We start from the raw sequence: 142,500 nt of genomic DNA on the forward strand, positions 1-142,500 counted from the left end.
GGCTGACCAAGACAACAGTATCGACAGTACAGTCTCGACAACGGTACCAACCGTACAGTCTCGACAACGGTACCAACCGTACAGTCTCGACAACGGTACCAACCGTACCGTCTCGACAACGGTACCAACCGTACCGTCTCGACAACGGTACCAACCGTACCGTCTCGACAACGGTACCAACCGTACCGTCTCGACAACGGTACCAACCGTACCGTCTCGACAACGGTACCGTCTCGACAACCGTACCGTCTCGACAACCGTACCGTCTCGACAACAGTACCAACCGTACCGTCTCGACAACAGTACCAACCGTACCGCCTCGACAACCGTACCGCCTCGACAACCGTACCGCCTCGACAACCGTACCGCCTCGACAACCGTACCGCCTCGACAACCGTACCGCCTCGACAACCGTACCGCCTCGACAACCGTACCGCCTCGACAACCGTACCGCCTCGACAACCGTACCGCCTCGACAACAGTACCGCCTCGACAACAGTACCGCCTCGACAACAGTACCGCCTCGACAACAGTACCGCCTCGACAACAGTACCGCCTCGACAACAGTACCGCCTCGACAACAGTACCGCCTCGACAACAGTACCGCCTCGACAACAGTACCGCCTCGACAACAGTACCGCCTCGACAACAGTATCAACAGTCACAGGTGTATTTTGCCAGGCTTGAGTCACATGCGTATTTTGCCCAGGCTATATCGTAGTATCTCAATACTGGTGTCGTGAAAACAAGATCCTTAAGGCAACAATATCTCGGGGTGTGACTGTCATGGGATTTCGCATGATGGTAATTGGCCAGCCAAAATGGCTGCGTTCATCGTAATAACCATTCGAATAGCAAAAAAAACAACATTTAAATACAATTAAATATTCATTCCATTTCTATGTGGGCTGCTGCTCAAAAAGGGGAAGGGGGGGGGGCAAGGCCTAGGCAACCGAAGGCGTGTTTCCTACAACGCCTTGTTTGTTTCAGCAGGGAGCGACAACGTTTCATCACGTTGTTAAAGACGACCACACGAATACCCAACTGCCAAGTCTTCAGTAAGCCGTTCGCTGCAACAACAACAACAATAAATATATATCGTAATAATTTAACGGTTATTTTATTTTCGTCGTCTTCCATAAAACATGGGTTACACGTTATACGTTCAAATGATGACGGCCCCGCCAATCACCGCGCGCCAATCACCGCGCGCCAATCACCGCGCGCCAATCACCATCCTCCAGTCACTAATTCCGAAAGGTCAACATTGCAACTACAACGTTCCCTCCCCACTGTGATAGAAAGAACACAGTTGTTTTCCCCCAGTTAGTTCAGCTTTGAGAGAGCATGGGTCCAAATTAGATTAAACCTGCTGAACTTCCAAGAAACCGAAAAAAAAAACCGAGGGAAACAGAGAGCGAGAGAGAAGTCGGATGAAATAATAATAAACAAGCGAAACGCAGGTATCCAATTAACTAGGAGACCGGAGAAAACAAACGGTGGTAGACTGTCCCAGACGGCAGACTACTCTCTATATATACTGCACTAGTTTTAACCAGAGCCCTATAGGTAGAGCACTTGTAAAAGGACATAGGGTGCCATTTGGGACACATCCTAAAGGTGTAACACAGTTGGCCTCGGAGGAAAGAGACAGAAACCACCAGACTGCAGATACAGAGAGGCAGAATCCACCAGAGAGGTAGGTCACATTAACGGGAGAAACCACCAGAGAGGTAGGTCACGTTAACGGGAGAATCCACCAGAGAGGGAGGCAGCGTTAACGGGAGAAACCACCAGAGGGAGGCAGCGTTAACGGTAGAATCCACCAGAGAGGGAGGCAGCGTTAACGGGAGAAACCACCAGAGGGAGGCAGCGTTAACGGTAGAAACCACCAGAGAGGGAGGCAGCGTTAACGGTAGAAACCACCAGAGAGGGAGGCAGCGTTAACGGTAGAAACCACCAGAGAGGGAGGTAGCGTTAACGGTAGAAACCACCAGAGAGGGAGGCAGCGTTAACGGTAGAAACCACCAGAGAGGGAGGCAGCGTTAACGGTAGAAACCACCAGAGAGGGAGGCAGCGTTAACGGTAGAAACCACCAGAGAGGGAGGCAGCGTTAACGGTAGAAACCACCAGAGAGGGAGGCAGCGTTAACGGGAGAATCCACCAGAGAGGGAGGCAGCGTTAACGGTAGAAACCACCAGAGAGGGAGGCAGCGTTAACGGTAGAAACCACCAGAGAGGGAGGCAGCGTTAACGGGAGAAACCACCAGAGAGGGAGGCAGCGTTAACGGGAGAAACCACCAGAGGGAGGCAGCGTTAACGGTAGAAACCACCAGAGAGGGAGGCAGCGTTAACGGTAGAAACCACCAGAGAGGGAGGCAGCGTTAACGGGAGAAACCACCAGAGGGAGGCAGCGTTAACGGTAGAAACCACCAGAGAGGGACGCAGCGTTAACGGTAGAAACCACCAGAGAGGGACGCAGCGTTAACGGTAGAAACCACCAGAGAGGGAGGCAGCGTTAACGGTAGAAACCACCAGAGAGGGAGGCAGCGTTAACGGGAGAATCCACCAGAGAGGGAGGCAGCGTTAACGGGAGAAACCACCAGAGGGAGGCAGCGTTAACGGTAGAAACCACCAGAGGGAGGCAGCGTTAACGGTAGAAACCACCAGAGAGGGAGGCAGCGTTAACGGGAGAAACCACCAGAGGGAGGCAGCGTTAACGGTAGAAACCACCAGAGGGAGGCAGCGTTAACGGTAGAAACCACCAGAGAGGGAGGCAGCGTTAACGGGAGAAACCACCAGAGAGGGAGGCAGCGTTAACGGTAGAAACCACAGGAGAGGGAGGCAGCGTTAACGGTAGAAACCACACGAGAGGGAGGCAGCGTTAACGGGAGAAACCACCAGAGAGGGAGGCAGCGTTAACGGTAGAATCCACCATTCAGGTACGCTATAACATCATATTGGGTCATACCATTCAGGTACGCTATAACATCATATTGGGCCATACCATTCAGGTACGCTATAACATCATATTGGGTCATACCATTCAGGTACGCTATAACATCATATTGGGTCATACCATTCAGGTACGCTATAACATCATATTGGGCCATACCATTCAGGTACGCTATAACATCATATTGGGCCATACCATTCAGGTACGCTATAACATCATATTGGGTCATACCATTCAGGTACGCTATAACATCATATTGGGCCATACCATTCAGGTACACTATAACATCATATTGGGCCATACCATTCAGGTACGCTATAACATCATATTGGGTCATACCATTCAGGTACGCTATAACATCATATTGGGCCATACCATTCAGGTACGCTATAACATCATATTGGATCATACCATTCAGGTACGCTATAACATCATATTGGGCCATACCATTCAGGTACGCTATAACATCATATTGGGCCATACCGTTCAGGTACGCTATAACATCATATTGGGCCATACCATTCAGGTACGCTATAACATCATATTGGGTCATACCATTCAGGTACGCTATAACATCATATTGGGCCATACCATTCAGGTACGCTATAACATCATATTGGGCCATACCATTTAGGTACGCTATAACATCATAATGGGCCATACCATTCAGGTACGCTATAACATCATATTGGGCCATACCATTCAGGTACGCTATAACATCATATTGGGCCATACCATTCAGGTACGCTATAACATCATATTGGGCCATACCATTCAGGTATGCTATAACATCATATTGGGCCATGCATATCACCGATGGGCCATGTCATTCAGGTATGCTATAACATCATATTGGGCCATGCATATCACCCATGGGCCATGTCATTCAGGTATGCTATAACATCATATTGGGCCATGCATATCACCGATGGGCCATGTGACATCATATTGGGCCATGCATATCACCGATGGGCCATGTGACATCATATTGGGCCATGCATATCACCGATGGGCCATGTCATTCAGGTATGCTATAACATCATATTGGGCCATGTGACATCATATTGGGCCATGCATATCACCGATGGGCCATGTCATTCAGGTATGCCATAACATCATATTGGGCCATACATATCACCGATGGGCCATGTCATCTTCCCCAACAGCCAATCGGCAGAAGAACACAACACTCAGCAGATTAAAAACCACACCCATCGACAGGGCTCTCGACGCACATGTTCCCCTGGTACCACTAACTTTCAGTGCTAACTGTCATGATTTGGTGGCACCAGGCCCATGACATTTTATTTTTTACCTTTATTTAACCAGGCAAGTCGGTTAAGAACAAATTCTTATCTACAATGACGGCCTAGGAACAGTGGGTTAACAGAGCCCCTGACCGGTGGGTTAACAGAGCCCCTGAACGGTGCGTTAACAGAGCCCCTGAACGGTGCGTTAACAGAGCCCCTGAACAGTGCGTTAACAGAGCCCCTGAACAGTGCGTTAACAGAGCCCCTGAACAGTGCGTTAACAGAGCCCCTGAACAGTGCGTTAACAGAGCCCCTGAACAGTGCGTTAACAGAGCCCCTGAACAGTGCGTTAACAGAGCCCCTGAACAGTGCGTTAACAGAGCCCCTGAACAGTGCGTTAACAGAGCCCCTGAACAGTGCGTTAACAGAGCCCCTGAACAGTGGGTTAACAGAGCCCCTGAACAGTGCGTTAACAGAGCCCCTGAACAGTGCGTTAACAGAGTCCCTGAACAGTGCGTTAACAGAGCCCCTGAACAGTGCGTTAACAGAGCCCCTGAACAGTGCGTTAACAGAGCCCCTGAACAGTGCGTTAACAGAGCCCCTGAACAGTGCGTTAACAGAGCCCCTGAACAGTGGGTTAACAGAGCCCCTGAACAGTGCGTTAACAGAGCCCCTGAACAGTGCGTTAACAGAGCCCCTGAACAGTGCGTTAACAGAGCCCCTGAACAGTGCGTTAACAGAGCCCCTGAACAGTGCGTTAACAGAGCCCCTGAACAGTGCGTTAACAGAGCCCCTGAACAGTGGGTTAACAGAGCCCCTGAACAGTGGGTTAACAGAGCCCCTGAACAGTGCGTTAACAGAGCCCCTGAACAGTGCGTTAACAGAGCCCCTGAACAGTGCGTTAACAGAGCCCCTGAACAGTGCGTTAACAGAGCCCCTGAACAGTGGGTTAACAGAGCCCCTGAACAGTGGGTTAACAGAGCCCCTGAACAGTGCGTTAACAGAGCCCCTGAACAGTGCGTTAACAGAGCCCCTGAACAGTGCGTTAACAGAGCCCCTGAACAGTGGGTTAACAGAGCCCCTGAACAGTGCGTTAACAGAGCCCCTGAACAGTGCGTTAACAGAGCCCCTGAACAGTGCGTTAACAGAGCCCCTGAACAGTGCGTTAACAGAGCCCCTGAACAGTGCGTTAACAGAGCCCCTGAACAGTGCGTTAACAGAGCCCCTGAACAGTGGGTTAACAGAGCCCCTGAACAGTGCGTTAACAGAGCCCCTGAACAGTGGGTTAACAGAGCCCCTGAACAGTGCGTTAACAGAGCCCCTGAACAGTGCGTTAACAGAGCCCCTGAACAGTGCGTTAACAGAGCCCCTGAACAGTGCGTTAACAGAGCCCCTGAACAGTGGGTTAACTGCCTGTTCAGGGGCAGAACGACAGATTTGTACCTTGTCAGCTCGGGGATTCGAACTTGCAACCTTTCAGTTACGAGTCCAACGCTCTAACCACTAGGCTACCCTGCCGACTTCCTACGAATTTGGCCGTAACGCTTCAACTGTGGTGGCTATAAGCCAGTGTTTCCTCCAAGATGATGGCCTCTAAAATTCAGCGACGCCAAAAGACTCCGACCGTGCCGCATGCCAAGCCCCCCCCCCCCCCCTAAGCCCCTTCATGACGCAGAGAAAACCCTGCACACCCACACCCACCCCGTTGGGGCTGCCATCTCATCAAAGCCGGCTACAGCATTCATGACTTCCTCTTTAAATCACATTATATTCGCACTGTGAGAGGATTTAGATGGAGAAGCCAGGTCTCGTAATGTGAGAAGTCGAGGCCCCATTAACAGCAAATCACTCAACATAAATAAAACATGGCACACTCTCTCACTTCCATTCCCCACAAAATATCCCACCTGACACAAACACACAGTACCACTCCCCGCCTGACAAACACACAGTACCACTCCCCACCTGACACAAACACACAGTACCACTCCCCACCTGACACAAACACACAGTACCACTCCCCACCTGACACAAACACACACACAGTACCACTCCCCACCTGACACAAACACACACACACAGTACCACTCCCCACCTGTCACAAACACACAAGACACACACGCAGTACCACTCCCCACCTGACAGAACACACTAGTCTCGTCTAAATTCAGTCCGCCACCAGTTACAACTTAAATAAAGTGCTCTTGGTTGATTTACATTCATTATTATCTTTGAAAAACACTTATTCTATTCAACTGAAGGAGTCAAGAACAGAATATATTTGAGTAAGTGATTTAATAAACAAACTAAGACATTAAATACACACACACACACACACACCAATAGGCCCCACTTGTTGACGCTAGCCCCCCCCCCCCCCATCCCATCTAGCTTTAGCAAAGGACTGGATATGGTCTCAGGTCACACAAGCCCAATGTGATATGAATGATTCATGCTAGGGGAAAAAAAGGTCATTTCTGTCACAGTCAAAGATCATCATTGTCATGAAATCCTCCCATCAGTTCTGTCAACCCAAAAAAACTTGAAGGTGGATGAAGAGGACGAGATCTGCTCCCCTGGGATTTAACGCTGTGGTTGAATCCCATATGGACTCTGGTCTACAGTAGTGCTCTATATAGGGAATAGGGCTCTGGTCTAAAGTAGTGCACTATATAGGGAATAGGGTTCCATAGGACTCTGGTCTAAAGTAGTGCACTATATAGGGAATAGGGTTCCATAGGGCTCTGGTCTAAAGTAGTGCACTATATAGGGAATAGGGTTCCATAGGACTCTGGTCTAAAGTAGTGCACTATATAGGGAATAGGGTTCCATAGGGCTCTGGTCTAATGTAGTGCACTGTATAGGGAATAGGGTTCCATAGGGCTCTGGTCTAATGTAGTGCACTGTATAGGGAATAGGGTTCCATAGGGCTCTGGTCTAAAGTAGTGCACTATATAGGGAATAGGGTTCCATAGGGCTCTGGTCTAAAGTAGTGCACTATATAGGGAATAGGGTTCCATAGGGCTCTGGTCTAAAGTAGTGCACTATATAGGCAATAGGGTTCTATAGGGCTCTGGTCTAAAGTAGTGCACTATATAGGGAATAGGGTTCCATAGGGCTCTGGTCTAAAGTAGTGCACTATATAGGGAATAGGGTTCTATAGTGCTCTGGTCTACAGTAGTGCACTATATAGGGAATAGGGTGCTATTTGGGTCATAAGCTGTGTAAAAGTCTTTCAGAAACAACTAAGTCTACCACTCTTTGCCAGTGTTGAGGTGGGAGCCCGACCTGACCAGGTGGGAGCCTGACCTGTCCCAACGGTGTTGGGCTGGGAGCCCGACATGTCCCAACGGTGTTGGGCTGGGAGCCCGACCTGGCCAGGTGGGAGCCTGACCTGTCCCAACGGTGTTGGGCTGGGAGCCCGACCTGGCCAGGTGGGAGCATGACCGGTCCCAACAGTGTTGGGCTGGGAGCCTGACCTGACCAGGTGGGAGCCTGACCTGTCCCAACGGTGTTGGAAAAAAGAATGGCAGGTACACCTGGAAACATTCTGTGCACGGCGATGGACTCCTTTTCACTTCACGGTGTTCAGTACATTCCTTTAATTCAAACATAAACAAACTGTATCTTTCAATTACTGACCGACTGTCCACGACGACTATCCACAATAACAGCCCAACTAATCAGGTGTCGGGGAGAACAAGAGCTAATTAAAGTATTGGATAACAAGTAATGAAAAATGAGGGAGAGAGAGGAGAGAGAGAGAGAGAGGGGAAGGGAGGAGAAACAGAAAAGGGGGGAGGAGAAACAGAGTGGGGTGAAGAGAAAGAATGAGCTAGAAAGAGAGCGTGACCATCAGAGAAATAACTGAGCACCACGACCATGAAGATCAGTGAGAACCAGACTGGGCCCAGTGCACTACTTTAGACCAGAGTCCTATAGAACCCTATTCCCTATATAGTGCACTACTTTAGACCAGAGTCCTATAGAACCCTATTCCCTATATAGTGCACTACTTTAGACCAGAGCCCTATAGAACCATATTCCCTATGTAGTGCACTACTGTAGACCAGAGCCCTATAGAACCCTATTCCCTATATAGTGCACTACTTTAGACCAGAGCCCTATGGAACCCTATTCCCTATATAGTGCACTACTTTAGACCAGAGCCCTATGGAACCCTATTCCCTATATAGTGCACTACTTTAGACCAGAGCCCTATGGCACACTATTCCCTATGTAGTGCACTACTTTAGACCAGAGCCTTATAGAACCCTATTCCCTATATAGTGCACTACTTTAGACCAGAGCCTTATAGAACCCTATTCCCTATATAGTGCACTACTTCAGCCCAGAGCATCAGGGACTAAATAGGGTGCGGTTTGGGATGCGTCCTGTGTTGGATGGCAGCCCTGTCCTGTCTCTCAGGTCCAGCCTACAGGCCTCCCAAGGAGGAGACAACAACCCACCTGGTGTGTGGCTCTGCTTGGAGCCCAATGGACTGACATGATTAGAGGCTCCACCTCCATGGAGTTGGACACAACACAGAGAGATGGAACCCTATTCCCTATATGGTTCTATGGGGCTCTGGTCTAAAGTAGTGCACTATATAGGGAATAGGGTTCTATAGGGCTCTGGTCTAAAGTAGTGCACTATATAGGGAACAGGGTTCTATAGGACTCTGGTCTAAAGTAGTGCACTATATAGGGAATAGGGTTCTATAGGGCTCTGGTCTAAAGTAGTGCACTATATATAGGGAATAGGGTGCCATAGGGCTCTGGTCTACAGTAGTGCACTATATAGGGAATAGGGTTCTATAGGGCTCTGGTCTACAGTAGTGCACTATATAGGGAATAGGGTTCTATAGGGCTCTGGTCTAAAGTAGTGCACTACATAGGGAATAGGGTTCAATAGGGCTCTGGTCTAAAGTAGTGCACTACATAGGGAATAGGGTTCAATAGGGCTCTGGTCTAAAGTAGTGCACTACATAGGGAATAGGGTTCTATAGGGCTCTGGTCTAAAGTAGTGCACTACATAGGGAATAGGGTTCCATAGGGCTCTGGTCTAAAGTAGTGCACTATATAGGGAATAGGGTTCTATAGGGCTCTGGTCTAAAGTAGTGCACTACATAGGGAATAGGGTGCCATAGGGCTCTGGTCTACAGTAGTGCACTATATAGGGAATAGGGTGCTATTTCAAAACATCTCTGTGTAGTTATGTGAAGGAGAGCGAGATGGACGACAGTAATACCCTCTTCAAAAGAAAAACAACTGATTGTGGAATCAGAGTAAATGAGGTTGTGTGTCACGACTGTAATTGAGGAGCCATTTTGAGGGAGACGTGTTGAGATAAAAGACTGTGTTGACTATGAAGACACACAACAACAACCTAATCATTAAAAACAGGAAGACGGAACAACATCCTAATCATTAAAACAGGAAGACAGAACAACATCCTAATCATTAAAACAGGAAGACGGAACAACATCCTAATCATTAAAAACAGGAAGACAGAACAACATCCTAATCATTAAAACAGGAAGACAGAACAACATCCTAATCATTAAAACAGGAAGACAGAACAACAACCTAATCATTAAAACAGGAAGACAGAACAACATCCTAATCATTAAAACAGGAAGACAGAACAACATCCTAATCATTAAAACCAGGAAGACAGAACAACATCCTAATCATTAAAAACAGGAAGACAGAACAACATCCTAATCATTAAAACAGGAAGAGAAGACAGAACAACATCCTAATCATTAAAACAGGAAGAGAAGACAGAACAACATCCTAATCATTAAAACAGGAAGACGGAACAACATCCTAATCATTAAAAACAGGAAGACAGAACAACATCCTAATCATTAAAACAGGAAGACGGAACAACAACCTAATCATTAAAACAGGAAGACAGAACAACATCCTAATCATTAAAAACAGGAAGACAGAACAACATCCTAATCATTAAAACAGGAAGACGGAACAACATCCTAATCATTAAAAACAGGAAGACAGAACAACAACCTAATCATTAAAACAGGAAGACAGAACAACATCCTAATCATTAAAAACAGGAAGACAGAACAACATCCTAATCATTAAAACAGGAAGACGGAACAACATCCTAATCATTAAAAACAGGAAGACAGAACAACATCCTAATCATTAAAAACAGGAAGACAGAACAACATCCTAATCATTAAAACAGGAAGACAGAACAACATCCTAATCATTAAAATAGGAAGACAGAACAACATCCTAATCATTAAAAACAGGAAGACAGAACAACATCCTAATCATTAAAAACAGGAAGACAGAACAACATCCTAATCATTAAAAACAGGAAGACAGAACAACATCCTAATCATTAAAACAGGAAGACAGAACAACATCCTAATCATTAAAAACAGGAAGACAGAACAACATCCTAATCATTAAAAACAGGAAGACAGAACAACATCCTAATCATTAAAGACAGGAAGACAGAACAACAACCTAATCATTAAAACAGGAAGACAGAACAACATCCTAATCATTAAAAACAGGAAGACAGAACAACATCCTAATCATTAAAAACAGGAAGACAGAACAACATCCTAATCATTAAAACAGGAAGACAGAACAACATCCTAATCATTAAAAACAGGAAGACAGAACAACATCCTAATCATTAAAACAGGAAGACAGAACAACATCCTAATCATTAAAACAGGAAGACAGAACAACATCCTAATCATTAAAAACAGGAAGACAGAACAACATCCTAATCATTAAAACAGGAAGACAGAACAACATCCTAATCATTAAAACAGGAAGACAGAACAACAACCTAATCATTAAAACAGGAAGACAGAACAACATCCTAATCATTAAAACAGGAAGACAGAACAACATCCTAATCATTAAAAACAGGAAGACAGAACAACATCCTAATCATTAAAACAGGAAGACAGAACAACATCCTAATCATTAAAAACAGGAAGACAGAACAACATCCTAATCATTAAAACAGGAAGACAGAACAACATCCTAATCATTAAAAACAGGAAGACAGAACAACATCCTAATCATTAAAAACAGGAAGACAGAACAACATCCTAATCATTAAAACAGGAAGACAGAACAACATCCTAATCATTAAAAACAGGAAGACAGAACAACATCCTAATCATTAAAAACAGGAAGACAGAACAACATCCTAATCATTAAAACAGGAAGACAGAACAACATCCTAATCATTAAAACAGGAAGACAGAACAACATCCTAATCATTAAAAACAGGAAGACAGAACAACATCCTAATCATTAAAAACAGGAAGACAGAACAACATCCTAATCATTAAAAACAGGAAGAGAAGACAGAACAACATCCTAATCATTAAAACAGGAAGACAGAACAACATCCTAATCATTAAAACAGGAAGACGGAACAACATCCTAATCATTAAAACAGGAAGACAGAACAACATCCTAATCATTAAAACAGGAAGACGGAACAACATCCTAATCATTAAAACAGGAAGACAGAACAACATCCTAATCATTAAAAACAGGAAGACGGAACAACATCCTAATCATTAAAACAGGAAGACAGAACAACATCCTAATCATTAAAAACAGGAAGACGGAACAACATCCTAATCATTAAAACAGGAAGACAGAACAACATCCTAATCATTAAAAACAGGAAGACAGAACAACATCCTAATCATTAAAACAGAAAAACAGAACAACATCCTAATCATTAAAAACAGGAAGACAGAACAACATCCTAATCATTAAAAACAGGAAGACAGAACAACGTCCTAATCATTAAAAACAGGAAGACAGAACAACATCCTAATCATTAAAAACAGGAAGACAGAACAACATCCTAATCATTAAAACAGGAAGACAGAACAACATCCTAATCATTAAAAACAGGAAGACAGAACAACGTCCTAATCATTAAAACAGGAAGACAGAACAACATCCTAATCATTAAAACAGGAAGACAGAACAGAAACACAACATCTTATCCATCATCTCTCACCCCCCCCCTCCCCTGTCCTCCTCCCCTGTCCTCCTCCCCTCCCCTCCCCCTGTCCTCCTCCCCTGTCCTCCTCCCCTGTCCTCCTCCCCTGTCCTCCTCCCCTGTCCTCCTCCCCTGTCCTCCTCCCCTGTCCTCCTCCCCTGTCCTCCCCTGCAGTAGCTGTGAATCTCCTCCAGAATGTAATATTAGTGGGATAAGGTGATCAGGACCTCTGACCTCTGTCCAATTCCCCCCCCCCGTCCTCCCCCTGTCCTCCTCCCCCTGTCCTCCCCCCTCCTCCTCCCCTGCAGTAGCTGTGAATCTCCTCCAGAATGTAATATTAGTGGGATAAGGTGATCAGGACCTCTGTCCAATTCCCCACCACTGGTAGTTGTTTTGGAGAGGGAGGTGCTGGGAATTATGGCATTGCGATTGGATACTGTGATTGGATACTGTGATTTAATAGAGATAGAAAACAAACTGGGTTTTTTGGTGCAGCTACAGACAACTAGAGCAAAAAAAAATAACATTGCGATATTTTCAAAACGATACGCTAGAACGTCCCGATATGCAACTGTAGTGATTTTCACCCCCGTCGCTAGCGTGTGTGATGAGCAGAGCGCCAGGCTCTCTGTCTGTCCGTCTGTCTGTCCGTGAGGAGGTGAAATGACTGGGCTGACAGCACAGCCGCATCACAAACGGCACCCTACTCCCTTTACAGCGCACAACTCTACGGGGGGGGGGGGGCTGGTCAAAAGAAGTGCACTATCTAGGGAAGAGGGTGCCATGAAGGGACACGGCCAGAGAGGTGAAATGATTGGGCTGACAGCTGGTCTCCACGGGTTCCAAGCTGGGTCAGGGGCTGGGCAGTGAGCCAGAAGCAGGGCCCTGGTCTGAATAGCAATCACTGCATCACACAGGTGACAGACACTGAGGCTAGGAGCCAAAGTAGGTCCCAAACCCCTATTCCCTATAGTGAGGCCCTCTGGGACCCTGGTCAAAAAGCAGTGTGCTTCAAAGGGGAATAGGGTGTGAATGAGGACGCAGACAAGAGGCAGCGAGGCAGCCAGCCAGCGAGGCAGCCAGCCAGCCAGCCAGCGAGGCAGCCAGCCAGCAAGGCGAGCGAGGCAGCCAGGCAGGGGGAATCCTGTCCTGCCGATACCATAATATCAAGATGCGATATTGAATACAAGACGTCTGGTATTATTATCCTTGTGACTGAACACAGACGCAGCCTTGTCAAGTCATCCAGGGAAGGAGGGAAACACACCGATTGGATGCGTTGAATCCAACCAGCTGTCCGCTTCATGTTCCCCTGACCTGAGAAGGTGTGTTCATAGAGCTTCTTAGGACAACTGGGTTTCAGTCCCCCCCCCTTCCTCCGACCCAGCCCCCCCTCCTCCTCCGACCCAGTCCCCCCCCCTCCTCCTCCGACCCAGTCCCCCCCCTCCTCCTCCGACCCAGTCCCCCCCCTCCTCCTCCGACCCAGTCCCCCCCCCCTCCTCCGACCCAGTCCCCCCTCCTCCGACCCAGTCCCCCCTCCTCCGACCCAGCCCCCCTCCTCCGACCCAGCCCCCCTCCTCCGACCCAGTCCCCCCCTCCTCCGACCCAGTCGTCCCCCCCTCCTCCGACCCAGTCCCTCCTCCTCCGACCCAGTCGTCCCCCCCCTCCTCCTCCGACCCAGTCGTCCCCCCCTCCTCCTCCGACCCAGTCCCCCCTCCTCCGACCCAGCCCCCCTCCTCCGACCCAGCCCCCCTCCTCCGACCCAGTCGTCCCCCCCTCCTCCGACCCAGTCGTCCCCCCTCCTCCGACCCAGTCCCTCCTCCTCCGACCCAGTCGTCCCCCCCCCTCCTCCTCCGACCCAGTCGTCCCCCTCCTCCTCCGACCCAGTCGCCCCCTCCTCCTCCGACCCAGTCGCCCCCCTCCTCCTCCGACCCAGTCCCCCCCTCCTCCTCCGACCCAGTCGTCCCCCTCCTCCTCCGACCCAGTCCCCCCCTCCTCCTCCGACCCAGTCGTCCCCCCCTCCTCCTCCGACCCAGTCGTCCCCCTCCTCCTCCGACCCAGTCGTCCCCCCCCCTCCTCCGACCCAGTCGTCCCCCCCTCTGACCCAGTCGCCCCCTCCTCCTCCGACCCAGTCGTCCCCCTCCTCCTCCGACCCAGTCGCCCCCCTCCTCCGACCCAGTCCCCCCCTCCTCCGACCCAGTCCCCCCCTCCTCCGACCCAGTCCCCCCCCCCCTCCGACCCAGTCCCCCCCCCCCTCCTCCGACCCAGTCGTCCCCCCCTCCTCCGACCCAGTCGTCCCCCCTCCTCCGACCCAGTCGTCCCCCCTCCTCCGACCCAGTCCCTCCTCCTCCGACCCAGTCGTCGTCCCCCCCTCCTCCTCCGACCCAGTCCCCCCCCTCCTCCGACCCAGTCCCCCCCCTCCTCCTCCTCCGACCCAGTCCCCCCCCCCTCCTCCTCCGACCCAGTCCCCCCCCCTCCTCCTCCGACCCAGTCCCCCTCCCTCCGACCCAGTCGTCCCCCCCTCCTCCTCCGACCCAGTCGTCCCCCCCTCCTCCTCCGACCCAGTCCCCCCCTCCTCCGACCCAGCCCCCCCCCTCCTCCTCCGACCCAGTCGTCCCCCCCCTCCTCCGACCCAGCCCCCCTCCTCCTCCGACCCAGTCGTCCCCCCCCCTCCTCCGACCCAGTCGTCCCCCCCCTCCTCCGACCCAGTCGTCCCCCCCCCTCCCGACCCAGTCCCCCCCCCTCCTCCGACCCAGTCCCCCCCCCTCCTCCGACCCAGTCCCCCCCTCCTCCGACCCAGTCCCCCCCCCCCCCCTCCTCCGACCCAGTCCCCCCCTCCTCCGACCCAGTCCCCCCCTCCTCCGACCCAGTCCCCCCCTCCTCCGACCCAGTCCCCCCCTCCTCCGACCCAGTCCCCCCCCTCCTCCGACCCAGTCCCCCCCCCTCCTCCGACCCAGTCCCCCCTCCTCCGACCCAGTCCCCCCCTCCTCCGACCCAGTCCCCCCCTCCTCCGACCCAGTCCCCCCCCTCCTCCGACCCAGTCCCCCCCCTCCTCCAACCCAGTCCCCCCCCCTCCTCCAACCCAGTCCCCCCCTCCAACCCAGTCCCCCCCTCCTCCAACCCAGTCCCCCCCCTCCTCCGACCCAGTCCCCCCCTCCTCCAACCCAGTCCCCCCCTCCTCCGACCCAGTCCCCCCCTCCTCCAACCCAGTCCCCCCCCTCCTCCAACCCAGTCCCCCCCCTCCAACCCAGTCTCTTCAAATCTAAAAGTTGCTTGGTGTAAAAACCTGAAACTCTAATAATTCCTGGCTGTGCCGTTTGCTGTTGCTTCCTGACCTGTTGACGCGTTGTGTTCTGTCGTTGCCGTGGAAACAAGAAGGAAACGATCTTTCCAGCGGGTGGCGTGCAGCAGAGTAGTTTTCAACATGCCAGTCATGAACGCTGGTTCCTCACACACGTCCACCTCACACTGATACACACACACACTACACTGACACACACACCTCACACTGATACACACACTGACACACACATACACACTACACTGACACACACACACTACACTGACACACACACACTACACTGACACACACACACACACACTACACTGACACACACACTACACTGACACTACACTGACACACACACACACACTACACTGACACTACACTGACTGACACACACACATACACTACACTGACACACACACACTACACTGACACACACACACTACACTGACACACACACACTACACTGACACACACACACTACACTGACACACACACACTACACTGACACACACACACACACACTACACTGACACACACACACACACACTACACTGACACACACACACACTACACTGACACACACACACACTACACTGACACACACACACACTACACTGACACACACACACACTACACTGACACACACACACACTACACTGACACACACACACACTACACTGACACACACACACACTACACTGACACACACACACTACACTGACACACACACACTACACTGACACACACACACTACAGTGAAGTGAAGGCGAGGCCAAGGCTCCTGCTGTCGACTCTATTCATCACACAGGTGAGTCTGCGTCCTGAATGGCTTCCCATTCCTTAAGGGCCTGGGTCAAAACGAGTGGACTATATAGGGTACAGGGTTAAGGGCTCTGGTCAAAACGAGTGCACTATATAGGGTACAGGGCTAAGGGCTCTGGTCAAAACGAGTGCACTATATAGGGTACAGGGTTAAGGGCCTGGGCCAAAACGAGTGCACTATATAGGGTACAGGGATAAGGGGCTGGGTCAAAACGAGTGCACTGTATAGGGTATAGGGTTCCATAGGGCTCTGGTCAAAACGAGTGCACTATATAGGGTACAGGGTGACATTTGGAATACCAAAACACACACACGGTCAGCTCAAGCTGCCTACGACTGCAGCAAACCAACCAGTGATGGAAATCATGTTGTGTCAGTAGGACCCCGCCCGTCACACAGAGGGAGACTGTAAATGACAACTCAAGCAGACATAACAGTGACGTGGCGCACTGATACGGTTTTAGAAAGCAACTCACAAACACACGTCCAAAACAATTCAGAAATGCAGGAATAAATTAACAGTTGATCTGACAGGTACTTTTATGAATAAAATATATTAAAATTAAAAAGGCCAACAGCCTACTACTACCCGGTGCACAGATCCAGGTACACCCCCCCCCCTCTTTGATAAAATCTCTCCTGTAGCTTTTTCATTGTTTCATATGTTTTTTTCTTTTTGGGGGGGGGGGGATCTGATGTTTTTTTCTCTCTCCATTTTAAAAAGGCAGGGAAACGGTCTCAGTGTTAACTGCACCGTTAGTGGAGGGAGACGTGTTGTGATCAACCAGAACCACAACTGGCAGATCCTATAATTGCCTCTCCAGAAAAATGGTTCTGTTCATTAAGCCCACTGCTGTAGCTGCACTGCCTACCAATCAGGGAGAAACGCTGGGGTGAACTATCCCAACTGGCTCGCTATTCCCTCTATAGGGCACTACTTTAGACCCTATTCCCTCTATAGGGCACTACTTTAGACCCTATTCCCTCTATAGGGCACTACTTTAGACCCCATTCCCTGTATAGTGCACTACTTTAGACCCTATTCCCTGTATAGGACACTACTTTAGACCCTATTCCCTGTATAGGGCACTACTTTAGACCCTATTCCCTGTATAGTGCACTACTTCAGACCCTATTCCCTGTATAGGACACTACTTTAGACCCTATTCCCTGTATAGGACACTACTTTAGACCCTATTCCCTGTATAGGGCACTACTTTAGACCCTATTCCCTGTATAGTGCACTACTTCAGACCCTATTCCCTGTATAGACACTACTTTAGACCCTATTCCCTGTATAGGACACTACTTTAGACCCTATTCCCTGTATAGGGCACTACTTTAGACCCTATTCCCTGTATAGTGCACTACTTCAGACCCTATTCCCTGTATAGGACACTACTTTAGACCCTATTCCCTGTATAGGACACTACTTTAGACCCTATTCCCTGTATAGTGCACTACTTTAGACCCTATTCCCTGTATAGGACACTACTTTAGACCCTATTCCCTGTATAGGACACTACTTTAGACCCTATTCCCTGTATAGTGCACTACTTTAGACCCTATTCCCTGTATAGTGCACTACTTCTGATCAACGCTCCCTGTCACTAACTGACCTCCCCCCTATAGATGTTACCAGCCCTGTCACTAACTGACCTCCCCTATAGACGTTACCAGCCCTGTCACTAACTGACCTCCCCTATAGATGTTACCAGCCCTGTCACTAACTGACCTCCCCCCTATAGATGTTACCAGCCCTGTCACTAACTGACCTCCCCTATAGATGTTACCAGCCCTGTAACTAACTGACCTCCCTATAGATGTTACCAGCCCTGTCACTAACTGACCCCCCTATAGATGTTACCAGCCCTGTCACTAACTGACCCCCCTATAGATGTTACCAGCCCTGTCACTAACTGCCCCCCCCCCTATAGATGTTACCAGCCCTGTCACTAACTGACCTCCCCTATAGATGTTACCAGCCCTGTCACTAACTGACCCCCCCCTATAGATGTTACCAGCCCTGTCACTAACTGACCCCCATTTATTCTGCTTGAATGCTCAGTTGTTCCTTTCTGTCTCTCTCCTGTACACACACACACACACGCACACACACCTGAGAGCTGCTATTCAGCACATCTGAGGACTAAAGACTCAATCAGCTGGTAGTAATTAGCGGTAATGCCTGTCGTTACGGTTGACCCCACCGTGTTCGGTTTTCTCCACTGGATAGATCTCACACACACACACACACACAGAGAGAGAGAGAGGACATCTCCCTCTGAAGGGAACATCAGAATGTCAGTGACAAATATGGACACCTGCTCTCTGCATTTCATCCTCATCTGGTCAACGGCATTCTGGGGATTGCTGACGCAGTGAACGGCAGCTTGAGTTAGGTTTTATATCATGACGGCTTTATTAATCAAGGAAAGGTGTGTGTGTGTGTGTCAAATCAAAGTTTATTGGTCACGTACACATATTTGCAGAGGTTAATCGCAGGTGCGGCGAAATGTCTCTCTGAAATATGCACTCGACCGGGTTTCTATTTAATTATAGTGTTTGTACCCCACAGCGGATAGTAGTGGCACAACCCTTCAGCATTTATTTGTGTGAAAAACAGAATTATGGCAAACAGCCATTTACTGTAATTAAAGACTGCAGGGCATTTTCACAGCTCAAGACGCATCAGTAACAGCCATTACTTGTAACAGGGGGGGTGGGGGGGGGCGGGGGGGCTCGCTAAGGTGATATTTCCTCTACTAATTCTCCTTTAAGAAATGCAACTCTTTACGGACAGATTCAAGAACACCGTTGAGACATTAAAAAAAACACATTCTGTCTTCTTTCTTTGTGCTAATTGCTGTAAACATGTTTGTTTTGAATGTTATGGTGGTGGAGTGGGGAAGGGGGGGGGGGGGGGGTTGTATATTGAAGACGAGCCCCCAGCCCGTATGAAGTTTTGAAATCTGCAGCTTTTAAAATGTCACAACTTCTGATAGAGAAACTCCGTTTCCTTTGTTATTTTGTGGTGTTACAGCACCACCTAGTGGTCGAATCATGTCACTTCACCTGAAGGCAATAAACCAAAACAAGGTCCCCCGACTTCAAGTCCGACTCCTCACCTCCTCTTTGTAAATATTTGGATCCAAACCGGCCAGTAGCCAGGGCGGAATGTAATTGCAAATGATCATCCAAGTCAACTGAAATGACCTTAGAGCGGTAGAATAAGGATTAACCAATCAGAGAGAGGCCTCAGCTGGCGGGCAGCTTCCCTCACGACACAGCTGAACGAGACACCTCTCTAGAGGTAGAAGGAGTTACATAACAACCAGGAGGCCGGTTGAAAAAAATGTAGAAAACTGATATTGAAAAGAGACAAAGATGATACAACTTCAAAAAACAAAAAACAACCCAGCGACAAACACACATCATCACGAGGAGGAAGATGATTGGTGAAGAGTGTGGTGACGATCATGTAGCGAGGGCGACTCTGGGAACCAGCCTGAGTCGTATCTACTGGACTCCTCCCCCTTCACAGTGTGTCCATCAGCCACGTGGACGCCTCAGCAGCTCTGGGCGCCAGGAAGCCAAAAACTAAAACAAAACAACCCAGCGACAACACACATCATCATCACGACGAGGAAGATGATTGATGAAGAGTGTGGTGTGTGTTTCTGGTTCTAGTCAACTGTGTGTTTCTGGTTCTAGTCTCCTGCAGACTACTAGTCAACTGTGTGTTTCTGGTTCTAGTCTCCTGCAGACTACTAGTCAACTGTGTGTTTCTGGTTCTAGTCTCCGGCAGACTACTAGTCAACTGTGTGTTTCTGGTTCTAGTCTCCTGCAGACTACTAGTCAACTGTGTGTTTCTGGTTCTAGTCTCCTGCAGACTACTAGTCAACTGTGTGTTTCTGGTTCTAGTCTCCGGCAGACTACTAGTCAACTGTGTGTTTCTGGTTCTTCGATGTTGTTTCCATGTGTACTACCTGCAGTACATCGATTGTTGTCATTGACTTGCTCCCTATTTCGTCACATGGGGTAAGACGTTAGGATCTGTTTTTAACAAACCCATAGTGCTCTGATCAAAAGTAGTGCCCTATAGAGGGAGCAGGGTGCCACTAAAGTAGTGCCCTATAGAGGGAGCAGGGCAGTATAATAGTAGTGCCCTATAGAGGGAGCAAAGCAGTATAATAGTAGTGCCCTATAGAGGGAGCAGGGCAGTATAATAGTAGTGCCCTATAGAGGGAGCAGGGCAGTATAATAGTAGTGCCCTATAGAGGGAACAGGGCAGTATAATAGTAGTGCCCTATAGAGGGAGCAGGGCAGTATAATAGTAGTGCCCTATAGAGGGAGGAGGGCAGTATAATAGTAGTGCCCTATAGAGGAAACAGGGCAGTATAATAGTAGTGCCCTATAGAGGGAACAGGGCAGTATAATAGTAGTGCCCTATAGAGGGAGCAGGGCTGTATAATAGTAGTGCCCTATAGAGGGAACAGGGCAGTATAATAGTAGTGCCCTATAGAGGGAACAGGGCAGTATAATAGTAGTGCCCTATAGAGGGAGCAGGGCAGTATAATAGTAGTGCCCTATAGAGGGAGCAGGGCAGTATAATAGTAGTGCCCTATAGAGGGAGCAGGGCAGTATAATAGTAGTGCCCTATAGAGGGAACAGGGCAGTATAATAGTAGTGCCCTATAGAGGGAGCAGGGCTGTATAATAGTAGTGCCCTATAGAGGGAACAGGGCAGTATAATAGTAGTGCCCTATAGAGGGAACAGGGCAGTATAATAGTAGTGCCCTATAGAGGGAGCAGGGCAGTATAATAGTAGTGCCCTATAGAGGGAGCAGGGCAGTATAATAGTAGTGCCCTATAGAGGGAGCAGGGCAGTATAATAGTAGTGCCCTATAGAGGGAACAGGGCAGTATAATAGTAGTGCCCTATAGAGGGAACAGGGCAGTATAATAGTAGTGCCCTATAGAGGGAGCAGGGCAGTATAATAGTAGTGCCCTATAGAGGGAGCAGGGCAGTATAATAGTAGTGCCCTATAGAGGGAACAGGGCAGTATAATAGTAGTGCCCTATAGAGGGAGCAGGGCAGTATAATAGTAGTGCCCTATAGAGGGAACAGGGCAGTATAATAGTAGTGCCCTATAGAGGGAGCAGGGCAGTATAATAGTAGTGCCCTATAGAGGGAGCAGGGCAGTATAATAGTAGTGCCCTATAGAGGGAGCAGGGCAGTATAATAGTAGTGCCCTATAGAGGGAGCAGGGCAGTATAATAGTAGTGCCCTATAGAGGGAGCAGGGCAGTATAATAGTAGTGCCCTATAGAGGGAGCAGGGCAGTATAATAGTAGTGCCCTATAGAGGGAACAGGGCAGTATAATAGTAGTGCCCTATAGAGGGAACAGGGCAGTATAATAGTAGTGCCCTATAGAGGGAGCAGGGCAGTATAATAGTAGTGCCCTATAGAGGGAGCAGGGTGCCATCTGGGACCTATCCTCTGTTAAATCATAGCTGTTCACTATCCCACATTCAACTTGATTTAATCTTGTTCTGATTTCAGGGTGGACTAGTGGTTCATTGACCAAGCGGTTCTCACATCCCACAGAGAGGCTGTGTATCGATCTCAGCCTCTGGGAAATTAGACAGGCATTTTGGGGTTTTTTTAAAGTTCAGAACAGTCAAAGTCACGTCGTTCACATGAAATTGGATAAAACCAGATCAAAGTACGACGACCAACGTTTGAAAACGGACTGTTGCCCCTCCATCGATAAAGTTAAATCAGAAAGTTCCTGACTCAGACCCCACACTGTTACCAACAGACAGAGACCCCAGACTGTTACCAACAGACAGAGACTCAGACCCCAGACTGTTACCAACAGACAGAGACCCCACACTGTTACCAACAGACAGAGAGACCCAGACTGTTACCAACAGACAGAGACCCCAGACTGTTACCAACAGACAGAGACCCCAGACTGTTACCAACAGACAGAGACCCCAGACTGTTACCAACAGACAGAGAGACCCAGACTGTTACCAACAGACAGAGACCCCAGACTGTTACCACCAGACAGAGACCCCAGACTGTTACCAACAGACAGAGACCCCAGACTGTTACCAACAGACAGAGACCCCACACTGTTACCAACAGACAGAGAGACCCAGACTGTTACCAACAGACAGAGACCCCAGACTGTTACCAACAGACAGAGACCCCAGACTGTTACCACCAGACAGAGACCCCACACTGTTACCACCAGACAGAGACCCCAGACTGTTACCAACAGACAGAGAGACCCAGACTGTTACCAACAGACAGAGACCCCAGACTGTTACCAACAGACAGAGACTCAGACCCCAGACTGTTACCAACAGACAGAGACCCCAGACTGTTACCACCAGACAGAGAGACTCAGACCCCACACTGTTACCAACAGACAGAGACCCCAGACTGTTACCAACAGACAGAGACCCCACACTGTTACCAACAGACAGAGACCCCAGACTGTTACCAACAGACAGAGAGACTCAGACCCCACACTGTTACCAACAGACAGACCCCAGACTGTTACCAACAGACAGAGACCCCAGACTGTTACCACCAGACAGAGACCCCACACTGTTACCAACAGACAGAGACCCCAGACTGTTACCAACAGACAGAGACCCCAGACTGTTACCAACAGACAGAGACCCCAGACTGTTACCACCAGACAGAGACCCCAGACTGTTACCAACAGACAGAGACCCCAGACTGTTACCAACAGACAGAGACCCCAGACTGTTACCAACAGACAGAGAGACTCAGACCCCAGAATGTTACCAACAGACAGAGACCCCAGACTGTTACCACCAGACAGAGACAGAGACCCCAGACTGTTACCACCAGACAGAGACCCCAGACTGTTACCAACAGACAGAGACCCCAGACTGTTACCAACAGACAGAGACCCCAGACTGTTACCAACAGACAGAGACCCCAGACTGTTACCAACAGACAGAGACCCCAGACTGTTACCAACAGACAGAGAGACTCAGACTGTTACCAACAGACAGAGACCCCAGACTGTTACCAACAGACAGAGACCCCACACTGTTACCAACAGACAGAGACCCCAGACTGTTACCAACAGACAGAGACCCCAGACTGTTACCAACAGACAGAGACCCCAGACTGTTACCAACAGACAGAGACCCCAGACTGTTACCAACAGACAGAGACCCCAGACTGTTACCACCAGACAGAGACCCCTGACTGTTACCAACAGACAGAGACCCCACACTGTTACCAACAGACAGAGACCCCAGACTGTTACCAACAGACAGAGACCCCAGACTGTTACCAACAGACAGAGACCCCAGACTGTTACCAACAGACAGAGACCCCAGACTGTTACCAACAGACAGAGACCCCAGACTGTTACCAACAGACTCAGACCCCAGACTGTTACCAACAGACAGAGACCCCTGACTGTTACCAACAGACAGAGACCCCACACTGTTACCAACAGACAGAGACCCCAGACTGTTACCACCAGACAGAGACCCCACACTGTTACCAACAGACAGAGACCCCAGACTGTTACCACCAGACAGAGACCCCAGACTGTTACCACCAGACAGAGACCCCAGACTGTTACCAACAGACAGAGACTCAGACCCCAGACTGTTACCAACAGACTCAGACCCCAGACTGTTACCAACAGACAGAGACCCCTGACTGTTACCAACAGACAGAGACCCCAGACTGTTACCACCAGACAGAGACCCCAGACTGTTACCACCAGACAGAGACCCCAGACTGTTACCAACAGACAGAGACTCAGACCCCACACTGTGACCTGGAGTCCTGGCTCAAGTTCAGCAGGCTAAATGTGGGACCAATCCAACTAATGACATCACCACGGTCAGTCAGTCACAGCTACACTACAGGGAGGGACGGCAAGACACTTAGAGGGACACAGAGAACCACACACACACACACACACACACACACAACAGAACCACACAGAGACGACACAGAAACCCACACACACAGAACCACACACACACACAGAACCACACACACACACAGAACCACACACAGAAAACAGAACCACACACACACAGAACCACACACACACAGAACCACACACACACACAGAACCACACACAGAAAACAGAACCACACACAGAAAACAGAACCACACACAGAAAACAGAACCACACACACAGAAAACAGAACCACACACACAGACAACAGAACCACACACACACAGACAACAGAACCACACACACACAGACAACAGAACCACACAGAGACACAGAGAACCACACACACAGACAACAGAACCACACAGAGACGACACAGAAAACCACACACACACACACACAGAACGGCAGTCGCTCGGTTCTAAGTATTCTTGTCTGAGCCAGAACGGCCCACAGGGCAGGAGCCCATGGTCCTGTAGTGTGAGGCAGCTTGATGATCACCCTCTGGACCAGACACTAGTCTACGGCAGGAGGTCACTAGGTCAAAGTGCTGTTTAAACAACCAGACACTAGTCTACGGCAGGAGGTCACTAGGTCAAAGTGCTGTTTAAACAACCAGACACTAGTCTACGACTGTTACACACCAGCAGGAGGTCACTAGGTCAAAATGCTGTTTAAACAACCAGACACTAGTCTACGGCAGGAGGTCACTAGGTCAAAGTGCTGTTTAAACAACCAGACACTAGTCTACGGCAGGAGGTCACTAGGTCAAAGTGCTGTTTAAACAACCAGACACTAGTCTACGGGCAGGAGGTCACTAGGTCAAAGTGCTGTTTAAACAACCAGACACTAGTCTACGGCAGGAGGTCACTAGGTCAAAGTGCTGTTTAAACAACCAGACACTAGTCTACGGCAGGAGGTCACTAGGTCAAAGTGCTGTTTAAACAACCAGACACTAGTCTACGGCAGGAGGTCACTAGGTCAAAGTGCCGTTTAAACAACCAGACACTAGTCTACGGCAGGAGGTCACTAGGTCAAAGTGCCATTTAAACAACCAGACACTAGTCTACGGCAGGAGGTCACTGGGTCAAAGCGTTGCTGAGAATAAACAAGTTGGGAGGTACAGAACTCTTATTATAATTCAGTGCACACAGTTACAGTCCAAATATGTTCTGACTCGCTATACTGTCTCCGGAACATTCTCAGGGAAAGAGAGAGAACCTACCGCCAACAAGGAAGTCCACACTCCGGAATCCTCCAGCATGACATAACCATGGCAACACCACAGTTGACTTTGACTTTTTTTGTTTAATTCACTCCAACAATGTCACAGGGATCTCTGGCCTTCAAGAAAACCCCACCCCAACTGAACATTCGGGGGGGGGGGTTGCATCCCAAATAGAAACTTGTTTCCTATACTGTGCACTTCACGCCATAGTACATAGGGTCCAATTTGGGACTCAGATCCATTCAGACGAAACGGGTACACTATCACAATCTGTTCAGCTGATTTCCTGTTCTACACTCCCTGTGTCAATCCCTCCATTCCAAATCTCTGAAATGTCTCTAGAAAAAAAAAGAAAAAAAAACATTTTACCGCCCAGATTGAGCTAAACGAGTGTGTGTGTTTGAGTGTCACATTACCAAGGTACTTAACAGATTGGAAGAGGACCCAGGGACCTCAGGAGAACACTCTCATAATGATTAAAACTGTAATCTAGGGGCAGCGGTGTAATAGACTGTCAGCAATTCCATTTGAAAAGGTAGCATAACCTATTTCCATAGGGCTTTGGTCCAAAGTAGTGCACTATGTAGGGAATAGGGTTCCATAGGGCTCTAGTCTAACGTAGTACACTATATAGGGAATAGGGTTCTATAGGGCTCTGGTCTAAAGTAGTGCACTATATAGGGAATAGGGTTCTATAGGGCTCTGGTCTAAAGTAGTGCACTATGTAGGGAATAGGGTTCTATAGGGCTCTGGTCTAAAGTAGTGCACTATATAGGGAATAGGGTTCTATAGGGTCCTGGTCTAAAGTAGTGCACTATATAGGGAATAGGGTTCTATAGGGGTCTGGTCTAAAGTAGTGCACTATATAGGGAATAGGGTTCTATAGGGTCCTGGTCTAAAGTAGTGCACTATATAGGGAATAGGGTTCTATAGGGGTCTGGTCTAAAGTAGTGCACTATATAGGGAATAGGGTTCTATAGGGTCCTGGTCTAAAGTAGTGCACTATATAGGGAATAGGGTTCTATAGGGCTCTGGTCTAAAGTAGTGCACTATATAGGGAATATGTCGCCGTTTGGAACACAGGCCTTATTTCCAACTTCTGCAGTCGTTTGCTGCATATTTGCATTGGATTAGAATTAAAAAGTCAGAGAAGAGAGAGAGAGAGTCAGAGAGGAGATACTCCATTAGTTTTGTGTCACTCATAAAATGTCATTAACATTTGTCGGCCGTGATCTGCTGCCTAAAGAGGAAAGAACCGTTTCTCTAAGATGAAAGAAGCTCTTATAAAAAAAAAAAAGTTCCTAAGACAAGCATCAATGCTTCTCTTCAATACTGGCACAGGTGACAACGCAAATGAATAAAAGTGTTGTTGGGTTTTTTTAAATGTTAAACCTGGCTGCAGAATAAACTGAAACATTGTTGCTAAAAAATAAACAAACAAAGCTGAAGCAATGAAAAAGGAATGTGTGGAAGCCGGAACCCTTGAATTAGAATCATCATTAGACTGGTTCTAATTCTAGAAGTGGAACATCTGAAAGACTCGACTGATGTCTGGTGTGGCCGGAACAAACTCACAGTACGGAGTCTCAAATGGCCCCCTATTCCCTATGCGGAACACTACTTCTGACCAGTCAGCCCAAGGAGAGGTCAAACCTTATTTGTCCCCACGTGGTGTCGAGAAAGAGGGACCAGAGCAGACAGACAACATCGGTCGGTAGAGTACAGAGGCAGTGGGATTACAACTAGCTACTTATCCCCTGGCTAATTTGACCTGTTGATACAGCACAGCTTGTCTGAGGCAAAGCAAATACAACCACCACAACGTAATGCTGGACTGTAGGCCTGTATCTGGGATATCAACAATACTTCTATGTCCTGAACTGACTGAATATCCTACATTGATATTTTAACATTAGTCAGCTACCACACCCTTAGTGAAGAGTTTTTCAAATGAACCTCTGACTCACTATGCATCGACACTTATAAGGGTTTAAGAATTTAAACAATGTTGTGTTTGTTCTCTGGTGTTGCATGCCCGTCTTAGTTTGCTGAAATCCAAACAACGTTTTGTAAAGGTAACCTGTAATGTCCAGTAATGGATACCACAAATCTCAGGTATACAATCTGTAGCTATGTTTGACTGTATGATATATTACAGACGACCATTAGAAAAGTGGAGACAAATGTCCCTTTCATTTGAAGAGAGAGAGAGTGGGCTTTGCAGCATTTGGCACAGAGCAAATCCTTGTCAAATGATTAATGTCAACGTTTACATTTTCAGTGGGAGAAAAAAAAAACAGATTTAGCACAATGTGAGTGCAGACAAGACAGATTGACTCTCAAAACAAAATCAGTACATGGCATTGTACTGGAATGTCAATTATTAGCAGGTTTACGGGAACAAGTATTTAACTACCAAGCCTGAATCATTGCATAGTGGATGGTGTGCAAAAAACGCATTGTCAAACCGTCACGTTAGCTCGTCCTGTACATTTACAATCCAGGGTGGGTTGTTTCACTTGAGTTAAACTGTGTCGAGTCAGTGACACTTTCAGTGATCGATTTTTAGAAAAGGCCTACTTACAAACTTTGGTTTACGGTCTCCATCCTCGCCTCCAGACGATCCACCTTGTCCTGCGGTGAATCCCTTCTTTCGCTGTTTGTCTCGTCCACTGGATTGAAGATGACTCCAATGGTTCTCCATGATAACTACAGTAGCTTAGCTGGGCTACTCACTGTCACTACTGTACCCGACCTTTGCAACAAAAAAAACGGCGAAACATGCAATACGGTTTGTTAACAAAAGAGAATATTGGTGGAAAAGTTACTTAAACCTGATATCGGGTACAAACAGACAATGTGATAACGAGGACAGAGAGAGAGAGAGAAAATAGACTTCTTCAAAGATGCTAACGAGCTAGCTAACTACCACGGTCGGATTTCCTTAATCCTATTTGTGGCTTTTCAGGTAGTTTGCCTTCCAAGACGTATAGAAAAGATAACGTGTTGATAACTGTAGTTTTTCTTGAATACAATTGTTGAAATATTTGCAAAACGATGTTGACAAAGTTTGTTAGGCTATCAGACAACGTTAAAACGAGTTGATATTTTTACAGCTCAAACTTCTGACTGTAAAAAAAATGTTCAGTCCGAAAACCGCGCCACCGGAAGATGTCAGTGTGACGTCGTTTCATTCCAGCCAATTGTTTTTGCCGACAACGGAAACGCCTTTAATTTTGAGATAAATGATTGGCCGTTCGTCATGTCACTCATTTCATTCCATTGATGAAGCAGCCTGATAAAAAAACGACGCGGGGAAAAAAGCACGTTGATTATTAATCAACAAAGGCTGTTTTGACAAAAATGTTGGCAGTTTTACCTTGTAGACTAAAACATTTTCCCTGAATCAAACTCTTACAAAATCTTACTCTGTGTAGTCTGTCGGAATCATCAAACCTTTCTTTGGATATTTTACAATTATTTAGTGGTTGCTTGTAGAGGACTGTATTGCTAGTAGCCGGTCCCGACATAGATCATTGAGGCGCGGTCGGTCGGACAGACATGCAATTTTGGGATGAAAATATTTTCGTTGTCCCTGAAATTATTTGTAAACGGTTGTCTTTCTGCTTTGTATGCTTTAGCCTAATTTTACATATTGTATTGAAATCACATATTTGACTTTTTTTCACATTATTCACACACTCCGAATTCAACGTCAGTCGTTTACCTCTCCTCTCCTCGTTGAGCTTGCGAGTTCATGTGCCCCTTACATGTATGTTGTACATGTGTGTCTGGCCTCATTGGAATGGAGTAAATCAAATCAAATTTTATTTGTCACATAAACATGGTTAGCAGATGTTTATGCGAGTATAGTGAAATGCCTGTGCTTCTAGTTCCGACGATGCAGTAATAACCAACGAGTAATCTAACGAACAATTCCACAACTACTACCTTATACACACATGTGTAAATTAATAAGAATATGTACATAAATATATATGAATGAGCGATGGTACAGAACGGCATAGGCAAGATGCAGTAGATGGTATCGAGTACAGTATATACATATGAGATGAGTATGTAAACAAAGTGGCATAGTTAAAGTGGCTAGTGATACATGTATTACATAAAGATGCAGTAGATGGTATCGAGTACAGTATATACATATGAGATGAGTAATGTAGGGTATGTAAACATATTAAGTGACATTGTTTAAAGTGGCTAGTGATACATTTTTTACATCAATTTCGATTATTAAAGTGGCTGGAGTTGAGTCAGTATGTTGGCAGCAGCCACTCAATGTTAGTGGTTGCTGTTTAACAGTCTGATGGCCTTGAGATAGAAGCTGTTTTTCAATCTCTCGGTCCCTGCTTTGATGCACCTGTACTGACCTCGCCTTCTGGATGATAGCGGGGTGAACAGGCAGTGGCTCAGGTGGTTGTTGTCCTTGACGATCTTTATGGCCTTCCTGTGACATCGGGTGGTGTAGGTGTCCTGGAGGGCAGGTAGTTTGCCCCCGGGGGTGATGCGATGTGCAGACCTCACCACCCTCTGGAGAGCCTTACGGTTGTGGACGGAGCAGTTGCCGTACCAGGCGGTGATACAGCCCGACAGGATGCTCTCGATTGTGCATCTGTAGAAGTTTGTGAGGGTTTTAGGTGACAATTGGTGAGTATGCTGCCTACACAGTTTACTACAGTGTCTGTAAAATACATATTGACAATGGCTAAAGAAGTGGATGGTGCTCAACCAACGTGAGTTGAGATTTAATCAGAAGATAATTGAAAAGGAACAGGAAGGGGTATAGTATAGTATTTGATTATGCATTTATTTTGTCTCTGACTGTAAACCGTCCTCCTAAAAGGTATATCCAATATGCAAAACGTTTAGCAAGTGTTGCTGTCATCTTCCTTCATGCTTCAAGTTCAGTAGGACCTGCAAGCAATGGTGATCCATCATTCAGGGCAGGTGGGGCCCCACATTTTTAGAAAATAAATAAATACAAATACAGATTATATATATATATATATATATATATATTTTTTTTTTTTTTTTTGGGGGGGGCTTGCCTGTTTTTTTGCATGTTATTTTGGCATTAATATGTGTCCCATATCAGTTTGCAAACAATGTAAAAATATATATATATATAATTGAGTAAATAAAGTCACATACACACATGTTCTCTCTTTTGTTTTCTTGAGTAAGGCAGCTCCAAAACGCAGGTGTTTCAGTCTAGCTCAGTGCTTTCCTGTGGTGGTGGTGGGAGCGAGCCAGCAAAAAATAGGAGCATTGCGCCGTGATTGGCTCAGTGTTCTGTCACTCATGGAGACACTACGTCATCGTCAAGGTTAAGTCCTTAGTAAGGGTAGACATGCAAAATTTCAGCCCTTTGGCCATAGTTATATTACAAGTGTCCTTCCAAGAAGGCTGAAGGTCATTGGCCACAGATAGAATGATGTCATATCATGTGATATCTACAGTAGTTTTGATTGGACTGTTCATGTCAGCGTCATACTTTCAAAGTCTTAGCTAGCAGTCATCATCATGAATCAAGTCGACAATCTACTGGCAAATCATGTTTATTCCTTGTCGTATGAAGAGAAATAATGAAGAGGAAATTATAGATAAAATGTATCGGTGCTCATAATGAATAGAAATTATAGATAAAATGTATCGGTACTCATAATGAATAGAAATTATAGATAAAACGTATCGGTGCTCATCGGCCATTGGACATAAAGATTACACAACAAGTTGGAAAATCGTCAAATTCAACAATGAGTCGTTTGGAAGGAATCAGTGGCTAACTGCAAGCATTGCAAAGCAACCAGTAGCCTACTATTCAATGGAGTGGCTGTGTGGTTTTGTTCTCCTAGAGTTCCCACCATACATCCAGAGAATGCCAGACTTTGATGACAAAGTTTGATGACAAAATATGCCCACGAATTACTGCAGCGCCACCTTCCTGTTCAAGTGAGCACAACAAGGTGAGTCCAACAATGTCTTGTCTGCTGCTGCATAAATGATGTAATATGCCAGTGAGATATGTACAGTAAACTGTAGCTAAGAAATCAATACTAAGTGTATGTTGTGTAGTGAGCTGTTAGTAGCCCACGTGCCTCACCCTAATAATTTGGTTTATTTTCACCTCTTAATTTCGCCTAACGTTACTGTTCTGACTTGGTGGTGCTGCACATGAAGCCTATAACATGTTTTGAGAAATGTCATCATCTAATATTGTCTTGCTTATATGCCTCCTTTATTTATCCTACGGTTCTGACTTGGTGTACAGGGAAAATACTCTAAGAGCGGCCCATGTTCTGCATTCTGTCACAGTACTTTTCAAAAGTGCTAAACACAGTAGATAAATTTACTACGTCAGTCTTACTGTTGCTCGCTCATTAATGTCTTAATCAAAATGACGGATTGCCTCTGCTCATCTTTCCCTTATGCAATAGTTTGTCCATCTCACTTGTCAGTAGAAACCACATTTGTTTAATTAAGCAAGTCAACAACAACAAAAACTAGGCTGAATGAATTGTTTCGCTGCCAGACAAGGCTCAGCTGATAACCAGGTGTAGCGGTGGTAAGGATTCACTCCATGGTGCTGAACAGACAGCTCTGCTGATGAGACAGCTTTATATTGGCCCTAACAGATTGTGGGCACCGTTTGTCGCCGTTATAGTGCAATTAATGCATTGTTTAGTGTTGTGTTGTGTCTATGCTGGCATGCATCTAAAAAAAAAAATGTTTTAGAGTTTGCCACACCAAGATTTTTATTTACATGCTAAAATCATCACTGGCTGCGAGATCAGGTGCGCGTGAGGTCTCAATGGAATAGAGTAGGCTGTGGCCTATGCATGGATGGAGAAGCGCGGGGCAGTTGCCTTTCCAAGGAAATACACTTCCTAAATAGGCCTATGATTAGGCTATAGTTTACAAAATTGCCTAGAAAATAAATAATGGTCACCCATATTTCTCCTTCTGAAAAAATCCTCCCATTCCTCAACGGTAGGATATAAAAATAGCTCAAGAAAAGTGCTCAATCTCTCCAACTCTGATCTCTTCAAACTACATCTACCATAGTGGCTGATAGAGCCCAGTAATACAGACAGCCTTCTATAATAATCTGCCATAGTGGCTGATATTGCCCAGTAATACAGATAGCCTAATATAATGTGCCACGTGAAAATCTCTCGTATTTTAACCTATTTCTTCAGTTATTTTTGCGCATTTGATATTGCCTATAAAGGGCGCAAAAATGCTGTGACCATGGCTGGAAAGTGAGCTTCGTCACACACGCCTAAAATAACATTGCTGGACTGCGGTTGGGTTTGGGACCAGTTCTTGCGGTACCGGGTTGGAGTCGGGACATAAAGCCAGCGGGTGCGCTATGAAATGCTGTGGGTGCGGGTGGGAGCTGGATTAAGAAATCAGTCCCGGGCAGACCACGAGTTAGTTGCTTGTCGCTACCTTGTGGTTCCAATTGAAATGACACTCTTATCACGCATTATAACGGCACGGCATTAGGTCTCATTCAAATCTGCCGATAGGCCCAAACTAACTGAATTCCTCGTGGATATGAAATGACTGGATATAGGATAAAACAGTTCAACACAATCTCACGACAAAAAGGGCCTTTCTGACTGCAAATTCACCAGTATCCCAAAGTATTAAGCGAAATCAAGCATAGAAAACCACATTGGTATAATAAAACACATTTTTCCCACAAATTAAGTAGCACGTAAAAATGTGTCTTTTCTCGCAAATTCTGTCCAGAAAGTATTGTGTGTTGCCTACTGGTAAAATGTGTGTCTTTTCACACGAATTAAGTAGCACATAAATTCGTGTCTTATCTCACGAAATAATCACGAATTAATCCGCACAAAAACGCACGAAATCTGCTGAAATACATTATGTACATTTATGCACGAATTCGATGTGAGATTGTGTTGAACAGTTCCCCCTAGGATATAAGAGCTTCTGCTAAATGACTAAATTGTTCATGTAAATGAGGGTGTAACAGAACAAGTGTGCTGTTGTAGCCAAATATGTTCACCGTCTCTGTCTCGTGCAGCCGTGCGTTATTCAGAGACCGGTTAATAATCCAGCCTAAAAACCATCTGTCACTCAAACCACTGGACCGGAGGCGAACCCCAAATCAAACACTTCACCACCAAACCAGACAAGGATATCAAGAATCAATGATTTGTGTATCAGTAATCTTTTGTCACAGAACAGGACATTCGTTTTTGGGGAGGCGAGAGTTTTAGAATTGATGAGTGAATGATTCTTCCGCTCCGGTGTTCCGCGAAGTGCCGGAACTGTCACATGAGTTGACGCTGGAGAGACGAAGCAGGTACGGGGAGTAAAACATTTAATCATAACGGACAGAGACGAGACCGGAACAGCGTCACAAACACATTCAAAAGACAAAAACAATACAATGCAGCAGCTGGGAACAGAGCAGGAAACTGACAACTATAGGGGAAGAAATGAACAGACAAATATAGGGGAGGAAAAGAACAGACAAATATAGGGGAGGAAAAGAACAGACAAATATAGGGGAGGAAAAGAACAGACAAACATAGGGGAGGAAAAGAACAGACAAATATAGGGGAGGAAAAGAACAGACAAATATAGGGGAGGAAAAGAACAGACAAATATAGGGGAGGAAAAGAACAGACAAATATAGGGGAGGAAAAGAACAGACAAATATAGGGGAGGAAAAGAACAGACAAATATAGGGGAGGAAAAGAACAGACAAATATAGGGAGGAAAAGAACAGACAAATATAGGGGAGGAAAAGAACAGACAAATATAGGGGAGGAAAAGAACAGACAAATATAGGGGAGGAAAAGAACAGACAAATATAGGGGAGGAAAAGAACATGCAAATATAGGGGAGGAAAAGAACATGCAAATATAGGGGAGGAAAAGAACAGACAAATATAGGGGAGGAAAAGAACAGACAAATATAGGGGAGGAAAAGAACAGACAAATATAGGGGAGGAAAAGAACAGACAAATATAGGGGAGGAAAAGAACAGACAAATATAGGGGAGGAAAAGAACAGACAACTATAGGGGAGGAAAAGAACAGACAAATATAGGGGAGGAAAAGAACAGACAAATATAGGGGAGGAGAAAAACACAACTATAGGGGAGGAAATGAACAGACAAATATACGGGAGGAAAATAACAGACAAATATACAGGAGGAAAATAACAGACAAATAAAGGGGAGGAAAAGAACAGACAAATATAGGGGAGGAAAATAACAGACAAATATACAGGAGGAAAAGAACATGCAAATATAGGGGAGGAAAAGAACAGACAAATATAGGGGAGGAAAAGAACAGACAAATATAGGGGAGGAAAAGAACAGACAAATATAGGGGAGGAAAAGAACAGACAAATATAGGGGAGGAAAAGAACAGACAAATATAGGGGAGGAAAAGAACAGACAAATATAGGGGGAGGAAAAGAACAGACAAATATAGGGGAGGAAAATAACAGACAAATATACAGGAGGAAAAGAACATGCAAATATAGGGGAGGAAAAGAACATGCAAATATAGGGGAGGAAAAGAACAGACAAATATAGGGGAGGAAAAGAACAGACAAATATAGGGGAGGAAAAGAACAGACAAATATAGGGGAGGAAAAGAACATGCAAATATAGGGGAGGAAAAGAACAGACAAATATAGGGGAGGAAAAGAACAGACAAATATAGGGGAGGAAAAGAACAGACAAATATAGGGGAGGAAAAGAACAGACAAATATAGGGGAGGAAAAGAACAGACAAATATAGGGGAGGAAAAGAACATGCAAATATAGGGGAGGAAAAGAACATGCAAATATAGGGGAGGAAAAGAACAGACAAATATAGGGGAGGAAATGAACAGACAAATATAGGGGAGGAAAAGAACAGACAAATATAGGGGAGGAAAAGAACAGACAAATATAGGGGAGGAAAAGAACAGACAAATATAGGGGAGGAAAAGAACATGCAAATATAGGGGAGGAAAAGAACAGACAAATATAGGGGAGGAAAAGAACAGACAAATATAGGGGAGGAAAAGAACAGACAAATATAGGGGAGGAAAAGAACAGACAAATATAGGGGAGGAAAAGAACAGACAAATATAGGGGAGGAAAAGAACATGCAAATATAGGGGAGGAAAAGAACATGCAAATATAGGGGAGGAAAAGAACAGACAAATATAGGGGAGGAAATGAACAGACAAATATAGGGGAGGAAAAGAACAGACAAATATAGGGAGGAAAAGAACAGACAAATATAGGGGAGGAAAAGAACAGACAAATATAGGGGAGGAAAAGAACAGACAAATATAGGGGAGGAAAAGAACAGACAAATATAGGGGAGGAAAAGAACAGACAAATATAGGGGAGGAAAAGAACAGACAAATATAGGGGAGGAAAAGAACATGCAAATATAGGGGAGGAAAATAACAGACAAATATAGGGGAGGAAAAGAACAGACAAATATAGGGGAGGAAAAGAACATGCAAATATAGGGGAGGAAAATAACAGACAAATATAGGGGAGGAAAAAGAACAGACAAATATAGGGGAGGAAAATAACAGACAAATATAGGGGAGGAAAAGAACAGACAAATATAGGGGAGGAAAAGAACAGACAAATATAGGGGAGGAAAAGAACAGACAAATATAGGGGAGGAAAAGAACATGCAAATATAGGGGAGGAAAAGAACAGACAAATATAGGGGGGAAAAGAACATGCAAATATAGGGGAGGAAAAGAACAGACAAATATGGGGGAGGAAAAGAACAGACAAATATAGGGGAGGAAAAGAACAGACAAATATAGGGGAGGAAAAGAACAGACAAATATAGGGGAGGAAAAGAACAGACAAATATGGGGGAGGAAAAGAACAGACAAATATAGGGGAGGAAAATAACAGACAAATATAGGGGAGGAAAAGAACAGACAAATATGGGGGAGGAAAAGAACAGACAAATATAGGGGAGGAAAAGAACAGACAAATATAGGGGAGGAAAAGAACAGACAACTATAGGGGAGGAAAAGAACAGACAAATATAGGGGAGGAAAAGAACAGACAAATATAGGGGAGGAAAAGAACAGACAAATATAGGGGAGGAAAAGAACAGACAAATATAGGGGAGGAAAAGAACAGACAAATATAGGGGAGGAAAAGAACAGACAAATATAGGGGAGGAAAAGAACATGCAAATATAGGGAGGAAAATAACAGACAAATATAGGGGAGGAAAAGAACAGACAAATATAGGGGAGGAAAAGAACATGCAAATATAGGGGAGGAAAATAACAGACAAATATAGGGGAGGAAAAGAACAGACAAATATAGGGGAGGAAAATAACAGACAAATATAGGGGAGGAAAAGAACAGACAAATATAGGGGAGGAAAAGAACAGACAAATATAGGGGAGGAAAAGAACAGACAAATATAGGGGAGGAAAAGAACATGCAAATATAGGGGAGGAAAAGAACAGACAAATATAGGGGGGGAAAAGAACATGCAAATATAGGGGAGGAAAAGAACAGACAAATATGGGGGAGGAAAAGAACAGACAAATATAGGGGAGGAAAAGAACAGACAAATATAGGGGAGGAAAAGAACAGACAAATATAGGGGAGGAAAAGAACAGACAAATATGGGGGAGGAAAAGAACAGACAAATATAGGGGAGGAAAATAACAGACAAATATAGGGGAGGAAAAGAACAGACAAATATGGGGGAGGAAAAGAACAGACAAATATAGGGGAGGAAAAGAACAGACAAATATAGGGGAGGAAAAGAACAGACAACTATAGGGGAGGAAAAGAACAGACAAATATAGGGGAGGAAAAGAACAGACAAATATAGGGGAGGAAAAGAACAGACAAATATAGGGGAGGAAAAGAACATGCAAATATAGGGGAGGAAAAGAACAGACAAATATAGGGGAGGAAAAGAACAGACAAATATAGGGGAGGAAAAGAACAGACAAATATAGGGGAGGAAAAGAACATGCAAATATAGGGGAGGAAAGGAACAGACAAATATAGGGGAGGAAAAGAACAGACAAATATAGGGGAGGAAAAGAACAGACAAATATAGGGGAGGAAAAGAACAGACAAATATAGGGGAGGAAAAGAACAGACAAATATAGGGGAGGAAAAGAACATGCAAATATAGGGGAGGAAAAGAACATGCAAATATAGGGGAGGAAAAGAACAGACAAATATAGGGGAGGAAATGAACAGACAAATATAGGGGAGGAAAAGAACAGACAAATATAGGGGAGGAAAAGAACAGACAAATATAGGGGAGGAAAAGAACAGACAAATATAGGGGAGGAAAAGAACAGACAAATATAGGGGAGGAAAAGAACATGCAAATATAGGGGAGGAAAAGAACATGCAAATATAGGGGAGGAAAAGAACATGCAAATATAGGGGAGGAAAAGAACAGACAAATATAGGGGAGGAAAAGAACATGCAAATATAGGGGAGGAAAAGAACAGACAAATATAGGGGAGGAAAAGAACAGACAAATATAGGGGAGGAAAAGAACAGACAAATATAGGGGAGGAAAAGAACAGACAAATATAGGGGAGGAAAAGAACAGACAAATATAGGGGAGGAAAAGAACAGACAAATATAGGGGAGGAAAGGAACAGACAAATATAGGGGAGGAAAAGAACAGACAAATATAGGGGAGGAAAAGAACAGACAAATATAGGGGAGGAAAAGAACAGACAAATATAGGGGAGGAAAAGAACAGACAAATATAGGGGAGGAAAAGAACATGCAAATATAGGGGAGGAAAATAACAGACAAATATAGGGGAGGAAAAGAACAGACAAATATAGGGGAGGAAAAGAACAGACAAATATAGGGGAGGAAAAGAACAGACAAATATAGGGGAGGAAAAGAACATGCAAATATAGGGGAGGAAAAGAACAGACAAATATAGGGGGGAAAAGAACATGCAAATATAGGGGAGGAAAAGAACAGACAATATGGGGGAGGAAAAGAACAGACAAATATAGGGGAGGAAAATAACAGACAAATATAGGGGAGGAAAAGAACAGACAAATATAGGGGAGGAAAAGAACAGACAAATATGGGGGAGGAAAAGAACAGACAAATATAGGGGAGGAAAATAACAGACAAATATAGGGGAGGAAAAGAACAGACAAATATGGGGAGGAAAAGAACAGACAAATATAGGGGAGGAAAAGAACAGACAAATATAGGGGAGGAAAGAACAGACAACTATAGGGGAGGAAAAGAACAGACAAATATAGGGGAGGAAAAGAACAGACAAATATAGGGGAGGAAAAGAACAGACAACTATAGGGGAGGAAAAGAACAGACAACTATAGGGGAGGAAAAGAACAGACAAATATAGGGGAGGAAAAGAACAGACAAATATAGGGGAGGAAAAGAACAGACAAATATAGGGGAGGAAAAGAACAGACAACTATAGGGGAGGAAAAGAACAGACAACTATAGGGGAGGAAAAGAACAGACAAATATAGGGGAGGAAAAGAACAGACAAATATAGGGGAGGAAAAGAACAGACAAATATAGGGGAGGAAAAGAACAGACAAATATAGGGGAGGAAAATAACATGCAAATATAGGGGAGGAAAAGAACAGACAAATATAGGGGAGGAAAAGAACAGACAAATATAGGGGAGGAAAAGAACAGACAAATATAGGGGAGGAAAAGAACAGACAACTATAGGGGAGGAAAAGAACAGACAAATATAGGGGAGGAAAAGAACAGACAAATATAGGGGAGAAAAGAACAGACAAATATAGGGGAGGAAAAGAACAGACAAATATAGGGGAGGAAAAGAACAGACAAATATAGGGGAGGAAAAGAACAGACAAATATAGGGGAGGAAAATAACAGACAAATATGGGGGAGGAAAAGAACAGACAAATAAAGGGGAGGAAAAGAACAGACAAATATAGGGGAGGAAAAGAACATGCAAATATAGGGGAGGAAAAGAACAGACAAATATAGGGGAGGAAAAGAACATGCAAATATAGGGGAGGAAAAGAACAGACAAATATAGGGGAGGAAAAGAACATGCAAATATAGGGGAGGAAAAGAACAGACAAATATAGGGGAGGAAAAGAACAGACAAATATAGGGGAGGAAAAGAACATGCAAATATAGGGAGGAAAAGAACAGACAAATATAGGGGAGGAAAATAACATGCAAATATAGGGAGGAAAAGAACAGACAAATATAGGGGAGGAAAAGAACATGCAAATATAGGGGAGGAAAAGAACAGACAAATATAGGGGAGGAAAAGAACAGACAAATATAGGGGAGGAAAAGAACAGACAAATAAAGGGGAGGAAAAGAACAGACAAATATAGGGGAGGAAAAGAACAGACAACTATAGGGGAGGAAAAGAACAGACAAATATAGGGGAGGAAAAGAACATACAAATATAGGGGAGGAGAAAAACACAACTATAGGGGAGGAAAATAACATGTGATAAGTGAGTCCAGGTGAGTCCAATAACGCAGATGCGTGTGACGAGGGAGGGCAGGTGTGAGTGATGGATAGCAGGTGTGAGTGATGGATGGCAGGTGTGAGTGATGGATGGCAGGTGTGAGTGATGGATGGCAGGAGTGAGTGATGGATAGCAGGAGTGAGTGATGGATGGCAGGAGTGAGTGATGGATGGCAGATGTGAGTGATGGATGGCAGGAGTGAGTGATGGATGGCAGGAGTGAGTGATGGATGGCAGGTGTGAGTGATGGATGGCAGGAGTGAGTGATGGATAGCAGGAGTGATGGATGGCAGGAGTGAGTGATGGATGGCAGGTGTGAGTGATGGATGGCAGGAGTGAGTGATGGATGGCAGGAGTGAGTGATGGATAGCAGGTGTGAGTGATGGCTGCTCAGATAGCAGATGTTTGAAGTTGGTGAGGGAGATAAAAGTCTCCAAACCCCAACATCCGCCATGGTGAAGCAGAAGTAAGACTTCTGTGCAAAGGGTTTTAACCAATCACTGAACTGCATAGGGCCCTAACCGTGAGGCCACCTCAATCTGCCTGTGAACAGTGTGAAACCATTCCCTGTCAGCGCAGAGGAGTGTGGGAGGAACTTTAGTGAACAATATCAGCACTGACAATAAGGGCCACCCGAGTGCCCACAAACATATTGAACTTCACGATGAGTAACATCAATGTTGGCCCCCCCCGTGTTGGCCCTCTGCTTTGTGTTTTAGACTGTGCAGTGTGAAGACCCCTCGTAGAAAGTCTGTCCGCAATAAACTGTGATGTTGCAAAGGCAAAAACTATTTGTACACAAATCAAATGTTATTGGTCACATACACACGGTTAGCAGATGTTAGTGCGGTTGTAGAGAAATGCTTGTGCTTCTAGTTCCAACAGTGCAGTAATATCTAACAAATTTACAACAACTACCCCAAAACACACACATCTAAGTAAAGGAATGGAATTAAGAAAATATAAATACATGGACGTGCAATGTCAGAGCGACATAGACTGAGATACACTAGATAGTACAGAATACAGTATATACATATTTTACCTTTATTTAACTAGGCAAGTCAGTTAATTAAGAACAAATTCTTATTTCTACCTGGAACCCAAAAAGGGTTCTTCTATGGAGACAGCCGAAGAACCCTTCTGGAACACTTTCTTTCTAAGGGTGTCGGAACTCAGAACATAAGAACACAATGGCGGTTTACACACTGCGGGACTAAGCTGACACTGAGCCAAGCCAAGCCCAGATGAGTTGGCCTGGACTAAGCTGGCACTGAGCCAAGCCCAGATGAGTTGGCCTGGACTAAGCTGACACTGAGCCATGCCAAGCCCAGATGAGTTGGCCTGGACTAAGCTGGCACTGAGCCATGTCAAGCACAGATGAGTTGGCCTGGACTAAGCTGACACTGAGCCAAGCCAAGTCCAGATGATTTGGCCTGGACTAAGCTGGCACTTATCCAAGCCAAGTCCAGACGAGTCGGCCTGGACATGCATCAACATAATGGTTTTGAACCATGCTAGAAATGTTGGTGTGAAGAACATATCCAGGCCAGCCCTGAATACAGCTTGGGGTTGGCCTTGTCCTGAATGTGAAAGATCGATAGGGGATTTATACATTTTAGGTCATTCAGAGAACAGTGCCCTCCACTAATATTGGCACCGTTGGTAAATATGAGCAAAATGGCTGTTTGTCCTTTTGGTATTTTATTCAAAAATATTCACAAAAATCAAACCTTTTAATTGAAGTAAAATGATTGAAGAAAAATGTATGTGAAATAAATTAATTCAATATTTTTTCTCTAAAACATGTGTGCCACAATTATTGGCACCCCCAGAAGTTCTATGGTCAGATGAGACCAATATAGAGTTTCAATGGGACCGGGTTCTATGGTCAGATGAGACCAACATATAGTTTCAATGGGACCGGGTTCTATGGTCAGATGAGACCAATATAGAGTTTCAATGGGACCGGGTTCTATGGTCAGATGAGACCAACATAGAGTTTCAATGGGACCGGGTTCTATGGTCAGATGAGACCAATATAGAGTTTCAATGGGACCGGGTTCTATGGTCAGATGAGACCAATATAGAGTTTCAATGGGACCGGGTTCTATGGTCAGATGAGACCAATATAGAGTTTCAATGGGACCGGGTTCTATGGTCAGATGAGCCCAATATAGAGTTTCAATGGGACCGGGTTTTATGGTCAGATGAGACCAATATAGAGTTTCAATGGGACCGGGTTCTATGGTCAGATGAGACCAATATAGAGTTTCATTGGGACCGGGTTCTATGGTCAGATGAGACCAACATAGAGTTTCAATGGGACCGAGTTCTATGGTCAGATGAGACCAATATAGAGTTTCAATGGGACCGGGTTCTATGGTCAGATGAGACCAACATAGAGTTTCAATGGGACCGGGTTCTATGGTCAGATGAGACCAACATAGAGTTTCAATGGGACCGGGTTCTATGGTCAGATGAGACCAATATAGAGTTTCAATGGGACCGGGTTCTATGGTCAGATGAGACCAACATAGAGTTTCAATGGGACCGGGTTCTATGGTCAGATGAGACCAATATAGAGTTTCAATGGGACCGGGTTCTATGGTCAGATGAGACCAACATAGAGTTTCAATGGGACCGGGTTCTATGGTCAGATGAGACCAATATAGAGTTTCAATGGGACCGGGTTCTATGGTCAGATGAGACCAATATAGAGTTTCAATGGGACCGAGTTCTATGGTCAGATGAGACCAATATAGAGTTTCAATGGGACGGGTTCTATGGTCAGATGAGACCAATATAGAGTTTCAATGGGACCGGGTTCTATGGTCAGATGAGACCAATATAGAGTTTAAATGGGACCGGGTTCTATGGTCAGATGAGACCAATATAGAGTTTCAATGGGACCGGGTTCTATGGTCAGATGAGACCAATATAGAGTTTCAATGGGACCGGGTTCTATGGTCAGATGAGACCAATATAGAGTTTCAATGGGACCGGGTTCTATGGTCAGATGAGACCAATATAGAGTTTCAATGGGACCGGGTTCTATGGCCAGACGAGACCAATATAGAGTTTCAATGGGACCGGGTTCTATGGTCAGATGAGACCAATATAGAGTTTCAATGGGACCGGGTTCTATGGCCAGACGAGACCAATATAGAGTTTCAATGGGACCGGGTTCTATGGTCAGATGAGACCAATATAGAGTTTCAATGGGACCGGGTTCTATGGTCAGATGAGCCCAATATAGAGTTTCAATGGGACCGGTTTTATGGTCAGATGAGACCAATATAGAGTTTCAATGGGACCGGGTGCTATGGTCAGATGAGACCAATATAGAGTTTCATTGGGACCGGGTTCTATGGTCAGATGAGACCAACATAGAGTTTCAATGGGACCGGGTTCTATGGTCAGATGAGACCAATATAGAGTTTCAATGGGACCGGGTTCTATGGTCAGATGAGACCAACATAGAGTTTCAATGGGACCGGGTTCTATGGTCAGATGAGACCAATATAGAGTTTAAATGGGACCGGGTTCTATGGTCAGATGAGACCAATATAGAGTTTCAATGGGACCGGGTTCTATGGTCAGATGAGACCAATATAGAGTTTCAATGGGACCGGGTTCTATGGTCAGATGAGACCAATATAGAGTTTCAATGGGACCGGGTTCTATGGTCAGATGAGACCAATATAGAGTTTCAATGGGACCGGGTTCTATGGTCAGATGAGACCAATATAGAGTTTCAATGGGACCGGGTTCTATGGCCAGACGAGACCAATATAGAGTTTCAATGGGACCGGGTTCTATGGTCAGATGAGACCAATATAGAGTTTCAATGGGACCGGGTTCTATGGCCAGACGAGACCAATATAGAGTTTCAATGGGACCGGGTTCTATGGTCAGATGAGACCAATATAGAGTTTCAATGGGACCGGGTTCTATGGTCAGATGAGCCCAATATAGAGTTTCAATGGGACCCGGTTTTATGGTCAGATGAGACCAATATAGAGTTTCAATGGGACCGGGTGCTATGGTCAGATGAGACCAATATAGAGTTTCATTGGGACCGGGTTCTATGGTCAGATGAGACCAACATAGAGTTTCAATGGGACCGGGTTCTATGGTCAGATGAGACCAATATAGAGTTTCAATGGGACCGGGTTCTATGGTCAGATGAGACCAACATAGAGTTTCAATGGGACCGGGTTCTATGGTCAGATGAGACCAACATAGAGTTTCAATGGGACCGGGTTCTATGGTCAGATGAGACCAATATAGAGTTTCAATGGGACCGGGTTCTATGGTCAGATGAGACCAATATAGAGTTTCAATGGGACCGGGTTCTATGGTCAGATGAGACCAATATAGAGTTTCAATGGGACCGGGTTCTATGGTCAGATGAGACCAATATAGAGTTTCAATGGGACCGGGTTCTATGGTCAGATGAGACCAATATAGAGTTTCAATGGGACCGGGTTCTATGGTCAGATGAGACCAATATAGAGTTTCAATGGGACCGGGTTCTATGGCCAGACGAGACCAATATAGAGTTTCAATGGGACCGGGTTCTATGGTCAGATGAGACCAATATAGAGTTTCAATGGGACCGGGTTCTATGGTCAGATGAGCCCAATATAGAGTTTCAATGGGACCCGGTTTTATGGTCAGATGAGACCAATATAGAGTTTCAATGGGACCGGGTGCTATGGTCAGATGAGACCAATATAGAGTTTCATTGGGACCGGGTTCTATGGTCAGATGAGACCAACATAGAGTTTCAATGGGACCGGGTTCTATGGTCAGATGAGACCAATATAGAGTTTCAATGGGATCGGGTTCTATGGTCAGATGAGACCAACATAGAGTTTCAATGGGACCGGGTTCTATGGTCAGATGAGACCAATATAGAGTTTAAATGGGACCGGGTTCTATGGTCAGATGAGACCAATATAGAGTTTCAATGGGACCGGGTTCTATGGTCAGATGAGACCAATATAGAGTTTCAATGGGACCGGGTTCTATGGTCAGATGAGACCAATATAGAGTTTCAATGGGACCGGGTTCTATGGTCAGATGAGACCAATATAGAGTTTCAATGGGACCGGGTTCTATGGTCAGATGAGACCAATATAGAGTTTCAATGGGACCGGGTTCTATGGCCAGACGAGACCAATATAGAGTTTCAATGGGACCGGGTTCTATGGTCAGATGAGACCAATATAGAGTTTCAATGGGACGGGTTCTATGGCCAGACGAGACCAATATAGAGTTTCAATGGGACCGGGTTCTATGGTCAGATGAGACCAATATAGAGTTTCAATGGGACCGGGTTCTATGGTCAGATGAGCCCAATATAGAGTTTCAATGGGACCCGGTTTATGGTCAGATGAGACCAATATAGAGTTTCAATGGGACCGGGTGCTATGGTCAGATGAGACCAATATAGAGTTTCATTGGGACCGGGTTCTATGGTCAGATGAGACCAACATAGAGTTTCAATGGGACCGGGTTCTATGGTCAGATGAGACCAATATAGAGTTTCAATGGGACCGGGTTCTATGGTCAGATGAGACCAACATAGAGTTTCAATGGGACCGGGTTCTATGGTCAGATGAGACCAACATAGAGTTTCAATGGGACCGGGTTCTATGGTCAGATGAGACCAATATAGAGTTTCAATGGGACCGGGTTCTATGGTCAGATGAGACCAATATAGAGTTTCAATGGGACCGGGTTCTATGGTCAGATGAGACCAAAATGGAGCTTTTAGTTAACAAACACCAGAGGTGTGTTTGGCGAAGACAGACAGAAAGAAAGCCTTGCAGAAAAGTGCCTCATCCCAACTGTGAAGCATGGTGGTGGATCTTTGATGTTGTGGGGCTGTTTTTTCTTTCAAAAACCCTGGACAACTTGTTAGGATACATGTTATCGGGGACTATCATCAAGTACCAGCAGATATATATATTTTTGTAGATAGATAGTAGCTACTATCTTGTCTCATCGCTGCAACTCCCGTACGGGCTCGGGAGAGACGAAGGTTGAAAGTCAGGCGTCTTCCAATACACAACCCAACCAGCCACACTGCTTCTTAACACAACCCAACCAAGCCACACTGCTTCTTAACACAGCGACATCCAACCCGGAAGCCAGCCGCACCAATGTGTCAGAGGAAACATCGTGTACCTGGCAACCTTGGCTAGCGCGATGAGACAAGGACGTCCCTTCCTACCAAGCCCTCCCTAACCCGGACAACGCTGGGCCAATTGTGCGTCGCCCCATGGACCTCCCGGTCGCGGCCGGTTACAACAGAGCCTGGGCTCGAACCCAGAGTCTCTGATGGCACAGCTGGCGCTGCAGTACAGCACCCTTAACCACTGCACCACCCGGGAGGCGTACCAGCAGATATTAAATCAAAACCCGACTGCCTCTGCTAGGAAGTTTAAACTGGGCCGTGGTTGGATCTTCCAGCAGGACAACGATCCAAAGCACACCTCAAAATCAACACAAAAAATGATTCACTGACCACAGAATCAAGGTGTTACCATGGCCTTCCTAGTCCCCTGACCCAAACCCCATAGAAAACCCATGGGATGAGCTGAAGAGGAGAGTCCACAAGCGTGGACCTGGGAGTCTGAAGGATCTGGATGGATTCTGTATGGAGAAATGGTCTCAGATCCCTTGCCATGTGTTCTTCAACCCCATTACTCATTACAGGAGAAGACTCAGAGCTGCTATCTTGGCAAAGGGAAGTTGCACAAAGTATTGAATGAAGGGGTGCCAATAATTGTGGCACACATATATTTGAGAAAAATATTTGTTTTATGATAAGGATTAATTTTTTTCTTAAAATTATTTTACTTTAATTAAAGGTTAGATTTTTGTAAATATTTTGAATGAAAGACCAATTGGACAAACAATAAATAAAAACAATTCACAGCCCGTTTTGCTCATATTTACCAAGGACGTGTCACACCCTGACCATAGTTTGCTTTGTATGTTTCTATGTTTTGGTTGGTCAGGGTGTGAGCTGAGTGGGCATTCTATGTTTCATGTCTAGTTTGTCTAGTTCTATGTTTGGCCTGATATGGTTCTCAATCAGAGGCCAATATTAATGGAGGGCACTGTACATGTCACTGGGTGCCAATATTAATGGAGGGCACTGTACATGTCACTGGGTGCCAATATTAATGGAGGGCACTGTGTATGTCACTGGGTGCCAATATTAGTGGAGGGCACTGTGCATGTCACTGGGTGTCAATATTAGTGGAGGGCACTGTACATGTCACTGGGTGCCAATATTAGTGGAGGGCACTGTGTATGTCACTGGGTGCCAATATTAATGGAGGGCACTGTGTATGTCACTGGGTGCCAATATTAGTGGAGGGCACTGTGCATGTCACTGGGTGCCAATATTAATGGAGGGCACTGTGTATGTCACTGGGTGCCAATATTAGTGGAGGGCACTGTACATGTCACTGGGTGCCAATATTAGTGGAGGGCACTGTACATGTCACTGGGTGCCAATATTAATGGAGGGCACTGTACATGTCACTGGGTGCCAATATTAATGGAGGGCACTGTACATGTCACTGGGTGCCAATATTAATGGAGGGCACTGTACATGTCACTGGGTGCCAATATTAATGGAGGACACTGTACATGTCACTGGGTGCCAATATTAATGGAGGGCACTGTGCATGTCACTGGGTGCCAATATTAATGGAGGGCACTGTACATGTCACTGTTTCTCGTGGAATTTATTAAAATAAGGGCGCCTTCCCTTTACTGGGACGAATGGTTTGGGGTATATAGTATACCCACTTCTCACCACCATTGCCACTACTTTTATGAGGTTGAAAAACGATGGCAAAGTCACACACACACACACACACACACACACACACACACACACACACACACACACACACACACACACACACACTGAATCGCTGAATGTGAACACATGGGGTTTATCCTCTTGGTACTGTCGCTGAATGTGAACACATGGAGTTTATCCTCTTGGTACTGTCGCTGAATGTGAACACATGGAGTTTATCCTCTTGGTACTGTCGCTGAATGTGAACACATGGAGTTTATCCTCTTGGTACTGTCGCTGAATGTGAACACATGGAGTTTATCCTCTTGGTACTGTCGCTGAATGTGAACACATGGAGTTTATCCTCTTGGTACTGTCGCTGAATGTGAACACATGGAGTTTATCCTCTTGGTACTGTCGCTGAATGTGAAGACATGGAGTTTATCCTCTTGGTACTGTCGCTGAATGTGAACACATGGAGTTTATCCTCTTGGTACTGTCGCTGAATGTGAACACATGGAGTTTATCCTCTTGGTACTGTCGCTGAATGTGAACACATGGAGTTTATCCTCTTGGTACTGTCGCTGAATGTGAACACATGGAGATGCATACATCATCCCTGTCAGGCTGCCCTTCAAATGCGCTAAGATGTTATATCCTCAATTCCCTGCGTATGCCAACACCTTGCATGTTATAAAGAGTCCACAGCTGGGCCGAGCCTCTATGTCCAAACGGAAGGTTCATTTACAAATCTGTGTGTAGCGGCATGGTGTTTTATGTAGGCCTACACTTCCTTCACTTCCATACACTTCCTTCACTTCCTACACTTCCTACACTTCCTTCACTTCCATACACTTCCTTCACTTCCTACACTTCCATACACTTCCTTCACTTCCTACACTTCCTACACTTCCTTCACTTCCTTCACTTCCTACACGTCCATACACTTCCTTCACTTCCTACACTTCCTACACTTCCTTCACTTCCTACACTTCCTACACTTCCATACACTTCCTTCACTTCCTACACTTCCTACACTTCCTTCACTTCCATACACTTCCTTCACTTCCTACACTTCCTACACTTCCATACACTTCCTTCACTTCCTACACTTCCTACACTTCCTTCACTTCCTACACTTCCATACACTTCCTTCACTTCCTACACTTCCTACACTTCCTTCACTTCCTACACTTCCTTCACTTCCTACACTTCCTTCACTTCCTTCACTTCCTACACTTCCTTCACGTCCTACACTTCCTTCACTTCCTACACTTCCTTCACTTCCTTCACTTCCTACACTTCCTTCACTTCCTACACGTCCTTCACTTCCTTCACTTCCTACACTTCCTTCACTTCCTACACTTCCTTCACTTCCAACACTTCCATACACTTCCTTCACTTCCTACACTTTCTACACTTCCATACACTTCCATACACTTCCATACATTTCCTACATTTCCTTCACTTCCTACACTTCCATACACTTCCTTCACTTCCTACACTTCCTTCACTTCCCACAATTCCTACACTTCCCACTCTTCCCACACTTCCTACACTTCCCACTCTTCCTACACTTCCATACACTTCCCACTCTTCCTACTCTTCCTACACTTCCCACTCTTCCTACTCTTCCTACACTTCCCACACTTCCTACACTTCCATATACTTCCTACACTTCCTACTCTTCCTACACTTCCTACACTTCCTACACTTCCATACACTTCCATACACTTCCTACACTTCCTACTCTTCCTACACTTCCTACACTTCCATACACTTCCTTCACTTCCTACACTTCATTCACTTCCCACAATTTCTACACTTCCCACTCTTCCCACACTTCCTACACTTCCCACTCTTCCTACACTTCCTACTCTTCCTACACTTCCCACTCTTCCTACACTACCCACTCTTCCTACACTTTCTACATTTCCTTCATTTCCTTCACTTCCTTCACTTCCTACACTTCCATACACTTCCTTCACTTCCCACTCTTCCTACACTTCATACACGCCCTACACTTCCTACTCTTCCACATGCCTAGCATTATTAGTGTGTGAATGTAGCCTAACGCACGGATTGAGTCGAGGAGGCTGCCGGGCTCACCGGCTGCCCCCGAACCCCTGTGATTGACACCTTGCATAGCCAGGGGGGCAGGGAGCGTGTGTTCGGGTAAAGCCTCATCTGAGACAGCACCGTTACGTCCTTTGTTAACCTGTTACAGGTCTAACCACAAGCCTCCGTCTATAGACGATGAAGGTCATTATACAAGAATGCTGTCTTTCTTGTCCGGCCACACCTCAACTATTTTATTTTATTTTATTTCACCTTTATTTAACCAGGTAGGCTAGTTGAGAACAAGTTCTCATTTGCAACTGCGACCTGGCCAAGATAAAGCTTAGCAGTGTGAACAGACAACACAGAGTTACACATGGAGTAAACAATTAACAAGTCAATAACACAGTACAAAAAAGGCGAGTCTATATACATTGTGTGCAAAAGGCATGAGGCAGGAGAAAACACCTAGAAATATTAAATAATGACACAATACATGTTTTACTTTTAATTTAAGTGTTTTATTGTTAATAAAACGTATTTGTAAGACAGTTATATTGCAATTTTCTTTTTTAAATATATCTTAGGCGGGCTGTTTTGAAAAGCACATCGTGAGTCTGCACTTTTCGTCATATGTTTAAGCAATTTGACTACTAATTTGGTAATGACATGCGAAGCTTTTAAGACGTGTCTCTGGTGTTACACAGTTTATAGTAAAAGGTGAAAAGGAAATTTTAGATATTCTATATTCGCTGAAGATTTGTCACTGGTGTTACCGGTACTGGTGTTATTATAGACAAATATGTTAAAAGTCAATTATTACTAATGAATACAAAATATAGATATTTATATTAAGATTAACCTTTTCTCTCTCTTTGATTTTATATGCAAAGTAAAGAGTAACATTTACATTCTGGAATGCCTGAATTGTCATTAAAAGGTTATAGAGGCATATGATCTAACAGGTTATAGAGGCAAGGCATATGAACTAACAGGTTATAGAGGCATATGAACTAACAGGTTATAGAGGCATATGATCTAACAGGTTATAGAGGCATATGAACTAACAGGTTATAGAGGCATATGAACTAACAGGTTATAGAGGCATATGAACTAACAGGTTATAGAGGCATATGAACTAACAGGTTATAGAGGCATATGATCTAACAGGTTATAGAGGCATATGAACTAACAGGTTATAGAGGCATATGATCTAACAGGTTATAGAGGCATATGATCTAACAGGTTATAGAGGCATATGAACTAACAGGTTATAGAGGCATATGAACTAACAGGTTATAGAGGCATATGATCTAACAGGTTATAGAGGCATATGAACTAACAGGTTATATAGGCATATGATCTAACAGGTTATAGAGGTAAGGCATATGAACTAACAGGTTATAGAGGCATATGAACTAACAGGTTATAGAGGCATATGAACTAACAGGTTATAGAGGCATATGATCTAACAGGTTATAGAGGCATATGAACTAACAGGTTATAGAGGCATATGAACTAACAGGTTATAGAGGCATATGAACTAACAGGTTATAGAGGCATATGAACTAACAGGTTATAGAGGCATATGAACTAACAGGTTATAGAGGCATATGAACTAACAGGTTATAGAGGCATATGATCTAACAGGTTATAGAGGCAAGGCATATGAACTAACAGGTTATAGAGGCATATGAACTAACAGGTTTTAGAGGCATATGATCTAACAGGTTATAGAGGCATATGAACTAACAGGTTATAGAGGCATATGATCTAACAGGTTATAGAGGCATATGAACTAACAGGTTATAGAGACATATGAACTAACAGGTTATAGAGGCAAGGCATATGAACTAACAGGTTATAGAGGCAAGGCATATGAACTAACAGGTTATAGAGGCATATGAACTAAAAGTTTATAGAGGCATATGAACTAAAAGGTTATAGAGGTAAGGCATATGAACTAACAGGTTATAGAGGCATATGAACTAACAGGTTCTAGAGACATAAGAACTAACATGTTATAGAGGCAAGGCATATGAACTAACAGGTTATAGAGACATATGAACTAACAGGTTATAGAGGCATATGATCTAACAGGTTATAGAGGCATATGAACTAACAGGTTATAGAGGCATATGATCTAACAGGTTATAGAGGCATATGAACTAACAGGTTATAGAGGCATATGATCTAACAGGTTATAGAGGCATATGAACTAACAGGTTATAGAGGCATATGAACTAACAGGTTATAGAGGCAAGGCATATGAACTAACAGGTTATAGAGGCATATGAACTAACAGGTTATAGAGGCATATGAACTAACAGGTTATAGAGGCATATGAACTAACAGGTTATAGAGGCATATGAACTAACAGGTTATAGAGGCATATGAACTAACAGGTTATAGAGACATATGAACTAACAGGTTATAGAGGTAAGGCATATGAACTAACAGGTTATAGAGGCATATGAACTAACAGGTTATAGAGGCATATGAACTAACAGGTTATAGAGGCATATGAACTAACAGGTTATAGAGACATATGAACTAACAGGTTATAGAGGCATATGAACTAACAGGTTATAGAGACATATGAACTAACAGGTTATAGAGGCATATGAACTAACAGGTTATAGAGGCATATGATTTAACAGGTTATAGAGGCATATGAACTAACAAGTTATAGAGGCATATGAACTAACAGATTGTAGAGGAAACAAAGCAATTATCACAACACACAGGTTGTAATGTGTCTTTTTTTCTGGCTTGGCTTCCCCAGTGATTTTAGCCATGCATTCTTCTGGATTTTTAGTTACCCCCTAATTCTAAAATTATCTTTAGTTATATAGGCCTAGCTGTTAGACTTCCTAAACTAGGCTATGCAAGGTGTTCGACCTAAATTATGCAGAAGAACGTTGTAGCTAATTCTGGGTGCAGACCGACCGACCCGGGACTCAACCCCAGGCCTCTTTCGCAGTCAGTCACCATAGACATTAAAACCAGTCTTATTGACTTGTGTGTTTGTTTTACTCCATGTGTAACTCTGTGTTGCTGTATACATCCAACTGCATTGCTTTATCTTGCCCAGGTCGCAATTGTAAATAAGAACTTGTTCTCAACTTGGCTCCCTGGTTAAATAAAAGTGAAATAAAAATGTGCTTGTGCTCATAACAGGGCGGCAGGGTAGCCTAGTGGTTAGAGCGTTGGACTAGTAACCGGAAAGTTGCAAGTTCAAGCCCCTGAGCTGATAAGGTATAAATCTGTCGTTCTGCCCGGGAACTGTCAGTTAACCCACTGTTCTTAGGCCATCATTGAAAATAAGAATTTGTTCTTAACTGACTTGCCTAGTTAAATAAAGGTAAAATAAATAAATAACGGTTCTAAGAGTGTATGTGCCTGGTCGGCAGTTGTAAAGGGGAGAGGAAACAATGGTGATATTGAAACATTGAAACTAATATTATTACATTTCACAGAGTGTAGTAGATAGGTCATTGGATTGATTAAAGCACCGTAGATGCAGTGACTGTCTTTGCCACCGGAGCTGCTGTGTTTCTTCCTTCCCTCTTTGCCGACAAGCATCAGATTCAACTTTGACGTCTCTTCCAACGGGAGGTCATTTGTTTTTAGTCCGGCAAAACGCTAAAAATATCCGGCTAAACTCATTGATTATCGGATTAATTATTAAAGATATAAAAAAACAAACAATGGATATTCCACAAATTAAATAGTTCATCGACTATATTTGCATTTGATACTTTATTTTTTTATTTGAAAGAAAATGGCTGAAATCAACTTAGCCCTCACGAAAGAAGGCTGGTGGGTAGCTTGTGTAGCTACCTAGCTACATTACACGTTCACTTTGCTAGCATAGCTTTAGCTTTTCTAGTTAACACCTCATTTAGGATCTCACATACTGTGATGCCTGTGATAATGTAGATAGATATATGACATTTCTGGCCTACGGACTGGTAACAGTAGCTAATAATAATTATTTTGGTAGTTGATGTTGTGAATTTGTCTAGCAAATTGCTGTCAATTATTTTAGCATGTTTAGCTTTGATATGCTAACTAACAAGGCCGTGTATGTTCATTTGAAGCTAAGTAGCTACCTAGCAATACATTACTGTACTGTAGCTAGCTAGCTCTACATTACTGTACTGTAGCTAGCTCTACATTACTGTACTGTAGCTAGCTCTACACTACTGTACTGTAGCAAGTTATACATTACTGTACTATAGCTAGCTCTACACTACTGTACTGTAGCTAGCTAGCAATACATTACTGTACTGTAGCTAGCTAGCAATACATTACTGTACTGTAGCTAGCTAGCAATACATTACTGCACTGCAGCTAACTAGCAATACATTACATTACTGTAGCTAGCTAGCAATACATTACATTACTGTAGCTAGCTCTACATTACTGTACTGTAGCTAGCTAGCAATACATTACATTACTGTAGCTAGCTCTACATTACTGTACTGTAGCTAGCTACCAATACTGTAGCTAGCTAGCAATACATTACATTACTGTAGCTAGCTCTACATTACTGTACTGTAGCTAGCTACCAATACATTACTACTATAGCTAGCTGTACTATAGCTAGCTTGCTCTACATTACATTACTGTAGCCAGCTCTACATTACTGTACTGTAGCTAGCTAGCAATACATTACTGTACTATAGCTAGCTTGCTCTACATTACATTACTGTAGCTAGCTCTACATTACTGTACTGTAGCTTGCTCTACATTACTGTAGCTAGCTATTAATATATCTTCAAAGTTGATCTGCTAGTCAGTTGTTAGCTATGTTATTTAAGTACACTCGAGTGATATGCGAGTTGGCTGGCTAGCTTTTGATTTTCAATGTGTTTGTTCACGGTGGCTAGCTGGAGTGTTGTTGTTGTTTAATAACCACCGTGCATTGGTTACGCCATTGATATGTGAGCCCTTTCTTTTGGTTGACCTCCTACACAGGTACCTTACAGATGAAGGAATAGAGGAGTTGAAAGGCACTTCTGAGAAACCCTCAGCTCCTTACATTATTCGCATTGCACTCAATGTAAGTAGCTAGTATTCTCACATCTCTCTTCTCGTATACCAACAAACAAACAAAAACGTTTTCCCCTTTCACCTGTGTAGATGTACATTTAACTGACCCCAAGGGGGTTTGAATAGAAAAGAGATGTTGTGCTTACAGTCAACCTCATTTAAAAAAAAAAATCAATCAAGCTTTTTACAAAAACAGGTTTGTGTAAAACAGATTCCTCTACATTGCTTTGAATATTCGTTATTGAATGTTTTGCCGGTATGCCGGTATGTCAGATAAATGAAAGTCACACTAATATGGCTGCATTCCAATTCTCCACCCTTGTTTGATCTTGCACACTTCCCCCTGTCCCTCAAGCCAATGCTTTACGACAATCTGGGGCGGCAGGGTAGCCTAGTGGTTAGAGTGGAGGGCAGCAGGGTAGCCTAGTGGTTAGAGTGGAGGGCAGCAGGGTAGCCTAGTGGTTAGAGTGGAGGGGCGGCAGGGTAGCCTAGTGGTTAGGGTGGAGGGGGCGGCAGGGTAGCCTAGTGGTTAGAGTGGAGGGGGCGGCAGGGTAGCCTAGTGGTTAGGGTGGAGGGCGGCAGGGTAGCCTAGTGGTTGGAGCGTTGGACTAGTAACCGGAAGGTTGCCACCCTGCCACCTCTCCACTCTAACCACTAGGCTACCCTGCCGCCCCTCCACTCTAACCACTAGGCTACCCTGCCGCCCCTCCACTCTAACCACTAGGCTACCCTGCCGCCCTCCACCTAACCACTAGGCTACCCTGCCGCCCTCCACTCTAACCACTAGGCTACCCTGCCCCTCCACTCTAACCACTAGGCTACCCTGCCCCTCCACTCTAACCACTAGGCTACCCTGCCCCTCCACTCTAACCACTAGGCTACCCTGCCGCCCCTCCACTCTAACCACTAGGCTACCCTGCCCCTCCACTCTAACCACTAGGCTACCCTGCCCCTCCACCCTAACCACTAGGCTACCCTGCCGCCCCTCCACTCTAACCACTAGGCTACCCTGCCGCCCCAATCAGACTAATCAGACCAACACCAATCCAATAGTGTTTGAAGTCCGTGACAAGGGGTGTGCTCTTGCCCACTCTGAGAGACGTGTGGAGAATCAAGATTCAAGCCAATATTTGCCAGTGCTTTCAAAACAGGTTTCTCTACATTGCTTTCAATTATTGATCTGGAGGTTTACTACAGGTCATTTCATTGTCAGCCTAATATGTTGGTGGGGATAAGTGTTGCTCATCTCTCCGCCCTGTCTCTGTGACTGTCTCTACAGAGTGACCTGAGGCCTATTGGCAGGGCGTTTCTCCCTGCGGACATCAACAGTGGCCGGGTGGAGAAGGTGAGGCATTGTGTGTGTGTGTGTGTGCGTGCGTGCGTGCGCAGATATGTGTACGCCAAAGGGTCAGAGAAACTGTCAAAGATCCTATCATAATGATTCGATACAGAAGAAAAACAAAGTTAGAACCAACAGGATTGTCTCATAGTGTGGATTGGGGGTTAGTCAAGCTAGACTGCTATGGTGAGTAAACATGTTGAAGACACATGGCAACATAGGAAGCTAATTCCTAGGCTTTAGCTCAGTGGGCTATTTATCTCAGCCTTGAAAACAACATGCACCTGACCCGGGCTTGATACCCTGTTGGTTACACTGTCCTGTGCACGTTTGAGAAATACAGAAATGCACTACTTCCAAAGGCCACTAGATGTCTCTGTCACACCAGCTTTAAAATGCCTTCATTCCTCATTTCTCAGTTCAACTGAGAAAAAGCCACAGATGATGACGAGGGAGATAATTAATTAATTTGTATGTGAGCTAATAACCCACGGTCCTTATAAAGCAAAGAGAGCTAATAACCCACGGTCCTTATAAAGCAAAGAGATCTAATAACCCACGGTCCTCCTAAAGCTCAGAGAGCTAATAACCCACGGTCCTCCTAAAGCTCAGAGATCTAATAACCCACGGTCCTCCTAAAGCTCAGAGAGCTAATAACCCACGGTCCTCCTAAAGCTCAGAGATCTAATAACCCACAGTCCTCAGAGAGCTAATAACCCACGGTCCTCCTAAAGCTCAGAGAGCTAATAACCCACGGTCCTCAGAGATCTAATAACCCACGGTCGTCCTAAAGCTCAGAGAGCTAATAACCCACGGTCCTCCTAAAGCTCAGAGAGCTAATAACCCACGGTCCTCCTAAAGCTCAGAGAGCTAATAACCCACGGTCCTCAGAGATCTAATAACCCACGGTCCTCCTAAAGCTCAGAGAGCAAATATCCCACGGTCCTCTTAAAGCTCAGAGAGCTAATAACCCACGGTCCTCAGAGATCTAATAACCCACGGTCCTCCTAAAGCTCAGAGAGCTAATAACCCACAGTCCTCCTAAAGCTCAGAGAGCTAATAACCCACGGTCCTCAGAGATCTAATAACCCACGGTCCTCCTAAAGCTCAGAGAGCTAATAACCCACAGTCCTCCTAAAGCTCAGAGAGCTAGTAACCCACAGTCCTCAGAGATCTAATAACCCACGGTCCTCCTAAAGCTCAGAGAGCTAATAACCCACAGTCCTCCTAAAGCTCAGAGATCTAATAACCCACGGTCCTCAGAGAGCTAATAACCCACGGTCCTCAGAGATCTAATAACCCACGGTCCTCAGAGATCTAATAACCCACGGTCCTCCTAAAGCTCAGAGATCTAATAACCCACGGTCCTCAGAGATCTAATAACCCACTGTCCTCAGAGATCTAATAACCCACTGTCCTCAGAGATCTAATAACCCACGGTCCTCAGAGAGCTAATAACCCACGGTCCTCCTAAGGCTCTGTATAAGATATTGCACTCCTTTCAGGTAAGTACAACTCCCACTCTGCATTAGTCTAACAGGGAAGGCGCCATCAATGCTGGTGATTCAGAATTTCTCGGTCTGTCTGCATTACGTTATTATTATTTTTGCTTGGCTCTTTTCCCAGAGTTGGTTATCACTAGACTGCAATTAATATGTACTGCATTTACAAAGAGGTGATTGAATATGCCGTAGAATGCCAGCTCTTGGAGCTCAGAAACTATTTTAATTGGAACGTGTAAACCTCAGTTGAATGTAAAGGAGGGAACCAGAACCAGAGCTGTGAAAAGAATCATCTGAGCAGTGTTATTTCTTTAGTTGCCACTTCTCTGTTTACAGCATGGACCTGAAGAACAAACACACTCTGTTTAACGGTACATCAGCGTTAAGGAGGTCCGGTACATGACCGTTAAGGAAGGTCAGGTACTTAAGTGTTAAGGAAGGTCAGGTACATGACCGTTAAGGAAGGTCAGGTACTTAAGTGTTAAGGAAGGTCAGGTACATGGCTGTTATGGAAGGTCAGGTACATGACCGTTAAGGAAGGTCAGATACATGACCGTTAAGGAAGGTCTGGTACATGACCGTTAAGGAAGGTCAGGTACATGACCGTTAAGGAAGGTCCGGTACATGACCGTTAAGGAAGATCAGGTACTTAAGTGTTAAGGAAGGTCAGATACATGACCGTTAAGGAAGGTCAGGTACATGACCGTTAAGGAAGGTCCGGTACATGATCGTTAAAGAAGGTCCGGTACATGACCGTTAAGGAAGGTCCGTACATGACCATTAAGGAAGGTCCGGTACATGACCGTTAAGGAAGATCAGGTACTTAAGTGTTAAGGAAGGTCAGATACATGACCGTTAAGGAAGGTCAGGTACATGACCGTTAAGGAAGGTCCGGTACATGACCGTTAAGGAAGGTCAGGTACATGACCGTTAAGGAAGGTCAGGTACATGACCGTTAAGGAAGGTAAGGTACATGACCGTTAAGGAAGGTCAGGTACATGACCGTTAAGGAAGGTCCGTACATGACCGTTAAGGAAGGTCCGGTACATGATCGTTAAGGAAGGTCAGGTACATGACCGTTAAGGAAGGTCCGGTACATGACCGTTAAGGAAGGTCCGGTACATGGCCGTTAAGGAAGGTCCGGTACATGGCTGTTAAGGAAGGTCCAGTACATGACCGTTAAGGAAGGTCAGGTACTTACAGTTGAAGTCAGAAGTTTACATACACCTTAGCCAAATACATTTAAACTCAGTTTTTCACAATTCCTGACATTTAATCCTAGCAAAAATTCCCTGTCTTCGGTCAGTTAGGATCACCACTTTTATTTTAAGAATGTGAAATGTCAGAATACTAGTAGAGAAAATGATTTATTTCAGTTTTTATTTTTTTCCATCACATTCCCAGTGGGTCAGAAGTTTACATACACCCAATTAGTATTTGGTAGCATTGCCTTTACATTGTCTAACTTGGGTGAAACATTTTGGGTAGCCTTCCACAAGCTTCCCACAATAAGTTGGGGGAATTTTGGCCCATTCCTCCTGACAAAGCTGGTGTAACAGAGTCAGGTTTGTAGGCCTCCTTGCTCGCACACGCTTTTTCAGTTCTGCCACACAGATTTTCAATATGATTGAGGTCAGGGCTTTGTGATGGCCACTCCAATACCTTAACTTTGTTGTCCTTAAGCCATTTTGCCACAACTTTGGAAGTATGCTTGAGGTCAAAGTCCATTTGGAAGACCCATTTGCGACCAGCTTTAACTTCCTGACTGATGTCTTGAGATGTTGCTTCAATATATCCACATCGTTTTCCTTTCTCGTTGTGCCATCTATTTTGTGAAGTGCACCAGTCCCTCCTGCAGCAAAGCACCCCCACAACATGATGCTGCCACCCCCGTGCTTCACGGTTGGGATGGTGTTCTTCGGCTTGCAAGCCTCACGCTTTTTTCTCCAAACGTAACGATGGTCATTTTGGCCAAACAGTTCTATTTTTGTTTCATCAGACCGGAGGACATTTCTCCAAAAAGTATGATCTTTGTCCCCATGTGCAGTTGCAAACTGTAGTCTGGCTTTTTATGGTGGTTTTGGAGCAGTGGCTTCTTCCTTGCTGAGCGGCCTTTCAGGTTATGTTGATATAGGACTTGTTTTACTGTGGATATAGATGCTTTTGTACCTGTTTTCTCCAGAATCTTCACAAGGTCCTTTGCTGTTGTTCTGGGATTGATTTGCACTTTTCGCACCAAAGTACGTTCATCTCTAGGAGACAGAACGCGTCTCCTTCCTGAGCGGTATGATGTCTGCGTGGTCCCATGGTGTTTATACTTGCGTACTATAGTTTGTACAGATTAACGTGGTACCTTCAGGCGTTTGGAAATTGCTCCCAAGGATGAACCAGACTTGTGGAGGTCTACAATTTTTTTCTGATTTCTTTTGATTTTCCCATGATGACAAGCAAAGAGGCACTGAGTTTGAAGGTAGGCCTTGAAATACATCCACAGGTACACCTCCAATTGACTCAAATGATGCCTATCAGAAACTTCTAAAGCCATGACATCATTTTCTGGAATTTTCCAAGCTGTTTAAAGGCACAGTCAACTTAGTGTATGTAAACTTCTGACCCACTGGAATTGTGATACAGTGAATTATAAGTGAAATAATCCGTTTGAAAACAATTGTTGGAAACATTAATTGTGTCACGCACAAAGTAGATGTCCAAACCGACTTTCCTAAACTGTAGTTAGTTAACAGGAAATGTGTGGAGGGGTTGAAAAAGGAGTTTTAATGACTCCAACCTAAGTGTATGTAAACTAGTTTTAATGACTCCAACCTAAGTGTATGTAAACTAGTTTTAATGACTCCAACCTAAGTGTGTGTAAACTAGTTTTAATGACTCCAACCTAAGTGTATGTAAACTAGTTTTAATGACTCCAACCTAAGTGTATGTAAACTAGTTTTAATGACTCCAACCTAAGTGTATGTAAACTAGTTTTAATGACTCCAACCTAAGTGTATGTAAACTAGTTTTAATGACTCCAACCTAAGTGTATGTAAACTAGTTTTCATGACTCCAACCTAAGTGTATGTAAACTAGTTTTTATGACTCCAACCTAAGTGTATGTAAACTAGTTTTAATGACTCCAACCTAAGTGTATGTAAACTAGTTTTAATGACTACAACCTACGTGTGTGTAAACTAGTTTTAATGACTCCAACCTAAGTGTATGTAAACTAGTTTTCATGACTCCAACCTAAGTGTATGTAAACTAGTTTTTATGACTCCAACCTAAGTGTATGTAAACTAGTTTTAATGACTCCAACCTAAGTGTATGTAAACTAGTTTTAATGACTCCAACCTAAGTGTGTGTAAACTAGTTTTAATGACTCCAACCTAAGTGTATGTAAACTAGTTTTAATGACTCCAACCTAAGTGTATGTACACTAGTTTTAATGACTCAACCTAAGTGTATGTAAACTAGTTTTAATGACTCCAACCTAAGTGTATGTAAACTAGTTTTAATGACTCCAACCTAAGTGTATGTAAACTAGTTTTAATGACTCCACCCTAAGTGTATGTAAACTAGTTTTAATGACTCCAACCTAAGTGTATGTAAACTAGTTTTAATGACTCCAACCTAAGTGTATGTAAACTAGTTTTCATGACTCCAACCTAAGTGTATGTAAACTTCCCGACTTCAACTGTAAAAGCAGTACGGTCAATTTGAGCGAGGAGACGGCGAGGAGCTCAATTCAATAAACTTTATTCGTCCCAGAGGAGCAGTTATTGAAGCTGGAACCATCTGGTGAGGTTGTTTGCCAGTTCGTGGTTACAAATGTCTTTACTGCAACAAACCCTGGCATTAGGACACACCGGAGCGAAAAAAAATCTCCTTATTGGACAAGTTCAGCTCCCCTCTCGCTTTGTCTGTTTTGATCCGTTTGGTGCCTGATGAATACGGACCCTAACTCAGTCTCTGGCTGTAACAAAAAGGTTTTTGCTACAGTGTGCCCTAATTAACACGACCGCTGTCCTTCGTCTTTTCCTCACCCGTACCCGCCCTCAGTTGGAGGGTCCGTGTGTGCTGCAGGTTCAGAAGGTGAGGAACGTGTCGGCCCCCAAGGACAACGAGGAGTCTCAGGGAGCCCCCAGGATGCTGAGGCTGCAGATGACAGACGGACACACCAACGCTGTGGGCCTCGAGTTCACACACCTGTCCCAGATCAGGTAGAGAACAACTAGTTCAGACACCTGTCCCAGATCAGGTAGAGAACAACTAGTTTAAACACCTGTCCCAGATCAGGTAGAGAACAACTACTAGTTTAAACACCTGTCCCAGATCAGGTAGAGAACAACTACTAGTGTTAACACCTGTCCCAGATCAGGTAGAGAACAACTACTAGTTTAAACACCTGTCCCAGATCAATTCATTAATCGGTTTGATTGATTAGCTACTTTAAACACCAGGCGAATCGGTTTGATTGATTAGCTACTTTAAACACCAGGCTAATCTGTTTGATCTATTAGCTACTTTAAACACCAGGCTATTCTGTTTGATTAGCTACTTTAAACACCAGGCTATTCTGTTTGATTAGCTACTTTAAACACCAGGCTATTCTGTTTGATTAGCTACTTTAAACACCAGGCTAATCTGATTGATTAGCCACTTTAAACACCAGGCTAATCTGTTTGATTAGCCACTTTAAACACCAGGCTCATCTGATTGATTGACCTGCAGACTGACCTGTAGACTGACCTGTAGACTGACCTGTAGACTGACCTGTAGACTGACCTGTAGACTGACCTGTAGACCCACCTGTAGACTGACCTGTAGACTGACCTGTAGACTGACCTGTAGACTGACCTGTAGACTGACCTGTAGACTGACCTGTAGACTGACCTGTGGACTGACCTGTAGACTGACCTGTGGACTGACCTGTAGACTGACCTGTAGACTGACCTGTAGACTGAGCTGTAGACTGACCTGTAGACTGAGCTGTAGACTGACCTGTAGACTGACATGTAGACTGACCTGTAGACTGACCTGTGGACTGACCTGTAGACTGACCTGTAGACGTGTGGGTCCTGTGTGGCTCAGTCGGTAGAGCATGGCGCTTGCAACGCCAAGCGTCGTGGGTTCGATTCCCGCTGGGGCCACCCATATGTAAAAGTAGTGGCCCCAGCCGACTTGTAAGTCGCTTTGGACAAAAGCGTCTGCTAAATGGGATATATTATATTATTATTAGACTGACATGTAGACTGACCTGTAGACTGACCTGTAGACTGACCTGTAGACCCACCTGTAGACTGACCTGTAGACTGACCTGTAGACTGGTGCTGCTTCACTCCTGTCTACCAATCAGCCAGTATCGTAGATCCTCATTTTCAACCAAAACTCTCGTCTTTCTTTTGGAATGGAAGCACAGACCCTCCCTCCCAGACCGATGTTGGTGACTTTCTGAACTCCCTCAGCCTCCCTCCCTCCCTCCCTCCCTCCCTCCCTCCCTGCACCCTCCCTCCCTCCATCCCTGCACTCCCTCCCTCCCTCCCTGCACTCCCTCCCTCCCTCCCTGCACCCTCCCTCCCTGCACTCCCTCCCTCCCTGCACCCTCCCTCCATCCCTCCCTGCACTCCCTCCCTTCCCTCCCTCCCTGCACTCCCTCCCTGCACTCCCTCCCTCCCTCCATCCCTCCCTCCCTGCACTCCCCCCCTCTCTTCCTCCCTCCCTCCCCCGGTCTCCATCTCTCTCTCTTTCTTCTTCTCCCTCTGTAATTTCCACTCGTCAGTGGCTGATCCGCTACCAATCCGTTTCCTTAATTACAACTCCATCCAAGCAGCGTCCGCGGCGACGGCTGCCGTGGCGACCAGCCAGCCCCTACAGGTGGAGTGGCCAGAGAGGAACGCTGAGTCCACATGGATCCCTATTATCTCTGGACTCAAAACGATGTAGTGCACTACGAAGGGGAATTAGGGTCCCATTTGGGACGGAGAGCTTGCCCGGAATCTATCCGCGAGGAGAGAACAGTACAACCCTTTTATTATGACAACACTAACTAGTGTCTGTTCTGTTGATATCAGCTAGCTCTGATAGTGGAGGGAGGGAGGGAGGGAGGGAGGGAGGGAGGGAGGGAGGGAGGAAGGGAGAGGGAGGGAGGAGGAAGAGAGAAGGAGAGAGGGAGGGGAGAGAGGGAGAGGGAGGGAGGAAGAGAGAAGGAGAGAGGGAGGGAGAGAGAGGGAGAGAGAGAGAAGGAGAGAGGGAGGGAGAGAGGGAGAGAGATGGAGGGAGGGAGAGGGAGGGAAAGAAAAGGAAACAGGACGAGATGGATGAGAGTGTGGATAGAAGGAAACAGAAAGAGGTTAGTTTGTATTGGCGTGCAGATCCGTTCCACAGTGTCATTATGAGACAGTACCCTGAGAGAGGACCCTGCTCCAGTCCCAGCTAGCTCTGATAGTGGAGGGAGAGAGGGAGAGAGGGAGAGGACCCTGCTCCAGTCCCAGCTAGCTCTGATAGTGGAGGGAGAGAGGGAGGGAGAGAGAGGACCCTGCTCCAGTCCCAGCTAGCTCTGATAGTGGAGGGAGGGAGGGAGGGAGAGAGAGGACCCTGCTCCAGTCCCAGCTAGCTCTGATAGTGGAGGGAGAGAGGGAGAGGGAGAGGACCCTGCTCCAGTCCCAGCTAGCTCTGATAGTGGAGAGAGAGAGAGAGGGAGGGAGAGAGAGGACCCTGCTCCAGTCCCAGCTAGCTCTGATAGTGGAGAGAGAGAGAGGGAGGGAGGGAGGGAGGGAGGGAGGGAGGGAGGGAGAGAGAGGACCCTGCTCCAGTCCCAGCTAGCTCTGATAGTGGAGGGAGGGAGAGAGAGGACCCTGCTCCAGTCCCAGCTAGCTCTGATAGTGGAGGGAGGGAGGGAGAGGACCCTGCTCCAGTCCCAGCTAGCTCTGATAGTGGAGGGAGGGAGGGAGAGGACCCTGCTCCAGTCCCAGCTAGCTCTGATAGTGGACGGAGGGAGGGAGAGAGAGAGGGAGGGAGAGAGGACCCTGCTCCAGTCCCAGCTAACTCTGATAGTGGAGGGAGGGAGGGAGGGAGGGAGAGAGAGAGAGGACCCTGCTCCAGTCCCAGCTAACACTGATAGTGGAGGGAAGGAGAGGGAGAGAGGACCCTGCTCCAGTCCCAGCTAGCTCTGATAGTGGAGGGAGAGAGAGAGGGAGAGAGAGGGAGGGAGAGAGGACCCTGCTCCAGTCCCAGCTAGCTCTGATAGTGGACGGAGGGAGGGAGAGAGAGAGGGAGGGAGAGAGGACCCTGCTCCAGTCCCAGCTAGCTCTGATAGTGGAGGGAGGGAGGGAGGAGAGAGAGGGAGGGAGAGAGGACCCTGCTCCAGTCCCAGCTAGCTCTGATAGTGGAGGGAGGGAGGGAGGGAGAGAGGGAGGAGAGAGGACCCTGCTCCAGTCCCAGCTAGCTCTGATAGTGGAGGGAGGGAGGGAGGGAGAGAGAGAGGGAGAGAGGACCCTGCTCCAGTCCCAGCTAGCTCTGATAGTGGAGGGAGGGAGGGAGGGAGGGAGGGAGAGAGGACCCTGCTCCAGTCCCAGCTAGCTCTGATAGTGGAGGGAGGGAGGGAGGAGGAGGGAGAGAGGACCCTGCTCCAGTCCCAGCTAGCTCTGATAGTGGAGGGAGGGAGGGAGGGAGAGAGGGAGAGGACCCTGCTCCAGTCCCAGCTAGCTCAGAGAGGGAGGGAGGGAGAGGGAGAGAGGACCCTGCTCCAGTCCCAGCTAGCTCTGATAGTGGAGGGAGGGAGGGAGGGAGAGAGAGGGAGGGAGAGAGGACCCTGCTCCAGTCCCAGCTAGCTCTGATAGTGGAGGGAGGGAGGGAGGGAGAGAGAGGGAGGGAGAGAGGACCCTGCTCCAGTCCCAGCTAGCTCTGATAGTGGAGGGAGGGAGGGAGGGAGAGAGAGAGAGGGAGAGAGGACCCTGCTCCAGTCCCAGCTAGCTCTGATAGTGGAGGGAGGGAGGGAGGGAGAGAGGACCCTGCTCCAGTCCCAGCTAGCTCTGATAGTGGAGGGAGGGAGGGAGGGAGGAGAGAGGGGAGAGGACCCTGCTCCAGTCCCAGCTAGCTCAGAGAGGGAGGGAGGGAGGGAGGGAGGGAGGGAGGGTGAGAGGGAGGGAGGGAGGACCCTGCTCCAGTCCCAGCTAGCTCTGATAGTGGAGGGAGGGAGGGAGGACCCTGCTAGTGGAGGGAGCTAGCCAGGCTGTCCCAAATGGGTTCCTATTCCCTACTACTTGCCCTATTGGTGGTGGTGGTGGTGGTGGGGGGGGGGCTCTTGTCAAACATGATGTCCTATATAGGGGGGGTGGCTGCCATTTGAGACATACTGGGCCATTGGGTTGGACGTATTGGGCCATTGGGTTGGACGTACTGGGCCATTGGGTTGGACGTACTGGGCCATTGGGTTGGACGTACTGGACGTACTGGGCCATTGGGTTGGACGTACTGGGCCATTGGGTTGGACGTACTGGGCCATTGGGTTGGACGTACTGGGCCATTGGGTTGAACGTACTGGACGTACTGGGCCATTGGGTTGGACGTACTGGACCATTGGGTTGGACGTACTGGACGTGCTGGGCCATTGGGTTGGACGTACTGGGCCATTGGGTTGAACGTACTGGGCCATTGGGTTGGACGTACTGGACGTACTGGGCCATTGGGTTGGACGTACTGGACCATTGGGTTGGACGTACTGGACGTACTGGGCCATTGGGTTGGACGTACTGGGCCATTGGGTTGGACGTACTGGGCCATTGGGTTGGACGTACTGGGCCATTGGGTTGGAAGTAAAATCCCTAATTGCTGCATCAGCAGCTGGACATCCCTCTAAGTCCCTGTGCTTTTTAATGAGAGGACTAGGGCAGGCTGAATTCCAAATGGCACCTTATTCCCTATAGGGCCCTGGTCAAAAGTAGTGCACTACATAGGGAATAGGATCCCGTTTGGGACGCGGACCGGAGGGCTCAGAGGTGGTGGTGATCAGAACTGGGCTGTTAATTTAAAATGAGAACGGCCTGAACCAGCGGATGGGATTATTCCTAGGGTGTGTCCCAATTTGCCCCCCCCCCCCCTATTCCCTATATAGTGCACTACTTTTGGCCACAGGCCATGCCCTATCCAGACCACTTTTCTAAATGACACATCTGTGTTGCTATAGGGTGCTATTTTAGGACACAATCCCTCATCATCCCTTGTCTCACCATCCTACTGCAACACAGCGTGTCATTTAGAAGAGTGGTCTGGATAGGGCATGGTCTGACAGGACAGAGAGGGGAGAGGGTTTGTGGGTAACGTAAGCTAAGCTGTTCTTTTGGCATGGCTAGCCCTTGTTGGACATTAGCCATCACAGGCATAGCTGGCTGGATGAAGAGTTTTAGGACGGGAAAATGAATCGTGATGATTTGCTGTTTCTCTTTTCTAATTAAAGCTGCCCCCCCCCAAATATAAACTGCTTTCATACCAATACACTATCTGTTCTGTCTGTTGTTTGTGCCGTTGTTACAGAGATAGGAATGTATTGTTTATCAATCTTTTGTTTTTGTCCTATCCAATATTAGGTTAACATATGACCTGTGCTTCCATTCCATTACTGTAGCCAGTCTGTATTAAATGTACCTGTAAACATGTTCCATGTAAACCTATTATAGTCAATCTCCCTGTTTGTTTGTTTGTTTGTTTGTTTTGGCATTGGTTTAAGCTTCCTTTAACCGCTTAATTGATTTGATCTACTTAGAGCTCTCCGTTTAATACAATATGGGTTATCTATGGAGCTGTCCTCTGGCATCCCTAATTCAACCCCCCCCTGTATTTTTTTTTCATTTTTTAGCCTGAACACCCCTCCAGGAACCAAGGTGAAGGTCCTTGGTACGGTCCAGGTGAAGAATGGCATTCTGCTTCTGGACGACTCCAAGATATCCGTCCTGGGAGGGGAGGTCGACCACATGATGGAGAAATGGGAACTGCAAAGGGTGAGGAAGAGGAGGTGTTTTACCCTTCGTTTTACAGCAGACTGTCTCTGTGACTGTGTTCCAAACAGTACCTTATTCCCTACATAGGGCGTGCACTTCAAAAGTAGTGCACTAGACTCTTTATACTATACGGGGAATAGAGAGCCTGCACCTCAAGTGGTAGTGTTTATTACGCTGTTACTGGACAGTTGTTCGTCCTGCGTTGTATAGGGCGTTGTAAAGGGCGTTGTATAGGGCGTTGTAAAGGGCGTTGTAAAGGGTGTACTAAAGGGCGTTCTGAAGGGCGTTCTGAAGGGCGTTCTAAAGGGCGTTGTAAAGGGCGTACTAAAGGGCGTTGTAAAGGGCGTTGTAAAGGGCGTTGTAAAGGGCGTACTAAAGGGCATTGTAAAGGGCGTTCAAAAGGGCGTTGTAAAGGGCGTTGTAAAGGGCGTTGTAAAGGGCGTTGTAAAGGGCGTTCTAAAGGCCGTTGTATAGGGCGTTGTATAGGGCGTTGTAAAGGGCATTATAAAGGGCGTTCTAAAGGGTGTTGTAAAGGGTGTACTAAAGGGCGTTGTAAAGGGCGTTCAAAAGGGTGTTCAAAAGGGCGTTGTAAAGGGCGTTGTAAAGGGTGTACTAAAGGGCGCTGTAAAGGGCGTTGTGAAGGGCGCTGTGATGGGCGCTGTAAAGGGCGCTGTAAAAGGCGTTCTAAAGGGAGCTGTAAAGGCGTTCTAAAGGGCGTTGTAAAGGCCATTGTAAAGGGCGAACTGAAGGCCGTTCTAAAGGGCGTAGTACTAAAGGGGGTTTTAGATTTTTACATCAGCCAATAACCTTCAATTCATTACATTTTATCTGTTATCAAAATTATTAAATTCATTCAATGACATTATTCAATGACATTATTCAATGACATTTAAAAAAATAAATTAAATCGTTCTCAAAAACATTTGTATATTGCCCCATACAATAATCTGTTCTCTTAATGATTAAAAAAAAAATATATCTAATCTAATTTTATTGGTCAGGTAAACATGTTTAACAGATGTTATTGGTCAGGTAAACATGTTTAGCAGATGTTATTGGTCAGGTAAACGTGTTTAGCAGATGTTATTGGTCAGGTAAACATGTTTAACAGATGTTATTGGTCAGGTAAACATGTTTAACAGATGTTATTGGTCACGTACACATGTTTAGCAGATGGTATTGGTCAGGTAAACATGTTTAACAGATGTTATTGGTCAGGTAAACATGTTTAACAGATGTTATTGGTCAGGTAAACATGTTTAACATATGTTATTGGTCAGGTAAACATGTTTAGCAGATGTTATTGGTCAGGTAAACGTGTTTAACAGATGTTATTGGTCAGGTAAACATGTTTAGCAGATGTTATTGGTCAGGTAAACATGTTTAACAGATGTTATTGGTCAGGTAAACATGTTTAGCAGATGTTATTGGTCAGGTAAACATGTTTAGCAGATATTATTGGTCAGGTAAACATGTTTAGCAGATGATATTGGTCAGGTAAACATGTTTAGCAGATGTTATTGGTCAGGTAAACATGTTTAACAGATGTTATTGGTCAGGTAAACATGTTTAGCAGATGTTATTGGTCAGGTAAACATGTTTAGCAGATATTATTGGTCAGGTAAACATGTTTAGCAGATGTTATTGGTCAGGTAAACGTGTTTAACAGATGTTAAACGAAATGCTTGTGTTTCTACTTCCGACAGGGCAGCAATACCGAACAAATTACACAACATATACCCAATACACACACATCTACACAACATATACCCAATACACACACATCTACACAACATATACCCAATACACACACATCTAATTACACAACATATACCCAATACATACACATCTACACAACTTATACCCAATACACACACATCTACACAACATATACCCAATACACACACACACATCTACACAACATATACCCAATACACACACATCTACACAACATATACCCAATACACACACATCTACACAACATATACCCAATACACACACATCTAATTACACAACATATACCCAATACATACACATCTACACAACTTATACCCAATACACACACATCTACACAACATATACCCAATACACACACACATCTAATTACACAACATATACCCAATACACACACATCTAATTACACAACATATACCCAATACACACACATCTAATTACACAACATATACCCAATACACACACATCTACACAACATATACCCAATACACACACATCTAATTACACAACATATACCCAATACACACACATCTAATTACACAACATATACCCAATACACACACATCTACACAACATATACCCAATACACACACACATCTACACAACATATACCCAATACACACACATCTAATTACACAACATATACCCAATACACACACATCTAATTACACAACATATACCCAATACACACACATCTACACAACATATACCCAATACACACACATCTAATTACACAACATATACCCAATAGACACACATCTAATTACACAACATATACCCAATACACACACATCTAATTAAACAACATATACCCAATACACACACATGTAATTACACAACATATACCCAATACACACGCATCTAATTACACAACATATACCCAATACACAGACATCTAATTAAACAACATATACCCAATACACACACATCTACACAACATATACCCAATACACACACATCTACACAACATATACCCAATACACACACATCTAATCACACAACATACACCCAATACACACACATCTAATTACACAACATACACCCAATACACACACATCTAATTACACAACATACACCCAATACACACACATCTAATTACACAACATACACACACATCTAATTACACAACATACACCCAATACACACACATCTAATTACACAACACATACCCAATACACACACATCTAATTACACAACATACACCCAATACACACAAATATAAATAAAGGAATGGAATTAAGAATGTCTAAATATATACTCAAGGGCGTTCTAAATTCTTCTCCCCTTTGACCTCCAGAGCTTGGCCAAACACAGCAGGAGTAACATCGGAAGAGAAGGTGGAGCCCCTCCCTTCGTGCCCTTCGGACAGGTACGACCTGCCAATATTTAACTGGTTCCACGCACAGCCAATCAGACTGATTCTCTCTCCGTTGACTAGCCAATCAGACTGATTCTCTCTCTGTTCACTAGCCAATCAGACTGATTCTCTCTCCGTTGACTAGCCAATCAGACTGATTCTCTCTCCGTTGACTAACCAATCAGACTGATTCTCTCTCTGACTAACCAATCAGACTGATTCTCTCTCCGTTGACTAACCAATCAGACTGATTCTCTCTCCGTTGACTAACCAATCAGACTGATTCTCTCTCCGTTGACTAACCAATCAGACTGATTCTCTCTCTGTTGACTAACCAATCAGACTGATTCTGTCTCCGTTGACTAACCAATCAGACTGATTCTCTCTCCGTTGACTAACCAATCAGACTGATTCTCTCTCCGTTGACTAACCAATCAGACTGATTCTCTCTCCGTTGACTAACCAATCAGACTGATTCTCTCTCCGTTGACTAACCAATCAGACTGATTCTCTCTCCGTTGACTAACCAATCAGACTGATTCTCTCTCCGTTGACTAACCAATCAGACTGATTCTCTCTCCGTTGACTAACCAATCAGACTGATTCTCTCTCCGTTGACTAACCAATCAGACTGATTCTCTCTCCGTTGACTAACCAATCAGACTGATTCTCTCTCCGTTGACTAACCAATCAGACTGATTCTCTCTCCGTTGACTAACCAATCAGACTGATTCTCTCTCCGTTGACTAACCAATCAGACTGATTCTCTCTCCGTTGACTAACCAATCAGACTGATTCTCTCTCCGTTGACTAACCAATCAGACTGATTCTCTCTCCGTTGACTAACCAATCAGACTGATTCTCTCTCCGTTGACTAACCAATCAGACTGATTCTCTCTCCGTTGACTAACCAATCAGACTGATTCTCTCTCCGTTGACTAACCAATCAGACTGATTCTCTCTCCGTTGACTAACCAATCAGACTGATTCTCTCTCAGTTGACTAACCAATCAGACTGATTCTCTCTCAGTTGACTAACCAATCAGACTGATTCTCTCTCCGTTGACTAACCAATCAGACTGATTCTCTCTCCGTTGACTAACCAATCAGACTGATTCTCTCTCCGTTGACTAACCAATCAGACTGATTCTCTCTCCGTTGACTAACCAATCAGACTGATTCTCTCTCCGTTGACTAACCAATCAGACTGATTCTCTCTCTGTTGACTAACCAATCAGACTGATTCTCTCTCCGTTGACTAACCAATCAGACTGATTCTCTCTCTGTTGACTAACCAATCAGACTGATTCTCTCTCAGTTGACTAACCAATCAGACTGATTCTCTCTCCGTTGACTAACCAATCAGACTGATTCTCTCTCCGTTGACTAACCAATCAGACTGATTCTCTCTCTGTTGACTAACCAATCAGACTGATTCTCTCTCCGTTGACTAACCAATCAGACTGATTCTCTCTCTGTTGACTAACCAATCAGACTGATTCTCTCTCTGTTGACTAACCAATCAGACTGATTCTCTCTCCGTTGACTAACCAATCAGACTGATTCTCTCTCCGTTGACTAACCAATCAGACTGATTCTCTCTCCGTTGACTAACCAATCAGACTGATTCTCTCTCCGTTGACTAACCAATCAGACTGATGAAATTGTCGTCTCTCTGTGCTCCTCAGAAGTGTGTAAGGAATGAGGAAGTGGACTCCAGAGAGCTGGACACCAGGAAGACTCTGGTCAGCACCAGTGTGGTGAAGACGGCTGACGAGAACGAAGAGTTTGAGAAGCAGAGGCTAGCAGCCATCGCTGAGGTGGCCAAGAACAAAGAGGTGTGTGTGTGTGTGTGCGCGTGTGTGTGTTTGGTTTTATCCCTGTTGTCATAGCTATAGTAACTGGACCACTCATGTCTGTGAAACTCTGTCCGCGTCCCACTGTGTGAGTTGGTTCTGTTTCTACTGGCTTGTTGTATCTTAAGGGCCAGTTTCCCAGACACAGATTCTCCATTGTAAAACAGCTGTTTAGTCCAGGAAGAGACTTTGTCTGTCTGCTCCGTGGGAATCCAGCTCTGAGTGTCTTTTGACCTCCTCTGAAGGGAACTCGGACGTTTGGCGGCGGAGGCAATGCTGGCGGGAACCTCGTTAATACTGGAGGTCGGGACCGGCGAGGAGGAGGAGACCGAGGAGACAGGGACTCGTACCGGCAGAGACGAGAGGAGAGGACGGAGGAGTCCAGCCGTCCAGAGGGAAACTACAGAGAGCTCGGGAGTTACCGGGAACAACCAAACTACCGGGAACGAGGCAATTACCGCGAGCTGGTGAGGGCTTTGACCTTTTGACCCAGTGTTTCCCTTAGCTCTGTGTAGGCGGGTGGGTCTCTTTCCCTCTGTCTAAAAGCCCCCCAAACCCCTGGCTCCTTTCAGTTTTAATTAAAGATGTTTGAGATCTTTGTGGTCAGGAGAATAACTCTGGTAAAATATGCCTTGGCTCTCTGGTTTTGGGCTGGACCTGTCTAGGCTTCACAACAACAACAAGAAGTCAGCTTAATTCATTTGTTTAATCTAGATTCCTGGTTTGCAGTGTCTCTGATTTAGGTTTTTATTGAGCCGTTTTGGTGTCAGAGTCAGATGGTGGTTTAGGGTCTGATTGTGAAATAATCTCGGGGACCCTCATCGATTTCAGACGATGTGGGACTGGGCCTCAACAACAACGAGTCTTTCATTCAGTTGTGTAATGTAGACTCCTGGCTTGCAGTAAGACCCCTCCCTTCCCCCATTAGGCCGTCTCCCAAAGGGCACCATATTCCCTCTATAGTGCACTACTTTAGACCCTATTCCCTCTACAGTGCACTACTTTAGACCCTATTCCCTCTACAGTGCACTACTTTAGACCCTATTCCCTATACAGTGCACTACTTTAGACCCTATTCCCTATACAGTGCACTAGTTTTGCAAGTAGGGAATAGAATGCCATTTGGGACATGGGCTATGTTTCCTCCTCAGTGCGTCTTGACGGGAGGGGTGGGGGGAGAGGAGGGAGCGAGGGGGGGACAGGAGAGGGGGAGGGGAGAGGGGGAGGATGGGGGGAGGGGGGGACAGGAGAGGGTAACAGATTAAGGAGATAATCTGAGGAGTCTCAGTAGAATAGAAAGGCTATTAATCTTGAGCAGACGACAGTAGAAGTGGTGATGAACTGTGGATGGAGTTTTATGGGGTGAATGAAGACCTGAGAGAGAGAAGGAAGTTCAAATGGGGGGGGGTTAATGAAGACCAGAGAGGGAAGAGTTCAAATATGTGTGTGGGGGGGTCAATGAAAACCAGAGAGAGAGAGGGAAGTTCAAATGGGGGGGGTTAATGAAGACCAGAGAGGGAGGAGTTCAAATAAGTGTGTGTGGGGGGGGGTTAATGAAGACCAGAGAGTGAGGACTTCAAATATGTGTGGGGGGGGGTTAATGAAGACCAGAGAGGGAGGAGTTCAAATATGTGTGTGGGGGGGGGTTAATGAAGACCAGAGAGGGAGGAGTTCAAATATGTGTGTGTGGGGGGGGGGGGGGTTAATGAAGACCAGAGGGGGAGGAGTTCAAATATGTGTGTGTGTGTGGGGGGGGGTTAATGAAGACCAGAGTTGGAGGAGTTCAAATATGTGTGTGGGGGGTTAATGAAGACCAGAGAGGGAGGATTTCAAATATGTGTGGGTGGGGGGGTTAATGAAGACCAGAGAGGAGGAGTTCAAATATGTGTGGGTGGGGGGGTTAATGAAGACCAGAGAGGGAGGAGTTCAAATATGTGTGGGGGGGTTAATGAAGACCAGAGAGGGAGGAGTTCAAATATGTGTGTGTGTGTGTGGGGGGGGTTAATGAAGACCAGAGAGGAGGAGTTCAAATATGTGTGGGGGGTTAATGAAGACCAGAGAGGGAGGAGTTCAAATATGTGTGTGGGGGGGGTTAAAGAAGACCAGAGAGGGAGGAGTTCAAATATGTGTGTGGGGGGGTTAATGAAGACCAGAGAGGGAGGAGTTCAAATATGTGTGTGGGGGGGGTTAATGAAGACCAGAGGGGGAGGAGTTCAAATATGTGTGTGTGTGGGGGGGGGGTTAATGAAGACCAGAGAGGGAGGAGTTCAAATATGTGTGTGGGGGGGGTTAATGAAGACCAGAGAGGGAGGATTTCAAATATGTGTGGGTGGGGGGTTAATGAAGACCAGAGAGGAGGAGTTCAAATATGTGTGGGTGGGGGGGGTTAATGAAGACCAGAGAGGAGGAGTTCAAATATGTGTGGGGGGGTTAATGAAGACCAGAGAGGGAGGAGTTCAAATATGTGTGTGTGTGTGGGGGGTTAATGAAGACCAGAGAGGGAGGAGTTCAAATATGTGTGGGGGGGTTAATGAAGACCAGAGAGGGAGGAGTTCAAATATGTGTGTGTGGGGGGGGGGGGGGGTTAATGAAGACCAGAGCACTGTATTTATACATGACATTTGAAATGTCTTTATTCTTTTGGAGCTTCTGTGAGTGTAATGTTTACTGTTCATTTTAGTTGTTTATTTCACTTCTGTTTATCTATTCCACTTGCTTTGGCAACGTTAATGTATGTTTCCATGCCAGTAAAGCCCAGAAAATTGAATTGAGAGAAGTGTGTCACCTCTCCTAAGTTCCAACATAATAAAGACATTTCAAATGTCATGTTATGTCAATATACTCCCCCATTTGAACTCCCCTCCCCCATTTGAACGCCCCTCCCATCCCTCCATCCCCCCTCCCTCCCTCCCATCCCTCCATCCTCCCTCCCATCCCTCCATCCCCCCTCCCATCCCTCCATCCCCCTCCCATCCCTCCATCCTCCCTCCCATCCCTCCATCCCCCTCCCATCCCTCCATCCCCCCTCCCACCCCTCCATCCTCCCTCCCATCCCTCCATCCCCCTCCCATCCCTCCATCCCCCCCTCTCTAGGTGGATGAGCGGGCCCTAAGGGACATTATGGAGATGGGGTTTGATAAGGAGGATGCTCGTCAGGCCCTGATGGACAACAACAACAACATGGAGGTGGCTCTCAACAGTCTACTGACGGGGACCTTCAAACCCCCCCACCCCCGAGGAACCCAGCAGACCCCCACCCAGAGGTAAGCCCTACTCCCCCCCATCCAGAGGTAAGCCCTGCCCCCCACCCCATCCAGAGGTAAGCCCTGCCCCCCATCCAGAGGTAAGCCCCCCCCACCCAGAAGTAAGCCCTGCTCCCCCCCCACCCAGAGGTAAGCCCCCCACCCAGAGGTAAGCCCCCCCCACCCAGAAGTAAGCCCTGCTCCCACCCCCCACCCAGAGGTAAGCCCTGCTCCCCCTCCCCCCCCACCCAGAGGTAAGCCCTGCTCCCCCCCCCCCACCCAGAAGTAAGCCCTGCTCCCACCCAGAGGTAAGCCCTGCTCCCCCCCCCACCCAGAAGTAAGCCCTGCTCCCACCCAGAGGTAAGCCTACAACATGACCTACTACGTAATAACTATAGAATCCCACTGTGACGTTTCTACTGCGTCTGTTTCCTCCATGCAGCAGACAGAGGAAGGGGTCGTGGTCGGGGTCGGTCCAGTAGGTTTGGGGGTGAGGATGAGGAGGAGGGAGCAGGAGGAAGACCGTCAGGACCCAGCACTCTGTTCGACTTCCTGGAATCCAAGATGGGGAGCTTCTCCTACAAGGTACAGTCCTGTCCTTTACCAATAGTCTTCTCCCTACAAGGTACAGTCCTGTCCTTTACCAATAGTCTTCTCCCTACAAGGTACAGTCCTGTTCTTTACCAATAGTCTTCTCCCTACAAGGTACAGTCCTGTCCTTTACCAATAGTCTTCTCCCTACAAGGTACAGTCCTGTCCTTTACCAATAGTCTTCTCCCTACAAGGTACAGTTAGGAGTCCTGTCCTTTACCAATAGTCTTCTCCCTACAAGGTACAGTCCTGTCCTTTACCAATAGTCTTCTCCCTACAAGGTACAGTCCTGTCCTTTACCAATAGTCTTCTCCCTACAAGGTTCAGTTAGGAGTCCTGTCCTTTACCAATAGTCTTCTCCCTACAAGGTACAGTCCTGTCCTTTACCAATAGTCTTCTCACTACAAGGTACAGTCCTGTCCTTTACCAATAGTCTTCTCCCTACAAGGTACAGTCCTGTCCTTTACCAATAGTCTTCTCCCTACAAGGTACAGTCCTGTCCTTTACCAATAGTCTTCTCACTACAAGGTACAGTCCTGTCCTTTACCAATAGTCTTCTCCCTACAAGGTACAGTCCTGTCCTTTACCAATAGTCTTCTCCCTACAAGGTACAGTCCTGTTCTTTACCAATAGTCTTCTCACTACAAGGTACAGTCCTGTCCTTTACCAATAGTCTTCTCCCTACAAGGTACAGTCCTGTCCTTTACCAATAGTCTTCTCCCTACAAGGTACAGTCCTGTTCTTTACCAATAGTCTTCTCCCTACAAGGTACAGTCCTGTCCTTTACCAATAGTCTTCTCCCTACAAGGTACAGTCCTGTCCTTTACCAATAGTCTTCTCACTACAAGGTACAGTCCTGTCCTTTACCAATAGTCTTCTCACTACAAGGTACAGTCCTGTTCTTTACCAATAGTCTTCTCCCTACAAGGTACAGTCCTGTCCTTTACCAATAGTCTTCTCCTACAAGGTACAGTCCTGTCCTTTACCAATAGTCTTCTCCCTACAAGGTACAGTCCTGTCCTTTTACCAATAGTCTTCTCCCTACAAGGTACAGTCCTGTCCTTTACCAATAGTCTTCTCCCTACAAGGTACAGTTAGGAGTCCTGTCCTTTACCAATAGTCTTCTCCCTACAAGGTACAGTCCTGTTCTTTACCAATAGTCTTCTCCCTACAAGGTACAGTTAGGAGTCCTGTCCTTTACCAATAGTCTTCTCCCTACAAGGTACAGTCCTGTTCTTTACCAATAGTCTTCTCCCTACAAGGTACAGTTAGGATTCCTGTCCTTTACCAATAGTCTTCTCCCTACAAGGTACAGTTAGGAGTCCTGTCCTTTACCAATAGTCTTCTCCCTACAAGGTACAGTCCTGTCCTTTACCAATAGTCTTCTCCCTACAAGGTACAGTCCTGTCCTTTACCAATAGTCTTCTCCCTACAAGGTACAGTTAGGAGTCCTGTCCTTTACCAATAGTCTTCTCCCTACAAGGTACAGTTAGGAGTCCTGTCCTTTACCAATAGTCTTCTCCCTACAAGGTACAGTCCTGTCCTTTACCAATAGTCTTCTCCCTACAAGGTACAGTCCTGTCCTTTACCAATAGTCTTCTCCCTACAAGGTACAGTTAGGAGTCCTGTCCTTTACCAATAGTCTTCTCCCTACAAGGTACAGTTAGGAGTCCTGTCCTTTACCAATAGTCTTCTCCCTACAAGGTACAGTCCTGTTCTTTACCAATAGTCTTCTCCCTACAAGGTACAGTTAGGAGTCCTGTCCTTTACCAATAGTCTTCTCCCTACAAGGTACAGTCCTGTCCTTTACCAATAGTCTTCTCCCTACAAGGTACAGTTAGGAGTCCTGTCCTTTACCAATAGTCTTCTCCCTACAAGGTACAGTTAGGAGTCTTGTCCTTTACCAATAGTCTTCTCCCTACAAGGTACAGTTAGGAGTCCTGTCCTTTACCAATAGTCTGCTTCCTTCCTGGGGAAGTTTGCATCCTCAAACATTTGTTTGGCGCTTATTTGTTCAGCTTCAGTTGATGGGAACTTGATTCGTCTTTGCACTTTGACGACATAGTGCATCACGCACTGCACTAACCACCCGGCTCAGAGGACTAGCTCCCCCTGTCCCTGCAAGCAAAAGGCTTGAAAGGTTCCCGATGCTTGGCATCTCAGGGCTATCATGATTTGTAGGATGATTGGAAGAGGGCTTGATCTCATGGTCTTTTTAAGTTTTAATTTAGAATGTCAGCCAAGTACATGATAGAGTGTGGTGGTCGTCGATATTTCCTCATTAGAACATGGTCAGGGACATGTAGAGGATCCATCCGATCTTTTAAGAGGTCTCTGTGGGTTCTCCCTCTCGAGCAGCTACCCAAAGATCTTCCATCCTTTTTAATGTACAGTGTCATAGTAAGCTTTGAATCACTACATATACCTGTTTGATTATTCTGTTTTTGACTATTGTTATTTTATTAACAATACATTTAGCTTTGTCATCATTTGATTTTATATGACCATTTCAACAATTATTATTATTATTATTTTAATATTCATTATTTAGTCAAATATGTCAAAAGCTTTTCAAGTGAAGGTTTACATTGATGTTTTTAGTTATAATGTGTTTTTTAAAATGCTCACGGCCTGGGCCCGGTCTGCACAAGACAAGGGTTCAGCTGTCCTAAAGTTAAGTACATTTCCAAGAAGAAATCCTAAAGCATTATTTTCAAGAATCCCATTTCTTCGTTTTTCTTAGAGGAAGAAACATAGCAACAAAAAAAAGCGCAAGAACATTTCCAATAACTTTATTGAGGAATAGCAACTTTGCTTAACTTTCTTCAGAAGTCTAGTTAAGGAAAAAAAATGACAGTTAAGAAGAAATTTCTTAAAGAAGGTTTTGTAAATCTGAGTCCTTTAGCAATAGTGTTCATCAGGGGTTTTTGGCTACAGTTTAAACGCATATTGGTTTTAACAATAAAGAAGCAATTTTATCTACTTCCATTGTCTTCCAAGAGTTGCTGAATCTCCGGTCTCTACTTTACTTTGCTCCTGAGTTCATGCACATTGATGGGAGAGCGAGGTCCCAGCAGGGATCGCTCCCTTCCTCTACTTTTATCCCGCTGTGATGCCTGCTTTCAACCTGACATTTTGTTTCCACAAAGCACATAGCAGTTTGTTACAGCTATTTGTGACATATTTTGAAAAGGGTAGTTTTCTCTTCCAGGTAGATAATACCTTTCTTTCTGTTCCTGTTTTTCTTTCTGATTCAAACTCCAGCATCAAAGATGAACTGTCATTCAAAACTCCTTCAAGTATTGTACATTTTTATAAGAAATATAGACTTTTGTAAGAAACGATGTACTGTGTAAATCTGTGTTGAAGTGGCTCCATGAACATGTACCGTTCTCCTCTGGAGACCAGGGTTCATAGTCTCTAGTCCTGTAGTCCTGTCTCTGGTGTTATAGTCTCTGGTGTTATAGTCTCTAGTCCTGTCTCTGGTGTTATAGTCTCTGGTGTTATAGTCTCTAGTCCTGTCTCTGGTGTTATAGTCTCTGGTGTTATAGTCTCTGGTGTTATAGTCTCTGGTGTTATAGTCTCTAGTCCTGTAGTCCTGTCTCTGGTGTTATAGTCTCTAGTCCTGTAGTCCTGTATCTGGTGTTAGAGTCTCTAGTCCTGTCTCTGGTGTTATAGTGTATGGTGTATATCTGTGTTGAAGTGGCTCCATGAACATGTACCGTTCTCCTCTGGAGACCAGGGTTCATAGTCTCTAGTCCTGTAGTCCTGTCTCTGGTGTTATAGTCTCTGGTGTTATAGTCTCTAGTCCTGTCTCTGGTGTTATAGTCTCTGGTGTTATAGTCTCTGGTGTTATAGTCTCTAGTCCTGTCTCTGGTGTTATAGTCTCTGGTGTTATAGTCTCTGGTGTTATAGTCTCTGGTGTTATAGTCTCTAGTCCTGTAGTCCTGTCTCTGGTGTTATAGTCTCTAGTCCTGTAGTCCTGTATCTGGTGTTAGAGTCTCTAGTCCTGTCTCTGGTGTTATAGTGTATGGTGTATATCTGTGTTGAAGTGGCTCCATGAACATGTACCGTTCTCCTCTGGAGACCAGGGTTCATAGTCTCTGGTCCTGTAGTCCTGTCTCTGGTGTTATAGTCTCTAGTCCTGTAGTCCTGTCTCTGGTGTTAGAGTCTCTAGTCCTGTCTCTGGTGTTATAGTCTCTAGTCCTGTAGTCCTGTCTCTGGTGTTATAGTCTCTGGTGTTATAGTCTCTAGTCCTGTATTCCTGTCTCTGGTGTTATAGTCTCTAGTCCTGTAGTCCTGTCTCTGGTGTTATAGTCTCTAGTCCTGTAGTCCTGTCTCTGGTGTTATAGTCTCTGGTGTTATAGTCTCTAGTCCTGTAGTCCTGTCTCTGGTGTTATAGTCTCTAGTCCTGTAGTCCTGTCTCTGGTGTTATAGTCTCTGGTGTTATAGTCTCTAGTCCTGTAGTCCTGTCTCTGGTGTTATAGTCTCTAGTCCTGTAGTCCTGTCTCTGGTGTTATAGTCTCTTGTCCTGTAGTCCTGTCTCTGGTGTTATAGTCTCTGGTGTTATAGTCTCTGGTGCTGTAGTCCTGTCTCTGGTGTTATAGTCTCTGGTGTTATAGTCCCTGGTGTTATAGTCTCTGGTGTTATAGTCTCTGGTGTTATAGTCTCTGGTGTTATAGTCTCTGGTGTTAGAGTCTCTAGTCCTGTAGTCCTGTCTCTGGTGTTATAGTCTCTGGTGTTATAGTCTCTGGTGTTATAGTCTCTGGTGTTATAGTCTCTGGTGCTGTTGTCCTGTCTCTGGTGTTATAGTCTCTGGTGTTATAGTCTCTAGTCCTGTCTCTGGTTTTATAGTCTCTGGTGTTATAGTCTCTAGTCCTGTCTCTGGTGTTATAGTCTGTGGTGTTATAGTCTCTAGTCCTGTCTCTGGTTTTATAGTCTCTGGTGTTATAGTCTCTAGTCCTGTCTCTGGTGTTATTGTCTCTGGTGTTGTAGTCTCTAGTCCTGTCTCTGGTGCTGTATTCCTGTCTCTGGTGTTATAGTCTCTAGTCCTGTCTCTGGTGTTATAGTCTCTGGTGTTATAGTCTCTGGTGTTATAGTCTCTGGTGCTGTAGTCTCTCATGCTGTAGTCCTGTCTCTGGTGCTGTAGTCTCTGGTTCTGTAGTCCTGTCTCTGGTTCTGTAGTCCTGTCTCTGGTGCTGTAGTCCTGTCTCTGGTGCTGTAGTCTCTGGTGCTGTAGTCTCTGGTGCTGTAGTCTCTGGTTCTGTAGTCCTGTCTCTGGTGCCGTAGTCCTGACTCTGGTGCTGTTGTCCTGTCTCTAGTCCTGTCTCTGGTGTTATAGTCTCTGGTGTTATAGTCTCTGGTGTTATAGTCTCTGGTGTTATAGTCTCTGGTGTTAGAGTCTCTGGTGTTAGAGTCTCTAGTCCTGTAGTCCTGTCTCTGGTGTTATAGTCTCTGGTGTTAGAGTCTCTAGTCCTGTAGTCATGTCTCTGGTGTTATAGTCTCTGGTGTTAGAGTCTCTGGTGTTAGAGTCTCTAGTCCTGTAGTCATTTCTCTGGTGTTATAGTCTCTGGTGTTATAGTCTCTGGTGTTAGAGTCTCTAGTCCTGTAGTCATGTCTCTGGTGTTATAGTCTCTGGTATTATAGTCTCTGGTGTTAGAGTCTCTGGTGTTAGAGTCTCTAGTCCTGTAGTCATTTCTCTGGTGTTATAGTCTCTGGTGTTATAGTCTCTGGTGTTATAGTCTCTGGTGTTATAGTCTCTGGTGTTATAGTCTCTGGTGTAATAGTCTCTGGTGTTATAGTCTCTGGTGTTATAGTCTCTAGTGTTATAGTCTCTGGTGTTATAGTCTCTAGTGTTATAGTCTCTGGTGCTGTAGTCCTGTCTCTGGTGTTATAGTCTCTGGTGTTATAGTCTCTAGTCCTGTCTCTGGTGTTACAGTCTCTGGTGTTATAGTCTCTGGTGTTATAGTCTCTGGTGCTGTAGTCTCTTATGCTGTAGTCCTGTCTCTGGTGCCGTAGTCCTGACTCTGGTGCTGTAGTCCTGTCTCTGGTGTTATTGTCTCTGGTGTTATAGTCTCTGGTGTTATAGTCCCTAGTCCTGTCTCTGGTGTTATAGTCTCTGGTGTTATAGTCTCTGGTGTTATTGTCTCTGGTGCTGTAGTCTCTTATGCTGTAGTCCTGTCTCTGGTGCCGTAGTCCTGACTCTGGTGCTGTAGTCCTGTCTCTGGTGTTATTGTCTCTGGTGTTATAGTCTCTGGTGCTGTAGTCCTGTCTCTGGTGTTATAGTCTCTGGTGTTATAGTCTCTGGTGGTATTGTCTCTGGTGCTGCAGTCCTGTCTCTGGTGCTGTAGTCCTGTCTCTGGTGTTATAGTATCTGGTGCTGTAGTCCTGTCTCTGGTGCTGTAGTCTCTGGTGCTGTAGTCCTGTCTCTGGTGCTGTAGTCTCCGGTGCTGTAGTCCTGTCTCTGGTGCTGTAGTCTCTGGTGCCGTCGTCCTGTCTCTGGTGCTGTAGTCTCTGGTGCTGTAGTCTCTGGTGCTGTAGTCTCTGGTGCCGTAGTGCTGTCCTCTCCTCTGGTGGTTACAGTGAGGAGCCAGGCCAGATGGTCTGTGTCTCTCTACAGAGGGTATTAATCTGTATAAACCAGTGCTGCCGTTAGTTAAGTCTCTGACATCAGTGTGTCGGCATGGCGACAAACTGACATATGGTTCACCACAGAGGGGAAGTGGACACAGTCAACAGAGAGGGTTGGGTTTCATTTCCTGCCTTTCATGAGGAGACATTACCGTTTGATGTTTGGGCTCATTTCAAGTGTTGAGATGTTTGAAACCAGAGTTTGGGATCATTTTTTACTGAACTCTGGCAATGACTTTAGTTTCTGCCTTCTTTGTTTAAAAAAAAAAGTATCTAATGATGTTTGTTTCGATTTGATTTGTTTCTCAGGTCTCCAATTAAAAGACCGTATCTAGAACTTATTAAGCATGTTTGTGTGTGTACACGTTAGGGATGTGACCAATGGGATGTGACCAATGGGACGTGACCAATGGGATGTGACCAATCGACAATTTTGCTTAACGTTTAATCTGCATTTTTTTGCAAATAATTTTCTGTTAACGCTATACAAAAAAATCTGAAAATTCCACGTCAATTTACAATGCAGAATAATGATCCTATTAATTCACAATGCTGAATAATTAATTCACCCTGCAGAATAATTAATTCACCCTGCAGAATAATTAATTCACCCTGCAGAATAATTAATTCACAATGCAGAATAATTAATTCATGATGCAGAATAATTAATTCACCCTGCAGAATAATTAATTCACACTGCAGAATAATTAATTCACCCTGCAGAATAATTAATTCACAATGCAGAATAATTAATTCACCCTGCAGAATAATTAATTCACCCTGCAGAATAATTAATTCACCCTGCAGAATAATTAATTCACCCTGCAGAATAATTAATTCACCCTGCAGAATAATTAATTCACCCTGCAGAATAATTAATTCACCCTGCAGAATAATTAATTCACAATGCAGAATAATTAATTCATGATGCAGAATAATTAATTCACCTTGCTGAATAATTAATTCATGATGCAGAATAATTAATTCACCCTGCAGAATAATTAATTCTCGATGCAGAATAATGGTCCTAATAAGGACCTCTAGGGACAGACAGTGAAATCTCCCTCAGTCAGACAGTGAAATCTCCCTCAGTCAGACAGTGAAATCTCCCTCAGTCAGACAGTGAAGTAAAATCTCCCTCAGTCAGACAGTAAAATCTCCCTCAGTCAGACAGTGAAATCTCCCTCAGTCAGACAGTGAAATCTCCCTCAGTCAGACAGTGAAGTAAAATCTCCCTCAGTCAGACAGTAAAATCTCCCTCAGTCAGACAGTGAAATCTCCCTCAGTCAGACAGTGAAATCTCCCTCAGTCAGACAGTGAAATCTCCCTCAGTCAGACAGTGAAATCTCCCTCAGTCAGACAGTGAAGTAAAATCTCCCTCAGTCAGACAGTAAAATCTCCCTCAGTCAGACAGTGAAATCTCCCTCAGTCAGACAGTGAAATCTCCCTCTAGGGACAGACAGTGAAATCTCCCTCAGTCAGACAGTGAAATCTCCCTCAGTCAGACAGTGAAATCTCCCTCAGTCAGACAGTTAAAATCTCCCTCAGTCAGACAGTGAAATCTCCCTCAGTCAGACAGTGAAATCTCCCTCAGTCAGACAGTGAAATCTCCCTCAGTCAGACAGTGAAATCTCCTTCAGTCAGACAGTAAAATCTCCCTCAGTCAGACAGTGAAATCTCCCTCAGTCAGACAGTGAAATCTCCCTCAGTCAGACAGTGAAATCTCCCTCAGTCAGACAGTGAAATCTCCCTCAGTCAGACAGTGAAATCTCCCCCAGTCATATCCCCTGGAAAGCACCTCTGCTTCGGTATGTTTGTCTGTAAAGTGTACACGACAGCTTTTTAAATGCCAAAACCAAACGTTCTCTGGAGAGTCGAAGCGCCCGCTGAACGGGTATTCTACTTGTCTGTAAAGGAAGGTCGCTTCTGAGGTGGGACTAACGTCCATCACGAGGCGTCCAGAACTGTCCATCAAATTAATCTTGAGCTGCCTGTGGGATAAACAATCGTACAGCCTGCCCTCCGCTTGCTCACAGACCGATCTTTACATCTTGTTAAATACCATGACTTGCCAATTTCATTTATTTTATTTCACCTTTATTTCACCAGGTAGGCCAGTTGAGAACAAGTTCTCATTTACAACTGCGACCCTGACCAAGATAAAGCAAAGCAGTGCGACACAAACAACAACAACAGAGTGACACATGGAGTAAACAAACGTACAGTCACTGACACAAAATAAAACTCTGTTATTCACTGTGTTCAAATGTCGTTAGGAGACATTTAGGAGACCGAACATACATCTTCCTTGAGGAATTGCCTCCTGAGATTCAGGATTTTAGAAAACGGAGACAGGATTTGTTCCCGTAGACAGACAGAACCGTGCACTAGGTCTATCTATCAGTATAGGCAGGTCAGACACCAGACAGACAGACAGAACCGTGCACTAGGTCTATCTATCAGTATAGGCAGGTCAGACACCAGACAGACAGAACCGTGCACTAGGTCTATCTATCAGTATAGGCAGACAGACACCAGACAGACAGACAGAACCGTGCACTAGGTCTATCTATCAGTATAGGCAGGTCAGACACCAGACAGACAGAACCGTGCACTAGGTCTATCTATCAGTATAGGCAGGTCAGACACCAGACAGACAGAACCGTGCACTAGGTCTATCTATCAGTATAGGCAGGTCAGACACCAGACAGACAGAACCGTGCACTAGGTCTATCTATCAGTATAGGCAGGTCAGTCACCAGACAGACAGACAGAACCGTGCACTAGGTCTATCTATCAGTATAGGCAGGTCAGACACCAGACAGACAGACAGAACCGTGCACTAGGTCTATCTATCAGTATAGGCAGGTCAGACACCAGACAGAACCGTGCACTAGGTCTATCTATCAGTATAGGCAGGTCAGTCACCAGACAGACAGACAGAACCGTGCACTAGGTCTATCTATCAGTATAGGCAGGTCAGTCACCAGACAGACAGAACCGTGCACTAGGTCTATCTATCAGTATAGGCAGGTCAGACACCAGACAGACAGACAGAACTGTGCACTAGGCCTGCCTATCGGCAAACAAAAACTACCTTTTGTGTATCCAATTTGGTTGAAATGTTTTAACGTTTAAATATTCACACGTGTGTGTGTGTGTGTTCTCTCTGGGTTTCTCCTCCAGAGCCAAAGAGCCAGTCCTCCCAGAGGCATCACGAGGGTAAGATGGCGTTCCCTCCTAACAGCCAGTCCCAGGACAGGTACCCCCAACGCAGCGACAGGTCAGACGGGAGGAACGACTGGTCCAGGAACGACAGATCACGGAAGGAGAGAAACGAGAGGAACGACAGATCAGACTTCAGGAACGACAGGAACGACCGACCACCTCGTTTCCAGAGGGATAGTGACAAGGATTTCCCTAAACCTGGCCACGACCCCTCGATCGCCACATCCAACCCTTCCCCAGCCCCAGCTCCAGCAGGGGGCCGGCAGGGCCAGGAGAGAGCCCAGGACAGAGGCCAGGAAAGGGGCCAGACACAGGAGAAGGCCCCTTCTGGAGGTGGAGGAGGGTCAGAGAGGTGGAGAGAGGCCCAGCATGAGAGACAAACAGCCAGGGAGGCCAGAGGACAGACATCAGTGTTCTGCCCTGCTGCTACGTACCCCGCCCCCGGCCAGCGGAACAGAGAACCCAGAGACGGAACCCAGGGGGATTCTTCTGGTTCTAGAATCTTCCAGCAGGGAATCAGAGTAGGTTCTAGTTCTGGTTCCGGAGGGTTCCAGAACCAAAGTCGGAGAGAGCAGCACTCGGTACCCGATCTGTCGTTTAATAAGAGAGGAGGAGGAGGAGGAGGGATGAAGCAGGACAACGGACCTGCACCAGCTGCCTCTAAACCAGGCCAGCACCAGACAGAGTCCAGTTCTAACTGTGTATCAGAACCTAAAGGGGTCCAGAGATCTGACAGCGGAACAGACAACAGGTATGGATACTGGATTAGACTTGATTGGGAACGTCGTCTCATCAAATCACATTTTTATTGATCACATACACATGGTTAACAGATGTTATTGGTCACATACACATACACATGGTTAGCAGATGTTATTGGTCACATACACATACACATGGTTATCAGATGTTATTGGTCACATGGTTATCAGATGTTATTGGTCACATGGTTAGCAGATGTTATTGATCACATACACATGGTTAGCAGATGTTATTGGTCACATACACATGTTTAGCAGATGTTATTGATCACATACACATGGTTAGCAGATGTTATTGATCACATACACATGGTTAGCAGATGTTATTGGTCACATACACATACACATGGTTAGCAGATGTTATTGGTCACATACACATGGTTAGCAGATGTTATTGGTCACATACACATGGTTAGCAGATGTTATTGGTCACATGGTTAGCAGATGTTATTGGTCACATGGTTAGCAGATGTTATTGATCACATACACATGGTTAGCAGATGTTATTGATCACATACACATGGTTATCAGATGTTATTGGTCACATACACATGGTTAGCAGATGTTAATGGTCACATGGTTAGCAGATGTTATTGGTCACATGGTTAGCAGATGTTATTGGTCACATAGTTAGCAGATGTTATTGGTCACATGGTTAGCAGATGTTATTGATCACATACACATGGTTATCAGATGTTAATGGTCACATACACATGGTTAGCAAATGTTAATGGTCACATACACATGGTTAGCAGATGTTATTGGTCACATACACATACACATGGTTAGCAGATGTTATTGATCACATACACATAGTTAGCAGATGTTATTGATCACATACACATAGTTAGCAGATGTTATTGGTCACATACACATGGTTAGCAAATGTTAATGGTCACATACACATGGTTAGCAGATGTTATTGGTCACATACACATGGTTAGCAGATGTTATTGGTCACATACACATGGTTAGCAGATGTTATTGGTCACATGGTTAGCAGATGTTATTGGTCACATGGTTAGCAGATGTTATTGATCACATACACATGGTTAGCAGATGTTATTGATCACATACACATGGTTATCAGATGTTATTGGTCACATACACATGGTTAGCAGATGTTAATGGTCACATGGTTAGCAGATGTTATTGGTCACATGGTTAGCAGATGTTATTGGTCACATAGTTAGCAGATGTTATTGGTCACATGGTTAGCAGATGTTATTGATCACATACACATGGTTATCAGATGTTAATGGTCACATACACATGGTTAGCAAATGTTAATGGTCACATACACATGGTTAGCAGATGTTATTGGTCACATACACATACACATGGTTAGCAGATGTTATTGATCACATACACATAGTTAGCAGATGTTATTGATCACATACACATAGTTAGCAGATGTTATTGGTCACATACACATGGTTAGCAAATGTTAATGGTCACATACACATGGTTAGCAGATGTTATTGGTCACATAGTTAGCAGATGTTATTGGTCACATGGTTAGCAGATGTTATTGATCACATACACATGGTTATCAGATGTTAATGGTCACATACACATGGTTAGCAAATGTTAATGGTCACATACACATGGTTAGCAGATGTTATTGGTCACATACACATACACATGGTTAGCAGATGTTATTGATCACATACACATAGTTAGCAGATGTTATTGATCACATACACATAGTTAGCAGATGTTATTGGTCACATGGTTAGCAGATGTTATTGGTCACATACACATAGTTAGCAGATGTTATTGGTCACATACACATAGTTAGCAGATGTTATTGGTCACATACACATGGTTATCAGATGTTATTGGTCACATACACATGGTTAGCAGATGTTATTGGTCACATACACATGGTTAGCAGATGTTATTGGTCACATACACATACACATGGTTAGCAGATGTTATTGGTCACATACACATGTTTAGCAGATGTTATTGATCACATACACATGGTTAGCAGATGTTATTGATCACATACACATGGTTAGCAGATGTTATTGATCACATACACATGGTTAGCAGATGTTATTGATCACATACACATGGTTAGCAGATGTTATTGGTCACATACACATACACATGGTTAGCAGATGTTATTGGTCACATACACATACACATGGTTAGCAGATGTTATTGGTCACATACACATACACACGGTTAGCAGATGTTATTGATCACATACACATGGTTAGCAGATGTTATTGGTCACATACACATGGTTAGCAGATGTTATTGGTCACATGGTTAGCAGATGTTATTGGTCACATGGTTAGCAGATGTTATTGGTCACATGGTTAGCAGATGTTATTGGTCACATGGTTAGCATATGTTATTGGTCACATGGTTAGCAGATGTTATTGGTCACATGGTTAGCAGATGTTATTGGTCACATGGTTAGCAGATGTTATTGGTCACATGGTTAGCAGATGTTATTGGTCACATGGTTAGCAGATGTTATTGGTCACATACACATGGTTAGCAGAGTGTAGTGGAGTGCTTGTGCTTCTAGTTCCAACAATGCAGTAATAACCAACAAGTAATCTAACTAACAATTCCACAACTACGACCTTATACACACAAGTGTAAAGGAATGAATAAGAATATGTACATATAAATATATGAATGAGCGATGGTACAGAACGGCATAGGCAAGATGCAGTAGATGATATAGAGTACAGTATATACATATGAGATGAGTAATGTAGGGTATGTTAACATTATATTAAGTGTATTACATAAAGATGCAGTAGATGGTATAGAGGACAGTATTTACATATACATATGAGATGAGTCATGTAGGATATGGAAACATTATATAAAGTAGCATAGTTTAAAGTGGCTAGTGATACATGTATTACATAAAGATGCAGTAGATGATATAGAGGACAGTATATACATATGAGATGAGTAATGTAGGGTATGTAAACATTATATAAAGTGGCATAGTTTAAAGTGGCTAGTGATACATGTATTACATAAAGATGCAGTAGATGATATAGAGGACAGTATATACATGTGAGATGAGTAATGTAGGGTATGTTAACATTATTTAAAGTGGCATAGTTTAAAGTGGCTAGTGATACATGTATTACATAAAGATACAGTAGATGATATAGAGGACAGTATATACATGTGAGATGAGTAATGTAGGGTATGTAAACATTATATTAAGTGGCATAGTTTGTATGGATACTTGATGAGACTTGACTATGAATGTCGTCTCGTTGTCGATGTCATCCGTGTTTATGAATACAACGTGCGAGAGTGGACTGTTTTCTAATGTGTGTGCAGTGCTTTTCATTCTCGGGACACGGCGACGCCAATGAAGAAAGGTGCATTCTGGGATGTGCAGTAACGTTGTGTTGTATTGTAGAGCTGAGCCCAACAGCAGACGGAGAGGAGGAGGGGGGAAGTCCCACAGGGAAAGGCCCAACTCTGACAACTTTGACCGTTACCGGGACAACGGACCGTCGAACTCCTCTACGTCGTGGGCGGGGCAAGAGAAGGACTGTAGCGCCGGGACGCAGGACTGGGGCGTGTCCCGTGGTGAGTCTCGTCCAGTGAAAGGCCAAGTGGGCAGCGGCCCTGGCACGGGGCCACACCTCCAAAACGGTGACTCGTCAACGGAACACCGGACAGGGCCAATCAAACAACAGAACTACTCCTCTGGTCCCGCCCCAAGGGAGAGGGAGGAGTCACACAACAGGAACAGCACTAACCCCGCCCATAACAACTCCAACACCGCCCCTAAGAAGAGAACGGGGGGGCAGGTCAAGGGCAGAGGTCAGACCAGAGGTCAGACCAGGGGCAGGTTGGGACCATGGAGCCTGCAGTGGCTCAAGGCCTGGGGAACTTGAAACCAGGAGACCAGGTTCTCGCGCTCTACTGGGAAGACAACAAGGTACAACTATATTAACACTGGAGTCATGGTTAGGTAGATGGGAGTCATGGTTAGATAGATGGGAGTCATGGTTAGATGTGAGTCATGGTTAGGTAGATGGGAGTCATGGATAGATAGATGGGAGTCATAGTTAGATAGATGGGAGTCATAGTTAGATAGATGGGAGTCACAGTTAGATGTGAGTCATGGTTAGGTAGATGGGAGTCATGGATAGATAGATGGGAGTCATAGTTAGATAGATGGGAGTCACGGTTAGATGTGAGTCATGGTTAGGTAGATGGGAGTCATGGATAGATAGATGGGAGTCATGGATAGATAGATGGGAGTCATGGTTAGATAGATGGGAGTCATAGTTAGATAGATGGGAGTCATAGTTAGATAGATGGGAGTCATGGTTAGATAGATGGGAGTCATGGTTAGATAGATGGGAGTCATGGTTAGATAGATGGGAGTCATGGTTAGATAGATGGGAGTCATGGTTAGATAGATGGGAGTCACGGTTAGATAGATGGGAGTCAGGGTTAGATAGATGGGAGTCATGGTTAGATAGATGGGAGTCACGGTTAGATGGGAGTCATGGTTAGATAGATGGGAGTCGTGGTTAGATAGATGGGAGTCATAGTTAGATAGATGGGAGTCATGGTTAGATAGATGGGAGTCATGGTTAGATAGATGGGAGTCATGGTTAGATAGATGGGAGTCATGGTTAGATAGATGGGAGTCATGGTTAGATAGATGGGAGTCATGGTTAGATAGATGGGAGTCACGGTTAGATAGATGGGAGTCACGGTTAGATAGATGGGAGTCACGGTTAGATAGATGGGAGTCACGGTTAGATAGATGGGAGTCGTGGTTAGGTAAATGGGAGTCAGGGGTTAGATAGATGGGAGTCATGGTTAGATAGATGGGAGTCGTGGTTAGATAGATGGGAGTCGTGGTTAGATAGATGGGAGTCGTGGTTAGATAGATGGGAGTCGTGGTTAGATAGATGGGAGTCATAGTTAGATAGATGGGAGTCATGGTTAGATAGATGGGAGTCATGGTTAGATAGATGGGAGTCATGGTTAGATAGATGGGAGTCATGGTTAGATAGATGGGAGTCGTGGTTAGATAGATGGGAGTCATGGCTGTGTATAATGACACCTCTGTGTGTAGTTCTCACAGGTCCAGTGTAATGACACCTCTGTGTGTAGTTCTACAGGTCCAGGATAGATGCTGTGTGTAATGACACCTCTGTGTGTAGTTCTACAGGTCCAGGATAGATGCTGTGTGTAATGACACCTCTGTGTGTAGTTCTACAGGTCCAGGATAGATGCTGTGTGTAATGACACCTCTGTGTGTAGTTCTACAGGTCCAGGATAGATGCTGTGTGTAATGACACCTCTGTGTGTAGTTCTACAGGTCCAGGATAGATGCTGTGTGTAATGACACCTCTGTGTGTAGTTCTCACAGGTCCAGTGTAATGACACCTCTGTGTGTAGTTCTACAGGTCCAGTGTAATGACACCTCTGTGTGTAGTTCTACAGGTCCAGTGTAATGACACCTCTGTGTGTAATGACACCTCTGTGTGTAGTTCTACAGGTCCAGGATAGATGCTGTGTGTAATGACACCTCTGTGTGTAGTTCTACAGGTCCAGTGTAATGACACCTCTGTGTGTAGTTCTACAGGTCCAGGATAGATGCTGTGTGTAATGACACCTCTGTGTGTAGTTCTACAGGTCCAGGATAGATGCTGTGTGTAATGACACCTCTGTGTGTAGTTCTACAGGTCCAGTGTAATGACACCTCTGTGTGTAGTTCTACAGGTCCAGTGTAATGACACCTCTGTGTGTAGTTCTACAGGTCCAGGATAGATGCTGTGTGTAATGACACCTCTGTGTGTAGTTCTCACAGGTCCAGTGTAATGACACCTCTGTGTGTAGTTCTACAGGTCCAGGATAGATGCTGTGTGTAATGACACCTCTGTGTGTAGTTCTACAGGTCCAGTGTAATGACACCTCTGTTTGTAGTTCTACAGGTCCAGGATAGATGCTGTGTGTAATGACACCTCTGTGTGTAGTTCTACAGGTCCAGTGTAATGGCACCTCTGTGTAGTTCTACAGGTCCAGGATAGATGCTGTGTGTAATGACACCTCTGTGTGTAGTTCTACAGGTCCAGGATAGATGCTGTGTGTAATGACACCTCTGTGTGTAGTTCTACAGGTCCAGGATAGATGCTGTGTGTAATGACACCTCTGTGTGTAGTTCTACAGGTCCAGTGTAATGACACCTCTGTGTGTAGTTCTACAGGTCCAGGATAGATGCTGTGTGTAATGACACCTCTGTGTGTAGTTCTACAGGTCCAGGATAGATGCTGTGTGTAATGACACCTCTGTGTGTAGTTCTACAGGTCCAGGATAGATGCTGTGTGTAATGACACCTCTGTGTGTAGTTCTACAGGTCCAGTGTAATGACACCTCTGTGTGTAGTTCTACAGGTCCAGGATAGATGCTGTGTGTAATGACACCTCTGTGTGTAGTTCTACAGGTCCAGGATAGATGCTGTGTGTAATGACACCTCTGTGTGTAGTTCTACAGGTCCAGTGTAATGACACCTCTGTGTGTAGTTCTACAGGTCCAGGATAGATGCTGTGTGTAATGCCACCTCTGTGTGTAGTTCTACAGGTCCAGTGTAATGACACCTCTGTGTGTAGTTCTACAGGTCCAGGATAGATGCTGTGTGTAATGACACCTCTGTGTGTAGTTCTACAGGTCCAGGATAGATGCTGTGTGTAATGACACCTCTGTGTGTAGTTCTACAGGTCCAGGATAGATGCTGTGTGTAATGACACCTCTGTGTGTAGTTCTACAGGTCCAGTGTAATGACACCTCTGTGTGTAGTTCTACAGGTCCAGGATAGATGCTGTGTGTAATGACACCTCTGTGTGTAGTTCTACAGGTCCAGGATAGATGCTGTGTGTAATGACACCTCTGTGTGTAGTTCTACAGGTCCAGTGTAATGACACCTCTGTTTGTAGTTCTACAGGTCCAGGATAGATGCTGTGTGTAATGACACCTCTGTGTGTAGTTCTACAGGTCCAGTGTAATGACACCTCTGTGTGTAGTTCTACAGGTCCAGGATAGATGCTGTGTGTAATGACACCTCTGTGTGTAGTTCTACAGGTCCAGTGTAATGACACCTCTGTGTGTAGTTCTACAGGTCCAGTGTAATGACACCTCTGTGTGTAGTTCTCACAGGTCCAGTGTAATGACACCTCTGTGTGTAGTTCTACAGGTCCAGTGTAATGACACCTCTGTGTGTAGTTCTACAGGTCCAGGATAGATGCTGTGTGTAATGACACCTCTGTGTGTAGTTCTACAGGTCCAGTGTAATGACACCTCTGTGTGTAGTTCTACAGGTCCAGGATAGATGCTGTGTGTAATGACACCTCTGTGTGTAGTTCTACAGGTCCAGGATAGATGCTTTGTGTAATGACACCTCTGTGTGTTGTTCTACTTGTCCAGGATAGATGCTGTGTGTAATGACACCTCTGTGTGTAGTTCTACAGGTCCAGTGTAATGACACCTCTGTGTGTAGTTCTACAGGTCCAGGATAGATGCTGTGTGTAATGACACCTCTGTGTGTAGTTCTACAGGTCCAGGATAGATCCTGTGTGTAATGACACCTCTGTGTGTAGTTCTACAGGTCCAGGATAGATGCTGTGTGTAATGACACCTCTGTGTGTAGTTCTACAGGTCCAGTGTAATGACACCTCTGTGTGTAGTTCTACAGGTCCAGGATAGATGCTGTGTGTAATGACACCTCTGTGTGTAGTTCTACAGGTCCAGTGTAATGACACCTCTGTGTGTAGTTCTACAGGTCCAGGATAGATGCTGTGTGTAATGACACCTCTGTGTGTAGTTCTACAGGTCCAGGATAGATGCTGTGTGTAATGACACCTCTGTGTGTAGTTCTACAGGTCCAGGATAGATGCTGTGTGTAATGACACCTCTGTGTGTAGTTCTACAGGTCCAGGATAGATGCTGTGTGTAATGACACCTCTGTGTGTAGTTCTACAGGTCCAGGATAGATGCTGTTCATCCCTCCGGTCTCACGGCCGTCGTGGTCTTCACTGAGTATGGAAACTGTGAGGAGGTCCTTCTACACAACATCAGACCGGTCAGCACGGACTTCTGGGTAAGCATCTACGGGACTACAGTTGCTCTGTCTCGACTCACCTTTCCACGATCCCTCACGCCCTCTCTCCTCTCCAGCTTCTCAAACCGTATTGGAGGAGAATGTCCAAGGCTCCCCACCCCTAGTCTGTCTCCTCTAATGGGTTTTAGAGAAGGAGGAGAGGAAAAGAGGATGTGAGGAAACGAGGAAAGACTCATTGAGAATGTCCAAGGCCCCCCTCATCCCTAGTCCGTCTCCTCTAATGGGTTTTAGAGAATGAGGAGAGGAAGAGAGGATGTGAGGAAATGAGGAAAGACTCATTGAGAATGTCCAAGGCCCCCACCCCTAGTCCGTCTCCTCTAATGGGTTTTAGAGAATGAGGAGAGGAAGAGAGGATGTGAGGAAACGAGGAAAGACTCATTGAGAATGTCCAAGGCCCCCCACCCCTAGTCTGTCTCCTCTAATGGGTTTTAGAGATGGAGGAGAGGAAAAGAGGATGTGAGGGAAACGAGGAAAGACTCATTGAGAATGAGCCTTCGTTCTGCCTAATAGAAAGTCCTAAGATGGCGCCTCATATTCAGGTGTGAAGACACAGACTGACACAACGTGGTTTAGCCTTCAGGAAGGTCTGCTGCTCTCATATCAGCTCTTAAACCAGCGCAGTGCATTCACAGTGTCTTTAGTCCAGAGTGCAGATCTAGGATCAGGTCAGAACGGGCGGAGGAGGGAGGGAGGGAGGGACGGAAGGAGGGGGGAGGGAGGGAGGGACGGAAGGAGGGGGGAGGGAGGGAGGGACGGAAGGAGGGGGGAGGGAGGGACGGAAGGAGGGGGGAGGAGGAGGGACGGAAGGGGGGAGGGAGGGGGGGGGGGGGAGGGAGGGACGGAAGGAGGGGGGAGGGGGGAGGGAGGGAGGGACGGAAGGAGAGGGGGAGGGAGGGAGGGACGGAAGGAGGGGGAGGGGAGGGACGGAAGGATGGGGGAGGGAGGGGGAGGAGGGAGGGGACGGAAGGGGGGGGGGGGAGGGGGACGGCGGGAGGGAGGGGGAGGGGGGAGGGAGGGAGAGGAGGGACGGACGGACGGAGGGAGGTAGGTCGGTCGGGAGGGAGGGAGGGAGGGAGGGAGGGAGGGAGGGAGGGAGGGAGTGAGGAGGTAGGAGGGAAGGAGGGAGGGTGGCATGGTAGCTTAGTGGTTAGAGCGTTGGACTAGTAACGGTTGCAAGGTTGCAAGTTCAAACCCCCGAGCTGACAAGGTACAAATCCGTCGTTCTGCCCCTGAACAGGCAGTTAACCCACTGTTCCTAGTCCGTCAATGAAAATAAGTTTTCTCAACTGACTTGCCTAGTTAAATAAAGATAAATAAATAAAAAAAGAATAGAATCGTATTCAGTATGATTTAAATAAACAAACTGATGGTAGGTCTGTATGTGTGGCGGCAGAAGGAGAGGAGGGGCTAGAGTACCGGCGCGGGGAGATGGGCAGCCTCGGACCACCACGAGGACGCGGCCCACGGTCCAGTATTACCAGCCGCCCAGGGCCAGGGACTGACTGACCACATCATGACTGAGTTATGGTACGGACACAACACCTGGACACTACATGACTGAGTTACGGTACGGACAGGTTACACCTGGACACTACATGACTGAGTTACGGTACAGACACAACACCTGGACACTACATGACTGAGTTACGGTACGGACACAACACCTGGACACTACATGACTGAGTTACGGTACAGACACAACACCTGGACACTACATGACTGAGTTACGGTACAGACACAACACCTGGACACTACATGACTGAGTTACGGTACAGACACAACACCTGGACACTACATGACTGAGTTACGGTACAGACAGGTTACACCTGGACACTACATGACTGAGTTACGGTACGGACACAACACCTGGACACTACATGACTGAGTTACGGTACAGACACAACACCTGGACACTACATGACTGAGTTACGATACAGACAGGTTACACCTGGACACTACATGACTGAGTTATGACACCTGGACACTACATGACTGAGTTACGTACAGACACAACACCTGGACACTACATGACTGAGTTTGCGGACACAACACCTGGACACTACAGACAGGTTACACCTGGACACTACACTGTTACTACAGACACAACACCTGGACACTACATACGAGTTACGGACAGGTTACACCTGGACACTACATGACTGAGTTACGGTACGGACACAACACCTGGACACTACATGACTGAGTGGTACAGACACAACACCTGGACACTACATGACTGAGTTAGACGGACAGGTTACACCTGGACACTACATGACTGAGAGTTACGGACAGGTACAGACACAGTTACACCTGGACACTACATGACTGAGTTACGGTACGGACACAACACCTGGACACTACACTGACTGAGTGGACACTACATGACTGAGTTACGGACACAACACCTGGACACTACATGACTGAGTTACGGTACAGACACAACACCTGGACACTACATGACTGAGTTACGGTACAGACACAACACCTGGACACTACATGACTGAGTTACGGTACAGACACAACACCTGGACACTACATGACTGAGTTACGGTACAGACACAACACCTGGACACTACATGACTGAGTTACTGTACAGACACAACACCTGGACACTACAGACAGGTTACACCTGGACACTACATGACTGAGTTACGGTACAGACAGGGACACCTGGACACTACATGACCTGACACAACACCTGGACACTACATGACTGAGTTACGGTACGGACACAACACCTGGACACTACATGACTGAGTTACGGTACAGACACAACACCTGGACACTACATGACTGAGTTACGGTACAGACACAACACCTGGACACTACATGACTGAGTTACGGTACAGACACAGACACCCCTGGACACACTGAGTTACGGACACTACACCTGGACACTGACTGAGTTACGGTACAGACACAACACCTGGACACTACATGACTGAGTTACGGTACAGACACCTGGTTACACCTGGACACTACATGACTGAGTTACGGTACAGACACAACACCTGGACACTACATGACTGAGTTACGGTACAGACACAACACCTGGACACTACATGACTGAGTTACGGTACAGACAGTGACACCTGGACACTACATGACTGAGTTACGGTACAGACAGGTTACACCTGGACACTACATGACTGAGTTACGGTACAGACACAACACCTGGACACTACATGACTGAGTTACGGTACAGACACAACACCTGGACACTACATGACTGAGTTACGGTACAGACACAACACCTGGACACTACATGACTGAGTTACGGTACAGACACAACACCTGGACACTACATGACTGAGTTACGGTACAGACACAACACCTGGACACTACATGACTGAGTTACGGTACAGACACAACACCTGGACACTACATGACTGAGTTACGGTACGGACACAACACCTGGACACTACATGAGGTTGCGGTACGGACAGGTTACACCTGGACACTACATGACTGAGTTACGGTACAGACACAACACCTGGACACTACATGACTGAGTTACGGTACAGACACAACACCTGGACACTACATGACAGTACAGACACAACACCTGGACACTACATGACTGAGTTACGGTACAGACACAGGTTACACCTGGACACTACATGACTGAGTTACGGACAGACACAACACCTGGACACTACATGACTGAGTTACGGTACAGACAGGTTACACCTGGACACTACATGACTGAGTTACGGTACAGACACAACACCTGGACACTACATGACAGGTAGCGGACACACAACACCTGGACACTACATGACTGAGTTACGGTACAGACAGGTTACACCTGGACACTACATGACTGAGGTACAGACAGGTTACACCTGGACACTACATGACTGAGTTACGGTACGGACACAACACTGGACACTACATGACTGAGTTACGGTACAGACACAACACCTGGACACTACATGACTGAGTTACGGTACAGACAGGTACACCTGGACACTACATGACTGAGTTACGGTACAGACACAACACCTGGACACTACATGACTGAGTTACGGTACAGACACAACACCTGGACACTACATGACTGAGTTACGGTACAGACACAACACCTGGACACTACATGACTGAGTTACGGTACGGACACAACACCTGGACACTACATGACTGAGTTACGGTACAGACAGGTTACACCTGGACACTACATGACTGAGTTACGGTACAGACAGGTTACACCTGGACACTACATGACTGAGTTACGGTACAGACACAACACCTGGACACATGACTGAGTTACTGTACAGACACAACACCTGGACACTACATGACTGAGTTACGGTACAGACACAACACCTGGACACACCTGGACACTACATGACTGAGTTAGTTACAGACACAACACCTGGACACTACATGACTGAGTTACGGACGGACAACACCTGGACACTACATGACTGAGTTACGGTACAGACACAACACCTGGACACTACATGACTGAGTTACGGTACAGACAGGTTACACCTGGACACTACATGACTGAGTTACGGTACAGACAGGTGACACCTGGACACTACATGACTGAGTTACGGTACAGACACAACACCTGGACACATGACCGGTGGACACTACATGACTGAGTTACGGTACAGACAGGTGACACCTGGACACTACATGACCTGACACAACACCTGGACACTACATGACTGAGTTACGGTACAGACACAACACCTGGACACTACATGACTGAGTTACGGTACAGACACAACACCTGGACACTACATGACTGAGTTACGGTACAGACAGGTTACACCTGGACACTACATGACTGAGTTACGGTACAGACACAACACCTGGACACTACATGACAGTACAGACAGGTTACACCTGGACACTACATGACTGAGTTACAGACACAACACCTGGACACTACATGACTGACGGTACGGACACAACACCTGGACACTACATGACTGAGTTACGGTACAGACACAACACCTGGACACTACATGACTGAGTTACGGTACAGACACAACACCTGGACACTACATGACTGAGTTATGGTACAGACACAACACCTGGACACTACATGACTGAGTTACGACAGGTTACACCTGGACACAGACAGGTTACACCTGGACACTACATGATGACTGAGGTTACACCTGGACACTACATGACAGTTACGGTACAGACAGGTGACACCTGGACACTACATGACTGAGTTACGGTACAGACACAACACCTGGACACTACATGACTGAGTTACGGACACAACACCTGGACACTACATGACTGAGTTACGGTACAGACAGGACACAACACCTGGACACTACATGACTGACCTGGTTACTGGTACAGACACAACACCTGGACACTACATGACTGAGTTACGGTACAGACACAACACCTGGACACTACATGACTGAGTTACGGTACAGACACAACACCTGGACACTACATGACTGAGGACACAGGTTACACCTGGACACTACATGACTGAGTTACGGTACAGACAGGTTACACCTGGACACTACATGACTGAGTTTACGGTACACCTGGACACAACACCTGGACACCTACATGACTGAGTTACGGTACAGACACAACACCTGGACACTACATGACTGAGTTACGGTACAGACACAACACCTGGACAGGTTACACCTGGACACTACATGACTGAGTTACGGTACAGACACAACACCTGGACACTACATGACTGAGTTACGGTACAGACACAACACCTGGACACTACATGACTGAGTTACGGTACAGACACAACACCTGGACACTACATGACTGAGTTACGGTACAGACAGGTTACACCTGGACACTACATGACTGAGTTACGGTACAGACAGGTGACACCTGGACACTACATGACGGTGGCGGACGGTACAACACCTGGACACTACATGACTGAGTTACGGTACAGACACAACACCTGGACACTACATGACTGAGTTACGGTACAGACACAACACCTGGACACTACATGACTGAGTTACGGTACAGACACAACACCTGGACACTACATGACTGAGTTACGGTACAGACAGGTTACACCTGGACACTACATGACTGAGTTACGGTACAGACACAACACCTGGACACTACATGACTGAGTTACGGTACAGACAGGTTACACCTGGACACTACATGACTGAGTTACGGTACAGACAGGTTACACCTGGACACTACATGACTGAGTTACGGTACAGACACAACACCTGGACACTACATGACTGAGTTACGGTACAGACACAACACCTGGACACTACATGACTGAGTTACGGTACAGACACAACACCTGGACACTACATGACTGAGTTACGGTACAGACACAACACCTGGACACTACATGACTGAGTTACGGTACAGACACAACACCTGGACACTACATGACTGAGTTACGGTACAGACACCTGGACACTACACACCTGGACACTACATGACTGAGTTACGGTACAGACACAACACCTGGACACTACATGACTGAGTTACGGTACAGACACAACACCTGGACACTACATGACTGAGTTACAGACACAACACCTGGACACTACGCATGACAGGTGACACCTGGACACTACATGACTGAGTTTACGGACACAACACCTACAGACAGGTTACACCTGGACACTACATGACTGACTACAGACACAACACCTGGTTGACTGGTACAGACACAACACCTGGACACTACATGACTGAGTTACGGTACAGACAACACCTGGACACTACATGACTGAGTTACGGTACAGACAGGTGACACCTGGACACTACATGACTGAGTTACGGTACGGACACAACACCTGGACACTACATGACTGAGTTACGGTACAGACACAACACCTGGACACTACATGACTGAGTTACGGTACAGACACAACACCTGGACACTACATGACTGAGTTACGGTACAGACACAACACCTGGACACTACATGACTGAGTTACGGTACAGACACAACACCTGGACACTACATGAGACTGAGTTACGGACACAGACAGGTTACACCTGGACACTACATGACTGAGTTACGGTACAGACACAACACCTGGACACTACATGACTGAGTTACGGTACGGGACAGGTTACACCTGGACACTACATGACTGAGTTACGGTACAGACACAACACCTGGACACTACATGACTGAGTTACGGTACAGACAGGTGACACCTGGACACTACATGACTGAGTTACGGTACAGACAGGTTACACCTGGACACTACATGACTGAGTTACGGTACAGACACAACACCTGGACACTACATGACTGAGTTACGGTACAGACAGGTTACACCTGGACACTACATGACTGAGTTACGGTACAGACAGGTTACACCTGGACACTACATGACTGAGTTACGGTACAGACACAACACCTGGACACTACATGACTGAGTTACGGTACGGACACAACACCTGGACACTACATGACTGAGTTACGGTACAGACACAACACCTGGACACTACATGACTGAGTTACTGTACAGACACAACACCTGGACACTACATGACTGAGTTACGGTACGGACAGGTTACACCTGGACACTACATGACTGAGTTACGGTACAGACACAACACCTGGACACTACATGACTGAGTTATGGTACAGACACAACACAACCTGGACACTACATGACTGAGTTACTGAGTTACGGACAGGTGACACCTGGACACTACATGACTGAGTTACGGTACAGACAGGTTACACCTGGACACTACATGACTGAGTTACGGTACGGACAGGTGACACCTGGACACTACATGATGAGTTACGGTACAGACAGGTGACACCTGGACACTACATGACTGAGTTACGGTACAGACACAACACCTGGACACTACATGACTGAGTTACGGTACAGACACAACACCTGGACACTACATGACTGAGTTACGGTACAGACACACAACACCTGGACACTACATGACTGAGTTACGGTACAGACACAACACCTGGACACTACATGACTGAGTTACTGGTACATGACTGAGTTACGGACACAACACCTGGACACTACATGACTGAGTTACGGTACAGACAGGTTACACCTGGACACTACATGACTGAGTTACGGTACAGACACAACACCTGGACACTACATGACTGAGTTACGGTACAGTTACACCTGGACACTACATGACTGAGTTATGGTACAGACAACACCTGACACTACATGACTGAGTTACGGTACAGACACAACACCTGGACACTACATGACTGAGTTACGGTACAGACACAACACCTGGACACTACATGACTGAGTTACGGTACAGACACAACACCTGGACACTACATGACTGAGTTACGGTACAGACAGGTTACACCTGGACACTACATGACTGAGTTACGGTACAGACACAACACCTGGACACTACATGACTGAGTTACGGTACAGACACAACACCTGGACACTACATGACTGAGTTACGGTACAGACAGGTGACACCTGGACACTACATGACTGAGTTACGGTACAGACACAACACCTGGACACTACATGACTGAGTTACGGTACAGACAGGTTACACCTGGACACTACATGACTGAGTTACGGTACAGACAGGTTACACCTGGACACTACATGACTGAGTTACGGTACAGACACAACACCTGGACACTACATGACTGAGTTACGGTACAGACACAACACCTGGACACTACATGACTGAGTTACGGTACAGACACAACACCTGGACACTACATGACTGAGTTACGGTACAGACACAACACCTGGACACAACAGACAGGTGACACCTGGACGGTACAGACACAACACCTGGACACTACATGACTGAGTTACGGTACAGACACAACACCTGGACACTACATGACTGAGTTACGGTACAGACACAACACCTGGACACTACATGACTGAGTTACGGTACAGACACAACACCTGGACACTACATGACTGAGTTACGGTACAGACACAACACCTGGACACTACATGACTGAGTTACGGTACAGACACAACACCTGGACACTACATGACTGTACAGTTACATGACTGAGTTACGGTACAGACACAACACCTGGACACTACATGACTGAGTTACGGTACAGACACAACACCTGGACACTACATGACTGAGTTACGGTACAGACAGGTTACACCTGGACACTACATGACTGAGTTACGGTACAGACACAACACCTGGACACTACATGACTGAGTTACGGTACAGACACAACACCTGGACACTACATGACTGAGTTACGGTACAGACAGGTTACACCTGGACACTACATGACTGAGTTACGGTACAGACACAACACCTGGACACTACATGACTGAGTTACTGGACACTACAGACAGGTTACACCTGGACACTACATGACTGAGTTACGGTACAGACACAACACCTGGACACTACATGACTGAGTTACGGTACAGACAGGTTACACCTGGACACTACATGACTGAGTTACGGTACAGACACAACACCTGGACACTACATGACTGAGTTACGGTACAGACACAACACCTGGACACTACATGACTGAGTTACGGTACAGACAGGTTACACCTGGACACTACATGACTGAGTTACGGTACAGACACAACACCTGGACACTACATGACTGAGTTACGGTACAGACAGGTTACACCTGGACACTACATGACTGAGTTACTGAGGTACAGACAGGTTACACCTGGACACTACATGACTGAGTTACGGTACAGACACAACACCTGGACACTACATGACTGAGTTACGGTACGGACACAACACCTGGACACTACATGACTGAGTTACGGTACAGACACAACACCTGGACACTACATGACTGAGTTACTGTACAGACACAACACCTGGACACTACATGACTGAGTTACGGTACGGACAGGTTACACCTGGACACTACATGACTGAGTTACGGTACAGACACAACACCTGGACACTACATGACTGAGTTACGGTACAGACACAACACCTGGACACTACATGACTGAGTTACGTACAGACACAACACCTGGACACGGACAGGTGACACCTGGACACTACATGACTGAGTTACGGTACAGACAGGTTACACCTGGACACTACATGACTGAGTTACGGTACAGACACAACACCTGGGACAGGTGACACCTGGACACTACATGACTGAGTTACGGTACAGACAGGTGACACCTGGACACTACATGACTGAGTTACGGTACGGACACAACACCTGGACACTACATGACTGAGTTACGGTACAGACACAACACCTGGACACTACATGACTGAGTTACGGTACAGACACAACACCTGGACACTACATGACTGAGTTACGGTACAGACACAACACCTGGACACTACATGACTGAGTTACGGTACAGACACAACACCTGGACACTACATGACTGAGTTACGGTACAGACAGGTTACACCTGGACACTACATGACTGAGTTACGGTACAGACACAACACCTGGACACTACATGACTGAGTTACGGTACCGGACGGACAGGTTACACCTGGACACTACATGACTGAGTTACGGTACGGACACAACACCTGGACACTACATGACTGAGTTACGGTACAGACAGGTGACACCTGGACACTACATGACTGAGTTATGGTACAGACAGGTTACACCTGGACACTACATGACTGAGTTACGGTACAGACAGGTTACACCTGGACACTACATGACTGAGTTACGGTACAGACAGGTTACACCTGGACACTACATGACTGAGTTATGGTACAGACAGGTGACACCTGGACACTACATGACTGAGTTACGGTACAGACACAACACCTGGACACTACATGACTGAGTTACGGTACAGACAGGTTACACCTGGACACTACATGACTGAGTTACGGTACAGACAGGTGACACCTGGACACTACATGACTGAGTTACGGAATGCGGACACACACACACCTGGACACTACATGACTGAGTTACGGTACAGACACAACACCTGGACACTACATGACTGAGTTACGGTACAGACACAACACCTGGACACTACATGACTGAGTTACTGGTACAGACACAACACCTGGACACTACATGACTGAGTTACGGTACAGACACAACACCTGGACACTACATGACTGAGTTACGGTACAGACACAACACCTGGACACTACATGACTGAGTTACGGTACAGACACAACACCTGGACACTACATGACTGAGTTACGGTACAGACACAACACCTGGACACTACATGACTGAGTTACGGTACAGACACAACACCTGGACACTACATGACTGAGTTACGGTACAGACACAACACCTGGACACTACATGACTGAGTTACGGTACAGACACAACACCTGGACACTACATGACTGAGTTACGGTACAGACACAACACCTGGACACTACATGACTGAGTTACGGTACAGACAGGTTACACCTGGACACTACATGACTGAGTTACGGTACAGACACAACACCTGGACACTACATGACTGAGTTACGGTACAGACACAACACCTGGACACTACATGACTGAGTTACGGTACAGACAGGTTACACCTGGACACTACATGACTGAGTTACGGTACAGACACAACACCTGGACACTACATGACTGAGTTACGGTACAGACAGGTTACACCTGGACACTACATGACTGAGTTACGGTACAGACAGGTGACACCTGGACACTACATGACTGAGTTACGGTACAGACACAACACCTGGACACTACATGACTGAGTTACGGTACAGACACAACACCTGGACACTACATGACTGAGTTACGGTACAGACACAACACCTGGACACTACATGACTGAGTTACGGTACAGACACAACACCTGGACACTACATGACTGAGTTACGGTACAGACACAACACCTGGACACTACATGACTGAGTTACGGTACAGACACAACACCTGGACACTACATGACTGAGTTACGGTACAGACACAACACCTGGACACTACATGACTGAGTTACGGTACAGACACAACACCTGGACACTACATGACTGAGTTACGGTACAGACACAACACCTGGACACTACATGACTGAGTTACGGTACAGACAGGTTACACCTGGACACTACATGACTGAGTTACGGTACGGACACAACACCTGGACACTACATGACTGAGTTACGGTACAGACAGGTTACACCTGGACACTACATGACTGAGTTACGGTACAGACACAACACCTGGACACTACATGACTGAGTTACGGTACGGACACAACACCTGGACACTACATGACTGAGTTACGGTACAGACACAACACCTGGACACTACATGACTGAGTTACGGTACAGACACAACACCTGGACACTACATGACTGAGTTACGGTACGGACACAACACCTGGACACTACATGACTGAGTTACTGTACTGACACAACACCTGGACACTACATGACTGAGTTACGGTACAGACACAACACCTGGACACTACATGACTGAGTTACGGTACAGACACAACACCTGGACACTACATGACTGAGTTACGGTACAGACACAACACCTGGACACTACATGACTGAGTTACGGTACAGACACAACACCTGGACACTACATGACTGAGTTACGGTACAGACACAACACCTGGACACTACATGACTGAGTTACGGTACAGACAGGTTACACCTGGACACTACATGACTGAGTTACGGTACAGACACAACACCTGGACACTACATGACTGAGTTACGGTACAGACACAACACCTGGACACTACATGACTGAGTTACGGTACAGACAGGTTACACCTGGACACTACATGACTGAGTTACGGTACAGACACAACACCTGGACACTACATGACTGAGTTACGGTACAGACAGGTTACACCTGGACACTACATGACTGAGTTACGGTACAGACAGGTTACACCTGGACACTACATGACTGAGTTACGGTACAGACACAACACCTGGACACTACATGACTGAGTTACGGTACGGACACAACACCTGGACACTACATGACTGAGTTACGGTACAGACACAACACCTGGACACTACATGACTGAGTTACTGTACAGACACAACACCTGGACACTACATGACTGAGTTACGGTACGGACAGGTTACATCTGGACACTACATGACTGAGTTACGGTACAGACACAACACCTGGACACTACATGACTGAGTTACGGTACAGACACAACACCTGGACACTACATGACTGAGTTACGGTACGGACAGGTGACACCTGGACACTACATGACTGAGTTACGGTACAGACAGGTTACACCTGGACACTACATGACTGAGTTACGGTACGGACAGGTGACACCTGGACACTACATGACTGAGTTACGGTACAGACAGTTGACACCTGGACACTACATGACTGAGTTACGGTACGGACACAACACCTGGACACTACATGACTGAGTTACGGTACAGACACAACACCTGGACACTACATGACTGAGTTACGGTACAGACACAACACCTGGACACTACATGACTGAGTTACGGTACAGACACAACACCTGGACACTACATGACTGAGTTACGGTACAGACACAACACCTGGACACTACATGACTGAGTTACGGTACAGACAGGTTACACCTGGACACTACATGACTGAGTTACGGTACAGACACAACACCTGGACACTACATGACTGAGTTACGGTACGGACAGGTTACACCTGGACACTACATGACTGAGTTACGGTACGGACACAACACCTGGACACTACATGACTGAGTTACGGTACAGACAGGTGACACCTGGACACTACATGACTGAGTTATGGTACAGACAGGTTACACCTGGACACTACATGACTGAGTTACGGTACAGACAGGTTACACCTGGACACTACATGACTGAGTTACGGTACAGACAGGTTACACCTGGACACTACATGACTGAGTTATGGTACAGACAGGTGACACCTGGACACTACATGACTGAGTTACGGTACAGACACAACACCTGGACACTACATGACTGAGTTACGGTACAGACAGGTTACACCTGGACACTACATGACTGAGTTACGGTACAGACAGGTGACACCTGGACACTACATGACTGAGTTACGGTACGGACACAACACCTGGACACTACATGACTGAGTTACGGTACAGACACAACACCTGGACACTACATGACTGAGTTACGGTACAGACACAACACCTGGACACTACATGACTGAGTTACGGTACAGACACAACACCTGGACACTACATGACTGAGTTACGGTACAGACACAACACCTGGACACTACATGACTGAGTTACGGTACAGACACAACACCTGGACACTACATGACTGAGTTACGGTACAGACACAACACCTGGACACTACATGACTGAGTTACGGTACAGACACAACACCTGGACACTACATGACTGAGTTACGGTACAGACACAACACCTGGACACTACATGACTGAGTTACGGTACAGACACAACACCTGGACACTACATGACTGAGTTACGGTACAGACACAACACCTGGACACTACATGACTGAGTTACGGTACAGACACAACACCTGGACACTACATGACTGAGTTACGGTACAGACAGGTTACACCTGGACACTACATGACTGAGTTACGGTACAGACACAACACCTGGACACTACATGACTGAGTTACGGTACAGACAGGTTACACCTGGACACTACATGACTGAGTTACGGTACAGACACAACACCTGGACACTACATGACTGAGTTACGGTACGGACACAACACCTGGACACTACATGACTGAGTTACGGTACAGACACAACACCTGGACACTACATGACTGAGTTACGGTACAGACAGGTTACACCTGGACACTACATGACTGAGTTACGGTACAGACACAACACCTGGACACTACATGACTGAGTTACGGTACAGACACAACACCTGGACACTACATGACTGAGTTACGGTACAGACACAACACCTGGACACTACATGACTGAGTTACGGTACGGACAGGTGACACCTGGACACTACATGACTGAGTTACGGTACAGACAGGTTACACCTGGACACTACATGACTGAGTTACGGTACAGACAGGTTACACCTGGACACTACATGACTGAGTTACGATGTACGGACACAACACCTGGACACTACATGACTGAGTTACGGTACAGACAGGTTACACCTGGACACTACATGACTGAGTTACGGTACAGACACAACACCTGGACACTACATGACTGAGTTACGGTACAGACACAACACCTGGACACTACATGACTGAGTTACGGTACGGACAGGTGACACCTGGACACTACATGACTGAGTTACGGTACAGACAGGTTACACCTGGACACTACATGACTGAGTTACGGTACGGACAGGTGACACCTGGACACTACATGACTGAGTTACGGTACAGACAGGTGACACCTGGACACTACATGACTGAGTTACGGTACGGACACAACACCTGGACACTACATGACTGAGTTACGGTACAGACACAACACCTGGACACTACATGACTGAGTTACGGTACAGACACAACACCTGGACACTACATGACTGAGTTACGGTACAGACACAACACCTGGACACTACATGACTGAGTTACGGTACAGACACAACACCTGGACACTACATGACTGAGTTACGGTACAGACAGGTTACACCTGGACACTACATGACTGAGTTACGGTACAGACACAACACCTGGACACTACATGACTGAGTTACGGTACGGACAGGTTACACCTGGACACTACATGACTGAGTTGCAGTACGGACACAACACCTGGACACTACATGACTGAGTTACGGTACAGACAGGTGACACCTGGACACTACATGACTGAGTTATGGTACAGACAGGTTACACCTGGACACTACATGACTGAGTTACGGTACAGACAGGTTACACCTGGACACTACATGACTGAGTTACGGTACAGACAGGTTACACCTGGACACTACATGACTGAGTTATGGTACAGACAGGTGACACCTGGACACTACATGACTGAGTTACGGTACAGACACAACACCTGGACACTACATGACTGAGTTACGGTACAGACAGGTTACACCTGGACACTACATGACTGAGTTACGGTACAGACAGGTGACACCTGGACACTACATGACTGAGTTACGGTACGGACACAACACCTGGACACTACATGACTGAGTTACGGTACAGACACAACACCTGGACACTACATGACTGAGTTACGGTACAGACACAACACCTGGACACTACATGACTGAGTTACGGTACAGACACAACACCTGGACACTACATGACTGAGTTACGGTACAGACACAACACCTGGACACTACATGACTGAGTTACGGTACAGACACAACACCTGGACACTACATGACTGAGTTACGGTACAGACACAACACCTGGACACTACATGACTGAGTTACGGTACAGACACAACACCTGGACACTACATGACTGAGTTACGGTACAGACACAACACCTGGACACTACATGACTGAGTTACGGTACAGACACAACACCTGGACACTACATGACTGAGTTACGGTACAGACACAACACCTGGACACTACATGACTGAGTTACGGTACAGACACAACACCTGGACACTACATGACTGAGTTACGGTACAGACAGGTTACACCTGGACACTACATGACTGAGTTACGGTACAGACACAACACCTGGACACTACATGACTGAGTTACGGTACAGACAGGTTACACCTGGACACTACATGACTGAGTTACGGTACAGACACAACACCTGGACACTACATGACTGAGTTACGGTACGGACACAACACCTGGACACTACATGACTGAGTTACGGTACAGACACAACACCTGGACACTACATGACTGAGTTACGGTACAGACAGGTTACACCTGGACACTACATGACTGAGTTACGGTACAGACACAACACCTGGACACTACATGACTGAGTTACGGTACAGACACAACACCTGGACACTACATGACTGAGTTACGGTACAGACACAACACCTGGACACTACATGACTGAGTTACGGTACGGACAGGTGACACCTGGACACTACATGACTGAGTTACGGTACAGACAGGTTACACCTGGACACTACATGACTGAGTTACGGTACAGACAGGTTACACCTGGACACTACATGACTGAGTTACGGTACGGACACAACACCTGGACACTACATGACTGAGTTACGGTACAGACAGGTTACACCTGGACACTACATGACTGAGTTACGGTACAGACACAACACCTGGACACTACATGACTGAGTTACGGTACAGACACAACACCTGGACACTACATGACTGAGTTACGGTACAGACACAACACCTGGACACTACATGACTGAGTTACGGTACAGACACAACACCTGGACACTACATGACTGAGTTACGGTACAGACACAACACCTGGACACTACATGACTGAGTTACGGTACAGACACAACACCTGGACACTACATGACTGAGTTACGGTACAGACACAACACCTGGACACTACATGACTGAGTTACGGTACAGACACAACACCTGGACACTACATGACTGAGTTACGGTACAGACAGGTTACACCTGGACACTACATGACTGAGTTACGGTACAGACACAACACCTGGACACTACATGACTGAGTTACGGTACAGACAGGTTACACCTGGACACTACATGACTGAGTTACGGTACAGACACAACACCTGGACACTACATGACTGAGTTACGGTACAGACACAACACCTGGACACTACATGACTGAGTTACGGTACAGACACAACACCTGGACACTACATGACTGAGTTACGGTACAGACACAACACCTGGACACTACATGACTGAGTTACGGTACAGACACAACACCTGGACACTACATGACTGAGTTACGGTACGGACAGGTTACACCTGGACACTACATGACTGAGTTACGGTACAGACAGGTTACACCTGGACACTACATGACTGAGTTACGGTACAGACAGGTTACACCTGGACACTACATGACTGAGTTACGGTACGGACAGGTGACACCTGGACACTACATGACTGAGTTACGGTACAGACAGGTGACACCTGGACACTACATGACTGAGTTACGGTACGGACAGGTTACACCTGGACACTACATGACTGAGTTACGGTACAGACCGGTGACACCTGGACACTACATGACTGAGTTACAGTACGGACAGGTTACACCTGGACACTACATGACTGAGTTACGGTACAGACAGGTTACACCTGGACACTACATGACTGAGTTACGGTACAGACAGGTGACACCTGGACACTACATGACTGAGTTACAGTACGGACAGGTTACACCTGGACACTACATGACTGAGTTACGGTATAGACAGGTTACACCTGGACACTACATGACTGAGTTACTGTACGGACACAACAGCTGAACCCCTGGCCAGGTAAACACTATAGCAGTTTAGTCCCAAATGGCTCTCTGTTCCCTTGATAGTGCGCTACTGTTGACCAGATTGCTATGGGTTAGTCCTACGGGCCCTGGTCTATGGGTTAGTCCTACGGGCCCTGTTCTATGGGTTAGTCCTACGGGCCCTGGTCTATGGGTTAGTCCTACGGGCCCTGGTGTATGGGTTAGTCCTACGGGCCCTGGTCTATGGGTTAGTCCTACGGGTCCTGGTGTATGGGTTAGTCCTACGGGTCCTGGTGTATGGGTTAGTCCTACGGGCCCTGGTCTTTGGGTTAGTCCTACGGGTCCTGGTCTATGGGTTAGTCCTACGGGTCCTGGTCTATGGGTTAGTCCTACGGGCCCTGGTCTATGGGTTAGTCCTTCTGGCCCTGGTGTATGGGTTAGTCCTACGGGCCCTGGTGTATGGGTTAGTCCTACGGGCCCTGGTGTATGGGTTAGTCCTACGGGCCCTGGTGTATGGGTTAGTCCTACGGGTCCTGGTGTATGGGTTAGTCCTACGGGCCCTGGTGTATGGGGTAGTCCTACGGGCCCTGGTCTATGGGTTAGTCCTACGGGTCCTGGTCTATGGGTTAGTCCTACAGGCCCTGGTGTATGGGTTAGTCCTACGGGCCCTGGTCTATGGGTTAGTCCTACGGGCCCTGCTGTATGGGTTAGTCCTACGGGCCCTGGTCTATGGGTTAGTCCTACGGGTCTGGTCTATGGGTTAGTCCTACAGGCCCTGGTGTATGGGTTAGTCCTACGGGCCCTGGTCTATGGGTTAGTCCTCACGGGCCCTGCTATGGGTTAGTCCTACGGGCCCTGGTGTATGGGTTAGTCCTACGGGCCCTGGTCTATGGGTTAGTCCTTCGGGCCCTGGTCTATGGGTTAGTCCTTCGGGCCCTGGTCTATGGGCTAATCCTACAGTTCCTGGTCTATAGGTTAGTCCTACGGGCCCTGGTGTATGAGTTAGTCCTACGGGCCCTGGTCTATGGGTTAGTCCTACGGGCCCTGGTCTATGGGTTAGTCCTACGGGTCCTGGTCTACGGGTTAGTCCTATGGGCCCTGGTCTATGGGTTAGTCCTACGGGCCCTGGTCTATGGGTTAGTCCTACGGGTCCTGGTCTATAGGTTAGTCCTAAGGGCCCTGGTGTATGGGTTAGTCCTACGGGCCCTGGTCTATGGGTTAGTCCTACGGGCCCTGGTCTATGGGTTAGTCCTACGGGTCCTGGTCTATGGGTTAGTCCTACGGGCCCTGGTCTATGGGTTAGTCCTACAGGCCCTGGTCTATGGGTTAGTCCTACGGGTCCTGGTCTATGGGTCAGTCCTACAGGCCCTGGTGTATGGGTTAGTCCTACGGGCCCTGTTATATGGGTTAGTCCTACGGGCCCTGGTCTATGGGTTAGTCCTATGGGCCCTGGTCTATGGGTTAGTCCTACGGGCCCTGGTCTATGGGTTAGTCCTACGGGCCCTGGTGTATGGGTTAGTCCTACGGGCCCTGGTGTATGGGTTAGTCCTATGGGCCCTGGTCTATGGGTTAGTCCTACGGGACCTGGTCTATGGGTTAGTCCTACGGGCCCTGGTCTATGGGTTAGTCCTACGGGCCCTGGTCTATGGGTTAGTCCTACGGGCCCTGGTCTATGGTTTAGTCCTACAGGCCCTGGTCTATGGGTTAGTCCTACGGGCCCTGGTCTATGGGTTAGTCCTACAGGCCCTGGTCTATGGGTTAGTCTACAGGCCCTGGTCTATGGGTTAGTCTTACGGGCCCTGGTCTATGGGTTAATCCTATGGGCCCTGGTGTATGGGTTAGTCCTACGGGTCCTGGTCTATGGGTTAGTCCTACGGGTCCTGGTCTATGGGTTAGTCCTACGGGTCCTGGTCTATGGGTTAGTCCTACGGGTCCTGGTCTATGGGTTAGTCCTACGGGTCCTGGTCTATAGGTTAGTCGTATACAGGGTTGATGTTGGTTTGATGAGGTGATCTGATGAACTGAACACAGGGTTGATGGTGGTTTGATGAGGTGATCTGATGAGCTGAACACAGGGTTGATGGTGGTTTGATGAGGTGATCTGATGAGCTGAACACAGGGTTGATGCTGGTTTGATGAGGTGATCTGATGAGCTGAACACAGGGTTGATGGTGGTTTGATGAGGTGATCTGATGCACTGAACACAGGGTTGATGCTGGGTTGATGAGGTGATCTGATGAACTGAACACAGGGTTGATGGTGGTTTGATGAGGTGATCTGATGAGCTGAACACAGGGTTGATGGTGGGTTGATGAGGTGATCTGATGAACTGACAGTCTGTCTGTTTCCTTTTCCCCCCTCAGACGGAATCCACAAAGGATCCCAGAGGTCGACGGATCTGACCTCAAAAAACCCACATCTTTCTTCTCTCGGGGGTTTGCAAAATTCCCGCGACTTTCCCAGGTTTTTTTCCCAGAAATCCCTGTTTTTGAGGATTCCACGTCCTTATTGTTCCCTCCCGATTCCACAGAATCTTTCAACTGTGGATTTCTGAAAAACTGAGTTTTGGGAAAGTTAGTGGTATTTCTTTGCAGGCCTTCGCTCCTCTTCACCAAATACACGATGACCGACTCTTCCTCTGTGTCTTCCTCTGTGTTCACTTTGTGTCTCCATATCAAGAAGTGTGAAACATTCAGGAAAAGGGCTTGTCGCTCTAAAAGAGGCTGACAACGAGGACTCTCTAGCTAACAAACTTTGTAAAGCGCACAGCCACTGTACACGTGGGAAGATTTGTAAAATAGTTTATTATTAGACAAATAAAAATACTGGCTCCTGTATTTCTCTGGTTTTTATTTGTCTGATTTGAAATCTCTTATCCAATGAACTGTCTCATGTTGCACCATTAATGTCTCAGTCCGTGTGTTCCTGTCTGACAGCTCGGTCTGTTACTACAGTCCGTGTGTTCCTGTCTGACAGCTCGGTCTGCTACTACAGTCCATGTGTTCCTGTCTGACGGCTCGGTCTGTTACTACAGTCCGTGTGTTCCTGTCTGACAGCTCGGTCTGTTACTACAGTCCATGTGTTCCTGTCTGACGGCTCGGTCTGTTACTACAGTCCGTGTGTTCCTGTCTGACGGCTCGGTCTGTTACTACAGTCCATGTGTTCCTGTCTGACAGCTCGGTCTGTTACTACAGTCCGTGTGTTCCTGTCTGACAGCTCGGTCTGTTACTACAGTCCGTGTGTTCCTGTCTGACAGCTCGGTCTGTTACTACAGTCCATGTGTTCCTGTCTGACAGCTCGGTCTGTTACTACAGTCCATGTGTTCCTGTCTGACGGCTCGGTCTGCTACTACAGTCCATGTGTTCCTGTCTGACGGCTCGGTCTGTTACTACAGTCCATGTGTTCCTGTCTGACAGCTCGGTCTGTTACTACAGTCCATGTGTTCCTGTCTGACAGCTCAGTCTGTTACTACAGTCCATGTGTTCCTGTCTGACAGCTCGGTCTGTTACTACAGTCCGTGTGTTCCTGTCTGACAGCTCGGTCTGTTACTACAGTCCATGTGTTCCTCTCCTTTCTCAGGCAGCTCAAGGTTAATGTTTGTTTCCGTCTGTCTGTCCGTCTGTCTTGTCTGTCTTGTCTGTCTGTCTGTCTGTCTGTCTGTCTGTCTGTCTGTCTGTCTGTCTGTCTGTCTGTCTGTCTGTCTGTCTGTCTATCTATCCATCCATCCTGCTAGATAGGTTTCTATATTACTGTCTGTCCATCCATCTGTCCATCCATCCTGCTAGATAGGTTTCTATATTACTGTCTGTCCATCCATCTGTCCATCCATCCTGCTAGATAGGTTTCTATATTACTGTCCATCCATCCATCTATCCATCCATCCTGCTAGATAGGTTTCTATATTACTGTCCATCCATCTATCCATCCATCCATCCTGCTAGATAGGTTTCTATATTACTGTCCATCCATCTATCTGTCCATCCATCCTGCTAGATAGGTTTCTATATTACTGTCCATCCATCTATCCATCCATCCTGCTAGATAGGTTTCTATATTACTGTCCATCCATCTATCCATCCATCCATCCTGCTAGATAGGTTTCTATATTACTGTCCATCCATCTATCCTGCTAGATAGGTTTCTATATTACTGTCCATCCATCTATCTGTCCATCCATCTATCCATCCTGCTAGATAGGTTTCTATATTACTGTCCATCTATCTGTCCATCCATCCATCCTGCTAGATAGGTTTCTATATTACTGTCCATCCATCTGTCTATCCATCCATCCTGCTAGATAGGTTTCTATATTACTGTCCATCCATCTGTCTGTCCATCCATCCTGCTAGATAGGTTTCTATATTACTGTCCATCCATCTATCTGTCCATCCATCCTGCTAGATAGGTTTCTATATTACTGTCCATCCATCTGTCCATCCATCCATCTATCTGTCCATCCATCCTGCTAGATAGGTTTCTATATTACTGTCCATCCATCTATCTGTCCATCCATCCTGCTAGATAGGTTTCTATATTACTGTCCATCCATCTATCTGTCCATCCATCTATCCATCCTGCTAGATAGGTTTCTATATTACTGTCCATCCATCTGTCTATCCATCCATCCTGCTAGATAGGTTTCTATATTACTGTCCATCCATCTGTCTATCCATCCTGCTAGATAGGTTTCTATATTACTGTCCATCCATCTATCCATCCATCCATCCTGCTAGATAGGTTTCTATATTACTGTCCATCCATCTATCTGTCCATCCATCCTGCTAGATAGGTTTCTATATTACTGTCCATCTATCTGTCCATCCATCCATCCTGCTAGATAGGTTTCTATATTACTGTCCATCCATCTATCTGTCCATCCATCCTGCTAGATAGGTTTCTATATTACTGTCCATCCATCTATCTGTCCATCCATCCTGCTAGATAGGTTTCTATATTACTGTCCATCCATCTATCTATCCATCCATCCTGCTAGATAGGTTTCTATATTACTGTCCATCCATCTATCTATCCATCCATCCTGCTAGATAGGTTTCTATATTACTGTCCATCCATCTATCTATCCATCCATCCTGCTAGATAGGTTTCTATATTACTGTCCATCCATCTATCTGTCCATCCATCCATCTATCTATCCATCCTGCTAGATAGGTTTCTATATTACTGTCCATCCATCTGTCTATCCATCCATCCTGCTAGATAGGTTTCTATATTACTGTCCATCCATCTATCTGTCCATCCATCCTGCTAGATAGGTTTCTATATTACTGTCCATCCATCTATCTATCCATCCATCCTGCTAGATAGGTTTCTATATTACTGTCCATCCATCTATCCATCCATCCTGCTAGATAGGTTTCTATATTACTGTCCATCCATCTATCTATCCATCCTGCTAGATAGGTTTCTATATTACTGTCCATCCATCTATCTGTCCATCCATCCTGCTAGATAGGTTTCTATATTACTGTCCATCCATCCATCTGTCCATCCATCCATCCTGCTAGATAGGTTTCTATATTACTGTCCATCCATCCATCTGTCCATCCATCCATCCTGCTAGATAGGTTTCTATATTACTGTCTGTCCATCTATCCATCCATCCTGCTAGATAGGTTTCTATATTACTGTCCATCCATCTATCTGTCCATCCATCCTGCTAGATAGGTTTCTATATTACTGTCCATCCATCCATCTATCTGTCCATCCTGCTAGATAGGTTTCTATATTACTGTCCATCCATCTATCTGTCCATCCTGCTAGATAGGTTTCTATATTACTGTCCATCTATCTATCTGTCCATCCATCCTGCTAGATAGGTTTCTATATTACTGTCCATCCATCCATCTGTCCATCCATCCATCCTGCTAGATAGGTTTCTATATTACTGTCCATCCATCTATCTATCCATCCATCCTGCTAGATAGGTTTCTATATTACTGTCCATCTATCTGTCCATCCATCCATCTATCCATCCATCCTGCTAGATAGGTTTCTATATTACTGTCCATCTATCTGTCCATCCATCATCTATCCATCCATCCTGCTAGATAGGTTTCTATATTACTGTCCATCCATCTATCTATCCATCCATCCTGCTAGATAGGTTTCTATATTACTGTCCATCTATCTATCCATCCATCCTGCTAGATAGGTTTCTATATTACTGTCCATCCATCTATCTATCCATCCATCCATCCTGCTAGATAGGTTTCTATATTACTGTCCATCCATCTATCTGTCCATCCATCTATCCTGCTAGATAGGTTTCTATATTACTGTCCATCCATCTATCTGTCCATCCATCCTGCTAGATAGGTTTCTATATTACTGTCCATCCATCCATCCATCCATCCATCCTGCTAGATAGGTTTCTATATTACTGTCCATCTATCTATCCATCCATCCTGCTAGATAGGTTTCTATATTACTGTCCATCCATCTATCTGTCCATCCATCCTGCTAGATAGGTTTCTATATTACTGTCCATCCATCTATCTGTCCATCCATCCTGCTAGATAGGTTTCTATATTACTGTCCATCCATCCATCCATCCATCCATCCTGCTAGATAGGTTTCTATATTACTGTCCATCCATCTATCTGTCCATCCTGCTAGATAGGTTTCTATATTACTGTCCATCTATCTATCCATCCATCCTGCTAGATAGGTTTCTATATTACTGTCCATCTATCTATCCATCCATCCATCCATCCTGCTAGATAGGTTTCTATATTACTGTCCATCCATCTATCTGTCCATCTGTCCATCCATCCTGCTAGATAGGTTTCTATATTACTGTCCATCCATCTATCTGTCCATCCTGCTAGATAGGTTTCTATATTACTGTCCATCCATCTATCTATCCATCCATCCTGCTAGATAGGTTTCTATATTACTGTCCATCCATCTATCTGTCCATCCATCCTGCTAGATAGGTTTCTATATTACTGTCCATCTATCTATCCATCCATCCATCCTGCTAGATAGGTTTCTATATTACTGTCCATCCATCTATCCATCCATCCATCCATCCTGCTAGATAGGTTTCTATATTACTGTCCATCTATCTATCTGTCCATCCTGCTAGATAGGTTTCTATATTACTGTCCATCCATCCATCTATCCATCCATCCTGCTAGATAGGTTTCTATATTACTGTCCATCCATCTATCTATCCATCCTGCTAGATAGGTTTCTATATTACTGTCCATCCATCCATCTATCCATCCATCCTGCTAGATAGGTTTCTATATTACTGTCCATCCATCTATCTGTCCATCCTGCTAGATAGGTTTCTATATTACTGTCCATCTATCTATCCATCCATCCTGCTAGATAGGTTTCTATATTACTGTCCATCCATCTATCCATCCATCCATCCATCCTGCTAGATAGGTTTCTATATTACTGTCCATCTATCTATCTGTCCATCCTGCTAGATAGGTTTCTATATTACTGTCCATCCATCTATCTGTCCATCCATCCTGCTAGATAGGTTTCTATATTACTGTCCATCCATCCATCCATCCATCCTGCTAGATAGGTTTCTATATTACTGTCCATCCATCTATCTGTCCATCCTGCTAGATAGGTTTCTATATTACTGTCCATCCATCTATCTGTCCATCCATCCTGCTAGATAGGTTTCTATATTACTGTCCATCCATCTATCTATCCATCCATCCTGCTAGATAGGTTTCTATTTCTATATTACTGTCCATCCATCCTGCTAGATAGGTTTCTATATTACTGTCCATCCATCTGTCCATCCATCCTGCTAGATAGGTTTCTATATTACTGTCCATCCATCTATCTGTCCATCCTGCTAGATAGGTTTCTATATTACTGTCCATCCATCTATCTATCCATCCATCCTGCTAGATAGGTTTCTATATTACTGTCCATCCATCTATCTGTCCATCCATCCTGCTAGATAGGTTTCTATATTACTGTCCATCTATCTATCCATCCATCCATCCTGCTAGATAGGTTTCTATATTACTGTCCATCTATCTATCTGTCCATCCTGCTAGATAGGTTTCTATATTACTGTCCATCCATCCATCTATCCATCCATCCTGCTAGATAGGTTTCTATATTACTGTCCATCCATCTATCTATCCATCCTGCTAGATAGGTTTCTATATTACTGTCCATCCATCCATCTATCCATCCATCCTGCTAGATAGGTTTCTATATTACTGTCCATCCATCTATCCATCCATCCATCCATCCTGCTAGATAGGTTTCTATATTACTGTCCATCCATCTATCTGTCCATCCATCCTGCTAGATAGGTTTCTATATTACTGTCCATCCATCTATCCATCCATCCATCCTGCTAGATAGGTTTCTATATTACTGTCCATCCATCTATCCATCCATCCATCCATCCTGCTAGATAGGTTTCTATATTACTGTCCATCCATCTATCTATCCATCCTGCTAGATAGGTTTCTATATTACTGTCCATCCATCCATCTGTCCATCCATCCTGCTAGATAGGTTTCTATATTACTGTCCATCTATCTGTCCATCCATCCTGCTAGATAGGTTTCTATATTACTGTCCATCCATCTATCTGTCCATCCATCCTGCTAGATAGGTTTCTATATTACTGTCCATCCATCTATCCATCCATCCATCCTGCTAGATAGGTTTCTATATTACTGTCCATCCATCTATCCATCCATCCATCCTGCTAGATAGGTTTCTATATTACTGTCCATCCATCTATCTGTCCATCCATCCTGCTAGATAGGTTTCTATATTACTGTCCATCCATCCATCCTGCTAGATAGGTTTCTATATTACTGTCCATCCATCTATCTGTCCATCCATCCATCTGTCCATCCTGCTAGATAGGTTTCTATATTACTGTCCATCCATCTATCTGTCCATCCATCTATCTGTCCATCCTGCTAGATAGGTTTCTATATTACTGTCCATCCATCTATCCATCCATCCTGCTAGATAGGTTTCTATATTACTGTCCATCCATCTATCTGTCCATCCATCCTGCTAGATAGGTTTCTATATTACTGTCCATCCATCTATCCATCCATCCTGCTAGATAGGTTTCTATATTACTGTCCATCCATCTATCTGTCCATCCATCCTGCTAGATAGGTTTCTATATTACTGTCCATCCATCTATCCATCCATCCATCCTGCTAGATAGGTTTCTATATTACTGTCCATCCATCTATCTGTCCATCCATCCTGCTAGATAGGTTTCTATATTACTGTCCATCCATCCTGCTAGATAGGTTTCTATATTACTGTCCATCCATCTATCTGTCCATCCATCCTGCTAGATAGGTTTCTATATTACTGTCCATCCATCTATCCATCCATCCTGCTAGATAGGTTTCTATATTACTGTCCATCCATCTATCTGTCCATCCATCCTGCTAGATAGGTTTCTATATTACTGTCCATCCATCTATCTGTCCATCCATCCTGCTAGATAGGTTTCTATATTACTGTCCATCTATCTATCTGTCCATCCATCCTGCTAGATAGGTTTCTATATTACTGTCCATCCATCCTGCTAGATAGGTTTCTATATTACTGTCCATCCATCTATCTGTCCATCCATCCTGCTAGATAGGTTTCTATATTACTGTCCATCCATCCTGCTAGATAGGTTTCTATATTACTGTCCATCCATCTATCTGTCCATCCATCCTGCTAGATAGGTTTCTATATTACTGTCCATCCATCTGTCCATCCATCCTGCTAGATAGGTTTCTATATTACTGTCCATCCATCTATCTGTCCATCCATCCTGCTAGATAGGTTTCTATATTACTGTCCATCTATCTATCTGTCCATCCATCCTGCTAGATAGGTTTCTATATTACTGTCCATCCATCTATCCATCCATCCATCCTGCTAGATAGGTTTCTATATTACTGTCCATCCATCTATCTATCCATCCATCCTGCTAGATAGGTTTCTATATTACTGTCCATCCATCTATCTATCCATCCATCCTGCTAGATAGGTTTCTATATTACTGTCCATCCATCTATCCATCCATCCATCCTGCTAGATAGGTTTCTATATTACTGTCCATCCATCTATCTATCCATCCATCCTGCTAGATAGGTTTCTATATTACTGTCCATCCATCCTGCTAGATAGGTTTCTATATTACTGTCCATCCATCTATCCATCCATCCTGCTAGATAGGTTTCTATATTACTGTCCATCCATCTATCTGTCCATCCATCCTGCTAGATAGGTTTCTATATTACTGTCCATCCATCTATCCATCCATCCTGCTAGATAGGTTTCTATATTACTGTCCATCCATCTATCCATCCATCCTGCTAGATAGGTTTCTATATTACTGTCCATCCATCTATCTGTCCATCCATCCATCTATCTGTCCATCCATCCTGCTAGATAGGTTTCTATATTACTGTCCATCCATCTATCTGTCCATCCATCCTGCTAGATAGGTTTCTATATTACTGTCCATCTATCCATCCATCCTGCTAGATAGGTTTCTATATTACTGCCCATCTATTATTCATCTATGCTCTGATGGAGCTGCATTGAGCTGGGGAATATAGAATAACAGGTGTCCTCTCAAACCCTAAACTCCTCTGTCCAGTGGACCTCTCAGACCCTAACCTCGTCTGTCCAGTGGACCTCTCAGACCCTAACCTCCTCTGTCCAGTGGACCTCTCAGACCCTAACCTCCTCTGTCCAGTGGACCTCTCAGACCCTAACCTCCTCTGTCCAGTGGACCTCTCAGACCCTAACCTCCTCTGTCCAGTGGACCTCTCAGACCCTAACCCCCTCTGTCCAGTGGACCTGGTGGGTGACCTCTCGAACCCTAACCTCGTCTGTCCAGTGGACCTGGTGGGTGACCTCTCAGACCCTAACCCCGTCTGTCCAGTGGACCTCTCAGACCCTAACCCCGTCTGTCCAGTGGACCTCTCAGACCCTAACCTCCTCTGTCCAGTGGACCTCTCAGACCCTAACCTCGTCTGTCCAGTGGACCTCTCAGACCCTAACCTCCTCTGTCCAGTGGACCTCTCAGACCCTAACCTCCTCTGTCCAGTGGACCTCTCAGACCCTAACCTCGTCTGTCCAGTGGACCTCTCAGACCCTAACCTCCTCTGTCCAGTGGACCTCTCAGACCCTAACCTCGTCTGTCCAGTGGACCTCTCAGACCCTAACCTCCTCTGTCCAGTGGACCTCTCAGACCCTAACTGTCTGTCCAGTGGACCTCTCAGACCTAACCTCCTCTGTCCTGGTGACCCTAACCTCCTCTGTCCAGTGGACCTCTCAGACCCTAACCTCCTCTGTCCAGTGGACCTCTCAGACCCTAACCTCCTCTGTCCAGTGGACCTCTCAGACCCTAACCTCCTCTGTCCAGTGGACCTCTCAGACCCTAACCTCCTCTGTCCAGTGGACCTCTCAGACCCTAACCTCCTCTGTCCAGTGGACCTCTCAGACCCTAACCTCCTCTGTCCAGTGGACCTCTCAGACCCTAACCTCCTCTGTCCAGTGGACCTCTCAGACCCTAACCTCCTCTGTCCAGTGGACCTCTCAGACCCTAACCTCCTCTGTCCAGTGGACCTCTCAGACCCTAACCTCGTCTGTCCAGTGGACCTCTCAGACCCTAACCTCCTCTGTCCAGTGGACCTCTCAGACCCTAACCTCGTCTGTCCAGTGGACCTCTCAGACCCTAACCTCCTCTGTCCAGTGGACCTCTCAGACCCTAACCTCCTCTGTCCAGTGGACCTCTCAGACCCTAACCTCCTCTGTCCAGTGGACCTCTCAGACCCTAACCCCGTCTGTCCAGTGGACCTCTCAGACCCTAACCTCGTCTGTCCAGTGGACCTCTCAGACCCTAACCTCCTCTGTCCAGTGGACCTCTCAGACCCTAACCTCCTCTGTCCAGTGGACCTCTCAGACCCTAACCTCGTCTGTCCAGTGGACCTCTCAGACCCTAACCTCGTCTGTCCAGTGGACCTCTCAGACCCTAACCTCGTCTGTCCAGTGGACCTCTCAGACCCTAACCTCCTCTGTCCAGTGGACCTGGTGGGTGACCTCTCGAACCCTAACCTCCTCTGTCCAGTGGACCTCTCAAACCCTAACCTCCTCTGTCCAGTGGACCTCTCAGACCCTAACCTCCTCTGTCCAGTGGACCTGTCAAACCTTCACCTCCTCTGTCCAGTGGACCCTGGTCGGGCAAATTGAAATGAGAGTGGAGGTGAGGATAATGGGATACAGACATTGAAACAAATGACACCCTATTCTTATGGACTCTGGTCAACGGTGTACTTTACAAGGCATACGGTAACATTTGAGACGCACAAAATCTGTAAACGCACGTGGATTCGTGTCCAAGGTGGGGCCCGTATAAATAGCCCTGTGTCCAATCATGGCCGAAGAGCTGTGGTGTCCAATCATGGTTGAAGAGCTGCGGTGTCCAATCATGGTCAAAGAGCTGCGGTGTCAATCATGGTTGAAGAGCTGCGGTGTCCAATCATGGTCAAGAGCTACGGTGTCCAATCATGGTCAAAGAGCTGCGGTGTCCAATCATGGTCAAAGAGCTGCGGTGTCCAATCATGGTCAAAGAGCTGCGGTGTCCAATCATGGTCAAAGAGCTGCGGTGTCCAATCATGGTCAAAGAGCTGAGGTGTCCAATCATGGTCAAAGAGCTGAGGTGTCCAATCATGACTGAAGAGCTGCGGTGTCCAATCATGGTTGAAGAGCTGCGGTGTCCAATCATGACTGAAGAGCTGTGGTGCAGGTCCACTGGACTGGCGCTCGCTCCCTTTGTAATCTGCAAAATAACATCTCTCCTCCAGCGGTCTCTATTACAGGAGGAAGGATCGTCTTCCTCTTCTGAGCCGCTTCGCTGAACGCTACAAATGAGCTGTCTGTCTGTCTGTCTGTCTGTCTGTCTGTCTGTCTGTCTGGACGGACGGACGGACGGACGGACAGACAGAGACATTCAGGTGGACAGACATTCAGACAGATAGACAAAGACAGACAGGCAGAGACAGACAGACAGGCAGAGACAAGACAGGCAGACAGACAGGCAGAGACAGACAGACAGAGACAGACAGGCAGAGACAGACAGACAGACAGACAGACAGACATGCAGAGACAGACAGACAGACAGACAGGCAGAGACAGACAGACAGGCAGAGACAGACAGACAGTGCTGAAAGTGGAGTGGCGTGGTCAGAGCTAGCAGAAATCCACTGTTACAGCTGAGCTGTTTAAAAGGCAGAAGGCTTGGTTGGTTGGAGACTGTATTGAGTTGGGAGGAATTGATCCCTCTTGTCATTGAACGCAGGGCCCTAGTGACCTACTCTACGAACCTTTTAGAACTTGGGCAGGGAGCAGTCGTGTTGTGAAATACAATAGTGAACAGTAGCCTTGATTGAATTTGATACTATGACTCATAGAATTAGGAATTAGCATACTAGAATGGATTTGAAAGGTACTATGACTCATAGAATTAGGAATTAGCATATTAGAATGGACATGAAAGGTACTATGACTCATAGAATTAGGAATTAGCATATTAGAATGGATTTGAAAGGTACTATGACTCATAGAATTAGCATACTAGAATGGACATGAAAGGGACTATGACTCATAGAATTAGGAATTAGCATATTAGAATGGACATGAAAGGTACTATGACTCATATAATTAGGAATTAGCATATTAGAATGGATTTGAAAGGTACTATGACTCATAGAATTAGCATACTAGAATGGACATGAAAGGGACTATGACTCATAGAATTAGGAATTAGAATACTAGAATGGACATGAAAGGGACTATGACTCATAGAATTAGGAATTAGAATACTAGAATGGACATGAAAGGTACTATGACTCATAGAATTAGGAATTAAAATGGACATGAAAGGTACTATGACTCATAGAATTAGGAATTAGAATGGACATGAAAGGTACTATGACTCATAGAATTAGGAATTAGAATGCTAGAATGTCAGTGCAAAAACCAGGCCATTAGGTGGAAGGAATTGTCCGTAGAGCTCCGAGACAGGATTGTGTGGATTTCTGTAGCATTGAAGGTCCCCAAGAACACAGTGGCCTCCTCCATTCTTAAATGGAAGAAGTTTGGAACCACCAAGACTCTTCCTAGAGCTGGCCGCCCAGCCAAACTGAGCAATCAGGGGAGGAGGGCCTTGGTCAGGGAGGTGGCCAAGAACCCAATGGTCACTCTGACAGAGCTCCAGAGTTCCTCTGTGGAGATGAGAGAATCTTCCAGAAGGACAATCATCTCGGCAGGACTCCACTAATCAGGCCTTTATGGTAGAGTGCCCAGACGGAAGCCACTCCTCAGTAAAAGGCACATGACAGCCCACTTGGAGTTTGCCAAAAGGCACCTAAAGGACTCTCACACAATGAGAAAAAAGATTCTCTGGTCTGATGAAACCAAGATTAAACTCTTTGGCCTGAATGCCAAGCGTCACATATGGAGGAAACCTAGTACCATTAATACGCTGAAGGACGGTGGTGGCAGCATCATGCTGTGGGGGACTGGGAGACTAGTCAGGATCGAGGGAAAGATGAATGGAGCAAAGTGCAGAAAAATCCTTGATAAAAATCTGCTCCACTGCGCTCAGGACCTCAGACTGGGGGCGAAGATTTACCTTCAAACAGGACAACGACCCTCGGGACACAGCCAAGAAAACGCAGGAGTGGCTTCTGAATGTCCTTGAGTGGCCCAGCCAGAACCCGGACTTGAACCCGATCGAACATCTCTGGAGAGACCTGAAAATAGCTATGCAGCGACACTCCCCATCCAACCTGACAGAGCTTGAGAGGATCTGCAGAGAAGAATGCTCACAGCGTTCCAGAAGGACAACAATCTCTGCTTCACTTTATGGTAGAATGGTAGATGTTTATTTTATGTTCCTGCATCAGTTAAAGACAGGAAATGCATCTCCTTGTGTCTGGTACTGCCATTCAATCCAATTAGAACTGGTTTGGATTTCTCCCTCAACACAATGGCTGTCATTTTCATACCGTTCTGGAACTGTGAGGGTTCATCCATCTATCTATCCATCCATCCTGCTAGATAGGTTTCTATATTACTGTCCATCCATCTATCTATCTATCCATCCTGCTAGATAGGTTTCTATATTACTGTCCATCCATCTATCTGTCCATCCTGCTAGATAGGTTTCTATATTACTGTCCATCTATCTGTCCATCCATCCTGCTAGATAGGTTTCTATATTACTGTCCATCTATCTGTCCATCCATCCTGCTAGATAGGTTTCTATATTACTGTCCATCCATCTATCTATCCATCCATCCTGCTAGATAGGTTTCTATATTACTGTCCATCCATCCATCTATCCATCCATCCTGCTAGATAGGTTTCTATATTACTGTCCATCCATCCATCTATCCATCCATCCTGCTAGATAGGTTTCTATATTACTGTCCATCCATCTATCTGTCCATCCTGCTAGATAGGTTTCTATATTACTGTCCATCCATCCTGCTAGATAGGTTTCTATATTACTGTCCATCCATCTATCCATCCATCCTGCTAGATAGGTTTCTATATTACTGTCCATCCATCCTGCTAGATAGGTTTCTATATTACTGTCCATCCATCCTGCTAGATAGGTTTCTATATTACTGTCCATCCATCTATCCATCCATCCTGCTAGATAGGTTTCTATATTACTGTCCATCCATCCTGCTAGATAGGTTTCTATATTACTGTCCATCCATCTATCTATCCATCCATCCTGCTAGATAGGTTTCTATATTACTGTCCATCCATCTATCCATCCATCCATCCTGCTAGATAGGTTTCTATATTACTGTCCATCCATCTATCTATCCATCCTGCTAGATAGGTTTCTATATTACTGTCCATCCATCTATCCATCCATCCATCCTGCTAGATAGGTTTCTATATTACTGTCCATCCATCCATCCATCCTGCTAGATAGGTTTCTATATTACTGTCCATCCATCTATCTATCCATCCTGCTAGATAGGTTTCTATATTACTGTCCATCTATCTATCCATCCATCCATCCTGCTAGATAGGTTTCTATATTACTGTCCATCCATCTGTCCATCCATCCTGCTAGATAGGTTTCTATATTACTGTCCATCCATCTATCCATCCATCCTGCTAGATAGGTTTCTATATTACTGTCCATCCATCTATCTGTCCATCCTGCTAGATAGGTTTCTATATTACTGTCCATCTATCTATCTGTCCATCCATCCTGCTAGATAGGTTTCTATATTACTGTCCATCCATCTATCCATCCATCCTGCTAGATAGGTTTCTATATTACTGTCCATCCATCTATCTGTCCATCCTGCTAGATAGGTTTCTATATTACTGTCCATCCATCTATCTGTCCATCCATCCTGCTAGATAGGTTTCTATATTACTGTCCATCCATCCATCCTGCTAGATAGGTTTCCATATTACTGTCCATCCATCTATCTGTCCATCCATCCTGCTAGATAGGTTTCTATATTACTGTCCATCCATCTATCTGTCCATCCATCCTGCTAGATAGGTTTCTATATTACTGTCCATCCATCTATCTGTCCATCCTGCTAGATAGGTATCTATATTACTGTCCATCTATCTGTCCATCCATCCTGCTAGATAGGTTTCTATATTACTGTCCATCTATCTGTCCATCCATCCATCCTGCTAGATAGGTTTCTATATTACTGTCCATCCATCTGTCTGTCCATCCATCCTGCTAGATAGGTTTCTATATTACTGTCCATCCATCTATCTGTCCATCCTGCTAGATAGGTTTCTATATTACTGTCCATCCATCCATCTGTCCATCCATCCTGCTAGATAGGTTTCTATATTACTGTCCATCCATCTATCTGTCCATCCATCCTGCTAGATAGGTTTCTATATTACTGTCCATCCATCTATCTGTCCATCCATCCTGCTAGATAGGTTTCTATATTACTGTCCATCCATCTATCTATCCATCCATCCTGCTAGATAGGTTTCTATATTACTGTCCATCCATCTATCCATCCATCCATCCTGCTAGATAGGTTTCTATATTACTGTCCATCTATCTGTCCATCCATCCTGCTAGATAGGTTTCTATATTACTGTCCATCCATCTATCTATCCATCCATCCTGCTAGATAGGTTTCTATATTACTGTCCATCCATCTATCCATCCATCCTGCTAGATAGGTTTCTATATTACTGTCCATCCATCTATCCATCCATCCTGCTAGATAGGTTTCTATATTACTGTCCATCCATCTATCCATCCATCCATCCTGCTAGATAGGTTTCTATATTACTGTCCATCCATCTATCTGTCCATCCATCCTGCTAGATAGGTTTCTATATTACTGTCCATCCATCTATCTGTCCATCCATCCATCTATCTGTCCATCCTGCTAGATAGGTTTCTATATTACTGTCCATCCATCTATCTGTCCATCCATCCATCTATCTGTCCATCCTGCTAGATAGGTTTCTATATTACTGTCCATCTATCCATCCATCCATCCATCCTGCTAGATAGGTTTCTATATTACTGTCCATCCATCTATCTGTCCATCCTGCTAGATAGGTTTCTATATTACTGTCCATCCATCCATCCATCCATCCTGCTAGATAGGTTTCTATATTACTGTCCATCCATCTATCCATCCATCCTGCTAGATAGGTTTCTATATTACTGTCCATCCATCCATCTGTCCATCCATCCTGCTAGATAGGTTTCTATATTACTGTCCATCCATCTGTCCATCCATCCTGCTAGATAGGTTTCTATATTACTGTCCATCCATCTATCTGTCCATCCATCCTGCTAGATAGGTTTCTATATTACTGTCCATCCATCTATCTGTCCATCCTGCTAGATAGGTTTCTATATTACTGTCCATCCATCCATCCATCCATCCTGCTAGATAGGTTTCTATATTACTGTCCATCCATCTATCTGTCCATCCATCCTGCTAGATAGGTTTCTATATTACTGTCCATCCATCTATCTGTCCATCCATCCTGCTAGATAGGTTTCTATATTACTGTCCATCCATCTATCTGTCCATCCATCCATCTATCTGTCCATCCTGCTAGATAGGTTTCTATATTACTGTCCATCCATCTATCTATCTGTCCATCCATCCTGCTAGATAGGTTTCTATATTACTGTCCATCCATCTATCTGTCCATCCATCCATCTATCTGTCCATCCTGCTAGATAGGTTTCTATATTACTGTCCATCCATCTATCTATCTGTCCATCCATCCTGCTAGATAGGTTTCTATATTACTGTCCATCCATCTATCTATCTATCCATCCATCCTGCTAGATAGGTTTCTATATTACTGTCCATCCATCTATCTGTCCATCCATCCATCTGTCCATCCTGCTAGATAGGTTTCTATATTACTGTCCATCCATCTATCTGTCCATCCATCCATCCTGCTAGATAGGTTTCTATATTACTGTCCATCCATCTATCTGTCCATCCATCCTGCTAGATAGGTTTCTATATTACTGTCCATCCATCTATCTGTCCATCCTGCTAGATAGGTTTCTATATTACTGTCCATCCATCTATCTGTCCATCCATCCTGCTAGATAGGTTTCTATATTACTGTCCATCCATCTATCTGTCCATCCTGCTAGATAGGTTTCTATATTACTGTCCATCTATCTGTCCATCCATCCTGCTAGATAGATGGATGGACAGTAATATAGAAACCTATCTGTCCATCCATCCTGCTAGATAGGTTTCTATATTACTGTCCATCCATCTATCTGTCCATCCATCCTGCTAGATAGGTTTCTATATTACTGTCCATCCATCTATCTGTCCATCCATCCTGCTAGATAGGTTTCTATATTACTGTCCATCCATCTATCTGTCCATCCTGCTAGATAGGTTTCTATATTACTGTCCATCCATCTATCTATCCATCCTGCTAGATAGGTTTCTATATTACTGTCCATCCATCTATCTGTCCATCCATCTATCTGTCCATCCATCCTGCTAGATAGGTTTCTATATTACTGTCCATCCATCTATCTGTCCATCCATCTATCTGTCCATCCATCCTGCTAGATAGGTTTCTATATTACTGTCCATCTATCCATCCATCCATCCTGCTAGATAGGTTTCTATATTACTGTCCATCCATCTATCTGTCCATCCATCCTGCTAGATAAGTTTCTATATTACTGTCCATCCATCTATCTGTCCATCCTGCTAGATAGGTTTCTATATTACTGTCCATCCATCTATCCATCCATCCATCCTGCTAGATAGGTTTCTATATTACTGTCCATCCATCTATCCATCCATCCATCCTGCTAGATAGGTTTCTATATTACTGTCCATCCATCTATCCATCCATCCATCCTGCTAGATAGGTTTCTATATTACTGTCCATCTATCTATCCATCCATCCATCCTGCTAGATAGGTTTCTATATTACTGTCCATCCATCTATCCATCCATCCTGCTAGATAGGTTTCTATATTACTGTCCATCCATCCATCCTGCTAGATAGGTTTCTATATTACTGTCCATCCATCTATCTGTCCATCCATCTATCTGTCCATCCATCTATCTGTCCATCCATCTATCTGTCCATCCATCTATCTGTCCATCCATCCTGCTAGATAGGTTTCTATATTACTGTCCATCCATCTATCTATCCATCCATCCTGCTAGATAGGTTTCTATATTACTGTCCATCCATCTATCTGTCCATCCATCCTGCTAGATAGGTTTCTATATTACTGTCCATCCATCTATCTGTCCATCCATCCTGCTAGATAGGTTTCTATATTACTGTCCATCCATCTATCTGTCCATCCATCCTGCTAGATACGTTTCTATATTACTGTCCATCCATCTATCTGTCCATCCATCCTGCTAGATAGGTTTCTATATTACTGTCCATCCATCTATCTGTCTGTCCATCCATCCTGCTAGATAGGTTTCCATATTACTGCCCATCTATTATTCATCTATGCTCTGATGGAGCTGCATTGAGCTGGGGAATATAGAATAACAGGTGTCCTCTCGAACCCTAACCTCCTCTGTCCAGTGGACCTGGTGGGTGACCTCTCGAACCCTAACCTCCTCTGTCCAGTGGACCTCTCAAACCCTAAACTCCTCTGTCCAGTGGACCTGGTGGGTGACCTCTCGAACCCTAACCTCGTCTGTCCAGTGGACCTGGTGGGTGACCTCTCGAACCCTAACCTCGTCTGTCCAGTGGACCTGGTGGGTGACCTCTCGAACCCTAACCTCGTCTGTCCAGTGGACCTGGTGGGTGACCTCTCGAACCCTAACCTCGTCTGTCCAGTGGACCTCTCAGACCCTAACCTCCTCTGTCCAGTGGACCTCTCAGACCCTAACCTCCTCTGTCCAGTGGACCTCTCAGACCCTAACCTCCTCTGTCCAGTGGACCTGGTGGGTGACCTCTCGAACCCTAACCTCCTCTGTCCAGTGGACCTCTCAGACCCTAACCTCCTCTGTCCAGTGGACCTCTCAGACCCTAACCTCCTCTGTCCAGTGGACCTCTCAGACCCTAACCTCCTCTGTTCAGTGGACCTCTCAGACCCTAACCTCATCTGTCCAGTGGACCTCTCAGACCCTAAACTCCTCTGTCCAGTGGACCTCTCAGACCCTAACCTCGTCTGTCCAGTGGACCTCTCAGACCCTAACCTCCTCTGTCCAGTGGACCTCTCAGACCCTAACCTCGTCTGTCCAGTGGACCTCTCAGACCCTAACCTCCTCTGTCCAGTGGACCTCTCAGACCCTAACCTCCTCTGTCCAGTGGACCTCTCGAACCCTAACCTCTGTCCAGTGGACCTCTCAGACCCTAACCCCGTCTGTCCAGTGGACCTCTCAGACCCTAACCTCCTCTGTCCAGTGGACCTCTCAGACCCTAACCTCGTCTGTCCAGTGGACCTCTCAGACCCTAACCCCGTCTGTCCAGTGGACCTCTCAGACCCTAACCTCCTCTGTCCAGTGGACCTCTCAGACCCTAACCTCGTCTGTCCAGTGGACCTCTCAGACCCTAACCTCCTCTGTCCAGTGGACCTGGTGGGTGACCTCTCGAACCCTAACCTCCTCTGTCCAGTGGACCTCTCAAACCCTAACCTCCTCTGTCCAGTGGACCTCTCGAACCCTAACCTCCTCTGTCCAGTGGACCTCTCGAACCCTAACCTCCTCTGTCCAGTGGACCCTGGTCGGGCAAATTGAAATGAGAGTGGAGGTGAGGATAATGGGATACAGACATTGAAACAAATGACACCCTATTCTTATGGACTCTGGTCAACGGTGTACTTTACAAGGCATACGGTAACATTTGAGACGCACAAAATCTGTAAAACGCACGTGGATTCGTGTCCATGGTGGGGCCCGTATAAATAGCCCTGTGTCCAATCATGGCCGAAGAGCTGCGGTGTCCAATCATGGTTGAAGAGCTGCGGTGTCCAATCATGGTTGAAGAGCTGCGGTGTCCAATCATGGTCAAAGAGCTGAGGTGTCCAATCATGGTCAAAGAGCTGAGGTGTCCAATCATGACTGAAGAGCTGCGGTGTCCAATCATGGTTGAAGAGCTGCGGTGTCCAATCATGGTCAAAGAGCTGAGGTGTCCAATCATGACTGAAGAGCTGCGGTGTCCAATCATGGTTGAAGAGCTGCGGTGTCCACTCATGACTGAAGAGCTGTGGTGCAGGTCCACTGGACAGGCGCTCGCTCCCTTTGTAATCTGCAAAATAACATCTCTCCTCCAGCGGTCTCTATTACAGGAGGAAGGATCGTCTTCCTCTTCTGAGCCGCTTCGCTGAACGCTACAAATGAGCTGTCTGTCTGTCTGTCTGTCTGTCTGTCTATCTGTCTGTCTGTCTGTCTGTCTGTCTGTCTGTCTGTCTGTCTGGACGGACGGACGGACGGACGGACGGACAGACAGAGACATTCAGGTGGACAGACATTCAGACAGATAGACAAAGACAGACAGGCAGGCAGAGACAGACAGACAGGCAGAGACAGACAGACAGGCAGAGACAGACAGACAGGCAGAGACAGACAGACAGGCAGAGACAGACAGACAGGCAGAGACAGACAGGCAGAGACAGACAGACAGACAGACAGACATGCAGAGACAGACGGACAGACAGACAGACAGACAGGCAGAGACAGACAGACAGACAGGCAGAGACAGACAGACAGTGCTGAAAGTGGAGTGGCGTGGTCAGAGCTAGCAGAAATCCACTGTTACAGCTGAGCTGTTTAAAAGGCAGAAGGCTTGGTTGGTTGGAGACTGTGTTGAGTTGGGAGGAATTGATCCTCTTGTCATTGAACGCAGGGCCCTAGTGACCTACTCTACGAACCTTTTAGAACTTGGGCAGGGAGCAGTCGTGTTGTGAAATACAATAGTGAACAGTAGCCTTGATTGAATTTGATACTATGACTCATAGAATTAGGAATTAGCATACTAGAATGGATTTGAAAGGTACTATGACTCATAGAATTAGGAATTAGCATATTAGAATGGACATGAAAGGTACTATGACTCATAGAATTAGGAATTAGCATATTAGAATGGATTTGAAAGGTACTATGACTCATATTGAATTCATATTAGAATTAGTACATACTCTAGAATGGAATTACATATTAGAATGGATTTGAAAGGTACTATGACTCATAGAATTAGCATACTAGAATGGACATGAAAGGGACTATGACTCATAGAATTAGGAATTAGAATACTAGAATGGACATGAAAGGGACTATGACTCATAGAATTAGGAATTAGAATACTAGAATGGACATGAAAGGTAATGACTCATAGAATTGGAATTAAAATGGACATGAAAGGTACTATGACTCATAGAATTAGGAATTAGAATGGACATGAAAGGTAATGTCAGAATTAGAATTAGAATGCTAGAATGTCAAAAACCAGGCCATTAGGTGGAAGGAATTGTCCGTAGAGCTCCGAGACAGGATTGTGTGGATTTCTGTAGCATTGAAGGTCCCCAAGAACAAAGTGGCCTCCTCCATTCTTAAATGGAAGAAGTTTGGAACCACCAAGACTCTTCCTAGAGCTGGCCGCCCAGCCAAACTGAGCAATCAGGGGAGGAGGGCCTTGGTCAGGGAGGTGGCCAAGAACCCAATGGTCACCATGACAGAGCTCCAGAGTTCGTCTGTGGAGATGAGAGAATCTTCCAGAAGGACAATCATCTCGGCAGGACTCCACTAATCAGGCCTTTATGGTAGAGTGCCCAGACGGAAGCCACTCCTCAGTAAAAGGCACATGACAGCCCACTTGGAGTTTGCCAAAAGGCACCTAAAGGACTCTCACACAATGAGAAAAAAGATTCTCTGGTCTGATGAAACCAAGATTAAACTCTTTGGCCTGAATGCCAAGCGTCACATATGGAGGAAACCTAGTACCATTAATACGCTGAAGGACGGTGGTGGCAGCATCATGCTGTGGGGGACTGGGAGACTAGTCAGGATCGAGGGAAAGATGAACGGAGCAAAGTGCAGAAAAATCCTTGATGAAAATCTGCTCCACTGCACTCAGGACCTCAGACTGGGGGCGAAGATTTACCTTCAAACAGGACCACGACCCTCAGGACACAGCCAAGAAAACGCAGGAGTGGCTTCTGAATGTCCTTGAGTGGCCCCAGCCAGAACCCGGACTTGAACCCAATCAAACATCTCTGGAGAGACCTGAAAATAGCTATGCAGCGACACTCCCCATCCAACCTGACAGAGCTTGAGAGGATCTGCAGAGAAGAATGCTCACAGCGTTCCAGAAGGACAACAATCTCTGCAGCACTTTATGGTAGAATGGTAGATGTTTATTTTATGTTCCTGCATCAGTTAAAGACAGGAAATGCATCTCCTTGTGTCTGGTACTGCCATTCAATCCAATTAGAACTGGTTTGGATTTCCCCCTTCAACACAATGGCTGTCATTTTCATACCGTTCTGGAACTGTGAGGGTTTATGACATAGCCTCTCTGGCAATTCTATAGGATCTCTATGGGGAGAATAACATCTGTGTGGAATCAACCTCCAACCCCAGATTTGAGGTTTCAGAACAGCTGATTCTAGAGACCATTGTCTTTGGGTGTTTTATGTGACACAGTTTAAACTCAAATTGGATGTTTTGACTAACAAATCCTCTTGTCCAGCTAACAGGTAAATACATGAACGGTTTTCTGTAAACAAAGTGGTTTATCAGAGTCTTTTTCACAGATGTCAAAAGACTTGATTTCCTGAGAAAGACTTTGTTCTCTCACCGTCACGGTAGCCAGTAAATAAACTGATAAACACACTAACAAACACTATCACGGTAGCCAGTAAATAAACTGATAAACACTGTCACAGTAGAAGGTAAATACACTAACAAACACTATCACGGTAGAAGGTAAATAAACGGATAAACACCTTCACAGTAGAAGGTAAATAAACGGATAAACACTGTCACACTGATAAACACTGTCACAGTAGAAGGTAAATACACTGATAAACACTGTCACAGTAGAAGGTAAATACACTGATAAAAACTGTCACAGTAGAAGGTAAATATTAACACCTTCACAGTAGAAGGTAAATAAACTGATAAACACCTTCACAGTAGAAGGTAAATACACTGATAAACACCTTCACAGTAGAAGGTAAATACACTGATAAACACCTGTCACAGTAGAAGGTAAATACACTGATACACACTGTCACAGTAGAAGGTAAATACTGATTAACACCTTCACAGTAGAAGGTAAATACACTGATAACACCTTCACAGTAGAAGGTAAATACACTGATAAACACCTTCACAGTAGAAGGTAAATAAACTGATAATCACTTTCACAGTAGAAGGTAAACACTGTCATGGTAGAAGGTAAACAAACTGATAAACACCTTCACAGTAGAAGGTAATAAACTGATAAACACTGTCACAGTAGAAGGTAAACAAACTGATAAACACCTTCACAGTAGAAGGTAAATAAACTGATAAACACTGTCACAGTAGAAGGTAAATAAACTGATAAACAACTTCACAGTAGAAGGTAAATACACTGATAAACACCTTCACAGTAGAAGGTAAACAAACTGATAAACACCTTCACAGTAGAAGGTAAATAAACTGATAAACACTGTCACAGTAGAAGGTAAATACACTGATAAACACCTTCACAGTAGAAGGTAAATACACTGATAAACACTGTCACAGTAGAAGGTAAATAAACTGATAAACACTGTCACAGTAGAAGGTAAATAAACTGATAAACACCTTCACAGTAGAAGGTAAATAAACTGATAAACACTGTCACAGTAGAAGGTAAATAAACTGATAAACACTGTCACAGTAGAAGGTAAATAAACTGATAAACACCTTCACAGTAGAAGGTAAATAAACTGATAAACACTGTCACAGTAGAAGGTAAATAAACTGATAAACACCTTCACAGTAGAAGGTAAATAAACTGATAAACACCTTCACAGTAGAAGGTAAACACTGTTATGGTAGAAGGTAAATAAACTGATAAACACCTTCACAGTAGAAGGTAAATAAACTGATAAACACTGTCACAGTAGAAGGTAAATACACTGATAAACACCTTCACAGTAGAAGGTAAATAAACTGATAAACACCTTCACAGTAGAAGGTAAATAAACTGATAAACACTGTCACAGTAGAAGGTAAATAAACTGATAAACACCTTCACAGTAGAAGGTAAATAAACTGATAAACACCTTCACAGTAGAAGGTAAACAAGGTAGAAGGTAAATAAACTGATAAACACCTTCACAGTAGAAGGTAAATACACTGATAAACACCTTCACAGTAGAAGGTAAATAAACTGATAAACACCTTCACAGTAGAAGGTAAACACTGTCACGGTAGAAGGTAAACAAACTGATAAACACCTTCACAGTAGAAGGTAAATAAACTGATAAACACTGTCACAGAAGAAGGTAAATAAACTGATAAACACCTTCACAGTAGAAGGTAAATACACTGATAAACACTGTCACAGTAGAAGGTAAATAAACTGATAAACACCTTCACAGTAGAAGGTAAATACACTGATAAACACCTTCACAGTAGAAGGTAAATACACTGATAAACACTGTCACAGTAGAAGGTAAATACACTGATAAACACCTTCACAGTAGAAGGTAAATACACTGATAAACACTGTCACAGTAGAAGGTTGATAAACACCTTCACAGTAGAAGGTAAATACACTGATAAACACCTTCACAGTAGAAGGTAAATACACTGATAAACACTGTCACAGTAGAAGGTAAATAAACTGATAAACACCTTCACAGTAGAAGGTAAACACTGTTATGGTAGAAGGTAAATAAACTGATAAACACCTTCACAGTAGAAGGTAAATAAACTGATAAACACTGTCACAGAAGAAGGTAAATAAACTGATAAACCTTCACCTAGAAGGTAAACACATGGTAGAAGGTAAACAAACTGATAAACACCTTCACAGTAGAAGGTAAATAAACTGATAAACACTGTCACAGAAGAAGGTAAATAAACTGATAAACACCTTCACAGTAGAAGGTAAATACACTGATAAACACCTTCACAGTAGAAGGTAAACAAACACTGTCACAGTAGAAGGTAAATACACTGATAAACACTGTCACAGTAGAAGGTAAACTGATAAACACCTTCACAGTAAGGTAAACAAACTGATAAACACCTTCACAGTAGAAGGTAAATAAACTGATAAACACTGTCACAGAAGAAGGTAAATAAACTGATAAACACCTTCACAGTAGAAGGTAAATACACTGATAAACACTGTCACAGTAGAAGGTAAATACACACCTTCACAGTAGAAGGTAAATACACTGATAAACACCTTCACAGTAGAAGGTGAATACACTGATAAACACTGTCACAGTAGAAGGTAAATACACTGATAAACACCTTCACAGTAGAAGGTGAATACACTGATTAACACCTTCACAGTAGAAGGTAAATACACTGATACACACCTTCACAGTAGAAGGTAAATAAACTGATTAACACCTTCACAGTAGAAGGTAAATACACTGATAAACACCTTCACAGTAGAAGGTAAATACACTGATAAACACCTTCACAGTAGAAGGTAAACACACTGATAAATGTGTTATTGTGGTTGTGGATGCCTGTGTGACCATGACCACAGTTGGGAGGGAGCTGACCACAGATCTTTGTCCATGACCACAGTTGGGAGGGAGCTGACCACAGATCTTTGTCCATGACCACAGTTGAGTCATTTCTTGTTTCGCTGTTGGACTCCTGATGGCTTGGAAGCTTTCTGTGTCAATGATTGAGATGTTTTTTTTTTCTTCTCTCACATTGAGTAAATGAACCCCAGTTTCTATCCATCATGGTGATGTCTCACACGCGGGTGGAAAGAGATCCCCGATGTTAGAGCTCTTGTGTTGATACGAGTCAACGTCTACAGACCCAAACTGAACCTATGAGGAAGTAGCTGTCTATAATCCTCACTCAAAAGGGAAAAAATATATATTTTAACAAACAAACGTTATTTTACTAAATGAAAGTGTAGAACGTTTTTGAGTGTTAGATTGTGTGTGTTGATAGAACCATCTAGTTGTTTTGATCTGATTCTGAGTCCTAAGAATATGTGTTTCTGTTTCCTGGGAAATTATTCTGATATGTCCTCTGGGGTGGTATCAAGGTGTATCCCAAATGGCACCCTACACAGGGCACTACCTCAGTCCCTACCATAGGGCTCTGGTCTAAAGTAGTGCATTATATAGGGAATGGGGTTCTATAGGGCTCTGGTCTAAAGTAGTGCACTACATAGGGAATGGGGTTCTATAGATCCCTGGTCAAAAGTAGTGCACTATATAGGGTTCTATAGGGCTCTGGTCTAAAGTAGTGCACTATATATGGTTCTAAAGTAGTGCACTATATATAGGGAATAGGGTTCTGTAGGGCTCTGGTCTAAAGTAGTGCACTCTATAGGGAATAGGGTTCCATAGGGCTCTGGTCTAAAGTAGTGCACTATATAGGTAATAGGGTTCTATAGGGCTCTGGTCTAAAGTAGTGCACTATATATAGGGAATAGGGTTCTATAGGGTAATATATAGGGAATGGGGTTCTATAGGGCACTATATAGGGAATAGGGTTCTGGTCTAAAAGTAGTGCACTATATAGTGCACTATATAGGGAATAGGGTTCTATAGAGTGCACCTATAGGGAATAGGGTTCCAAAAGTAGTGCACTATATAGGTAATAGGGTTCTATAGGGCTCTGGTCTAAAGTAGTGCACTATATAGGGAATAGGGTTCTATAGGGCTCTGGTCTAAAGTAGTGCACTAGGGAATAGGGAAGGGCTCTGGTCTAAAGGGCACTATATGGGGTTCAGCCCTGGCTCTAGGGTATAAAGTAGTGCACTATATAGGGAATAGGATTCCATTTTATGTTTCTAAAAAGTAGTGCACTATTTACTCTGGATGAGAAACAGGAACCAGTATGTTCTCAGGGTCAGTTGGGATTTAATTTACTCTGGATGAGAAACAGGAACCAGTATGTTCTCAGGGTCAGTTGGGATTTAATTTACTCTGGATGAGAAACAGGAACCAGTATGTTCCCTGGGTCAGTTGGGATTTAATTTACCCTTGGTGAGAAGCATTGGAGATCCTCCGAGGCCTTGGCCTCTAGTCTGTCTCTGCTCTCGTCTCCCAGCTGGCGACGGCCCAGTCAAGCTTCTGTCTGACGACGTCTCAGTTAAGC

The 142,500-nt window shown here is 45.5% G+C and overlaps 1 pseudogene; it reads left to right on the plus strand.

The window, feature by feature from the left end:
- Positions 1-53,555: 53,555 nt before the first annotated feature.
- On the plus strand, positions 53,556-116,502 carry LOC135537728 (tudor domain-containing protein 3-like; annotated as a pseudogene).
- The last annotated feature ends 25,998 nt before the right edge of the window (positions 116,503-142,500 follow it).

This window comes from Oncorhynchus masou, unplaced genomic scaffold (assembly GCF_036934945.1).
Source record: "Oncorhynchus masou masou isolate Uvic2021 unplaced genomic scaffold, UVic_Omas_1.1 unplaced_scaffold_825, whole genome shotgun sequence".
Classification (NCBI taxonomy): domain Eukaryota; kingdom Metazoa; phylum Chordata; class Actinopteri; order Salmoniformes; family Salmonidae; genus Oncorhynchus; species Oncorhynchus masou.